Here is a 144,179-nt window from a genome sequence, read left to right as displayed (position 1 = left end):
TGTGGGCATGATCATTTGGATTAGGAGATTAGTTTGTCAGATAAGAGCATTGGCCAAATTTTAATCCAATATATTTTGTATTTGAATCCACCAACAATTCCTGGAGTGAGGATTAAATGTTGTTTCTTTGGTTGTTTGGCATAATGATAGGTCTTACAAATGTGATAGAAGCATGTAAATGTGTATATATCTTTACTGAACTGTACTGTAAATAAAAAAGTTACATAGTAAGGTTGCAAAAAGACCCAGGTCCATCACCTTCAATATTTCATAAATCCCAATTTTGTTGGTACAAAGGAATCCGAAACAAACTCCCAGTTTGACAGTTAATTAAATTATTATCTTCATTTGTGCCTTGTTCAATCTACTATATAAATGCCTAGTGGAGTGTGTGAAAAAAAAAAAACAAGCTGCAGCGCCACCTGCTGGGCAGAGTTATACACTGACCTATATATTTCTTGAAGGAGAAGTGACAGTTGGGAGTGGCTGGTGGTTGCCGGGGGTGACAGTGGGGAGTTTTTAACACCTTAAGTAGCTTGATGAAGGATGTGGCGATGAAGATGAAAGATGAGGTGATGGAGAAAAATTATGAGGTGGTGACATGTGGACAAAACCACGTAAAAAAGGGCGCTTGCGTCGGGAAGTAACGCTCTTCCCCTGAGGAGGCCTGGGCTAGGCCCAAATGCATGACAAGAACCTTTTTAACACCTTAAGTAGCTTGATTTGACTAGAATGCATGAGTATCATGCACGGGTTAACTTGTTATACCTATGTATGATAAAGGAAGCACATATAGTACATAAATAAAACACTTACTTTTGTAACTATCTGTGTTGCAGTTATCTTCTGAGCAGCAATGGATGTTATTTCCCACAAAAGCATCATTGAAATTAGAGAAATAAAATCCTTTACATGGGAATCCTGGATTGCAACCTTTTTTAATTATGTGATAAGTTTCATATCCTAGGGAATGATGACATGTGAAAATATAATATTTATTTTACAGAAGAGGCTATATTATTCCTTATAATGCACACTTTGCAATACAAAAATAGTTGCATGCATGAGGTTATACTACCATCTACAAGTGATTTTCCTTCATTGACAGTTATATATTCCATCATAAAATACTTCTATATTGTGACATAACTACTGTCCAGATATAAATTATAAAACTGCTACTCAATATGTATAAAGTTACATTTTACAGGATTCTCTACATGCATTCATGCAATTTGTGTAATTTAAACTTATGTACATTATAAATAACTTTACCCTAAACATTTATATTTTGCTTGATTACTAGAAATCAAACTATTGGCCAAATATGGTTCATCTCTAATCCAAGCAGTAAATAACAAGCATTGCTGAATGTAGATTTCCTGGGTTATATAAGCATGTTGTGTTTTATGATATCCCAACATTTCATATGCCCTATAGAAAAACATTCATTAAAGACTCTTTAAAAAACAAAATTATCTCCAATCTCTAATGATCTGCATTGATTGATATGTTGCATTCTGGGGTGTGACTAAATATGGCCGATGGACGCAGACTTAGATTTAGTGATTTTATCATCCCTTTCAAAGACTACCACAAATATGACTGGTATGTACTTTAAAAAGAAAAATATTGTACTGTAAGCATCAATAAATCTACAAGATAACTACCATTTATTTAGAATTTAGCATCAGGAAAACTGTCATTTTAACAAAAATCTACTTTAATTTTGTGGCACCTCAACACTTGACACATGAGAAGCCTCATGTTGTTTCGTTACATTCACACCCCTAGATACATGTCAGACCAATAGCTCACTGTATCAAATTTTTGTATAGTGCAAAATACCATGAAACTGCTTAATAATAACTAGAGGAGGGAAATACAGATTACCTTTGCTTTCTGTGAATGTCAGTTTTCTTTACACATTTAAATAATTCAGAAACTACTGAAAGGATATTTTCATAAGTCATCCAACATCAAACAGAAAAAAAAATATTTAAGAAATAATTTTACCAGAAATGTGCATAATAAATCAGTCTGTCTTTAATTATTTGTTTCTAGAAATAGAGAATCAGTGCTTTGTATTCACATTGCATCTTAATTGTATTTTCTTTCTCCATTACAGCAGATTTCATACTATTAATATATTTTCACAGTACCAAATATTTGTGTTGTGTACAATCTAATGTACATTCATTACAACACAGCACCAGTTTCTGGAGAATCCCTAATCACATTGTTGTTTTCTGTACAGATGGATTGTTTCTTGTGTCCATTCTCTTACTCACCCATGTGTTTGCTCTACTGAGTGATTGATACTTACCAACTTGATAGAGTTCAGAAATGACCATGCATTGGGTAGCGTTGTGACAATCAACTGACTCTCCTTCACATGTGTCACTGTTTATTTTGAAACACTGGTGACATTTAATAGCGTCACCTAAGAGAAATAATTTTAGTTATATTAAATAATGAAAACAATTTTAAAAATGCAATAACGATAAAAAAAATCAACAGACCTAATATTGAACAAACAAAATGATTTACCTACCAACATAAATTTGTTAAGGTAAATGAACAGGAAAAAGTATAAAATGGTAAACTCAATAATAAAAATTAATATGTAATGTTCATATCATGCACTAATATATATATATATATATATATATATATATATATATATATATATATATATATATATATATATATATGTGCAATTTTAATCATAACCTGAACAATCTAAAATCCAGTAAAAATGTACATACTGCAGGACTGGAGGGGATTTGCTGGTCATTAGAGGCTATAACACCTTGTCACAATGCTAATAACTGTTCTTGTTATAAATTAATACCATTATCATAGTGATTTGTTCATTTGTAGCTGTATCTGTGAAACCTAAAACCTTGGATATACCAGTATATAGGCTACAATATTCTCCAGAACCAAATCTGACTTGCAGATAATTGAAAATCAATCTTACAATATTGACAAATGTACATATAAATGTTCCAGTATTGTCAGCTATTATTACATGTAATTTTTGACTACAGACTCCAAGGGCTTCTCTGATGTGTGTGTTGTACTAAGACATTAATAAAGTAAAATGCTTTCTCATAATCTAAACTATTTAAAATATATTTTGTTATTTGCATACCTACTAAATATATTCAGTTCTGTTTTGTAGTTTCTTATAAAGCAATTTTTCTGTTCAGCTTAAAATCAAATTTGATCTTCTGGTGGAAGGTTATAATAATTATTTTCCCCCAATTTGTTTATCTAATTATATGCAAACCAAACTGATTTATTATTCTGTCCCTACTAGTAATATTGTTTAAACAAGTGTTAAATAGAGAAGAATCACATAACATAGATGTATCATTTGTGGGTATTTTTACATTATTGAGTACAATTCAAGAAAAATAAGTATTATGGCAACAGATTCTTACATTTTTAATGAAATGGTCTAAAGAGGAAGAAAAGGAAACATCTTTTATTAAAATATAAATGTAAACATTTTACCAGTCCATGTAACAGCACAGATTATGCTGAGAGAGACGAGGATGGATTTCATCTTGGTTAGAGTAAAGTTGAATTAGACACTCAGTTTATAAATGGATTCAGCTGTTTTCTGGATACATCTGACTGTTATATTTATACACTGAAATTTGGAATGTGTAGTTTATTTTATTTGCCTATTTACCCCATTCCAAAATATTCAATTGTATCCCGTGGCATGCATCACATCATCATGTTTGTTTGCAAACTAACACTGGCAAATTTTCTCATTACCATATGTATTCCAACCATTGCCTTGAGTTTATGTAACATGAATATATGCCATTGATAAGTACATAGCCAGATCAGATTATTAATAGTTTGTTTGTTTTCAAACAAACAATAGTCTCAGTCGTTCATAGAACCACATTTTTCCATTTCGAATCTTATGCCATATCTTAAAATAAAATAACATTTAAACAAGCAGAGAAAGTTATTGGACTCTGCGGTACACAATGGGGTGTTGACACTAGGCTGTCTGGGGTAGCAATTAATATAATATTTGTCTTCCTATGTTTTTGTGCTCTTAATGTTGCTTATGTTTATCTGCAAAGCACAATTTTAAGTAATAAAGGACATAACATTGTAAAAAAGCAAAAAAGTCAAGAGAACCAAAAGGAGTTTTCATTGCTTACTAATTGGAACACTGACTAAAGCAAAATGATACGAATAGATATAATGTTATTTACTAATAAGTCACAAGAATAAAACCTTCTAAATTGTGTGTGTAATATGAAGTGACCAAAGTGTCCACCACAGACACCATTCCCAAGCCTAAAACCTCTGTGGATTTAAACATTTTTAGATAAAAGTATATCTCGGTTTCTTTTTAAAGGACAAGGGATGTAATTGTGGACAGCATGGTGGCTTAGTGGTTAGCACTTCTGCCTCACAGCACTGGGGTCATACGTTTGATTCCCAACAATGACCTTAACTGTGTGGAGTTTGTATGTTCTCCCCGATTTTTCGTGGGATTTCTACGAGTGCTCCGGTTTCCTCCCATTGAATCAACACAATGGCACATTGTCACATGGAGTCCAATAACAATAGCATACTGCCAAATGGGGTCCCAGAGCATTGGCACACTGCCACACTGGATCCCATAAATATGACTCTGAAACAATTGGTCCCAGAACAATGGCACACTTACACATGAGGGTAACAGAGTAATAGCACACTGACTCATGGAATTCCAGAACAATAGCATCCAGCCACATGGGGTGCCAGAGCAATGGCAGACTGCCACATGGAGTCCCAGAACAATGTCACACTGACACAACTGGCTCCAGAATAATGGCATCCTGACACAGGGTTCCAGAACAATGGCACACTTACACAAGAGCAACGACTGACATATGAGATCCAAGAGGAATCACATATAATGGCACAATGGCACACTTGAGTCCCAGAACAATGGTACACTATTGTCCTAAAGCAATGGAATATTGACACATGGAGTCGCAAACAATGGCACTCTGAAACATTTGCTCACAGAACATTTGCATATGACACATCATCATCATCATTTATTTATATAGTGCCAACATATTCCGTAGCGCTTTACAATTGGGGACAAACATAGTAAACTAATAAACAAACTGGGTAAAACAGACAAAGAGGTGAGAAGGCCCTGCTCGCAAGCTTACAATCTATTGGACAATGGGAGTTTGACACAGGAGGTTAAGTCTACATTTCCAGTCGGCCCAGCCAGTCTGCAAATGTAAAAGTGACTCATAAGCTAAATGATCCGGTCACCCAACAATGTTGGTCAAGGGGTAGTTTTTATAACAGGTGGTAATAGGGTAATATAGTGAGGTTAAGAGGGTGGTTGAGGAATATTATAAGCTTGTCTGAAGAGGTTGGTTTTCAGAGAACGCGCGAGGGAGAGAATTCCATAGAGTGGGTGCAGCCCGTAAAAAGTCCTGTAATTGGTAATGGGAGGATGCAATGAGTGTGGATGAGAGGCGCAGATCCTGTGCATAACGGAGTTGCCGAGTTGGGAGATATTTTGTGACAAGAGAGGTGATGTATGTTGATGGCCTTGTAGGTTAGTAAAAGTATTTTATATTGGATTCGGTAGAAAACAGGCAGCCAGTGTAGAGACTGACAGAGTGATTCAACAGAGGAATAACGATTTTCAAGGAAAATCAATCTTGCTGCAGCATGCAAAATAGATTGTAGGGGTTTGAGTCTGTTTTTGGGAAGGCCAGTAAGGAGGGAATTGCAATAGTCAATGTGGGAGATAAGTGCATGAATTAAGGTTTTTGCAGTGTCTTGTGTGAGATATGTGCGAATTCTGGAAATGTTTTTTAGATGTATGTAACATGATTTAGACACATTGGTATCAAACAATGGCACACACACCCATTGTGTCCTAGAACATTGGCACACTGACACATGGAGTTCTATAGCAGTGGCATACTGACACATGGGATCCCAAAGTAATAGCATCCTGACACTTGGGGTCCAGATGATAAAGGATTTACCATCACTGCTCTAATAGATTAATGTTTTGAGACAATCTTTGCTTTCCTTGAGGTGATAGTGGTTTTTGATTGTTCCTACAAATAATAGCTTATCTGTTGTGGAAGCCATCAGCATCTCAACATCATTTGTATGGTGTTCACAGCCACATACTATAAAAGCATCCATATTACCAAAATTCTGAAATAAAAAATGGATTTGTTTCTATTATTCCTAGAAAAATATGTTGCACTACTTCTATCTACAGTTTGATTAAGTGAGACACACAAGAGACCCAGTAACCAGTGGTAATCTGTATCTAATGTTCTGTATGAGATTAAGAGACCAATGTTGACCTGAATGGATTCCTGGTGAAGCTTCAGAATCCGAGACTATTTATGAAATCAATAGTTAGGGTTTAATAATGATAATTTCTGATTCGAATGAATGGATGAGGTGTTTCTTTGTAAATAACATATTGTATTACTTTGTCTGTTACCACTTAATATGGATGCCATTGACTAGGATCTCGCAGCTATGCCATAATAGATCACGATATCTTCGTATTATGTTCCTGGATATGTTTGTTACATAACCACATGCTGAAATAGAATCTATACTAATAATGTAGTAATATATTGTCTACACACAGATTGTCATCTATGTTGAAAATATATTATATGTACCATGAGTAAGTTTATGATATTGAAATTGCATTTCCATAACAATTTCAAACTGATTGCTTTACCACCTGTTCACATACACACTCACACTCTGAAACACTATTACATTAACATGGAAAATAAATGGATGATTGTCAGTTTCTACTGTAATTTCAGCCACTGACAAACAGGGGGGACTGAAGATTATATATAATCTATTATTATGTATTTTATTTTAGCTTACACAGTTTAACTGGACATTTTCCTCCCCCACTTTATATTTGTCTTTACATTGTTATTTTTCTAAAGAGAGTTGTGATGCCAAACATGTTTACATTTGAAAAGACCTAGATTCCAATCTTTTACATTAGCCACTCCCACAGAGGCTTTGTAATTAACTTATCTTAAGACAAAGGCATTGGAGCAGGCTGCTCACAGAGACACACAGATTCCCCCCTCTCAAGACACAGGAAAGAGAAGTATTTCATGATCCCTTTAGGGCTGTGGTTATATGTGATCATGGAGGAATATAAAATGGTTAAATATCTTCAGTTTTTAGTCACATAATTTTAATACGTACAGTGTTTTCATGGTAAAGTGTATAGCAATAGGAGTTGTACAATCTTGGTTAAAGTTGCAGTGTCAGTGTTTTAATGTCAAAGATATAAGCAATAGGAGTTCTAGAATATCTTTGTTTAACACTGTAAATACACTGTAATAAATGTTAGTGTGCATAGAAAATGGTTAGCAGTTAAATACATAGTGCCTCATTTAGAGTCGGACGCAATGTTGTGCGTCTAGGACGTACATGCAAGAGTAGGAGTGGGAGTGTGCCGCAGCTTAGTAGGGTATTACAAGTGGCATGCAACCCCAGTTGCGTCCCACTCGTAATACCCTACTGAGCTTCAACCATTTCCCGCAACTAGCCAACTACTTGCGCCACCTAATTCCTGCCGCACCTTTTCAGTCTTTTTTAACATGTGTTCTGTCTGAGTCTTGATTCATCCAGGGTTGTTTTTGCGGGTAGACGTCCATAGTATCTAAATTTTTCACGGTCACGCCTACATAACTTTGTGTTCCCCCCTTTCCCTCGTACTGAGATGCAAACTGTTGCAAGTGTACACTGCGTCTGAAAAGCAGACGGAACTGATGCTTTCTGTGCTTCAGTGGAAATGTGCACAATGCCTGAAATGGACTTTGCGTCCGACTCTAAATGAATCCATTAGTGTGTAAGGAAGTGAAATAGATGTATTTTGTTTGCAGATGTTAGAATATGGATTTACATTGTTTGTGAAGAAGTGAAATTATAAGTGAAGATTGTTAAGCAATATAGCATGGAAGTTTGCAAAAAGGTATTTGTGTGAGATTATATCTGTTTTGTAAAAAGTTTGTATTTTAGCCACACATGCTTAAAGATGGCTGACAGAGTAATGGACCATGCTGTCTAGCTTGCAATAAGTGTTATTTTTTAGTGATTAGATAGTAAGTTAGTAAGTGATTGTATAATAAGAGATATTGTTAGATATAGTTATTTAGGAGGATATAAGTTAAATAAGATTGTCCCTATAACTGAACTTGTGTTGTTGACATTCCCATGCTAAGGGAGGTTGTGGGACATGTGTAAAGAGGACAATGTGTAATCACCATCAGCTAAAGACATGTTAATACTGGTTCTAGACTTTTATACGGACTGTAATATGTAATATGCTTGTTACAGGGTTAAGTATAATGTACTTGTTTTATAGCTATATATCTTGAGTGTTATAAAACAGACAATTAGAAAAATGACCGACAGAGCCACATGCCATGTTAACATGTGCTTTCCAATGACCGATCCCATACCTTGCTTTGTTAAGTAGCAACTTTGCACAGGGAAGTTTTATTAAGCAATGATGATGCATTGTCAAGATTTATCTGTAAGATAAGTTTATTATGAGTACTACTAAAGTGTCAGGATGCTATTACTCTGGGACCCCACGTGTCAGAATGCCATTGTTCTAGGACACCATGTATCTGTGTGACATTGTTTTGTTTTGGAACCCTTGTGTTATGTGCAATTGTTCTGAGAGCCAATGTTTCAGAGTTCCATTGCGAGACCCCAAGTGCAATTGTTTTGACCCTATGTGTCATTGAACTATTGTTATGGGACTCCATGTGTTAATGTTCCATTGTTTTAAGGCAATACGTGTCAGTGTGTCATTGTTCTGGTACTCAATGTATGTGGCAATGGTGTGCCATTGTGCCATTTGCAATTCCTCTGGGACCTCATATGTTAGTGTGCCATTGCTCTGAAACAAAATCAGGATGCCATTATTCTGGAACCAGTTGTGTCAGTGTGCCGTTGTTCTAGGACACCATGTGGCTGGATGCTTTTGTTGTGCCATTACTCTGTGATCCCTATGTGTCAGTGTGCTATTACTCTGGGACCAGTTGTTTCAGGGTAAAAGTGCTCTGGGACCCCATTTGGCAGTATACAATTGTTCTGGGACACCATGTGAAACCCTAGGTGTCAGCGTGCCATTATTTGAAACCCCATATATCAGTGTGCTAGTGTTTTGAAACGCCAATGTGTCAGCATGCCATTGTTCTATGGTACCAAAAGAGGTATATGTTCCTATTACAAAGTATTGTATATTTCACAATCAGGGAATCCACAAAATTTCTGATACTCTGCTGTATTAAAATTACATTCTTTGTCCTTTAAAGAGAAAACTGAGATATATTTTTATCTAAAAATGTTTAAATCTACAGAGGTTTTAGGTGTGGGGATGATGTGTGTGGTGAACAACTTGGTCACTTTATATTTTCACTAAAAAATTTAGAAGGCTTTATTCTTGTGACTTATAAATAAATAACATTTTATCTACTTGTATTATTTTTCTTTAGTTAATGTTCCATTTAAGAAAAAAATGGAAGCTCCTTTTAGTTCGCTTATATTATTTTCTTTTTTTTACAATATTGTACATTCTGTCCTTTTTTACATAAAATGTTGATTTGCAGAGAAACATAGCAACATTAAGAGCAAAGAAATTAAGGCAGACAAATGGTTTTTAATTGCTATTCCAGACAGCCTAGTGTCTATTTCCTATTGTGCACTCTAGAGTACAAAATATTTCGCTGATTGCTTGCCTGGTATTTTATTGTAAGAAAAGGCATAAGATACTAAATAGAAAAAGATGGTTCTATGAACGACTGAGGTATTTGTTTCTTTTATATAATAAGCTATTGAAAATCTGATCTGGCTATGTACTCATAAATGGCATATATTCATGTTACACAAACTCAAGGCAATGCCTGGAATACATATGGTGATGAGAACATTTGCCAGTGTTTATTTGCAAGCAAATATGATAATGTGATGCATGCCACAGCATACAATTGGCTATTTTGGAAGAGGGCAAATAAAATGAACAACACATTCCAGATTATAGTGTATAAATAGAATAGTCAGATATATCCAGAAAACGGGTGAATCCATTTATAAACAGAGTGTCCAATTCAACTTTCCTCTACCCAAGATGAAATCCATCCTCGTCTCTCTCAGCATAATATGTGCTGTTACATGGGCTGGTAAGAGGTTTACCTTTATATTTTAATAAAATATGTTTCATTCTTTCTCCATTTAATTAAAAATATAAGAATCTGTTACAATGATACTTTTTCTTGAAATGTCCTCAGTAATGTAAAAATCCCCCAAAAATGTTACATTTATGTTATGTGATTCTACTCTAATTAACACTTGGTTAAACAATATTACTAGTAGGGGCAGCCTAATAGATCAATTAAGGTTATACATTGGTTTACATATAATTAGCTAAATAAATTCTGGGAAGATAATTATTGCACACTTCTATCACGAGATCAAATATGATTTTAAACTGAACAGAAAACTTGCTTTAATCAGAAACTACAAAAAGATTTTAAAAGACATTTAGGTATGCAAATAGCAAAATATATTTTAAATAAGGATTAGATCACGAGGATGCATTTTACTTTATGAATGCCTTAGTAGAAGAAACACACATCATAGAAGCCCTTAGAGCCTGTAGTCGTAAAGTTCATGTAATAATGGCTCATTTCACTGGAACATTTAAATGTGTCAATATTGTAAGATTGATTTTCAACTGTATCCTACTTAGAATTGGTTCTGGAGAATATTGTAGCTTATATACTGGTATATCCATGGTTTTCAGTTTCCCCGATACAGCTACAAATAAACAAAAAAAACAAAATCAGTGTGAGAATGTTAATGTAAATTAAGAACAGTTATTAGAATTGCGTCAAGATATTAATGTCTCTAATGACCAGCAAATCCCCTCCATTACTGCTCTAAGTTTATTTTTACTGTATTTTAGAATATATATATATATAATCATTTTTATTTTTTTTTCATACTAACTTTACATATTCAAGTTTATTTCAAAGCTAATTCTCATTTATACCATTCACTGTTCAGTTTGTGTGTTCTACATTGATACTAGCAATATGGTATGGTTTTTAATCATTAGTGCATTTTTCAAATTATGTTTTCATTATCAAATGTAATTAATATTTTTCCTCTTAGTTGATGCTATTAAATGTCACCAATGTCTCCAAGTAAACAGTGACATGTGTAGGAGTGTCAGTTGACTGTCCTAACGCTACCCAATGCATGGTAGTTTCTGAATTCTTTCAAGTCCGTAAGTATCAGTCATTCAGCAAAACAAACACATTGGTGTGTAAGCGAACAGAAACAATAAATAATTGATCTCTACAGAAATAAAAGTATGATTAGGGATTATCTGAATAGTCTAATTATTTGAGACTTGTGTTGTGTATAATACAATGTACATTTGTTTTAACACAACACAAATATTTTGTACTGTGAACATACAAACAAATCATTAAATAAAGCTAGATGTATCATACACTTAAACACTTATGATTTATATATATATATATATATATATATATATATATATATATATATATATATATATTTTTTTTTCATTTCTGTTACATTGTGTCCATTCAGCTGTTTCTGACTTAGTTTGATGAGTAAAGAAAACTGACATTCACAGACAATTTGGGTTTCCCTCCTCTAGGTCTTATAAAAGTAGTTTTGGGGCATTTTGCTTCATACAAAATAATGTATACAGTGACCTATTGGTCTGAAATACATCTAGGGGTCTGACTATAAACAGACTACATGAGGCAGCTGTATCAGGTGTTAAGTTTTGAGGCACCACAAAATTAAAGTCGATTATCTTAAAACAACAATGTATTTGATATTCATTTCTAAATCATTGGTATTTACTTCTGAAATAGATTTATTAAAGCTTAAACAATACAATATTTGCCATTTTAAATTGCATACCAGTCATATTTGTGATAGTTAGCAAAAGTCATAATATCACTAAATCAAACTCTGCTTCCACCTGCAGAATATTTAGTCACACTCCTGAATGCAACATTTTAATCTATATAGATCATTAGAGAATGGAGACACTTGTATTTAAATGTGGCTTTACTGAATGTTATTGTAGAGGAAGTGAGTGGTCCAAGTATAAATATAGAAGTTCCGGTATGACAAATGTAATAGGAATGTATGTGACAGTGTTACAATGAAGGCAGTAGGAGAAGTGGCGGTATGGCATACCATATATACACCCCCACTTCCACCACTATGTACAGGGCAAATAAAATGTTGGGATCTCATACTATGTAACATGCTTAAAAACCAGGAAGTCTACATTCAGCAGTGAATGTTATATATTGCTTGGGACAGAGATGAATAATACTGGACCAATAGTATAATTTCTAGTAATCAAACAAAATATACATTTTAAAGTTGTTTAGAATTAAAAGTTGTTCAGTTTGCTGTTAAATTGCACAAATTACATGATGACCTTCATCATTTATATTTGGAGACTAGTGATGTTAGTGGTGTCACATTATAGAAGTTTATGACGGAGTGTATAACTGTCGGTGATGGAAAATCCCACATAGATGTCAGTCTCACCTCATAAATGCAACTTTTTATACAAATTTAAATTGTGCATTATAAGGGACAATGTTGACTCCTGTAAAATGAAAGTTATATTTTCACATGTCATCATTCCCTAGGATATAAGACTTATCACTCAATTAAAAAAGATTGCAATCCAGGCTTCCCATGTAAAGGTGTATATCTCTCTAATTTCAATGATGTCTTTCTGAGAACTAACTGTCATTGCTGCTCAGAAGATAACTGCAACACAGATAGCTACAAAAGTGTTTTATTTGTGTAGTTCCCTTATTATGAATACGCATTAATACAATGGGAAGAATAAAACAAAAATAATATTTTACTTAATTGTCACACTGGGAGTTTGTTTTGGATTACGTTGAATCCAAACTATTAGGATTTATGATATACTGAACTTGATAGACCTGGTTCTTTTTTCAACCTTACAACGTAACTATCGTCTTTACAGTATAGTTCAGTAAAGGTAGCAACACATTTACATGCTTCTATCACATTTGTAAGAACTATCATTATCCCAAAGAAATGAGATTTAATCTTCACTCTAGGAATTGTTGGTGGATACCAATGAAAAAATTATTTGGCAAACATTTAACCTTCTCTCTGACCTCAACCAGTTTCTTAATCCAAATGATTATGGCCACAATTTGTAGAAGCAACAGTTCAAACCTGCTAAAACCCCCTCATTTCGATTTCCAGCAATCAGATTGGGGTATAGAGACATTCAAATAATTCCTTTGTTGACCTTTTTTCCAGTTATAAAAATAAATCCACTGATCTAAAAGCTTAGACCTGTTGACCTATATTTCCAGCTTATAGGCAACTGTTTCAGTCTTATTAGATCTAATTTCTGTAATTTATGGAACAATGGCTCCCACAGTGTAAGTCATAATGAAGATCAAACGTTAGGACATGATGGGATTTGTGGGACCTAAAAGCTATTGAAAAACTTGAGAAAAATTGTCATTGCAAACCAATAAATGTAGCAGAATTATTTTCTTTGGAAATATGCAAAGATCCATTTCATTTTTATAGCATACTGAATATTAGTAGGCTTAGCTAATAACCATGAGAATTTAATCTATCAATTCACTATGAACTATTAGCTCATAAATATAATCCAATATTAGACAACTCCGTGATGTCATATTGGTTCAGTCCATTCAATCTTTGCTTCCACTATGTGCACACTTTGAATACATTCCAAGGTAGAACTTACTTAATATTCATGATATTATAGTAAATTCCAACTTGTTTGACAGCTATTTCATAACTGATTATCCTCGTGTCACATTTTGTGAAAATTAGTATCTTAATGTACAAGATTCCAGGAATTAGCAATTTCCAATTTAACACAACATCACATTTCTTATTTATCTGATATCATGTAATATGGGATTAACTGAGTCAGGACTTGTCTGCTCTGAATTTTTTTCAAAATATTGTTTAATGTTGTATTGGCTGCTGTCTATCAGATCTATTTAACAGTGTAGCTTACAGGCCAGCCCTTGTTAGATGTAAGCCCCTATACCTGGGAGATCTGATGTTTAACTGCATTATAATGGTGTTTGACGCGTATATGTTAATGAAAGAAGTGCTCATTTTTAGTAAGCAATAATGATTCAGTAAATCAAGAGTACATTTCAAATGAATTAATGCTACATTTCTAGTGCCTCCTGAGGACATAGAACGTAAAGGAAAATTTTGCCCTGCCTGCTTTGGATATGGGTTGACAGAATGTGTAAGCAATAATACAGAGCGATGTATTCATCCTGACGACCTATGTGCTGATTATATTGGAAGGTGTCAAAGTTCCAGGTAATGCATTTCTTTATAGAAATAGAGAAGCCTGTTGGTTTATGTCACTTTACTATGAAATAACCAGATGTATTATTGCATACCTACCAACACTTCCAATTAGAATGTTGGGACGTTTTAGGCTGTACCCATGATTTATTTAGGACATCGTCAATCCACCCAACCAATTTGCTTTAGCACATGCCAAAATTCATCTGACTTTTGTTTGGAATATATGAGATGTCCAGAAAAAAATTGGACAGTTTGAGGTACAGTATTAAATAATCCAAAAACCAAAAGAAATAGACAGTGCTCTAAATTCCCATATAGCTAAAACAAACTTTATACAAAGGGCAGAGCACACATGGACACAAGCTGCAAATACAATAAAAATATTTATTAAACATAAAAAAAATTAATCAACCGGTTAATGATCTTTAATCAAGAGACATAATGAAACGGTTTTAAAGACAAAACATATTGTAGGTAAAGGTAGTAGTCAGAAAAACATTTAATCTCCAGTGTTATTTTACGAGCTATCTGTGTCAAAAATACAACATATAGTTATCTTTCCATGATTTTCAGCATATAACCTCTCAATGCACATAATTCTTCATTAGGACTGAAAGTCCTGGCATATAACAGGAGTCTTGAGAGATAATGAAACAAATCTGCAAATGGTATAAGGCACATAAATTGTAAAAAGAATTAGCAATTTTAAACAGTCTGTAGATCCGTCCTCTCCGTTGTAATCGCAAACCCAAGTGGAAACCTAATTTATTCTCCTGGACTCTCGCTCCACATCTCTTCTAAGACATGTCTCCTCAAAACAACAGAGAAGAAATTAGGTTTTGTGATTGCAATGGAGAGGATGGATCTGTAAAGACTGTTTCAAATAACTATCCCAGGATATTGGTAAACTGAAATGTTTCTTACGTTATATGTGCCTTGTATTGTATGCAGATTTATTTCAGTGTCTCTTAAGACTCCTGTTACATGCTGGGACTGTCAGCCCTAATGGAAAATTATGCGTATTTTTTATTTATATGGAGCCACAATGTTTTCACGGTGCCGTAGAAAGGCAAGGTACAAAAGGAACAGTGGATCGCACACGGTACAACAAAACAAAACTCCAATAGCACCAAGCACAGCAAGTACAATGGCTTAGGAGAAGAGGAATGGAGATGAGACAGAAGGGAAGAGGGCCCTTTTCATAAGAGTTTACTTGCTAAAGGGAGGGTAAACAGACAGCAGGTATGTTAGGAGTCAGTAGATGGTATGAAGCTTAAGAGGAGCGTGAACAGGAAAGAGGGAGAAGGAGAAGGAAGGAGAAAGTTAGGTGGATGGCTGGAGGGCTTTGAGGAACAGATGAGTCTTGAGTGCCCATTTGAAGGAGCTCATATTAGGGGACAGACGGATAGAGCAAGGGAAGTTGTTACAGGGAGGCAGCGCAGGAGAAATCTTGAATTCTGACATGGGATGAGGTAATCAGTGCAGAGGAGAAGCGACAGTCACTGGCCGAGTGCAGAGAACTGGCGGGAGTGGGAATAGAGAGGAGGTTAGGGATGTAAGGGGCAGTGAAGTGGGAGATGGCCTTGTAGGTGAGGGTGAGGAGTTTAAAGAGGATTCTGTAGGGAAAAGGGAGCCAATGTACGGCAAGGCAGAGAGTGGAGGCAGAGGAAGAGCAGAGTGAAAGAAAGATAAGTCTCATAGCCGCATTGAGTATAGAGCGAAGGGGATGAGATGTTAGTCGGTGAGGAGAAGGTTACAATACTCAAGATGGGAAATAATGAGTTAAAGGATAATGGATTTGGTGGCATCCTGAGAAAGGAAAGGCCGGATGCGGGCAATATTCTGTAGTTGGAAGCGATAGGATTAGGCAAGTGATTGAATGTGGAGGGCAAAAGAGGAGTTGAGGGTGACACCCAGGCAGTTGAGATGGGAAACAGGAGAGATGATGGTGCTATTAATGGTGAAGGAGTGATCAAGGTAGGGTGAGGATTTAGAAGGAGGCAAAACAAAACATTCAGTTTTAGCAATGTTGAGTTTGAGAAAACGTGAAGACATCCAGGAGGAGATGGCGGAAAGGCAGTCTAAAATGCGAGAGAGGGGGGGGCGTTCGGAGAAGAGATGTAAAGTTGACTGTCTTTGGCGTAGAGGTGATACTTGAGACCAAAGGAGGAGATGAGATCACCCAGGGAGGTAGTGTACAGTGGAGAAGAGAAGAGGGCCAAGAACAGAGCCCTGAGGGACTTTAACAGGAAGGGCGGAAGGGGGTGAGGAAGAGTCAGGGGTAGAGACTGAGAAGAAGTAGTTGGCAAGGTAGGAGGTGAACCATGTGAAGACAGTATCAGAGAGGCTGAGGGAAAGGAGGATTTGTAGAAGGAGAGGGTGGTCCACGATGTTGAAGGCCGCAGGGAGGTCCAAGAGAATAAGCAGGGAGAAGTGATCCTTGGAGGTCATTAGTAACTTTGACCAGGGAGGTTTCAGAGGAGTTGAGAGGGTGGAATCCAGATTGGAAGGGTTCAAAGAAGGAGTTATCCAAGAGGTAAATGGTGACGCAGTTGCATACAATCTGCTTAAGTAGTTTGAAGGCATAGAAGAGAAGTGATATGGTGTGGTAGTTAGTGAGAGAAGTGGGGTCAAGGTTCGGTTTCTTAAGAATGGGAGCGATAAGGGCGTGTTTGAAGGAAGAGGGGACAATGCTGGTCGAGAGATACAGATTAAAGAGGTGTGCAAGTTGGGAGCAGGCAGTGGCAAAGAGGGAGTGAAGGGAGTGAGAAGGGATGGGATCCAGTTGGCAGGTAGATGGGGTAGAGTAAAGGAAGAGAGTGGACTTCAATGCCCGAATGTAGGGCGGAAGAATCACTAGGGTTGGATGTTGGGAGAAGGAGGACCAAAGATGGTGGCTGGAGGGTGAGGCGAGGAGGAGATGTCAAGTCTGATGGCCTCAATTTTCAAGGAGAAAAAGGAGGCGAAGTCAGTGGCAGAGGGAGAACAGGATGGGGGAGGGGTGGAGAGGAGATAGTTGAAGGTGGCAAAGAGGCGACGAGGATTGGAGTAATGAGAAGAAATGAGGGATTTAAAGAAGATTGTTTGACAAGGAAGAGGGCAGAACTATAGGAGAAGATACTTTTAATGTGAAGGAAATCAGCCAGGGAGCGAGATTTACTTCAGAGACTCAGCAACGCAAGTGCACTTGGAGTGTCATGGTTGGGGTAGCAAGCAGCAATGGTGGTACAGAAGTGGCGGCAGCAAGAGCATCCAGGGCATAGGTGAGGGAAAGGTTGTAGAGGGAGGTTGTCTGGTTAGTGCAGATCAGGGTAAGAAGAGGGGTTAGAAGAGTTTCAAGAGAGGAGGAGAAAGAGGTAAAGTCCAAAGCATTAAGGTTGTGCCTAGCGAGGGTGGATTTGGGTAGTGGGGGTTCAGGGGAGGATGACAGAGTGAAGGAGAGGAGATGGTGGTCTGAGAGAGGGAAGTAAGAATTAGAGAAGTCAGAGAGAGCACATGGATGAGAAAACAAGGTCAAGGGAGTGACCTAGAGAGTTGGTGGGGATTAGGTCCATTGAGTGAGGCTAAAGGAGGATGAAAGATCAAGGAGTTTGATGGAGGCAGTGTAGGTGGGGTTGTCAATAGGGATGTTAAAGTAACCAAGTATGATGGAGAAGTCAGAGGAAAGGAAGTGAGCAAGCCAGGCTGCAAAGTTTTCAAGGAAAAGTGAGGTGAGGCCAGGGGTGCAGTAAATGACAACGACATGGATGTGGGAGTAGAGACGGAGAAAGTGGGCTTCAAAGGAGAAGAAAGCGAGGGAGTGCACAGTTGGAATGACCCAAAAAAGTACAGTTTGGGCATAGGAGAAAGCCCCCACCACCTCCTGGACGGTCATCCGGTCTGGCGGAGTGGGTGAAGGAGAGGCCCACATGGGAGAGAGCGGCGGGGGAGAAAGTGTCAGTAGGCGAGAGCTAGGTTTCAGTGATAGCAAGAAGTGCACAGGAGAAGGGGAAGGGGGCAGAGGAGAGAAATGGATGATGTTAGCAGGATTGTTAAAGCATGGGAGGGTTGAAATTGGGACAGAAATTGGGGCGAGGGGAAAGGATGGGTATAAAACAGGAGCAAGGAGGCATGGTGAAAGGGTGGAAAAGTAGAAGGGAAAAATGGGTAAAGAAGGAAAAGGTGGAGAGGGAAAGAATCAGGGGCAGAAGAGAGAAAAAGAAGACAGAATGTGCAGTCAGCGGTGAAGAGCATCAATGAGAGCATTAATAGGCAACTAGAGTAGAAACAAGTTGTAGAAAAAAAAAGTAAATATAAGGCTAAAAAGCGTAAGGCTGTGACACAAACTATAACAAGGCAGTACCAATACAGTAGAGAATACAATTCAAGTCCAGGGTAATGGAGAAAGAAAGTTCAAGTGAGACCAGGGCAGCAGGGAACAAGATAAGCACAGGTCCAGTAGTAGGTGAGTAAGTGGTGGAGACACAAGACGCAGATATGGAGCAGGTCCAGATTCAGGAACAGAGGAGAAGTCCAGATCCAGGAGGCAGAAAGGAGACCGGGTCCGGAATCAGGAGGCAAATATGAAAGCAAGCAGGGGATGTAGACCAGACCAGATGTAACTGGTCCTGATCCATGAGGCAGAGAGTGGAACCAGGTCCATGTGACAAACGTGGAAACAGGACCAAAATCAGGAGGCAGATGTGGAGGCAGGCTGAAGTCCAGGGATGAATATCAGACCAGATATAGTCGGGGTGCAGGGTGTGGAGCTGCAGAGCAGGGAATAATGGAGAGATGAATCAGGAGGGAGAGAGAGTCAGATGGGGTCTGTAGGTAGTATGAGGTCTGGAGGAGTCAGGGGTCAAAAGCGGTGACTGGCCTAATCCGGAGAGCAGAGTCAGGAGGTGACCCCAGTGGGAGGCAAGGCGCTGAGGCCTAATAGGAGGCACATGGAGGGCGATGAGGAGAGACGTTCCCAGAGTCATTCAGAAGCAGCAGAAGGATCAGTGGAGTATGTGTTTAATCGTCATATGGAATCCGGAACCGGTGGCGATAGGAGCTGATCCGAGGCTGAGGACAGCTGAGGTACATGGAGGACAGGCCAAAACCGCAGGCTGTAGTATGAGTGGCGGATCGGCGGAGGAGTGTGAGGAAGTCAATAGGCAGGTGGTCCAGAGGGGAAGTCAAGAGTCAGCATAGATCAGGCAGCCAGAACGAAGCCAGAACAAAGCAGCAGGCCACACTACAGAGGTGGGAAGGCCCAGTGGTGAGTTGGCCAGAGACGCAACCTGTGGTTTGAGTGGAGGTCTGGTGGAGCAGATGGGAAGTGAAGAAGTCAGCAGGCAGGTAGTCCAGAGGCAGCATAGGTCAGGCAGCCAGAGCGAAGGCCGAGGCAGCTAGAACTGAGCAGCAGGCCACAGGCACAGCGGTGAGTAGGCCAGAGCCCTGGCCTATAGTAGGTGGAAGGAACCAGGATAGTCACTGAAGGTGCCCATGAGTAGGGCAGGTCATGGAGGTAGGGTCAGGCATTAAAGCGGGGGCTACTCCAGTATAGTACATGGCCCAGGTAGACAACAGTGCTGGGCTCCAGCAGAGAGCTCACCTGAAACGTCTGCTCCAACACGTCTGCCCTGACATATTGAGAGGTTTTATGTTTACTGTCATGTAAAATGTATTGTGTTGACAGATTTTTGACACAGATAGCTCCTAAACTATTAATATTGGAGATGAACTGTTTTCAGACTGCTCCCTTTGCTACTATTATATGTTTGGCTTTTTATACTGTTTTACCATTTCTCTTTATTAGAAATTATTATACCGATGAGAAGCTTTACTGTGTTTAATACATATTCTGACTTTGTATTGCACTGCAGCTTGTGTCCATTTGTACTCCGCCTTTTGTATAGGGTTTTTTGTAGTTACATGGGGCTTTCAAGAGCTGTCTGTTTTGTTTTTTAGGGATTTTAACTGTTCAGCTTAGTTGTTTAAGCACAATATTACAGTGAACTATTGGATAAAGATTTTATTATGCTGTCTGCAAAGAGCCACATTTATAATCAATGCTTTATATGGGCATGAATGGTAAAATTATCAATGCTCAAGCTAGATTTCTTTTATAATATGGTCTGCTGAAGTCAGCAAGACAACAGCACAATATTATTAAAGAATATAATGGTGTGTCTGCTCTGGTGAATATGATCAACCTCTGATAAATTTAAAATACTTACCAATTTTTTGTGTCTCCCCTATTGAGATTCCAGGGGGGAGTTGAAAAGAATGGTTTGTCTTTTAATTAACACAATATTCTAAATGAATAGGTATAATATGGCTTTGACGTGTTTAGTAATAATTTTGCAAACTACTTCCTCAATATAGGACTTATGAAATAGCTCTAGGCCAGGATGAGATGATGACACATCAGCTTAGAAACCAGGAAGCTATGCAGAAGCTTTGCAGAAATGGCTGGGCTTGAAAAATCTGTTTACCTAACCAAATGAAGCCTAAAATATTAGTTTACAAATGATACCTCTTGCCAAGAATATTATATAATTAATTACATCTTGGCAGAATAGGACATAAGAAATCTATAAAATGCAATTCCGCTGTGACAGATCCACCACACAAGGAGAAGATATAAGATCTGTCTATTGATCTACCTACTTTAATATCTGAACTCCGGTTGAGATAACCATGAAGGCTGTCCTTGGCTTCCTAACTGTTGTTGCTGGAGTGATAATTACAGGTGAGAAATTACTACATCCTATCATTTTGTTACTGACAAATTGCTAGCAACAGCTCTTTTGCGAGGTAGAAAAATGTATCACTGGGATAGATAGATAGACAGAAAAGATACAACAAATTAGTTAGACAGACAGAAAAGATACAACAAATTAGTTAGACAGACAGAAAAGATACAATAAATAATCAGACAGACAGACAAATAGAAAAGATACAATAAATAATCAGACAGACAGACAAATAGAAAAGATACAATAAATAATCAGACAGACAGACAAATAGAAAAGATACAATAAATAATCAGACAGACAGACAAATAGAAAAGATACAATAAATAATCAGACAGACAGACAAATAGAAAAGATACAATAAATAATCAGACAGACAGACAAATAGAAAAGATACAATAAATAATCAGACAGACAGACAAATAGAAAAGATACAATAAATAATCAGACAGACAAATAGAAATGATACAATAAATAATCAGACAGACAGACAAATAGAAATGATACAATATATAATCAGACAGACAGACAAATAGATAGAAATGATACAATATATAATCAGACAGACAGACAAATAGATAGAAATGATACAATATATAATCAGACAGACAGACAAATAGATAGAAATGATACAATATATAATCAGACAGACAGTGTTTCACTGTTCATCAAAGTACAGTTATCAGATAGACTGAAGTAGCACAATGTACTGCAGAGCAGTATACAGTGACATAAGGACAGTAGGAACCATCGGTTACCTGGACATTATTACACAAAGAAGCCTGGAACTTGTATTAACTGTTCACCTTAGTGGTTTAAGCAGAATGTTACAGTGAACTGTATATCAGTGATCAGTACATGGTGCAGCCTCCTTTCTTAGTGATATAAATTATAATAAAAATAATAATTTATGAAAGTCTTGAGTGATCTAATTTAAGGTATGTTGTTTTAGGGGAAGCTCTGATGTGTGACACATGTAAGGCCGTGAATGAAAAAGACTGTTCAGGAAAATCTGTTACATGTGAAAATGAAGGAGACGTTTGTGCAAGGATAATTGAACACAACATATTATGTAAGTATGAAAAATGCTAGATAAAAAAAATACTGTATGAAGGCACCCAGTCCTAAAAACGCTATAGAAAGGGTCTAATATAGGAAGGGCAAAATAGCAGAGGAACAGCACAAAATCAAAGCCAGGAGTAGAAGTGCTGCTTGATGAGCACTGCTGGGTGCACAATATAGTCGTACCAGTACATAACTGCACATCTAGTGTGCTTCATAAAATTGGTCCTATAAAATGAGGAGATGAAGATTTAATAAAAAATAAGGTGCTCTGACCTTACTCAAACACATCCTAAACTGGATTACTGTGATGACTGTGGCTGTAAAAGGATGACTTGTATTTAAATATGTATTTCTTTGTGAACGTCATTACTCTGAAATGTCAAGATTTTGTTATTACTAGTTCTTATCCTCTTTGCTCCCCAAACTGCTACTTTGTAACACTACTACACTACTGTCTTTGCAATACTATTGGTTTTGGTTTAGGTGGTACAAAAGGATCATGTGCTCAATACTTACAATGAACCCAATATTAAAACCATAAATTCAAAGCTACATTATTTGAATACAATTACCAGGAACACTTTGCTCCTATTCAGGTGCAGTTTTATATGATATGCATTCTAAATTGAGTACACAATACAATGCACAAAATCACAATAAAATGATATTACTTTTTAAAAACGAAATATTGAATGCCTTTTTAAACCTTGAATAAATCATAGTTTATAAAGAGCAGAATAAAATAGTATAGCACTGAGGAATTATATCCAGTAAGAGATTTGTGATGTTGCCCGTGCACAGAATGGGGAGTACCTGCAGTCTTAGAGAATTTTTTTTACGTTTTAGCTACACCTAATAGTAATGGCGTATTCCACAAACCAAAAAAAGGTAGAGAACATGGGCTTGCATATATGTGATGTATGCCTGGCGTAATCTGGCTGCATAGGCTACTGGTACAGACTATGCAATTGTGGTTTTTATAGGAAATGCATTTTACACCTGCGATGAGGGGGACAACTCTGCATCAGCCCCATGTTGTGCAACTGGAGGGATTTTGCAAATCTAGAGTGTGGTTAGTGCTTAATAAGTGGTAGTCCACCTTCAGCTCCCTCCATTCCCCCTTTTGATGCCACACACACCACTCATACTGAACACTGCTAGTCCTTTGTTGACTGGCACAATTGGGGACAGACCTTCCAACTGTCCCCTGGCATCAGGGCAAAGCCCTGGATGTGTGGGGCAGAAGTACTGAGTCACACCAAAAATCCCACCCTTCAAATCATTTCCCAACCTCCATCTCCCTGATAATTAATTTCCCACTCTGTCTCACCCCTCCACTACATCATTTCATATCTCCCTCTCCCAAATAATTTATTTCCCCTAAAACCAATCTTCTGTGGTCCATCCCCATACAATAAATTTGCCACCCTCTTTCTCCCTATAATGTCTTCCCAAATATCATGCCCCAAAGACTCCTACCAAATACTAACCCTTAGGTGGTCTTGGGATTGGAATGGTCTTAATTCTGGATTACCACTATTAATATTATTATTATGACTACTATTTTATTTTAACAGCACCACCATATAACATAGCACATTCAGCATGCATAACTAGAGTGATGGTTCTGTACAACTGTGCATAGATACAGGATGAGATCAGTTGCTGAAAGTTAGATCCAACATGCACAACTAATAGTAGGTTCGTGAAGTTGTGTATACATTCTGTGTCATTGATATATATTAAAAATAAGAATATTGTATGAAATTTAAACTCTGTAAATTTCTGTCCAAGCAAATATTGAGGCATTTTATTATCAAGGATGTTTAGCGATAGCATTAGGAATTTCAGACAATTCATTGGAGGGGGCACAGAACCAACTTGGCATTAACATGGAAGACATTGCAGAGAATCACAGTTCAGCATATGCTGTGTGGGTCCAGTTGAGCAAGCAACAGTGGTGATTACTCAACGAGGACCGTAATGGCCTCCCCCACCAACCTCGTTTGGTTGTTTTGAAAGACATGAAATAAATGTATAACCTTCACTTGATCTGTTTTACAGGTGTTGAAATAAAGACCCTGAGAACTTTCAGGAGCAGGAGATACAATTAAAGAATTACTTTTTGTACTCCTTTTGTTTCCCAGATGGTGATTCAATAACCACAATCTACAAAGGATGTTGGAATCAAACTCTAAGTTGCGGTAATCACTTGCTTGTGTCTGTATGTGGTTTCGAGATTTCAATTTACGGTGAATGCTGCAAAGACGACAATTGCAATTGTGGTAAAATCGAAAGTGAGTATTTCACTTCCTTTACTCGTCCACTCAAACTATTTGGAGAAAAAAAAGAGCAATCTATAATGGGTTGATATACTATGTACAAAACAAATTGCAGGGAAACTGCAATGGTATCTCACTGGTAGCGTCCTTAACGTTTCCTCAAGGAAGCAATAGAAGACAACATTTTGTTGTCACTTTTTATGATTCTTTGGAACAAATATTTCTGTGGCGGGGAGGGGGGGGGGGGGGGAGGGTTCATTGGTGTGCCTAGGCAAAAACTATAATGAACTCTTCCTTTATAAAGACTACTATAACCATTTTTATATGATGTGTGCAATTTAACATGCTAATCTTTTTATGTTTGTGTATGAAACCTGCCTATGTTATATGTCTTTTTAAATTGCTTAATTGATATTTCCGTTAGGACTGCGGCAGGAAAGAGGACTTGATTTTTAAAGGGGCAAACAAAACATTGTATTTAATTGAATTAAATTTGTATTTTGTGGTTATATTTAATGATAGGATAAATGCAACTTCCACACTTATTTATGACAGTCAAGACACTATTCTCTCTTGTGTCTATGACACTCATTGCATTATTATATTATGTGCAAATAGAATAGTTTGGTGATAATTTACTATTACCACTGTCACGCCACATCTCTACAGTATCTAAGCTTTCAATAAGCTATTGTGGGGCCTAGGTATACACACTTTTTACTCCTGGTGCAGGTGCTAGTGATGTATAGCCAAACACCTTGAGATGCATCTGACTGAACTGTATATATATGTTCAACTGTACACGAATCCCATTGTGTGCTATTCAAACATTACAGTGTATTATACTGTACAGCAGTCACATCAGTTGATTAAAGAATTCCAATGACCTAAAGCTGGCTTGCTGAATGGCTGGACCCCTATTTTTGATACGATCATGCATTTACAAAGGTCCAACTCTTTGCTGTTTGCTTGTGCTCAGTTGGATAGACCACCAAAAATTAAGACTGAAAGACGATTGCATATATCAGTGGTTATCATTTCATCACATATACCATCCATCCTAACATCTGATAGATCCTGACAAGATGTCCATCTGAAATCTTTTTTGTGCCAATACATGGTACCATTTTGGGTCAGTAAGGTCGTATATTAGTGATGCGCAACAGGTGCCCCTCGGAGCCTTCGCCTGGCCCTCTGCTGCTTCCTTCTTTATTGTCCAATTTGTTGTAGCCAGTAACACCTGTGCAAAATGCCTGCTGATATATTACATACAAATGTCTCAATCTGGATCTATATAAATGCATAGGTTTAATTTATTACTAAGATTAAGGTGCAGTTGTTTTGAAGGTTAAAGGGCCTCCTATGTGGCCTCTGAAGTGTTGTCTTAAATGGATAAACACGGTTATAAACAACACTATAGTAGCAACTTAGAGGTTTGTGTAAAATTTTATGTACGCCATATGCTAGTGTCCCATTCAGTACAAGGGCAGGGCTTTCATGGGCATAAATGTGCTCTAATGCAAGCATAATTTGTGTTTGGAACAGTTGAAGAAAAAAAGAATGGTTGGTCTCTGTATTGCCAGCTGTTTACCACACAGCTTTGTTTGCTGCTTAGAATGTCAAACTTCTCATTAAATACTTCTTACCCGGGATGAGAATCCTTAACAAATTACTGATGAGTGACAGACCCACATGTAGAGAAAGCCTGATAGGGGAAATGTAGACATTTATTATTTTTTTTTCCTATGCTTTAATCAAGTTCTTATTGAGAAGTCCTTGGCTTCTGCTGCATGTTCTCTGACCTTGGCAACTATCTGCAGGCATTAATTATATCTTATTGCAGGTTTCTAGGGAAGGAGGGCCATAGCAATGGAGGAAATCTTGCTATGTTAGAGAAAATATCACTAAAACATATTAAACAAAAATATGTAAAAATGAAAAAGTAAATGAAAATGCAGTTAATGACAATAATGTGAAATATGTTTTGGGCAAACAATGTTTAAAGGTTGGCATGTAGAGAAGAGAGAATTTCAGCAATGTGATATAATAATCTATACTACTCCTAAAGACATAGGGTCTGATTCATTAAGGAAAGTAAAGCAATAAAAAAATGAGTAACTTTGCACCTGGGCAAAACCATGTTACATTAGAGGGGAGATAAATTTAAAATGTCGGGACAGATTTTTAATTTGGGTAGGGTATGTCCTAGATCAACTTTGAATTTCAGCATAAAAATAAAGTTATCAAGTATTTGTGTGCTACATGAAAAAACAGCCAGTATTTAATTTATGTGCAAAATAATAAACTTATCTGCACCCCTTGCATTGTAACATGGTTTTGTCCAGGAGAAAAGTAGTTTTTTGCCTTACTTTACTTAATGAATCAGGCCCATAGAGTTTCTTTGTGCACACTTGTGCCTATCCAGCAATCATCTACAGTACAAAGATGGAAAGAGTGAAAAGGTCTGTCTAAAGTCTAGTAACTATCAATTTAGGACCATTCACTTCATGCATTTCAACTTCTCAGTATTTCTTCCAAAATATTGCCTGGCTCCGCTTTATTTGCTTCTTAAATTAATCATGACAGTGTGAAACATTAGGGCTTCATTACATGTACCACATGTGTGCATGCGTTTATTTTATGTAGTTAAAATTTGCTCAGAAAGGTGCTAAACCACATAAATTCCATCCATCACCGAGGCCATGGAAAACCCAAGTGCAGAAAGAAAACTGCATATATTTTTTTTTGGCAACTTGCTAAATAGTTAATGGCCCCTTACATGGGCCCACTCCACTCCTCAGATCTTATTTAAAACTTTATTAACATGCAAAAATGACTAATTTTTGTATTTGCTTACAAAATAAGGAACATTTATGCACCTAACTCGAACTCAACAGTGAATGAACCAATCCATCATGCTCCTCCGCTCAAATTTTGCATCAGAAGACGAAAAATGTTGCACCACTGCATAGCTGCCATATTTACATACACATTTTATTTGTGTCGCTTTCAATCGCAGCCATTTCTTCATAAGGAGACGGGACACCTTTATTTACAGTTCTTGAAATTATATGACTTATATTTGGAAAACTGATCAAATCTTTTAGCACAGGTATCGCAAATCATAAATCAAAACTATTTTTTAGGAGTATGAGAAGTATAAAGTAAAATTGTTCTGAATTTATAGCATTTGCTAGTGAAATACCACACTTTAGACTACATGTTTGTCCAGAAATGACTTCTTAAAATACATTGTGAACTTTTTGTTTAGCTTCTTGTTGTTGGTTTTCAAGCTGATTTGAGGACCCCAAATCAGTTCAAATTATACGAGTTCCAAAATATGCTAAATTGTTTTGTTAATTTATATTTGAAGTCTAAAGTTATATTATATCTTTTTCCATTTACAATATTTTTTTATAATTGCCTCTGCTTCAATCACTAGTGCCACCAAAAAACACCACAAAGACTGGACTTTCATGTAAAACCTGTTTCACTGAGAGAAGCCTTGAATGCACAGCTCAGGAAAGCATTGACTGCATCGGTAATCAGGGAGAGTGTCTCGAATACTCTGGACTAGGAGCTCGGCCTGGTAATAACTCATATGGAGTGCTCAAAAGAGTACAGAAATTATATTATTTAGCATATACTGTATATACATGTCCATATGTAGAGAGAGACTCCATAGGGAATCACCTTCCTTTTTATAAAATGAAAATGTTTTAAACAGCATCATCTACTTTAAGCATCTTGTATTAGAAGACTGGATTTTATTTATTGGTCTCTGTAAAGATCTTGTGCTTGAAGGATACAGTATGATTGGCATTTCCATGGTCCTTCATTTTTACTAAAATTAATTTGTAGGATTAACGTGGCAAGTGACCAAGTTACCCTGAAACGACATCATCATCATTTATTTATATAGCGCGACTAATTCCGCAGCGCTGCACAGAGAACTCACTCACATCAGTCCCTGCTCCATTGGAGCTTATAGTCTAGATTCCCTAACATACATACACACAGTCAGACAGACAGAGATTAGGGTCAATTTTGATACAAGCCAATTAACCTACCAGTAGGTTTTTGGATTGTGGGAGGAAACCGGAGCACCCGGAGAAAACCCACGCAAACACGGGGAGAACATACAAACTCAACACAGGTAAAGCCATGGTCGGGAATCGAACTCATGACCCCAGTGCAGTGAGGCAGAAGTGCTAACCACTTAGCCACTGTGCTGCCCACAACATGGTTATTGGGTTGTCTATGTTGGTAATGGACATTTTTCATAACAGGTAAGTTAATCACTAATAAATTCTCTGCCATCAGAGGAATCTACTTAGCTCTAGTAATCTGTTGTGAATGCACTAACGGCAACTGTGTACAATGTCGACCAGTTAGGACATTAGGAACAAACACTCCATATTGTAGATCAATATATCAATGAAAATGGATCACTAGCTATGATGAAACAGCAACTAAATAGAAACAGATTGTCTACACTACTCTCCTCTAACAAATCAGAGTAGCAAAGATAACAACAAATTAATTGTTAAAGACATGCACAACTTTTTTTTATAACAATTACAATATGAAACATATTGGACAGAGTAAAAATTTGGGTTCAAAGGGTCAATTTAAGCTGTAGACCTGACAAATGCCCTTTCCTCTTATCCCCAATTAAACTTAAAAATTTTTTACTGCTCTGACCACATACCCAGGCTGCATGCACAGTGTAAGGGGGGTATGCCTGCATGGGAAAGTGGGAAGCTGTTGGGCTGCACAATTACTCTCTCTTACCTGCAATCAGTCTCCGATTGGACTGAAAATGAATCAGGAGACCCATCCCCCCCCCCAAAATCACCACCTCCAGGCCCCCATGTGAGCACCAAGCCTGAGCACTTTGCACGCTCTCCCTGCGCTTCTCTGCAATATATGCAAAATAATATATAGAGAGCGTATACTGCCCTTGGATGAACTGAATCTCAGTTTTGTTAATTGGACACATGTGTAACAGCAGTTATGTAAAATCATGGAATTAACTAAACAAGCAGTGGCTCTCACTGATATATATAGATGTGGACATATTTAATTATCCTAAAACACCTCTCTGTATGGGACCTTTATCAATCTCTGCCTTGACCAGCAATCACCCATCAACAAGCTGCAATATATAACACATCTGCTAGGTGATCAATGTACCACTGTACACTTGTTTCATACTTTGGGCCTGATTCATTAAGGATCTTAACTTGAGAAACTTCTTATTTCAGTCTCCTGGACAAAACCATGTTACAATGCAAGGGGTGCCAATTAGTATTTTGTTTTGCACATAAGTTAAATACTGACTGTTTTCATGTAGCACACAAATATCAACTTTAAATTTCAGTGTACAAATAAGCTATCAAGTATTTGTGTAATAGATGAAAAAACAGTCAGTATTTAACTTATGTGCAAAACAGAATATTAATTTGCACCCCTTGCATTGTAACATGGTTTTGTCTAGGAGACTGAAATAAGAAGTTTCTCAAGTTAAGATCCTTAATGAATCAGGCCCTTATCAGCCACGGGTCCTTGATAATCCCTGCAGCTGCCCCCCTCCTATGTGTGCTGCACTTCGGAATGCAATTACAAAGACAATTAACACACAAGAGTGGTGACAGGACTATTTGTCATAACAAGTCTTTATTTACACATGTAAGGATGTGTGATTCAGAAAGCAAAACCCTTCCCACACAAAATGCATTGTGTAATAAAATAAACAAATATTCAAACAAGTCCTCTCTCAAATCCTTAAACAACCATAGTGATAGATTGCTTGGACTGGTTTCCACTTTAGCAGGTAGACAACTAATATAGTGAAAAGCAGCTCCAGGATAGTCAGCGCAGTGCCGTTGTCTCTATGGGGGCACAGAGCGCAAACAAACTACCTGCCAGAGGTTGCCAACCCCCCAATAAAATTCACTGTGACTTGTCAAGACATCCCTGGTCTGTGAGGTTATTAACAAAATTGAGCCCCCTGCATATTCATGTTACTCTGCGCCACTCTATGTTGTGTTGTACTGAGAGGTTAGTTAAGGGAGGACACATTATTTGAAAATAATCTTTAACTTAATTACAAGTGGGGTATGTTTTAAATCCAGTATTTTTTGCATTTGATAAATATTGCTTGGTAATTTGTTTTCTTCATTTTGTTCTCTGCAGGTAAAGAAATTATGGAATATGCCTTCTCTGGCTGTACCACTACAGGCTCATGCATGATTGGACTTGGTGCATTAGTAGGAACAAAGGCATTAAATCCAAATGGGCTGAAATGTTTCAAGTAAAAAAGGAAAAACTGGAGAAACTCCAGGAATAAGATATTTGAGATGTAATTAAAATAAAAATAATTACACGCCAAACAAACAGTTGTGCAGTTGTGTTTTCATTGTCAAATTGTTACTAAGCTAATTGACTGCAAATCACAGTACCTGAAACCTAAATGATCCACATACATTTTTTCCAGAAAGTTTGATCTATTTTACATTGGCTTTCATCAAATAGTATAAGAAAATCATGTCAGCCTGTGACTGCATAAGACATTTGCTTGCAGCTACCGGCCGACCTGGAAACTTGAGGAAGCTCATGATCTCTTTAGTAGGCCAAAATTAATGGTTTAGTTTGGATTATTCCATGTATGGTCAAATTGACCACATATTTGGTTATGCAATAATCTGGTTAAATGACAATAAATTATAGTTTTCTGATTCAATGAAATAAATTTTGAATACCACATTATTAAGAATTTAAAGTAAAACCATTTTAACTAATTCAGCCAAAAATATTGCAATGTTGCCTTCATTAGCAATTTTAGCCTTTTTATTATGTATTTATTTATTTAATTATTGTCGTTGGAATATATGCGGGAGAATGAGGATCAGAATGATTTCACACTAAAATAAATCAGGTAGGCAGTTAGGTGGTGATATTGACTATTATGGAAGTCGCTAATTAAATGCACATCAGCCTCACTATTCATGTTCATTACTGTGTTTAAGATATCAATATGTAGCACCGCCTTTCAAAGTAAGTGAAGCGTCACCCCATAGCAGGGGCAAACACAGGATTTGTAGAGGGGGGTTTCCACACCATGCAGCCAGTGGGCATAACCAGCATGCATGGGGGCGTTGCTATAATTTTAGAAAGTGCTTACTGCTCTCCAACTCTTCTTATCCCCATAATATACTTGGGCAATGCTGCGTGGACTACTCTTAGGTGCACACAGCTCTCCCTTTTCAAGCAGAGTCGTGTGAAGCGGGGGCAGGATCCAGCTATCTCAATTATACAGTGCCCCAGGCTGGGGGGGGGGGGTTCCAGGCACCCCCCCCCCCCTCGGTTTGCCTATGCATAGCTGAGCAACACCAGAAGTATGAGAAATTGAATGAGAGTGACTTTGGATGGATCCTGAGAAAGCAGTGATGCTGCAGGATGAACTGAACCTCTCATTCATGATAAGTGACCAAAGTCTATTAAAATTTGGACAGTTTAGTTTTGGGACCTGCGCAAAGCTGAGACTACAAGATGCCTGGGGCTGTGATTAACTCTCTGAGAAAGTGGTGGAACTACAGGGCCTAGAAGAGCCATGAACTGGAGGGTGCCTGGGGTGCCACAGAGACACTGAGTGTGTTTGAGTTGAACAAATTACAACTAGATTGCAACTATTGTATGAGAATCATGCAGCAGGAGAACTCCATTCATATTCCATTTTTTATTTATCAAACTGTTTATTAAAGGAATCAAAAGCAGATTACAAAATGATTGGCCAAGTCACAAATGCAAATATTTAAGAGACATCTAACAATGCAAAGCAATCAAATGTGAGTAAACCTAAAACTAGATCATGAAGCCTAGAAAAAAAAAAACGGCTGAGGAAAGAGAATGAGCAGAGTGTTAGCAGAAGAAACGAGGAAAGGTAAAAAATGAGATACACTAGAAGGATATTAGATTAGATCCACTCTGGGAAGCAGAAGGGATAAGTTACTAAGAAGCCCATACACTCAAGAAGCCACGGTGAAGACCCCCTCCTTTGTGAACAGTTTTTAATGTTCACCAGCACCCTAATGCTGCCAGTGAATGCAAAAGGTGCGATGCGCATGCGCTGCTAAAGTGTGCGCATGTGCAATGGATTACTCCTGATGGGGATCAAGAGAGGGACAGAAGACATAACAGCTATGTTTTACACCTTTTTGTAATATATAGTTCCTATTTTGTCATTTCTTTTACCAACCTAAACTGATTGTTTTCCATTGATTATAACACGTGCTCTACTCCAGTGTTGCAATTAAATATACCTTGCAGTTTTATTATGTAGTTTAAAGTTTCTTTAAATGAATAATGCATATGCCATGAACAGCATGACATATTAAACCCCTTATAATAGACAGCTTAATTACACTTAGGAGTATATTTACTCAACTGCGGGTTTGAAAAATTGGAGATGTTGCCTATAGCAACCAATCAGATTCTAGCTGTCATTTTGTTGTGTACTAAATAAATGATAACTCGAATCTGGTTGGTTGCTACAGGCAACATCTCCACTTTTTCAAACCTGCAGTTTAGCAAATATTCCCCTTAGAGTTTTATTTAAACACCTGCTTTGTGACAATGCCTCCCGGACGTGTTAAGGAGACAGTTCTGTGTGTAGAACTCTCCACCAATGTGTGAAGAAAAATATTGTCTTGCATCCAAATTATATAATTAAGCTTCCATATTCCAACAATGCCAAGGAGTAATTATGGATGACACAATATTGACACTGGTTTTATATCTTGCTGCTTATATAAAATGATGAAGGCCGTAAGAAGAGAAAATAAAAATTGAAACGAAAAAAATGTGATTTAGGACTTTAAAGTCCTAAATCACATTTTTTTCGTTTCAATTTTTAAGTCCCGTCTTTCACCTACATCAGTTGGGGATACAGTCTCACAAAAAGTATGTCCTTAGAGGTCCTTTAGAAGTTGATAAAACACTGCTGGAAACATTGTCTAAATACAATACAGATGCAGCCACTTATCACAAAATGAATTTGCATTATTTTAAGGAATGCAGCCCTAGATAGTCTTAGAAGTTCAATTTTCAAGACATATCTGCAAGGATATCTGTGGCTATGACAAAATAAAGAAAAGCCCAACGTGCAATGCAAATTTTATTTTTTACTTTGCTGTCCAGATTGATCTTAAGGGCTGACATACTTACATGTACATGAGGTTCCTCCCTAGTGAAAAAGTGCATATGTGAACTTCATGAAGAGTTTTCTTTTGTATATTATATTCATAGGAAATGTATTACAACTATTTTTTCAGGATTACTGACTGACTACCCACATCCTAATCCCAAAACCAAGACCACAGAATCTTAGATTTAGCTTTGCTTTGTCATTAAGGTCAATCTTCACTGAGGCACCGTTCTGGTGCATAACTGCCCTCATAATAAATGGAATTATTTTTCAAAGTATAGTTATTGCTGTGAGAGTCAGACTTCATATTTAGGGGGGAAATTTAATTCCCCCCGAAGTACCACCGTGTAAAAGCTATTACCTTTATTACGGTAATATTATTCCAGCTTTCTGCTCGCAGCTCGTGGAAACTACCGTAATAACGGTATTGGTGCACAAGCCGCGTTACTTTTTACAGTAATGCGGCCAATTGAATCCCCCCCCTTAATATACAAATATTCCAAATAGTCACCGAAAAAGCCAAGACATTTTATGTTTGCAGCCCTTCTGTGTGTACAGATTGTTCTCAATCAGAAAATCAGAAAGTGCATAGAGAGTGAAATGTATCCATACAATATGATGGATGATGTCTTGCTAATCTTTGTGGCTGTTCTTGAGTGTTGTCTGACCAGTATACATAGGGATCCCAATGAAAGTTCAGATATTATTAAATTTCATAATTTACAGTATTTACCTGCACATTAACAAGCATGTATATGGGCATATATAACAGACTGCAACGAATTGATCAACTCTAAACCAAATTGCTAGCATGTTGTCACATGCACACTTTCAGCACACATGAGGTGGTTGCTGCAAGGGGTTAATCACTTTAACCAATGGATCTCTCACTCACCTTTAACATAGGTTATAGTATAGAGTGGAATCACATCTCAAAATAGCCCAAATTCTGTGTTAGCTACTGTTGCCATCTGGAATACTTTTATGAAAAGTTGCAAGCTCACCCCAGTGGTAGCAGTGGGGGTGTATATGGTGGTATGTCATACCACCACTTCCATTGCCGTCATTGTAAAACTATCACATTCTATTCTAACCACTGAAGATTATACTATTTATTAATTCCAAATAGTGAATGTGAGAACTATGGTCTCTCAATTGACTATATTCCTTTCTCAAGTATAAAAATATCATTTACTTAGTAAATTAAATTATATTATGGTCATTGTCTGTTTTTCTGCAGATGCCATACTTTATTTAAAAAATATTTTATATCACTGGTTTTAATATATATATATATATAGTGTAACAAAGGGAGGCATTTAGCTGGCAATAAGCAGAGAAAGCATGGAAGTGAAGTAGACCATTTGTGCAGTAATGCACCTGGATTGATGACTTATGTCTGACAAACAATAGTTTAAAGTTTGGTTAACTTACATGATTTGAAATGTTCCTCCTCAGCACACAGACAGGGTGTGTCTGTCTTACTGCAAACAGAACCTGTGATGGGCGTTTTCTTTTAAAGTGAAGGTGGGTGTGTCCCCTGACCATCAAGCTAAGGCTGGGGGGAGGAGTATCATGTATAAAAGCTTGCTTGTGCCCTGTCTTCAGTAAGAGCAATGCTGGGGAAGCTGGCTGATCTTGAGAGCGCTGGTCTATGTCTAGCTAGTGTTTAGGGTCTCTAGAATTGCTGTGAAATCTGTACGGTGTCAAAACATTTACCATCCTGGCAATAAAGCTACATAAAAAGGAAGATGTTGTTCGCGTGTGCTTCAGCAGTAGCGGGCTCTTGCCACTATATATATATATATATATATATATATATATATATATATATAATTTATAAGGGCATAGTTGTACCCTTAAATTAAAGTTGCATCTAATAAATTACATTCTGCTATTGGAAATCTGTGAGAGGGGGGCATGGTGTTTGAGGATCTACATTTTAAATTTTTTTTAAAGCTATTAAACTGAAATTTGGCATGCGAATGGAGAACTGTCCATAAGTGCCGCATGCCAAATTTAGAAACAAATAATAAAAAATGACAATTTAGGAATAATCTAAAGTTCAAAATCTCTCAGTTTTTTTCCACTTTCTGTTTTGCAAAAGTCGCCATTTTTGTGGGTTTTTGGGAGAGCGTAACTCGGTGTTCAGGGATTTTAAAGACACGCGGTCAGTTTTGTTAGAAAGATATTAGGGCTGAGGCATGCCTTTGAGGGGTCACAAGTTTGACAAAGTTACAGTATTTTTACAATTTGGTAAAATATACCTCATTTTAAAGATAGGGGATTTCATAATGTTGCACATGTCAGATAGAGGTGTGTGCTCAAAGTGGCTTCACTTGAGAGTACAAATATGGCTGAATGACTCTCTCGCTAAGAAATTTTCTTCTGTGAGCAGGAGATTTTAGCCATATTTATTGGGTACAGGGGGGCTGGTTGGTGTTTTGGGGCTGGGGGGGAGCACACTATACTAGTATTAGCCCTGGCACTGCTCTCATTTCACAGTTTAATAATCTCACCGAGCAGTGCCAGAATTGTGTTACAGAGTTAGTTTAATCTTCCCGCCTCCTCAGTGACGTCAGTTAATTTATTCACTGCACTGAGCTAGAGGGCGGAAAATGTAAAAGTGCTCAGGTTTTCTCCAGAGATTTATAAAAAAAAAAAAGCGTGGGGGTCCCCCTTCTATTCACCCTAGTACTGCCAGTCTACTGCTGGTTCCGTGAAAATCTGGAAAAAAATTGCGTGGGGTCCGCCCAATTTTCATGGAACCAGCACTAGGCAAAACAGCCGGGGATGGTGGCACTATAGCAGGGGGTTCCCCTGCCATAATGAAAAACCAACTCCAGGCTCTTCAGCGCCGGGCTGGATTTCCTAGGGAGTGGGGTCCATCAAAAAAAAAACGAGCAGGCCCCCTCTGGGGACACCCAGCCCGGTGCTGATAGCACTAGGGCTCTTCCTACACCCCTGGGTGGTGAGTGTAGGGTAATAAATGGCAATTATGGTTAAGAAAATTAAACGGACTCCATTTTGTTTTGTGGAACTTCAAGTCCCAGCCAGCCAGAGTGCCATAAATAGTGCCACTTGTATAACTACAAGCACCAGCATACCCATGGCAGCCAGGGCATGTTGGCACCTGGAGAACCATAGGTGCCAACATGCCCTGACACCCACGGCTGGCTGGGACCTGTAGTTCCACAAAAGAAAATGTTTACAAAATCACAACACCCTCATTAAAACCACATCCATTTAAAAAAATAAAATAAACACACAATAAATACAGTAAACACCCTCATTGATATATACCCTATACTTACCACTGATGTTTTCATCTGTCGTCCGCAGCTTTTAATCCTAAAATGGCTGTAACCCAAGTCCCAAATAATTTTGTATCCAAAGTCTGACTTGTAAAAGTCCAAAATAAATTTGTGAGTGGGAAATTTATAGCTTATCAATAGAACATTGCTGTAAGGATAATAATATTTGTGGCGGCATACTGTATGTACCAAGATGAATATGGTCGCAAGTTGTGTATGTGACGCAATAAGTGACATAGCAGACATTTGCTTTCGATCACAGAAATCAGCCACTGCGGGCAGCATGGACTATAAACTTATAAAGGTCCATATACAAACAGATCAGTTCCGTGCAGTTGCTTATATACAAGCCCTGCGTCTGTAACGCTGACTATACAGTTAGTTCCCTAACTGGACACAGGACACTTGATAGCACCAGTGGCACCATGGCACCACCCATAGCACAAACCTGGCTATTTAAGCTTCTTACAAAGCACTCACTGGCTGTTCCCCTAATCAATTAGTGTGTGTGTGTGTGTGTGTGTGTGTGTGTGTGTGTGTGTTATTCTCAGGGAAACTGTTAGCCTATCCTTTATTAGTATGTGGTAAACTGCCCCTATTTCCACTATATATCTACCTATCTATATATATATATAATTTGTAACAAATATTCTACATTTGTCTATTTTCCTCACTTTGCCAATTCTCCAGCAACATCCTACTGTACATTTAGTCCACAGTGTATAACATTTATAAATATTTAGTTTAAAATCATATCAGGATTCAAAAGATGCATATTTAATAATTCACCACTCATATATGCTGGTTGATACAGTGTGACGTTTGCTTTTGCCCCCCAAACTAGGAGGTTACATTACAAAGTTGTTACACACTACATGGTTGCAAACAATTGGCAGTTCTCATAATGTACATATTGGTCTGATTGGGAATAGTTATACATTTGTCTTTTTCCTATTTTTACAGCTCAGGAGGCGGATGAGGAGGAAGTAGATACCCATAAGGCAATGGTGAAGGCTGCCCATTGTGTGGAGGAACCTCAGAGGGTGGAAGCAGAGGCCATTCAAGAGCAGACACTTGTTCACTTATACAAGCACCTGCACCTATCCAGCGGCCAAATTAAAAACAATATCCTGAAGATCGCAACTACCCTCATCAGTTTTGAGCACAATTTGGACACAAACCTTAAAACAATTTAGTGCCACGATCACAGACATTCGTGACCTCTTCTCACGCTTCATAGACCTGCAGTTCCAGCATCACACTTCACAAATTCCTATACAAATGTCCCAAATGTTCACTCCTTCATCATTATCCTAAATATTCACTCCAATCCATCAGCCTAATTCACCCACATCAGACCCTCTGTTCCATAATGCCACATTTTCCCCTTTATAGTACCCACTTTTCCTTTGGTGCCCCTCAAACCTTGCCAAACCAAAACCAACAATCTGTCCCCAAAACATCTCAGCCTTTAGGCCCTCCTGCCACATCTCAGCCTCCAGTCCCTCCTGCCACATCTCAGCCTCCAGTTCCTCCAGCCACATCTCAGCCTCCAGTCCCTCCTGCCACATCTCTGCCTTCAGCCCCTCCTGCCACATCTGTACCTACAGCCCCTCAAGCTACATCTCTGAATCCAGCCCCTCCTGCTTCCACTCCTGTCACGTATCAGCTTACAGCCTACCCTCTGGCTGACCCAATGACCTCTGCTTCTTCTCCCGAGCCTTCCACATCATGGGTGACCAGAAGCCAGGCTAAAAAAAAAACACACTACCGCATGAAAAGCGAAAAAGAAAGTGATGTAGCTTGTCTTTTTTTATTATTATTATATCTGATGTGAATTTGATGTGCTTTTTGTTTAAAAAAATACACTTATCATAATTCTTCACAAAGCCAAGTCTCTGTTATTTAATTGACTTAAAATAGTGACATTTACAACAGATTGTTACAAATAATTACCTTAAAAATAGGTACACAGAGCAAATATACCTAATGTATAAGTTATTTTCTTTCCATCTCTTTAAATAATAAATGAGATGAGCAGGTTTCCAAAATATAACATTTCTATAATTTATTAAAAAGGTATAATACATAGATACAGCCATACTGGACGAAGCAGACATACGCCCAGGGTCTTAAATGCCAATTGACACCCTATATTTGATTAACTTATTCTTTTATAGAATATGAAACTCCTTCTTACTTCAAAACACACTTTCCCAGCTTACATCACTGCTGGCACTCTATCATTAAAATAACATGTTCTATTGGATGGTCAGCTTGAACTTCAACGTTGCCAATATTTCTTTGGACATATCCGGTGAGATTGCTGAATACAATCATATGACCATTATCTTATCTGTTTTGCTCATGAATTTTGCAGTAATGGAAAACATGTCTCTTGTTATGCAATATGTGTTTTCTCCATTCTCTTAAAAGCACAGAAACAAATTAAAGTTTATTGTTTCATTCTATTGAACTAATTGATAATATATGGTTTTCGTTAATTATTACTTCGACACTAACAAAAAATAATGAATGGGGGGGCCAAAAAGAGAACACAAAAATCTTTCTCCCGGAAAAAAGGAAGATCAAATAATCTGTTCTGTTTAAAAGGAGAGGGGGGGGTAGGAAAAAAAAATATTTTTGAGTGAGTTGCAATAGACATATATATATACATATGATTTTGCCAAAAAGTTCAATAAAAAAATATTAAAGAAATAGACAGATAAGAGATACACAGGTAAGACATAAAAAAACACAAAAATGTTTTAAAAAAATGCAATGAAGCAAGTGAAACACTACTCAACAGGCACATGTAATTTTAAAATAGAGAAGTATCGTTAATGTGGCTCAAAAAAGATTCAATAAAGTTTAGACATTTTAAAAAAATATGCTGCATAAGACAAAGAAAACATACCTCTCAAGAGAAAAAAAAGAAGGTAAATAAATGAATTTGCTAAATATATATATAGTCTATCACAACAACCACTTTAACCTCCCAACAATTGTAAATGTGCATCAGTAAATCTTTTATAAAGGTTTGTAATGAGAGAAGTGTATGTAGGTGTATGGACAGCTGTGGTTATACATGCCGAGAGCGACAGATCTGTGTTTATCCAGCACTGCCAATATTCCCATGGATATAGACATGGCCAAGAGCTGGTGCAAGTCTTACATCTGGTATTACTTAAATCGTTGCGTAGTGCAGAGCATTAATCAGACAAATTCTGAGGTAACCGCCTACTTTGAGTACTTCCCAGCGGTGCCCGCCCTTCGCACACCCCTTTTTCCTCCCAAAGACGAAGGATGTTCTAAGTGGTCCTTGCACTCTTTTTCGCAAGTACATTGCTTGCTTCTTCGTCCGTATCTCACTGTTTTTCGTACGTATCTCCCGGTTCTGGGCATACGTATTGTGAAATTTCGCATGATACGCACAAAATCTCCAGATACGTGCAGTAATGAATCAGGCCAATGGTATGTGCGGAATGAAATAGATGTATTTGATTTGCAGATGATAGAAAATGGATTTACATTGTTTGTCAAGAAGCGAAATTGTAAATGAAGGTTGTTAAGCGATATTGTAAGGAAGGTAATTGTGTGAGATAACATCTCTGCTGTAAGAAGTGTGTCTTATAGCCACACATGTTTAAAGATGGCCGACAGAACCATGGGGTCTAGCTTTTAAGAAGTGTTATTTTTTTAGTGATTGAATAGTAAGTTTGTAAGTGATTGAATAGTAAGATATATTGTTAGATGTTGCTATTTAGGAAGATAGAAGCTAAATAAGATAAGTTAAATAAAATTTGTTCATGTGTCTACAAAACAAGTCCGTGAACTTGTTTTGTAGACACCACTCGTCTAAGGAAGGTTCTGGGACATGTGTAAAGGCTTTATTCTTGAGACTTATAAACAAGTAACATTATATCTAATAGTATTCTTCTTTTTTAGTCAGTGTTCCAATTAGGACAAAATGGAAACTTCTTTTAGTTCTCATAATTATTTTGTTTGTTTATACAATATTGTATGTTGTCTTTTTTTTACTTAAAATGTTGCTTTGCAGAGAAAACATAAGCAACATTAAGAGCAAAGAAATGATGGCAGACAAATATTTTTTTAGATGCCGCTCCAGAAAGCCTAGTGTCCATCCCCTATTGTGAACTGTAAAGTCCAATACATTTTCTCTGTTTATTTGAATGGTACTTTGTTTTAAGATAATGGAAAGAGATGGTTCTATGAATGACTCAGATATTTGTTTTAAAACTAATTATTAAAAATCTGATCTGGCTATTTACTCATAAATGGCATATATTCATGTTACATAAACCCAAGGCAATGGTTGGAATACATAAGGTAATAAGAACATTGGCAGTGTTTATTTGCAAACAAACATGATGATGGGATGCATGCCATGGCATACAATTGTATATTTTGGAAGAGATTAAATAGGCAAATAAAATGAACTACACATTCCAGATTTCAGTGTATAAATATAATAGTCAGATGTTTTCAGAATACAGGTGAATCCATTTATAAACTGAGTGTCTAATTCAACTTTCCTCTAACCAAGATGAAATCCATCCTCATCTCTCTCAGCATAATCTGTGCTGTTACATGGACTGGTAAGATGTTTACATTTATATTTTAATAAAAGATATTTTGTTTTCTTCCTCCATTTAACCCATTTAATTAAAAATTTAATAATCTGTTGCCATGATACTTATTTTTCTTAAAATGTCCTCAATAATGTAAAAATCCCCCAAAATGTAACATTTATATTATTTGATTCTACACTAATTAACACTTGGTTAAACAATGTTACTAGAAGGGACAGCCTAATGGATCAATTTGGGTAATCCATCGATTTTACTTATAATTAGCTAAATAAATTGAGGGAAAATAATCATTGTACCTTTCCATCACAATATTAAATATGATTTTAAACTGAACAGAAAACTTGCTTTATAAGAAACTACACAAAGAACTTAAAATACATTTTAGGTATGCAAAAAACTAAATATATGTTAAATAGGGTTTAGATAACGAGGAAGCATTTTAATTTATGAATGTCTTAGTAGAAGAAACACACATCAGAGAAGCCCTTGGAGCCTGTAGTTGAAAATAACATGTAATAATAGCTGACTTCACTGGAACGTTTTTATATGTACATTTGTCCACATTAATTTTTTAAAAGCATGCAAGGGAAATTTGGTTCTGGAGAAATTTGTAGCTTATGTACTGGTACATCCATTGGTTCAATTTTCCAGATCCAGCTACAAATGAACAAAAAAAAAAAAACCACCGAGTTAGAATTTTATTAATTTATAATAAAAACAGTTATTAGCATTGTGACTAGGTGTTAATGTCAGTAATGTTCAGCAAATCCCCTCCATTCCTGCTGTATATGCATTTATACTGTATTTTAGATCCTTCAGGTAAGGATTGCATGCTTCTCTCTCTCTCTCTTTCTCTCTCTCTTTCTCTCTCTCTCTCTCTTTCTCTCTCTCTTTCTCTCTCTCTCTCTCTCTATATATATATATATATATATATATATATATATATACATACATACATACATATGATACTAGCATTACATATTAAATTTTATTGTAATGTTAGCTATCATTTATACCCTTTACTGTTCAGTTTGTGTTTTCTATTTCTATACAATTGATTTGTTTTTATCATAGGCACATTTTTCAAATCATGTTTTCATTACTAAATATAATTAATATCCTTTCTCTTAGTTGATGCTATTAAATGTTACCGGTGTCTCAAAACAAACAGCGACACATGTGTAGGAGAATTAGTTCATTGTCCTAACGCTACCCAATGCATGGTAATGTCTGAACTCTCTCAATTCCGTAAGTATTAATCATTCAGTGGAACAAACACAATGGGTGTGTAAGAGAATGGACACAATAAATATTCTATCTCTACAGAAAATATCAGTGTGGTGAGGGATTCTCCAAAAGTCTAATTATTTGAGACTGGTGCTTTGATGAAATGAGTGTACATTGTATTGTACACAACACAAATATTTTGTACTGTGAAAATACACTAATAGTATAAGATACTTATGCTGTAATGTAGAAAGAAAAGGAAATGTGGAAGTAACAGAAATAGATAGCTCTGATTCTCTATTTTTACAAGCAAATTATTAAATAAATCCAAACGTATCATACACTTATACATTTCTGCCAAAATGAATTTCTTATATTTTCTTTTCTGTTTGCTTTTGGATGACATATTAAAATATCCATTTAGCAGATTCTGACTTATTTTAATGAGAAAAAAACCTGACATTAACAGAAAGTTAAGGAAATTTGGGTCTCCTTCCTCTAATCCTTATAAAAGGAGTTTTGGAGCATTCTTGGGGCTTTTTGCTAATACTTAAAAAATACTATAGTTGCCATTTTAAAGTGCATACCAGTCATATATCTGGTAGTTAGTAGAAGTCATAATAATATCACTAAATCAAAATTTGCTTCTATTTGCATAATATTTAGTCACACTCCAGAATACAACATTTCAATCTATACAGGTCATTAGAGAATGGAGACACTCTTTTTTAAATGAGGCTTTAATGAATGTTATTGTATAGGAAGTGGGTGGTGAAATTGAATTTTAGACGTTGCGGTATGAGAAATGTAATCGGAATGTAGGTAAATGGAATTTGATAGCTGTACAATGAAGGCAGTAGGAGAAGTGACGCTATGGCATACCACTATATATACCCCCAGCTCCACCACTGTGTATAGGGCAAATCAAATGTTGGGATCTCATAAAATGTAACATGCTTAAAACCCAGGAATTTTATATACAGCAGTAAATGTTATATATTGCTTGGGACAGAGATGAATAATACTGGGCCAATAGTATGATTTCTAGTAATCAATCAAAATATACATATTAGGTTTAAAGTTGTTTAAAGTTGTTTAGTTTGCTGTTAAATTGCACAATTATATGATTGTAAGTGGAAACATTTGTAAAATATAACCACATATTTGTTGACCATCATAATTTATATTTGGAGAGTAGTGATGTAACTGGTATCATTTGTAACATTATAGAAGTTTATGATGGAGTGTATAACTGTCGGGGATGGAAAATCCCACATAGATGTCAGTCTCACCTCATAAATGCAACTTTTTATAAAAAATTAAATTGTACATTATAAGGGATTATGTCGCCTCTTCTGTAAAACGAAAGTCATATTTTCAAATGTCACCATTCCCTAGGAAATGAAACCTATCACTCAATTAAAAAAGATTGCAATCCAGGCTTCCCATGTAAAGATATATATTACTCGAATTTCGATACTGTGTTTCTGAGAACTAACGTTCATTGCTGCTCAGAAGATAACTGCAACACAGATAGCTACAAGAGTAAGTGTTTTATTTATGTACTTATTTCCCTTATCATGAATACGTTTAATTAAATGGGGAAAATAAAGTGATAATATTTTGCTTAATTGTCACACTGGGAGTTTGTTTTGAATTCCTTTCGATCAACACAATTTGAATTTACGAAATACTGAATGTTTTGAACCTGGGTCTTTTTCAACCTTACTATGTAACTATTGTATTTACAAAAATGTTCAGTAAAGGAAAATACACATTTATATGCTTTCATCACATTTGTAAGAACTATCATTATCCAAAAGAAAGAAAAAAAATAGATTTAATCCTCACTGAAGAAATTGTTGGTGGATATATACAAAAAATATTGGGCCAAAATGTGGCCACACCTCCAATCTGCCCAACTAGTCTCTTAATCCAAATGATTATGGCCACAAATTATAGAAGCATCAGTTCCAACCTGCTAAAACCCTCTTAATTTGATTTCCAACAACCAGATTATTGGGGTATTAAGCATTCAAATAATTCCTTTGTTCACCTTTTTACCATTTCTAAAAATAGAACCACTGATTTCAAAGCATAGAGATGCAGAGCTATATTTCCAGCTTATAGGCAACTGTTTCAGTCTTTTTAGATCTAATTCATGAAATTTATGGAACAATGGCTCCCACAGTGTAAGGACTAATGAAGATCAATTGTTAGGACATGGTGTAATTCATGAGATCTAAATGCTATTAAAAAAACTTGAGATGACAATTGCAATTACAAAACAATAAATTTAGCAGAATTATTTTCTTTGAAAATATGCAGAAATACATTACATTTCATTTTGATAACTTACAGAATAATAATAATTGTATTCGATGATACACTATCCTCACATTTGCAGTCTGTGCTATTATTCATGAGAATCATCTACCAATTCACTATGAACTATTATCTTGTTATTATAATCTATAAATATTAGACAACTCAGTGATTTAATGTTTGTTCAGCACAGAATATGTCTGCATCCACTATGTGTACACTTTGGATACATTACATGGTAGAACTTACTTAATATTCATGATATTGTAGGAAATGCCAACCTGTTTGATAACTATTTGATAACTGTCCATCCTTGTTCAAAGTGTTATTAAAAACTATTTAATATCTTAATGTATGAGTTTCACGGAATTAACATTTTTCAATTTAACACTTCATCACATTACTTAGATCTGATATCATATATAATATGGGATTAACTGAGCCCAGGCTTATTTCTTCTCTGGCTTTTTTTTTCAAACAAATTGCCTAATGTGGTATTGGCTGCTCTCTTCAGGTCTATTTAATGGTATACAGTAGTGGAAGTTGCTCAATCAATTTATAGGTTCATAGCAGGTACTTGAAAGGACAGGGTTATCCTAAAAGGAACAATCACAGAGAAAAATCCCCCAGCACACTGCTATAACCAGCAAGGGAGCTCTAAATAATGCAAAATTCTCAGTTGCACACATTTGCAAATGTATGGAAAGCCACCCGCCACTCCACGGCACTTTTGCTAATCAGGTGGTCCTAACTCTAAACAGTGAGAGTCCCATATAATTGGGACTCTGGGGTACCTCTTGGTTAGTTAGTTCTCAATTTAAAAACACATATGTATGGCCCAAACATATAGGACTCTCACTATTTAGAGTTAGGACAACCCTATTAGCAAAAGCGCCGTGGAGTGGCAGGTGGCTTTCCATACATTTTCAAATGTGTGCAACTGAGACTTTTGCATTATTATGTACAAGTAGAAATTGCAGCTCCCTTATTGGCAATTTAATAATATGACTTACAAGCCAGTCCTTGTTAGATGTAAGCCCCTCTACCTGGTAGATCTGATTTTAACGGCATTATCATGGTGTTTGAACAATTGCTCAATTTTAGTAAGAATTAATGATTCACTTAATCAAGAGTACATTTCAAATGAATTCATGTTAAATTTCTAGTGCCCCCTGACAGCATAGAACGTAAAGGAAAAATATGCCCTTCCTGCTTTGAAGATGGGTTGACAGAATGTATAGGCAATAATACAGAGCGATGTACTCATCCTGACGACCCATGTGCTGATTTTATTGGAAAAATCAGAGACCCAGGTAATACATTTCAATATAGATATTATGTAGAATCCTGTTGGTTTATTATTGCTATTATTATTTATTTATTTATACCTCACCATAGATTCCATAGCAGCGGATACAGAAGTAAGTAACTTATAGATGAGGTAGTACATATATGTAGTATAGATTAGTGTGAGTAATGCTATGGGGACTAACACAGAGTGCAGCAAAAGACATGAAAGGATGAATGCGTGAGCCAGACAGTAGATAGACATAGGACAATAGGTAGAGAGGACCCTGCACGGTAGAATTTACCTTCTAGAGTGAGGGGTGGTGAGAGACAGTAGGACCAATTGGGAAAAGATGGAGGTGGCAGGCATGGAAGAGGAGGTGATGGATAGAATGATTGGGACACTTTACTATAAAATTACCAGCTGTAATATTACAACAACATTGCCATCTAGAAAACTGGGATAGTTTAGGCTAGACCCAAGATTTTTTTAGGACATCGCCAATCCAATCACATACCAAAAGTAGGCTGAGTTTTGTTTGGCATATCTGATATGTCCAGAAAAAATTTGGACTGTTTGAAGTTAAGTATTAAATACTCTAAAATTTTCTTGCAAAAAATCAATCAATTCACATACGTGCACAGAAAGTTCCAACAAGCAAACAAATGGAAATTCACCAATATGGCACTGAAAAGGTCTTCCTCTATATGTATGTCCCTACTTGGTCCTTTTACAAAAGTTAATAAGAGATACCCTATTGCCCCATCAAGGAGAGCAAAGCATAAAAAAGGAGTAATTTTGCACCTGAGCAAAGCCATGTTGCATTGAAGTGAGGAGGTATATTTAAAATATGGGGAGAGATTTATAGTTGGGGTATGGCACATCCTAGATTGTAAAGAAGACTTTGCAAGTTACTCACACTCTCACTCTATACCTCTACTGGAATACATTTAGTGGTGGATTGAAAAAAGAGACTGGCGTAACAGTTGGTTATAATTGACCTATAAGTGAAACAGGAAGTAATGGTAAGTCTAGTGCAACAAGACAGGAAGTTGTCCATGGTGCTGGAAATTTTTGATTCCACAGTGAAAAAGCTCAACAAACTCTACTGGCCAATAAAACACCCTCATGTTTAAATTAACATGTTTGTACTTCAGGAAGTTTTTGTTGTGCTGATCTTCCCCCTTAATGTATTCTAGAGTTTCTTCACGTGAGTGGCCGCGGTCTGATTACTCTCCATCTTTCTCTTGTAAGGGTAGAAGCTATTTAATGATCGCACTGATAACATTAGCTGTAGCATGATTACTACTGGAAATGATTTCTTGGGTGCACATTTTATTTCTGCACATTATGGTAGTTAATAAATCTGATACAATATGAACTTTTTATGGATTACATTTTTAATTTATACTGTATGTATCAAAAAAGCATCTCACAAAACCAACGGAAAACTTTACCTTGATACAAACTGCAATCATTATCTACTGTAATGAATAATGTAATGAATAGTGTAATCACCTGTGATTTGTTTTACATTATTCTAAATGTTCTTTATTTGCAGGTAATAACATTAGACACTACACTTACAGAGGCTGCATTTCCCCTCTGGCTTGCAAATATAAAATGAAGGCACTGGTTGGTGTGAAAGAAATTGAGACTATTCGTCTTACTTGTTATCCGGGCAAGTAGAGCAGATAAATGAACGCTAAAGATACAACAATTATAATCATGCAAAATAGCAAATAAATATAACTACTAATATCAGCTGTATGTTCTGTTTTAGAAAAAAAATATAAGTCATTTTGACAAAAAGTGTCCAGTTTGTAGCAAATTTCACATAATGCTGTATACTGTGTACTGTAACTGTGACGTGTACCGTGACCTATTGCTTATGACATTTCTGATACAATAAACCATCTCTATGTTGAAATCAAATAAACCACTTTGTGATGCAGCTTATACCTATCATTAATAAACTGAGGAACCCAAAACCCATCATTGCCTCGCAAGGTGAAGCTTGAACACCCTCCCACTGACAGTTACTGGAGTAGAGAAACTATTTTCTAAACAAGTGATGATGATCACACATTTACATAATGTAACAGTGCACAATTGAACAACAACGACTTCATAATTGTACAGAAATTAATGAAACCTAAAATATCAAATATATCATGTAAGCTCATTATCCATTCATATTTCACAGCCCAAGGAACCAGAATGAGTCATTCTACAGTTTTCCATTTTCTCTAAACACATTCACTACTTGTTCCCACTAGGGAATAAGCTCTGGGTATAGTAAAAGGAAAAACATAAAAAAATAATCATGTTGTAGTCATTTCACTTGATAAATACTCAATTTTAATGTGATTATTGTTCAGTAACAGTACAGTGGTATAATGTTGATGTTATCAGTAAACTAACTAAAATATAACAATACTGATCTTTCTGTTGGTAATGGGCTTTGGAGGGATTGTGGAAACTCTTTCACTATGGAGTTTAGTTCAACTGTCAATCTATGCCAGTGATCTTGCAGGAAATACCTTACACCACCCTCTCCATTGGTTTAGTCCAAAAATCCCCACCACAAATTTGCAAACACACATACATAGTCTCCTCTTATATTTGGAGTAATTAATTACTGACAATCCAAATTCAATAACACTGTATGTCATTTTCAATTTCAAAATTGTCATATTCCCTATCAAGAAATGTGTTAACATTTAAATAACGGCCTCAAACAATGCAAAACTTTCTGAAGCAATTTGGTGAACTCCTAAATGCTGTGAAAAAGGAAAGAAGAATAACTGTAATATGCTTTTGACGTGTTTAGTAATAATATTACAAACTACTACCTCAATAAATGACTTATGAAATAGCTCTCGGCCAGGTTGAGAATATGACACATCAGCTGGGAAAATCTCTGTTTACCTAACCAAATAAAGCCAAAAAAATATTAGTTTACAGATGATATCTATTGCCAAGAATGTAATATAATTAATTGCATCTTAGCAGATTAGGACAAAAAAACATAGGTTTCCAGGGCAGGAGAGACATAGCAATGGAGAAAAATATACAATGATATATAAAATAACACTAAAACATAATAAACAAAAATGTGTAAAAATGGAAAAAGTAGACTGAAAACTGAGTTATATATGTTTTGGGTAAACAATGCTTTAAGGTTGTCATGTAGAGTAGGGAAGAAGTTCATTGATGTAGCAATGTGATATAATAAAGGTAAACTATAAAAGTGCAACAAATATAGAACTTTTCTTTGTGCACACTTGTGCCTAGTCAACAAACACATAGGGCCTGAGTCATTAAGGAGAGCAAAGCATAAAAAAGGAGTAACATTTGCACTTGGGCAAAACCATGTTGCATTGGAGGGGGAGGTAAATTTAAAATGTTGGGACAGATTTATACTTGGGGTAGGACATGTCCTAGATCAACTTTAAATTTCAGTGTAATAATAAAGCTAACAAGTATTTCTGTGCTAGATGAAAAAACAGCCAGTATTTAACTTATGTGCAAAATAATAAACTAATTTGCACCCCTTAAGTTGTAACATGGTTTGTCCCAGAGAACATTTACTCCTTTTTTGCCTTAATGACTCAGGCCCATAGAGTACATAGATGATAAGAGTGAAAATATCTGTATAAAGTCTATCAACAATCAATTAAGGACCATTCCCTTCATGAATGTCAACTTTTCAGTATTTCTTTCAAATTACTGCTTGGCTCAGCTTCATTTTCTTCTTAAATTAATCATGACAGTGTGAGACAATAGGGCTTTATTACATGTACCACATTTGTGTGCATGTGTTTATTTTCTCTAGTTAAAATTTGTATACAAATGTGCTAAACCCCATAAGGTATAGGCCTGCTTTACACCCCAGACACTTAATTTCCACCATCACCGAGGACCTAGAAAACCCAACTGCAGAGAGAAAATTGCAAATATTTTTTTTTGTGGCTCCTTGCTAAATAGCTAATGCCCCCTTAAAAGTGCCCACTCCACCCTTCAAATCTTATTTTACACTTTCTTAACCTGGAAAAATGACTATTTTTTGTATGTGTCTACAAAACAAGGAATATTTATGCAACTAACTTGAACTCAACAGTGAAAGAACCAATCCACCATGCTCCTTCTTTCAACTTTTGCATTGGAAGATGAAAACTGTTGCAATACTGCATAGCTTCTATATTTACATATACATTGTATCTATCGTGCCCCCAATTACAGGCATTTGTTCATAAGGAGACAGTGGGCCTTTATATACTGTTCTATAATTTATATGGCCATTATATTTGGAGAATTTATTATCAAATATTTTAGTACAAGTATCGCAAATCACAGAGTATGAAAAGTGTAAAATAAAAATGTTATGGTTTTATAGGATTTGTTATTTAAGGACCACACAATAAACTACATTTTTGTCCACTAATGATTTCTTAAATACACTTTGAACTTTAGCTTCTTGTCGTTGGTTTTCAAGTTGATTCGAGGATCCAGAGTCAGTTCAAATCAGACAAGTTCCAAAATATGCTAAATTGCTTTGTTAATTAATCTATGGAGACAAGGGTTCTTTTCTATCTTTTTCCATTTACAATATTTTTTTATAATTCTCCAATGACTAGTGCCACCAAAAAACACTACAAAGACTAGACGTTCATGCCAAACCTGTTTCATTGAGGGAAGCCTTGAATGCACAGATCAGAAAAGCATTGAATGCATCGGTATTCAAGGAGAGTGTCTCGAATTCTCTGGACTGGGAGCTCGGCGTGGTAATAACTCATATATGGAGTGCTGAAAATAGTACAAAAAATATATTCTTTAGCATATATACTGTAATATATTTCCATATGTAGAGAGAGAGAGACTCCATAGGGAATTACAATCCTTTTTGTAGATAAAGTTTTAAACAGTGTGATCTACTTTAAGCATCTTGCATTAGATGACTAGATTTTCTTTATTGGTCCCTGCAAAGGCCTTGTGCTTTATGATCTTGAAGGACACAGTATGATTGGCATTTCCATTGTCCTTCACTTTTACTAAAATTAACTTGTAGGATTGCCATGCAAGGGACCAAGTTACCCTCAAATGACATGGTTATTGGATAGTCTATCATGGTAATGGACATTTTTTATAACTGAAATGTTTAGCAGTACAACATTCTCTACCGTCAGAGGCATCTATTTAGCTATAGTAAGGTTATTAACAACATTGGGCCTCCTGCAAATTCATGTTACTCCACATCACTCTATCTATGTTATGTTGCACTGAGAGGTTAGTTAAAGGAGGACACGGTACTTGAAAATAATCTTTACCTTATTTACAAATAGGTTATGTTTTAAATCCAGTATTTTTTGTATTTGATACATATTGCTTGGTCATTTGTTTTCTTCATTTTATTTTCTGCAGGTCAGGAAGTTAAGGAGTATGCTTTTTCTGGCTGTACAACGACAGGCTCATGCTCGATTAGATATTTTGCATTAATAGAGACAAAGGTATTCAATCCAAATAGGCTGAAATGTTTCTAATAAAAAAGGAAAAACTGGAGAAACTCCAGGAATAAGATATTTGAGATGTAATTAAAATAAAAATAAATACATGCCAAACATAAACAGTTGTGCAGTTGTGTTTTCATAGTTAAATTGTTACTAAGCTAACTGACTACAGATCAGAGCAACCCAAAGTTAAATGATCCACATACAACATTTTTTCACATTGGCTTTCATCACAGTTTAGAAAATCTTGTCTTCCTGTGACTGAATAAGACCTTTGATTGTGTCTACCGGTCTACCAGAAACTTGAGCTCATGATCGGTTTATTAGGCCCAAATTATCTTTTTAGTTAGGATTATTACATTGGATAATGCTTTTCACTGCTTGATAGATTTCTAGCATCACAGTCTCCATAGCGTTCTATGAGGACTACGCTAACAATACGTTAATGTAGAAGAAATCTCAGATTTCTCCTGTGATAACTCATCATAAATTGAGTGAATACCTGTTAAAACCAATCTCTGGAGAAAATAACTATTTTCGCATGATTTCTCAGTTTGTTATACCCCTAACTGCTCTACATATCCATTCAGAAGGGCATGGGATGACATGAGGAGAGGGACAGAAGAAATAACAGAGCTATGTTTTACACATATTTGTGTAATAATATATAGCTCCTATTTTGTCATTTACTTTACTAAGCTAATCTCTAGAGAAAAATAAGCCCGCGCTCGGTTTATCCCACATTATATAAGGTACCAGCTGCTTGGCAATAAGCCAGCGTTCGGTATATCCCATATTGTATGTGGTACCAGCTGCGTGGCAATATAAATGCCCATATATGTATACAAAACAAAAAAGACAGTTGTCAGCACTTATCCTTTAAACTGCATATCTGTGTGTGTCTAGCAAAATGAAAACATGAGGTATTAGTTCATATTTTGATCAAAAGATTTAAGCCTGCATCCCAACATCAAGGGAACCTCATTATATGCAGGTCCTACACTGACCTATATGCTTTAAACACAATTAAAATGCAGTTAAAACTAAGCTAAACACTGATTGTTCACTATTGATTACAGCATATGTGTGCTACAGAAGTGGTGCAATTAAAAATACTTACATTTTTTATGTAGTTTAAAGTTTCTTTAAATGAATAATGCCTGTGCAGGAAACAGCATGGAATATTAAATCCCTTATTATACACACATCTTATTTACACTAACAGTTTTATTTAAACACCTGGTTTGTGACAATGCCTCCCAGACAAGTTAACAGAGACAGTTTTGTGTGTAGAACTCTCCACCAAAGTATGAAGAAAAATATTGTCTTGCATCCAAATTATATAATTAAGTTGCCATTTTCCCAAAAAATGCCAAGGAGCAAATATGGATGACACAATATTGACACTGGTTTTGTATTTTGCTACTTAAATAAAATGATGAAGGTCACAAGAAGAGAAGATAGAAATTGAAACAAAAAATGGGATTTAAGACTTTAAACAAGTCATGTCTTTCACCTACAACAGTTGGGTGCACAATCTCACTCTCTCCTTAGAGGTCCTTTAGAAGTTTATAAAACACTGCTGGAAACATTGACTAAATACAAGAAATACAGATGCAGCCACTGTTATCACAAAATTAATGTGTGTTATTTTAAGGAATCCGGCTCTAGATACTCTTAGAAGTTCAATTTTCAAGACATATTTACAAGGATATCTTTGGGATATCACTTTACCGTGGGGTGTCCCTTTAGGATAACTGTGCCTATGCCAATATAAAGAAAACATGTAATGCAACATTTTTTGGTGGGATTATACACTGATATGGGAATGTGCAGGTAAAGTGAAAATAGCTACTTTGAAGTCCAGGATACTATAACTTTTTTAACACCAATTTAATTAATGAGAATATTTCTTTTTTTTTCTAATTTCTTAATTTATGTCTAGAATAAATTGTGAGAATTAGGCAACATCAGCACGGTCACGTTTATCATTTTGAATAATTTTGTTACATTCAACTAAATTCCCCTTTCACTCCAAGGAAATGTAAAAATCAGTGCATTTTGTAGCCACCCACCAATCATGAAATCCCCCCCACCACCAAATATGTCTCCATGCCTTGAATGCAATTTACCCAACTCAATATGCCAGTTTTGCAATTGTCAGAATACAAAACACATTACGATTGTCAGTCACATTTAACAGCGAAATACCTGACCTAATGAACTACCCATCAGTGGGTGCAAAATTTTTCACCCCTACAGTTATTGTTAATTTGACTCATAAAATTAAGTGTTTACCATGTAAACAGGCACAATTCTGCAACAAAAGAGGTGCATGACATTATAAAACAGAATTTATATGACATGCATGCATTATTTGTACTTTAGGGGTCATTTATCATTAAAGCCCCGTTTCTCTGGCAATAAGGCTAATTTTTTTATCGCTGTATAATATGGTGATAATTCCCTTATCACCGGGGTAGTTGAGCAGTATTAGGATCTGTGCAATATGTCTGGGGTTTGTTCATTGTACATAGGGTTCTGTAAAATCGGATGGATAATCATTAGAGATGGCTGTATGCTTGTAAAATTTGGCCAGAGCCGGATCACTCACAAACAGGTGAAGTGAGACATTAGGTTCCTTACCACTGCAAGGGGTACGAGGCGTTTCAATCAACAATCATTTATTGGTATACGGAATCTATATTCCGCTATAGTTACCCTCTCGGGAAGGGAGGTGGTCCACTAATTATATCATTACTTACTGTACTAACATGCATTGCTATAGAAGGCAAAGTACAAGAAGTGAGGTGAGCTGGCCATTTGTCCCCCCTTGAACTACCTTTACCTATGTAACATTTTCAGATAATTTATAATGCAGCTGTGGATATTATATTTTTTCTTTGTTGTTTTTATATATTCATTTTTATTTCTAGTGTTGTGTATATATGATTAGGTTATGAGCTATTGAAGGTAATAGATGATTATAAATAAACTTTAACTTATTTTATGTAGTTGGGAGCCCTTTGCGTATTATTCTCCCACATTCTATTACTTTTTTCTTTTTTTTTTAGTTATATGTATATTGAAGTTATCTTTATTAATTGGCGCTTCTATTTTGTTTAAAACTTGTGTTTATATATTGAGAAAGGTGGCACTTCCCCTCTGTGAGGAGCTGACTTGTAATATTGAGGATTTAAATTTGATAAGGGCCTAGGTTGTTTGCTTTGGATCACTAACAAAACCTTATTTAAGACAAATGGGCCCGGCAGGGGTCCGTCTTGATTTTGCATTGACACCACCTCTGAGTGACTTACCAGACAGGCAAGCAAGCTGCCAACACAGCATTTATCTATTCAATATTAATATATATTTGAGAAACTCCCCCCTCCAACATTCCAGGACTGTTGTGAGTAAAATTATATATAATAGTCATATTTATGTAATATTTCATATTTTCTTACAAAGAATGATGAAAGAGCATTATATGTAATTAAAGCTTAAAGCAGATCACTATTTTGCAACCTCTTGCTCTATAATTGTTGTGGAGCTACAAGCCCCAAGATCCCTAGTGTTCATAGTGTATCTTTGTGTTTTCTTCACTGCGTATGCTCAGAAAGTGAATGTACGCAGCTACAGTCATTCAGACCTGCAAATTTTGGCACCTACGAATCCTTATGTCTGAAGAAGCTAGTAATCTAGGCTGTGTACAATAGGGGTGTGTTTGAGCAATTTCATATGGATTCATAGTTGCAGATACAACTGAAAAAGTGTTCACATTTGTTGGTGGTCAGGGGCAGATGCAAGTAGCAGATGATGATGGTGATGACCATGAACACCCGAACTAGCAAACTGCTTGTAATTAAAAACTCACTAGTGGCACCATTTTGTGGTCTGTCCAATTCTCTTTCTCCTCCCTGCATGGTGTGAGTAGACAGGGGAAGTCACATTAGTGTTCAGTTGCTATAGGAGAGAGACTTGTTTGTAATCTGTCCATTTCTCTCTCTTGCTTACTTTCACTGTGATTGTGGCCACTTCTGGTCTAAGTCGGTGGTACCATATAAGCAAGTGAAGCAGCTGCTTATGGACTGTGGGCCATACCTGTCCCTTACTCCTTCTATCTTCTTTCTCCCTGCTCTCTATGACAGTTAGTGACAAGCGATAGACTGATGAGTACTGCGGTCATGCTCTCTGTTAGTAACCCAAATGGTGAATGTGAGAACTATGCTCGATTAATTGAGTATATTCCTTTTTCAAGAATGAAAATATCATTTACTTTGTAAATTAAATTATATTATGGTAATTGTCTGCCATTCCCATACTTTATTTAAAAGTCATTTTATATCACTGTTTTTATTAAAGATATATGTGTATGTTGTGTTATTTCAATTTGTGCAATGTAAGGGAAATTCCCAAGGTTCTTTTGAGGGTGAGGGTGAGGCATTGTTCTTCTTGGGGGGGGGGGGCAAAAATCCTTGAGCTACTTTTTTGTTTAGGTCATAAATCAACAGGGATCTAATTATACTTTGTAGGCACACTAATGTTTAGTTGAAAAGTAAACTGAGTTGTGTTCTCTACCATTTTCTCTTGCCTCCCTATAATATGTCAAAAGATGATTGACTGTTACGTACTGTTTCAGTAGGACTCTCAGTCAGCTAAGGGTGAAACGAAAAGCCACATTACAGAAATAGAGAACATTTTGGTTTGTGTCATCACTGTAAGCCTGTTAAAATGAACACACATCCACCCTCGCATCCCTACTTAAAATCAGAGTATGCTCATCCCACCCCACCACCCCATTAGTGTATTAAAACACACTAGACTATAAAGATCCACCAAACAGCAAACCAACCATATCTCTTCTGAAATCCACTGAAACAGGATGAAAAGCATCTAATATAGAACACTACACTCCAACATCAGAACCACTATCTGTTCATACAGAAGAACCATCAAGTCAGCAGGTGAAGCGCATTGGCTCCTCTGTGTTGCGCCTTACAGGAAGTGACGATGGTGAAACGCTCCCTGTGTTCCACTGACGGTCACACAGCAGCAAAGATCTCTAGAAATGAAAATTGCCAGCTATAAAGCATCATAAAATAATTGCTATTCTAAGGGTACAACCTTACTCCACCTTTAACTAATGGTTGACACCCCCTACACCCAAGACCACCAACAAAATAAATTTTTACCGCCAACACGTTAGCATAGCAATTTATTTCCACCTCTTACCATACCAGTCAACTGTCCTGATTTCAGCTGATTTTAGGGCTCTGTCCCACTGTCCCACCTGGGGACTTAATTGTCCCATAGGTGGGAATGATGGAGGAAGGGAGGTATGTATTGCGTGGCCTCTGTGGACATGGCCACATCCCGTTGTGTTGTGGACATGCCCCCATTTTGCCATGACCACACCCCATGTCCTGCTGTTGGAGACAGACATGTTGTGACCACTTCCCTAGAAGAATACCACACTTAGACCTACATTTAAAAAAACACAGAACCACATTAATTACATTAAAAGTAATCACGTACTTTTCTCGATTTGTTGTATTTTTAATTATGCTCATATTTATTTATTTATTTAATTATATATTTATTTATTTTCTTGTTGACCTATTTTATTTTATTCTCATCTTTATTATTTTTTCATCTTCATTGTAATTGATTTCATATCTCTTTTTCAAAATTTTGTTTTTTAACTTCATATTTTTCTAATTTAATTGCACATAATTTTATTTATTTATTATTTTAATTATTTATTTATATATTATTCTAATGTTTTATTATATGTTTGGAATTTTAAACATTTGAAAATCTTTCCAGCTGTAATATAAATATTAGTTTAATTGCATTATGGGCTATAAACATTCCTTCTTCTTTGCACAAGCTATAAATGCTGATCTATACTGTTCCAGTTATTAACATTACAGGTTATAGAGAATACGCTGAAGAGCTATAACTCCAAGAGCTATCTACATTACATGCTAAGAACTACAGACACTGCTCAGTATAAACAGTGTAAGTTGTACTATCCAAGCAATTTATATTACTGGCTTTAAACAGCATGCAAAAAAACTATATAATAACAAAAGAAGAGCTTTAAACCACCAAGAAAATAGAAGATTTAGAGCTACATGGATAGCAGATACAATTTAGAGAAATATCTACAGGGACTTCTCTACAAGGACATATGATACATTTTTCCTTACCACTTCATAAAGTAAGCACTTCTCTCCTCCCTCCCAATTTATCTTCAAAGAGCCACACCTATGATGCCTCTACTCTCATTGTCCTAACCAGCAACCACATTGCACAACTCCCTCACCATCACTGACCACGGAAATCTTCAACAAACCTCAGGTACAGGTCAGGAACTCCTGAAAACCTCCACCAGACAGTAACCACCTCACAGGACCTTTCACAGCCAAGTGCAAATGGTCCAGAACCTCATTTTTATAACATGTCTTGAAAAATTTATTGAATAATGTTTAAGTTAAGCGAGGGGTAAGCAAAATGCATATTGTATGGGAGGGTTGAGCAGGGCCAATAGAAATTTTGGGCCCCCGTACAGCAACTCAATTCATTCTATGGCCACTGAAGGGGGTGGAGCCACACCAGGTTAGTGATTTCTCACACTTAATAGGTAGGCCAGATCCCTCAAGCAGGCCTAGGCTTGGTACTTTGTACCTGCTGCACCCCCCTCTAGGCGCTCCTGGTGTACAATTAGGTAAGCCACAGAAGTTAAAACTGAAAGATCATGCACTGGACTATTCTGTGTATTCTGACTGCTATTACCCCTCCACTCTGCCTTAATTCCTACACTATTTGTTTCTGGGCTGAATCAGAAATTGCCTTGTGTTTCCAATGCCCATTTGGTCAGTTAATCCCAGTTTTTCAAGAAAATATTAAAGGCAACAGAATCTGCTCGTGGCATCACATTATCCCACATTTTAAATATAATTAACAACAATAAGAATATTTAAAACAATGATCTACATATCAATGTCACCAGTGGTCATCTTTATTATAAATTGATACATATGTGTCTATATAATCTGACTTTAGCTGCTGCTTGTCTCTTGTTTATCTCTGTTCCAGATTTGCTTTGCTGCTGTCTGATCTCCTGTTGTGACCCTCTGTCTGATTACCGAACCCTGCTTATCAGGGGATATCAACAATTTCTGGTACTCCACTTAGGATTCCAAACCACTTGTTGTGCACTGTTGAATTAAAAGTAAATCCATTGTCTGTTATAAAGAAGGCTGAGATATATTTTTATCTAAAAATGTTTAAATCTACAAAAGTTTTAGGCTTGGGGATGGTGTATGTGGTAGAAAACATGTTCACGTCATTTTCCGCATATTTCTTCTTGTGACTTATAAGTAAATAACATAATATCTATTTGAATTATTTTCCTTTAGTCAGTGTTATAATTTGTAAAAAATGGAAACTTCTTTTATTTCTCTTGACATTTTTTGCCGGTTTTAAACATTTTGCTTTGTAGAGAAAAATATGAGCTCAAAAACAGAGGCAGACAAATTTTATATTAATTACATTTGTCCGCTTGTTAGCCTAGTATTTTAGTTTAAGATAAGGCATAAGAAGCTAAATTGAAAAAGATGGTTCTATGAACGACTGAGACATCTATTTATTTTAAAAAATAGATAATTAAAAATCTGATCTTGCTACGTACTCATAAGTGGCATATATTCATGTTAGTCAAACTGAAGGCAATGCCTGGAATACATATGGTGAGGAGAACATTTGCCAGTGTTTATTTGCAAACAAACATGATGATGTGATGCATGCCACGGCATACAATTGGATATTTTGAAAGATGGTAAATAGGCAAATAAAATGAACTACACATTCCAAATTTCTGGGTATAAATATAACAGTCAGATATATCCAGACTACAGGTGAATCCATTTATAAACTGAGTGTCTAATTGAAATTTACTCTAACCATGATGAAATCCATCCTCATCTCACTCACCATAATCTGTGATGTTACATGGACTGGTAAGATGTTTACATTTATTTTTTTAATTAAAGATGTTTAATTTGCTTCCTCCATTAACCCATTTAATTAAAAATTTAAGAATCTGTTGCAACAATTATTATTTTTCTTGAATCTTCAATAATGTAAAAATTCCCCCCAAAATGTTACATGTATGTTATGTCATACTACTGTAATTAACACTTGGTTAAGCAATATTACTAGTAGTGATAGCCTAATAGATCAGTTTGATTACATATAATTTGATAAATAAATTGAGGGGAAAAATTTTTTTGTACCCTTCCTTATTTATTATTTATTATGTTATTTGATCTTCCTCCAGAAGATCAAAATTGATTATAAACTGAACAGAAAACTTGCTTTATAAGAAATTGCAAAAATAACTTAAAAGACATTTAGTAGGTATGCAAATAACAAAATATATATTTTAAATAGGGTTTAGATAACGAGGAAGCATTTTACTTTATGAATGTCTTTGTGCAAGAAACACACATCAGAGAAGCCCTTGGATCCTGCAGTCGAAAATTCCATGTAATAATAACTAACATTACTGGAACATTTCTATGTATAATTGTCAATATTGTAAGGTTGATTGTCAATTAAATGCAAGTTAGAGTTGGCTCTGGAGAATATTGTAGCCTATATACTGGTATGTTCATGGTTTTCAATTATTCAGATCTAGTTACAAATGAAGAAAAAAAAACAGTCAGTGTGATAATGGTATTAATTTATAACAAGAACAGTTATTAGCATTGTGACAAGGTGTTAATGTCTCTAATGGCCAGCAAATCCCCTCCATTCCTGCTGTATGTGTATTTTTACTGAATATTCGATCTTTCAGCAAGCTAGGATTACCTTAAAAATATATATATATTTATATATATTAGTGTATGATACTAACATTACATATTCAATTTTACTATAAACTCAATTATCATTTATACCCTCTTCTGTCCATTTTATGTGTTCAACATTAATACTGTTGATATATTTTTTTTTAAATTATGTTTTCATTATAAATACTAGATAATATTCTTTCTCTTAGTTTACGCAATTAACTGTTACCGGTGTCTCAAAGCAAACAGTGACACATGTGAAGGAGAGTCAGTATATTGTCCTAACGCTACTCAATGCATGGTAGTTTCTGAAGTCTATCAAGTCGGTAAGTATCAATCATTCAGTAGAGCAAACACATGGGTGTGTAAGAGAAAGGACACAATTAATAATCCATCTTTACAGAAAATAACAGTGCTCTTAGGGATTCTCCATAAAAGTTTAATTATTTGAGACTGTTGCTGTGTTGAAATAAATATACATTGAATTGTATACAACACAAAAATTTTGTGCTGTGAAAATACACTAATAGTATGAGATATTCTATAATGCTGATATCATAATTTTTTTATATTTTCTTTTCTGATTGATTTTGGATGACAAATGAAAATATCCAAAAGATCATACAGAATCTGAGTGTCTGTCGCTTCACTTAGCATGCAGCCTCTCGTATGTATAGGGAATTCCACCAAATAATTCCAAATCAAATATCAACAACAAAACATGAATAATACATACATGAAGCGCTTCCTTCCCTTGCACTTGATTATATATCAAAAACAGTTGAATGATGTTCTATTGCAGATGTCTATTAATAAAAACATAGTCTTACATAGCGTAATACAGTATTATGCATTATGTATGTATTATTTATGTTTTGTTGTTGATAAATGAAAATATCCATTCAGCAGTTTCTGAATTATTTTAATCAGTAAAGAAAATTGACATTCACAGAAAATTAAGACAATTTGGATTTCTCTCCTCTAGTTCTTAGAAAATTGTTTTGGGGCATTTTACTCCATGCAAAATCTTTATACAGTGACCTATTAGTCTGAAATAAAAGTAGGGGACTGACTATAATGAGAAAACATGAGGCAGCTATATCAGGTATTAAGTTTAGAGGCACCACAAAACGAAAGAAGATTTTTTTTTTAAATGACAATTTATTTGATATTAATTTCTAAATCAATGGAATTTACCTCTGAAGTAGATTTATCAATGCTTAAATAATACACCATTTGTCAATTTCAAGTATATACCATACATATTTATGGTAGTTTGTAAAAGTCATGATAATATCACTTGATCAACTTTTGCTTCCATCAGCATATAATTTAGTTACACTCCAGATTGCAAAATTTCAATCTATACATGTCATTAGAAAATGGAGACACTTTTGATTTTAAATGAGGCTTCAATGAATGTTATTGTATAAGAAGTGGGTGGTCGAAGTGGAAATGTACAAGTTGCGGTATGAGAAATGTAATGAGAATGTATGTGAATAGATTTTGATAGCTTTAGAGTGATGGCAGTAGGAGAAGTGGCGGTATGGCATACCACTATATATACCCCCCTGCTCCACCACTGTGTATAGGGCAAATCAAATGTTGGGATCTCATAAAATGTAACATGTAACATGCTTAAAATCCAGAAAGTCCACATTCAGCAGTGAATGTTATATATTGGTTGGCACTGAGATGAATAATACTGGGATATTAGTATGATTTCTGGTAATCAAGCAAAATATACCTTTTGGGCCTGTGTCATTAAGGAGAGCAAAGCATAAAAAATGAGTAACTTTGCACCTGGGCAAAACCATGTTGCATTGGAGGGGGAAGGAAATTTAAGTGTAAAGTTGTTTATAATTTAAAGTTGTTCAGTTTGCTGTTAAATTACACAAATTACATGATTGCATGTGGAACAGCTTGTAAAATGTAACCTCATATTTGTTGACCTTCATCATTTAGATTTAGAGAGTAGTGATGTTACTGGTGTCACTTGTCACATTATAGAAGTTTATGATGGAGTGTATAACTGTCGGGGATGGAAAATCCCACATAGATATCAGTCTCTCCTCATAAATGCAACTTTTTATAATAATGTAATTTGTGCATTATAAGGGATTATGTCACCTACTCTGTAAAATGAAAGCTTTATTTTCATATGTCATCATTCCCTAGCATATGAAACTTATCACTCAATTAAAAAAGATTGCAATCCAGGCTTCCGATGTGAAAGTCTATATTACACTAATTACAATGATGTCTTGCTGAGAATTAACGTTCATTGCTGCTCAGAAGATAACTGCAACACAGATAGCTACAAAAGTAAGTGTTTTATTTATGTACTTATTTCCCTGATCATGAATACGCGTAATGAAATGGGGAAAATAAAATGAAGATAACATTTTGCTTAACTGTCACACTGGGAGTTTGTTTTGGATTCCTTTGGATCAACACAATTAGAATTTATGAAATATTGAACGTGTTGGACCTGGGTCTTTTTCAACCTTACTATGTGACTATTGTATTTAGAGTAAATTTCAGTAAAGGTAAATACACATGTACATGTTGCTATCACATTTGTAAGGACTATCATTATTCCAAAGAACCAAAAAAGAAGATGTAATTCTCACTCTAGGAATTGTTGATGGATTCAAATACAAAAAATCTTGGGACAATATTTGGCCATACCTCCGATCTGCCCAACTAGTCTCCTAATCCAAATGATTATGCTCACAATTTATAGAAGCAACAGTTCCAACCTGCTAAGACCCTCTCAATTTGATTTCCAACAACCAGATTATAGGTGTATGGAGACATTCAAATAATTACTTTCTTGACCTTTTTCCCAGTTATAAAAATAGAAACCACTGATCTAAAAGCTTAGAGCTGCAGAGCCAGATTTCCAACTTATAGGCAACTGTTTCAGTCTTATTAGATCTAATTCATGTAATTTATGGAACAATGGCTTTCACAATGTAAGGCTTAATGAAGATCAAATGTTAGGACTAGAAATTCATGGGATCGAAAAAAGTTATTAAAAAACGTAAGATGACAATTGTCATTATAAAACAATAAATGTAGCAAAATTCTTTTCTTTGGAAATATGCAAAGATCTATTACATGTAATTTTTAGAACATACTGAATAACAAATTGTATTTGATGAAACACTATCCTCACAGAGCTAATATCTGTGAGAACGTAATCTACCAATTCTCTATAGACTATTAGCTCATAAATATAATCCATTAATATTAGGTAACTCAGAGATGTTATATTGGTTCAGTCTATACAATGTCTGCATCTACTATGTGTACACTTTGAATACATTTCATGGTAAAACTTACTTAATTTTCATGATGCTGTAGAAAATGTCAGCCTGTTTGACAACTATTTGATACCTGACCATCCTTGAGTAAAATTTTATAATAAGTATTTAATATCTTACGTATGTATGTACTATGTAAGAGATTCCAGGAATTAGCATTTTCTGATTTAGCACGACATCAATTTACTTAATCAACTGATACTTATATAATAAGGGATTAACAGAGCCTGGGCTTATTTCTTCTCTGGCTTTTTTTAAAAAATATTGCCTAATGTTGTATTGGCTGATGCCTATCAGGTCTATTTAAGAGTGTGGTTTACAAGCCAGCCCTTGTTAGATGTAAGCCCCTATACCTGGGAGATCTTATTTTAACTGCATTATAATGGTGTTTGAAGCATATATGTTAATGAAAGCACTGCTCATATAAAGTAAGAATTTATGATTCACTTAATTAAGAGTACATTTCAAATGAATTAATGCTAAATTTCTAGTGCCCCCTGAGAACATAGAACGTAAAGGAAAAATCTGTACTGTCTGCATTGGAGAAGGGTTGACAGAATGTATAAGCAATAATACAGAGCGATGTATTTATCCTGGCGACCTATGTGTTAATTATATTGGAAGATACAAAGATCCAGGTAATGTATTTCTGTATAGAAATTATAGAGAAGCCTATTGGTTTATGACACTTTATTATAATGCTACCAGGTGTAATATTACATACCTACCAACATTGCCAATTAGAACATTGGGACATTTTAGGCTACACCCATGACTTATTTAGGACACCCCCAATCCACCCAGCCAAACCTGATTTAGCTTTACCACATGTCAAAATTAGCCTGACTTTTGTTTGGAATATCTGAGATGTCAAGAAAAAATTGGACTGTGTGAGTTACAGTATTAAATAACTCTAAAATCTACCTGGAAAAAACAATCCAGGTACATATGTGTATAGAAAATAACAACAAACAACCAAATGGAAATTCACCAATTGGCCCTGAAAAAGTCCTCCTCTTTGTTACTATTTGGTCCTTTTAAAAGAGTTAATAAGGAATGTCCTATAATACTGTATATATCTGTGGTAAACAGGTTGAGTGACATGATCCCCTCAGAGGAAGAACAAGTTACTCACACTCTCACTCTATACCGCTACTGGGATTTATTTTGGGGTGGATTGAGAACAGAGACTGGTGTAGCAGTTGGGTATAGATGACCCAAAAGTAAAACAGGAAGCAATGACAAGTCTAATACAACAAAACAGGGAGCTGTGCATTGTGCTACTAATTTTGAGTGCACACTGAAAAAACTCTACAAACTCTATTGAAAAACACAATGGAAAACTTTACCTTGATACACACTGTAATGATGATCAGAAAATGCATCAGTGTACATTCATTAATACTGTAATCACTTATTTTTTTTACAATATCCTAAATGTTCTTTTTTTGCAGGTGGTAAGATTGTAGAATTCTCTCACAAAGGCTGCATATCTCCTCTGAGTTGCAAATATAAAGTGAATGCACTGTTTGGTTTGAAACATGTGGAGAATGTTCGTTTTACTTGTGATCCGGGAAAATAGAGCTGATCAATGAACACTAAAGTTACAATAATAATAATTATACAAAATAGTAAATAAAGATAGAAAGTAATATCAGCTGTGTGTACTGTTTTTTAAAAGAAAATATCAGTCATTTTCACAAAAAGTGTCCAGTTTATAGCAAATTTCACTTAATGCAGTGTAATGTGACTGTGATGTTTACCGTGACCTATGGCTCATGATATTTCTGAATCAATAGACCATCCCTACATTGATATCAGTTATACCACTTTGTAAAGCAGCTTATATTTATCTTTAATAAACTGAGGAAACCTAAACCCATCATTGTTTCCCAAGGTGAAGCTTGAACCTCCCCCTTTCCCCCCAATAATTGCTTCTGGAATCAAGTAGCTATTTTCTGAACAGGTGCTAATGGCTTTGGCTATGCAAACAGTGATGAATAAAACAAAAGCCTGATTGCTCGGTATGTTATTAAGCCTAACACATTTACATAATGTAACAGTATAACATTGAACAACAACAGCTACATAGTTGAACAGAATATAACGAAACCCAAAATATCAAAAATGCAAGCTTCATATTTCACAGCACAAGGAGCCAGAATGACTCACTCTACAGTGTCACTTTCCCTTAATAAATTTCACTACTTGTTCCCACCAGGAAGTAAGCTCTGTATACAGTAAGAGGTACAACATACTTCCACTTTTTCAAAAAATTAATCATGTTGTAGTCACTTCACTTGTATTTCACTTCACTGAAAGACAAGCAATTTAATGTGACTATTATCCAGCAAGAGTACAGTGCCATAGTGCTGATGGTATCCTTAAGATAACTAAAATATAATAATATTCTTTCTGTTGGCAATTACCAGTGCTATGGTGGGATTGTGGAAACTCTTTCATTATGGTGTTTAGCTCAGCTGTCATTATATGCCAGTTACCTCGATGAAGATTCCTTACTCCACCCTTTCCATTGGTTTAGTCCAAAAATCCCCACTACTAGTTTACACACAGGTACAAATTCTTCCTTTACCATCATCATTAGCAGCAGCTATTTATATAGCGCCATTAATTTAGCAGCACTGTACTCACTTACATCAGCCCTGTCCCATTGGAGCTTACATTCTAAATTCCCTAGCATGCACAGAGAGAGAGAGAGAGACTAGGGTCAATTTGATAGCAGCCAATAAACCTACTAGTATGTTTTTGGAGTGTGGGGGCAAACAGGAGCACCCGCAGGAAACCCATACAAACACAGGAAGAACATACAAACTCCACACAGATAAGGTCATGTGTCGAGAATCCCACTCATGACCCCAGTTATATGAGGCAGAGGTGCTAACCACTAAGCCCCTGTATTGCCAATCTATGTCATTGACCTAGAAGAAGATTTATTACTCCAAGCTCTCCACTGGTTTGGTCCAAAAATCCCCACCCCTAATTTACACATACACATGTAGCCTCCCTTTTTATTTGTCATCAATTACTGACAATCCAAATTCAATAATACTGTATGTCATTTTCAATTTCAAAATTGTCATAGTCCTTATCAAGAAATGCATTAACATTTCAATAAAGGCATCAAACAATGCAAACCTTTCTGGATAAATTTGTAGAAGTCTTAAACACTGTGAAAAATTAAAGGAAGGCTTCTTTTAATGGGATTAAGATAAAAGCTGTTTGCCAACAACGATGTGTTTTTATTGGTATGTTTTCTACAAATGGCCATTGAGAAACTGACATCAGACTTCATGTGGGTAACTCTCCAAAAATGAATTACATATAAACTGTAAGGCAAGTAAGCTGTACAATGGCATTTAAATAATTAAGTTCAACCACATATGTGCTGTTTATCTCAATCCCACACCATAAATATGTCATCAATATATCGTACACAGAAAAAACTAAAAGGCATAAAAAAGTGTCTGGCAAAATGTAGTTACATACATATTGAGCTAAAAAAAAGATTGGTATATGATGGGACCATATTCGACCCCATTGCAGTACTCTGTAACTGTAAATAAAAAGAGTATTTACCATCATCATCATCATCCTAATCATCATGGTTTATGTATATGCAGCCACAAGAGTGCAGTAAATAAAATATAAATACAAAAATCATAAAATCATTACAAACTTTTTCATAAACACATGAAAATTTGTAGGCACAATTAAGCATAATAACAAGTAGACTAAAGTGAGAAGCTATGTCAATAGTAAAATCAGGATACAATGCATAGAATAACAGCATGTTGTGCAGGCAGAAAGCACAACACCACTATACAGTTTAACACATAGGGACAAATAGGAAGACATAATGTAGACCTACAGACAATATAAATAGGGTAGAGAGAATTGTGTTTGTGATAGTTTATAATCTAGAGGGAGTGGGAGACAGTAGGAGCAGGTAAGGCAGATGTGAACATGGAGGGAGAAGGGAAAAGATGAAGCAAATGGCAAAGAGGGAGTCTAGGAGGTCTTCAAACAAGAAATAGTTCTTCTGAAGCACAACTTCTATTAACAAATTTAAAAAATCAGTAGGTAGTCTAAAATAGTGTGGATTAAAGATAACAGAATGCTAAACCACACCAACACCTTCCATACGAGAAATGCTAGTATATAGACTAGAGACTTCAAATGTGACCAATAAACACATTTCAGTAACAAATGAAAGCTGGGATAAACCTTATCTATATTATGTATTATTGCATACAATTATTGCTTGATGTTGAACAGCAGGCTTCACAAAATAATGAACATATTGGGTGAAAGGTTGCCATAAAGACCCATGGGCAGAATAATATCTGTGAAGACAAAAGAAGGCTGGCACAAAAACAATAGAGCAATGGTATACAATATTGCTTGGACAATGAAACAAGTGAACACATGCAACAAATATTAGACCTTATCTGGGAAATAAAGTTGACATAATTGATAATTTGCTTTCAAAGGGTTAAAAGAAATGAAAAAAGAAGATGCTAACAATATAGTCTGAAAAACATCTATATGATATTTCCTGCTCTGATTGCAGTCCTATGGTGAGTTAAAATAGAATTGTACAGTTATATGACTTTGGTTTATATTGTGCTGCATTTATTTTGAATATGGTTTAATAAATCCTAAATAGTATATTATTTTTTACATTGCTTTCTGCTGAATTTTATTATTATAGTGCACCAACATTACTGTCTTTTGCAGTTGTTTTATTCTGTCAAGTTTTTAAAGGGTAACAAATCGTCTTTTGTCTAGCAGTTGGTGTTGTAGTTTGTTTTAAGCACTCCTTCTACAAAGCTCTTAAGAAATTGATGTTTCTTTGCATACAGGAGCTTAAATGTGTGAGCATTGTGGTATGATTATTGAGATGACAATCTATTACTCCAATATGAGGATTTTTGGATGTTCACATTGGACACATTAACTCTTAACGACATTAACAATAAATGTTCAAAGTTCTTTCTGATATATCATTTCATTGGTCAAGTATCTTAACTATAGCAAAATATATTGAAATTTGGCACAGAACTAATGTATCATGTATCACATTTTGAATCAACTATTGTTTTCTTACACGTGTTGTTTAATTGGAATTCACCAGCTATATAATACACATATGGATTGTGACACAGACACCCTTCTTGCTTTGTACTTTGCTTTATTTGTCAGGATGGCAAAGGAACTCATAGCAAAAAGTTCAACACACTTTCTTGTGATGCAAATTGGTGGGGAAATAACTGTTCTTCCCTGCGTGTAATCTGAATTATGCAGCCTCTGTGGGAAAACTATGAGCTAGAGGTGGGTCACTTCCCTCTAGAGTAGACATACCAAAATATTTTGTTCTCCCTGGTGCAATGTTAAATGCTGTAGCCAATATGGGAATGGTCAAGATCCAAAATTACAGGTAACAGTATTTCTTAAAGCAATTGCACAAAATCAAAACTACAATTCTGGTCCGGATCAAGGAAAACAGTATTGAGCACAAACCAATATGTACATATTATAGCAAAAGTTCAATGTATTGATATTAATAAACTAAGAAAAGTGTCCAAATGGTCTAAATTCCAAAGTCAAAAATAGTTTCAAATATAAACTAAAATAAACAGAATGTTGTTCAAAGAGGTTCAAATCCAGATTCAAAGTGTAACCCTGAGTTCAGATTTCAGAGTTTCTGAGAAATGTTCCAGTGTAGAAGCCAATGGTTAGTAGGGTAAAAGAAACAATAATCTGTTTATACTCAAGGAGCCTCAGCGAAGATCCCCCTCCTATGCGAACAATTTTACTGCTCACTGAAAGGCTAGCTCTATGGGGACTGCTGTAACAAATGAAAACTAGGTTAATCTCTGATTTCTCCTGTGTTAACACCTTCATAAATTGAGTGAATATCTGTGATGACCAACCTCTGGAAAACACTGCTATTTTCTTTGGATTTAGGGGCTAACACAGATTGTTAACTGGACCCTTATCTGCTCCACATATCCATTCAGAGGGGCATGTGATGACATGAGGAGAGGGAGAAAAGACATAACAGAGCTATGTTTTATATCTCTTTTTGAAATAATATACAGTTACTATTTTGTAATTTCCTTTACCAAGCCAAACTCGAATTGTTTTCTATTGTTTATATCACATGTGTGCTATTCCAGTGTTGCAATTAAATATACCTTGCAGTTTTATATTATGTAGTTTAAGCTTTCTTTAAATGAATAATGCATATGCAAGGAACAGCATGACATATTAAATCACTTATTATATACACAGCTTAATAACACTTAGGGCTAGATTTACTAAGCTGCGGGTTTGAAAAAGTGGGGATGTTGCCTATAGCAACCAATCAGATTCTAGCTGTCATTTTGTAGAAGGTACTAAATAAATAAAAGCTAGAATTCGATTGGTTGCTATAGGCAACATCCCCACTTTTTCAAACCCGCAGCTTAGTAAATCTAGGCCTTAGAGTTTTAATGAAACACCTGGTCTGTGACAATGCCTTCCAGTCATGTTAAGGAAACAGTTTTGTGTGTAGAACTCTCCACCAACATGTGAAAATAAATATTGTCTTGTATCCAAATTATATAATTAAGTTGCCACTTTCTAACCATGCCAGGGAGTAATTATGGATGACACAATATTAACACTGTTTTTTTATTTTGCTACTTAAATAAAACGGTGAAGGTCATAAGAAGAGAAAATAAAAATTGAAGTGAAAAATGTGATTTATTACTTTAAACAAGTCACGTTTCATAAAAATGATGTCCTTAGAAGTCTGTTAGAAGTTTATAAAGCATTGCTGAAAACATTGACAACAAATAATAAATACAGATGCAGCCATTGTTATCATAAAATTAATTTGCTCTACTTTAAGGAAACTGGCTTTAGATACCCTTAGAATTTCAATTTTCAAGACATATTTGCAAGGATATCTTTGGGATATCTCTTTACCATGGGATATCCCTTTAGGATATCTATGCCAATATAAAAAGAAGCACAACATGCCACGCAAAATCTTCTTTTTATATTACTATCCAGTTGGATCTTAATGGCTGACATATTAACATGTGCATGAGGTTTCTTCCTAGTGAAAAATTGCATATGTAAATTACATGAGGAATTTTCATTCATATATTATATTCATTGGAAATGTATAACAACTATTTTTTCAGGATTACTGACTTACTACCCACATCATATCCCCAACACCAAGACCATAGAATCCTAACTTTAGCCTTACTTTTGTCATAAAGGTCAAACTTCAATGAGGAACTCTCTGGTGCATAACTACCCTCATAGGCAGCACGGTGGCTTAGTGGTTAGCACATCTGCCTCACAGCACTGGGGTCATGAGTACAATTCCCAACCATGGCCTTATCTGAGTGGAGTTTTTTTGATGTTCTCCCCCTGTTTGCGTGGGTTTCCTCCGGGTGCTCCGGTTTCCTCCCACACTCCAAAAACATACTGATAGGTTAATTGACTGCTTACAAATTGACTCTAGTCTGCTTGTCTCTGTCTCCCTGTCTGTGAGTGTGTGTGTGTGTGTGTGTGTGTGTGTGTGTTAGGGAATTTAGACTGTAAGCCCCAATGGGGCAGGGACTGATGTGAGTGAGTTCTCTGTACAGCACTGCAGAATTAGTGGCGCTATATAAATAAATGGTGATGATGATGACAATAAATGGAATTATTGTGTAAAGTATAGTTATTATTGTGAGAGTCAAACTTCATATTTAATATAGAAATATTCCTAATTGTCACCGAAAAAGCCAAGACACAAGCAGTAGCCGTTCTTTGTGTACAAATTGAGAACAATCAGAAAGTGGATAAATATCCGTATGAAGAAGTCATAGGCGATGGATGATGTTTTTTTAACCTCTTTGGGGCTGTTCTTAATGTGTTATCTGATCAGTATACATAGGAATCTAATTGGAAGATCAGATATTATTCATTATCATAATCTACAGCTTTTAAAACCCGTACATCAACAAGTATGTATATGTTCATATATAACAGACTGCAACTAATTGATCTACTCAAAACCAAATGCAATCATGTTGTCACATACACACTTTTAGCACACATGAGGTGGTTGCTGCAAGGGGTTAATCAATTAAACCAATGGATCTCTCAATTAAATTTCACATAGGTTCCAGTATAAAATGGAATCACATCTCAAAATAGCCCAAATTTTGTGATAGTCACTGTTACCACCTGAAATACTGTTATGGAAAGTTTCACGCTCACCCAAGTGGTAGCAGTGAGGGTGTATACATTTGATATGCCATACCGCCACTTCTTCTGCCGTCATTGTAAAACTATCACATTCCATTCTAACCAATGAGGATTATACTATATATTAAGCCATGGAAGTTCCAGACACATTCTGAAGCCCCATTTTTATCTATAAGCAGATAAACTGTGTGATTTATTTTGTGTCAGAGTATATACCATGGGATGCTTTTTCAAATTTAAAATATTACACTAGGTGGACCATTAGTTGTGATTGGACCCTGAACAAAGCTACAAAAAAATGAATGAATTGATACATATCAGTATTAAGTATTCTACTCTTAAACCTTTATATTTATTTATATGCTTATTGGTATTTTAAGTACTTAAAATAGGTTGAGCATGAAGAACTTTAATCTTTTTGCAATCTTTCCACTATGTAACCATGTACTAATTTGCATATGAAGGAACATGGAGTTAATCTGTGTTAGTATGTATCAAATCCTAATAAAGTACTTAGATTTCTTCTATGCACTTCAGAATCCTACACTAAAATGACAGTTTTGTGATAAAAGTCTCAAGATATACACATCTATAATTATGGAATATAGCCTTATTATTAAAAAACGCTTTATATTTAACATACAAATAGGACAAATCCTACAGTTCAACTTCTCACATTACATGACCCACATATTTAGAAATGTGACAATCATTAATCTAAAGAAAAGGAGCCTATAGTGATTTTATAACTCACAAATTCAATCTTTGTGTCGATTTTGGACTGTACAATCAAACAATGGTTTATGGAGCCAGTGTAAGTCACCAGAGGGAGCTGTAATGCTACAATTTCCTTTTAACACAGAAAGTACTTGAGCACTATGAAGAGAAAACAAAGTATGTGTTTTTGTTTCGTTCTCTTGCTAAATTTATGCTTCTGTCAATCCTTCCTTTTTAAGATTTCACCTTAGACATAAAGGGTCAATTATGAAGCTGCAATAACTTGGGTCTAAAATGCATTAATTTTTGTACGAATACGCAGCCATTTGTGGGATTATATGCTGATATGGGCATGTGCCGGAAAAGTAAAATAGTTACTTTGGACTCCGAGATACTATAACTTTTTGAACACCAACTTAGCTAATTACAACATTTCTTTTTTTTTATTTCTTTGTTTATGTCTAGAATAAATTGTGATAGTTATCTTTACTACTTGGTGCTTCTTTTTTGCTTTGGATCACTAACAAAACCTTATTTAAGACAAATGGGCCCGGCAGGGGTCCGTCTTGATTTTGCATTGACACCACCTCTGAGTGACTGACCAGACAGGCAAGCAAGTTGCCCCCACAGCATTGCCAAGCTTTATCTATTCAATATTAATATTTATTTGAGAAACTCTTCCCTCCAACATTCCAGGACTGTTGTGAGTGAAATTATATACAATAGTCATATTTATGTAATATTTCATATTTTTTACAAAGAATGATGAGAGAGCATTATATGTAATTAAAGCTTGAAGCGGATGACTATTTTGCAACCTTTTGCTCTACAATTGTTGTGGAGCCACAAGCCCCAAGATGCCTAGTGTTCATAGCATATCTTTGTGTTTTCTTCACTGCATATGCTCAGAAAGTGAATGCACGCAACTACAGTCATTCAGACCTGCAAATTTTGGCACCTACGAATCTTTATGTCTGAAGAAGCTAGTATTCTAGGCAGTGTACAATAGGGGTGTGTTTGAGAAATTTCATATGGATTCAGACTGGGTCGTAGTTGCAGATACAGCTGAAAAAGTGTTCACATTTGTTGGTGGTCAGGAGCAGATGCAAGTAGCAGATGATGATGGTGATGATCATGAACACCCGAACTAGCAAACTGCTTGTAATTAAAAATTCACTAGTGGCACCATTTTGTGGTCTGTCCAATTCTTTTTCTCCTCCCTGCATGGTGTGAGTAGACAGGGGAGGTCACATTAGTGTTCAGTTGCTATAGGAGAGAGACTTGTTTGTAATCTGTCCATTTCTCTCTCTTGCCTGCTTTCACTGTGATTGTGGCCACTTCAGGTCTAAGGCTGTGTAACCATATAAGCAAGTGAAGCATGTGCTTATGGTGTGTGGGGCATACCTGTCCCTTACTCCTTCTATCTTCATTCTCCCTGCTCTCTCTGACCGTTAGTGACAAGAGATAGACTGATGAGTACTGCGGTCATGCTCTCTGTTAGTAACCCAAATGGTGAATGTGAGAACTATGCTCGTTTAATTGAGTATATTCCTTTTTCAAGAATGAAAATATCATTTACTTTGTAAATCAAATTGTATTATGGTAATTGTCTGCCATGCCCATACTTCATTTAAAAGTCATTTTATATCTCTGTTTTTATTAAAGATATATGTGTATGTTGTGTTATTTCAATTTGTGCAATGTAAGGGAAATTCCCATGGTTCTTTTGAGGGTGAGGCATTGTTCTTCTTGGGGGAACACAAAAACCCTAGAGTTACCTTTTTGTTTAGGTCATACAGCAACAGGGATCTAATTATACTTTGTAGGCACACTAATCTTTAGTTGAAAAGTAAACTGGGTTGTGTTCTCTACCATTTTCTCTTGCCTCCCTATAATATGTCAGATGATGATTGACTGTTACATATTGTTTCAGTAGGACTCTCAGTCAGCTATGGGTGAAATGAAAAGCCACATTACAGAAATAGAGAACATTTTGGTTTGTGTCATCACTGTAAGCCTGTTAAAATGTACACACATCCACCCTCACATCCCTACTTCAAATCAGAGTATGTTCATCACTCCCCACCACCCCATTGGTGTATTAAAACACACTAGACTATAAAGATCCACCAAACCGCAAACCAACCATATCTCTTCTGAAATCCACTGAAACAGGATGAAAAGCAACGGATATAGAACACTACACTCCAACATCAGAACCACTATCTGTTCATACAGAAGAACCATCAAGTCAGCAGGCGAAGCGCATTGGCTCTTCTGTGTTGCGCCTTACAGGAAGTGACGATGGTGAAACGCTCCCTGTATTCCACTGACAGTCACACAGCAGCAAAAATCTCTAGAAATGAAAATTCCCAGCAATAAAGCATCATAAAACAATTGCTTTTCTAAGGGTACAACCTTACTCCACCTTTCACCGATGGTTGACACCCTCTACACCCAAGACCACCTGCAAAATAAATTTTTACCACCAACACCTTAGCATAGCAATTTATTTCCACCTCTTACCATACCAGTCAACTGTCCTGATTTCAGCTGATTTTAGGGCTCTGTCCCACTGTCCCACCTGGGGACTTAATTGTCCCATAGGTGGGAATGATGGAGGAAGGGAGGTATGTATTGCGTGGCCTCTGTGGACATGGCCACATACCATTGTGTTGTGGACATGCCCCCATTTTGCCATGACCACACCCCATGTCCTGCTGTTGGAGACAGACATGTTGTGACCACTTCCCTAGAAGAATACCACACTTAGACCTACATTTAAAAAAACACAGAACCACACTACTTACATTATAAGTAATCATGTACTTTTCTTGATTTGTTGTATTTTTAATTATGCTCATATTTATTTATTTATTTAATTATATATTTATTTATTTTCTTGTTGACCTATTTTATTTTATTCTCATCTTTATTATTTTTTCATCTTCATTGTAATTGATTTCATATCTCTTTTTCAAAATGTATTCACTTTTTTAATTTTGTTTTTTAAACTTCATATTTTTCTAATTTAATTACACATAATTTTTTTCATATTTTTGTTTATTTATTATTTTAATTATTTATTTATATATTATTCTAATGTTTGATTATATGTTTAGAGCTTTAAACATTTAAAAATCTTTCCAGCTGTAATATTAATATTAGTTTAATTGCATTATGGGCTATAAACATTCCTTCTTCTTTGCACAAGCTATAAACGCTGATCTATACTGTTCCAGTTATTAACATTACAGGTTATAGAGAATACGCTGAAGAGCTATAACTCCAAGAGCTATCTACATTACATGCTAAGAACTACAGACACTGCTCAGTATAAACAGTGTAAGTTGTACTATCCAAGCAATTTACATTACTGGCTTTAAACAGCATGCAAAAAAGCTATATAATAACAAAAGAAGAGCTTTAAACCACCAAGAAAATAGAAGATATAGAGCTACATGGATAGCAGATACAATTTAGAGAAATATCTACAGGGACTTCTCTACAAGGACATATGATACATTTTTCCTTACCACATCATAAAGTAAGCACTTCTCTCCTCCCTCCCAATTTATCTTCAAAGAGCCACACCTATGATACCTCTACTCTCATTGTCCAAACCAACAATCACATTGCACAACTCCCTCACCATCACTGACCACGGAAATCTTCAACAAACCTCAGGTACAGGTCAGAAACTCCTGAAAACCTCCACCAGACAGTAACCACCTCACAGGACTTTTCACAGCCAAGTGCAAATGGTCCAGAACCTCATTTTTATAACATGTCTTGAAAAATTTATTGAATAATGTTTAAGTTAAGTGAGAGGTAAGCAAAATGCATATTGTATGGGTGGGTTGAGCAGGGCCAATAGAAATTTTGGGCCCCTGTACAGCAACTCAATTCATTCTATGGCCACTGAAGGGGGTGGAGCCACACCAGGTTAGTGATTTCTCACACTTAATAGGCAGGCCAGATCCCTCAAGCAGGCCTAGGCTTGGTACTTTGTACCTGCTGCACCCCCCTCTAGGCGCTCCTGGTATACAATTAAGTATACCACAGAAGTTAAAACTGAAAGATCGTGCACTGGACTATTCTGTGTATTCTGACTGCTATTACCCCTCCACTCTGCCTTAATTCCCACACTATTTGTTTCTGGGCTGAATCAGAAATTGCCTTGTGTTTCCAATGCCCATTTGGTCAGTTAATCCCAGTTTTTCAAGAAAATATTAAAGGCAACAGAATCTGCTCGTGTCATCACATTATCCCACATTTCAAATATAATTAAAAACAATAAGAATATTTAAAACAATGATCTACATATCAATGTCCCCAGTGGTCATCTTTATTGTAAATTGATATATTGATACATATGTGTCTATATAATCTGACTTTAGCTGCAGCTTGTCTCTTGTTTATCCCTGTTCCAGTTTTGCTTTGCTGCTGTCTGATCTCCTATAGTGACCCTCTGCCTGATTACCGAACCCTGCTTATCAGGGGATATCAACAATTTCTGGTACTCCACTTGGGATTCCAAACCACTTCTTGTGCACTGTTGAATTAAAATTAAACCCATTGTCTGTTATAAAGAAGGCTGAGATATATTTTTATCTAAAAATGTTTAAATCTACAAAAGTTTTAGGCTTAGGGATGGTGTGTGTGGTAAAAAAAATGTTCACGTCATTTTTCGCATATTTCTTCTTGTGACTAATAAGAAAATAACATAATATCTATTTGAATTATTTTCCTTTAGTCAGTGTTATAATTTGTAAAAAATGGAAACTTCTTTTATTTCTCTTGACTTTTTTGCCGGTTTTAAACATTTTGCTTTGTAGAGAAAAATATGAGCTCAAAAACAGAGGCAGACAAATTTTATATTAATTACATTTGTCCGCTTGTTAGCCTAGTATTTTAGTTTAAGATAAGGCATAAGAAGCTAAATTGAAAAAGATGGTTCTATGAACGACTGAGACATCTGTTTATTTTAAAAAATAGATAATTAAAAATCTGATCTTGCTACGTACTCATGAGTGGCATATATTCATGTTAGTCAAACTGAAGGCAATGCCTGGAATACATATGGCGAGGAGAACATTTGCCAGTGTTTATTTGCAAACAAACATGATGATGTGATGCATGCCACGGCATACAATTGGATATTTTGAAAGATGGTAAATAGGCAAATAAAATGAATTACACATTCCAAATTTCTGGGTATAAATATAATAGTCAGATATATCCAGACTACAGGTGAATCCATTTATAAACTGAGTGTCTAATTGAAATTTACTCTAACCATGATGAAATCCATCCTCATCTCACTCACCATAATCTGTGATGTTACATGGACTGGTAAGATGTTTACATTTATTTTTTTAATTAAAGATGTTTAATTTGCTTCCTCCATTAACCCATTTAATTAAAAATGTAAGAATCTGTTGCAACAATTATTATTTTTCTTGAATCTTCAATAATGTAAAAATTCCCCCAAAATTGTTACATGTATGTTATGTCATACTACTGTAATTAACACTTGGTTAAGCAATATTACTAGTAGTGGTAGCCTAATAGATCAGTTTGATTACATATAATTTGATAAATAAATTGAGGGGAAAAAAATTATTGTACCCTTCCTTATTTATTATTTATTATATTATTTGATCTTCCTCCAGAAGATCAAAATTGATTGTAAACTGAACAGAAAACTTGCTTTATAAGAAATTGCAAAAATAACTTAAAAGACATTTAGTAGGTATGCAAATAACAAAATATATATTTTAAATAGGGTTTAGATAACGAGGAAGCATTTTACTTTATGAATGTCTTTGTGCAAGAAACACACATCAGAGAAGCCCTTGGATCCTGCAGTCGAAAATTCCATGTAATAATAACTAACATTACTGGAACATTTCTATGTATAATTGTCAATATTGTAAGGTTGATTGTCAATTAAATGCAAGTTAGAGTTGGCTCTGGAGAATATTGTAGCCTATATACTGGTATGTTCATGGTTTTCAATTATTCAGATCTAGCTACAAATTAAGAAAAAAAAACAGTCAGTGTGATAATGGTATTAATTTATAACAAGAACAGTTATTAGCATTGTGACAAGGTGTTAATGTCTCTAATGGCCAGCAAATCCCCTCCATTCCTGCTGTATGTGTATTTTTACTGAATATTCGATCTTTCAGCAAGCTAGGATTACCTTTAAAAAAAATAAAATATATATATATATATATATATATATATTTATATATAATATATATATATATATATTTATATATATATTAGTGTATGATACTAACATTACATATTCAACTTTACTATAAACTCAATTATCTTTTATACCCTCTTCTGTCCATTTTATGTGTTCAACATTAATACTGTTGATATATTTTTTTTAAAATTATGTTTTCATTATAAATACTAATTTATATTCTTTCTCTTAGTTTACGCAATTAACTGTTACCGGTGTCTCAAAGCAAACAGTGACACATGTGAAGGAGAGTCAGTATATTGTCCTAACGCTACCCAATGCGTGGTAGTTTCTGAAGTCTATCAAGTTGGTAAGAATCAATCATTCAGTAGAGCAAACACATGGGTGTGTAAGAGAAAGGACACAATTAATAATCCATCTTTACAGAAAATAACAGTGCTCTTAGGGATTCTCCATAAAAGTTTAATTATTTGAGACTGTTGCTGTGTTGAAATAAATGTACATTGAATTGTTTACAACACAAAAATTTTGTGCTGTGAAAATACACTAATAGTATTAGATATGCTACAATGCAGAAATCATAATTTTTTTATATTTTCTTTTCTGATTGATTTTGGATGACAAATTAAAATATCCAAAAGATCATACAGAATTTGAGTGTCTGGCGCTTCACTTAGCATGCAGCCTCTCGTATGTATAGGGAATTCCACCAAATAATTCCAAATCAAATATCAACAGCAAAACATGAATAATACATACATGAAGCGCTTCCTTCCCTTGCACTTGAACAGTTGAATGATGTTCTATTGAAGATGTCTATTAATAAAAACATAGTCTCACATAGCGTAATACAGTATTATGTATTATGTATGTATTATTTATGTTTTGTTGTTGATAAATGAAAATATCCATTCAGCAGTTTCTGAATTAAATTTAATCAGTAAAGAAAATTGACATTCACAGAAAATTAAGACAATTTGGATTTCTCTCCTCTAGTTCTTAGAAAATAGTTTTGGGGCATTTTACTCCATGCAAAACCTTGATAAAGTGACCTATTAGTCTGAAATAAAAGTAGGGGACTGACTATAATGAGAAAACATGAGGAAGCTATATCAGGTATTAAGTTTAGAGGCACCACAAAATGAAAGAAGATTTTTTTTTAAATGACAATTTATTTGATATTAATTTCGAAATCAATGGAATTTACCTCTGAAGTAGATTTATTAATGCTTAAAAAATACGCTATTTGTCAATTTAAAGTGTATACCAGACATATTTATGGTAGTTTGTAAAAGTCATGATAATATCACTTGATCAACTTTTGCTTCCATCAGCATATAATTTAGTCACACTCCAGATTGCAAAATTTCAAATTCAAAGCATAAAAAAGGAGTAACTTTGCACCTGGGCAAAACCATGTTGCATTGGAGGGGGAAGGAAATTCAAAATGTGGGGACAGATTTATAATTGGGGTAGCTCATGTCCTAGATCTACTTTAAATTTCCGTGAAAAAATAAAGCTGTCAAGTATTTGTGTTCTAGATGATAAAACAGCCAGTATTTATCTAATGTGCAAAATAATAAACTAATTTGACCCCTTGCATTGTAACTTGGTTTGTCACGGAAAACATTTACTCCTTTTTTTGCCTTACTTTCCTTAATGACTCAGGTCATTTAAGTGTAAAGTTATTTATAATTTAAAGTTGTTAAACTTGCTGTTAAGTTACACAAATTACATGATTGCATGTGGAACAGCTTGTAAAATGTAACCTCATATTTGTTGACCTTCATCATTTAGATTTAGAGAGTAGTGATGTTACTGGTGTCACTTGTCACATTATAGAAGTTTATGATGAAGTGTATAAGTGTCGGGGATGGAAAATCCCACATAGATGTCAGTCTCTCCTCATAAATGCAACTTTTTATAAAAATATAAATTGTGCATTATAAGGAGTTATGTCACCTACTCTGTAAAATGAAAGCTTTATTTTCATATGTCATCTTTCCCTAGCATATAAAACTTATCACTCAATTAAAAAAGATTGCAATCCAGGCTTCCGATGTGAAAGTTTATATTACACTAATTACGATAATGTCTTGCTGAGAATTAACGTTCATTGCTGCTCAGAAGATAACTGCAACACAGATAGCTACAAAAGTAAGTGTTTTATCTGTGTACTTATTTCCCTGATCATGAATATGTATAATGAAATGGGGAAAATAAAATGAAGATAACATTTTGCTTAACTGTCACACTGGGAGTTTGTTTTGGATTCCTTTGGATCAACACAATTAGAATTTATGAAATATTGAACGTGTTGGACCGTGGTCTTTTTCAACCTTACTATGTAACTATTGTATTTAGAGTAAATTTCAGTAGAGGTAAATACACATGTACATGTTGCTATCACATTTGTAAGGACTATCATTATTCCAAAGAACCAAAAAAAGAGATGTAATTCTCACTCTAGGAATTGTTGATGGATTCAAATGCAAAAATATTGGGACAAAATTTGGCCATACTTCCGATCTGCCCAACTAGTCTCCTAATCCAAATGATTATGCCCATAATTTAGAGAAGCAACAGTTCTAACCTGCTAAAACCCTCTCAATTTGATTTCCAACAACCAGATTATAGGGGTATGGAGACATTCAAATAATTACTTTCTTGTCCCTTTTCCCAGTTATAAAAATAGAAACCACTGATCTAAAAACTTAGAGCTGAAGATCCAGATTTCCAACTTATAGGCAACTGTTTCAGTCTTATTAGATCTAATTCATGTAATTTATGGAACAATGGCTTTCACAATGTAAGGCTTAATGAAGATCAGATGTTAGGACTAGAAATTCATGGGATCGAAAAAAGTTATTAAAAAACGTAAGATGACAATTGTCATTATAAAACTATAAATGTAGCAAAATTCTTTTCTTTGGAAATATGCAAAGATCTATTACATGTAATTTTTAGAACATACTGAATAGCAAATTGTATTTGATGATACACTATCCTCACAGAGCTAATATCTGTGAGAACGTAATCTACCAATTCTCTACAGACTATTAGCTCATAAATATAATCCATTAATATTAGGCAATTCAGAAATGTTATATTGGTTCAGTCTATACAATGTCTGCATCTACTATGAGTACACTTTGAATACATTTCATGGTGAAACTTACTTAATATTCATGATGTTGTATAAAATGTCAGCCTGTTTGACAACTATTTGATACCTGACCATCCTTGTGTAAAATTTTATATAAAGTATTTAATATCTTACGTATGTATGTACTATGTACGAGATTCCAGGAATTAGCATTTTCTGATTTAGCACAACATCAATTTACTTAATCAACTGATACCATATATAATAAGGGATTAACAGAGCCTGGGATTATGTCTTCTCTGGCTTTTTTTTAAAATATTGCCTAATGTTGTATTGGCTGATGTCTATCAGGTCTATTTAAGAGTGTGGCTTACAAGCCAGCCCTTGTTAGATGTAAGCCCCTATACCTGGGAGATCTGATTTTAACTGCATTACAATGGTGTTTGAAGCATATATGTTAATGAAAGCACTGCTCATTTTTAGTAAGAATTAATGATTCACTTAATTAAGAGTACATTTCAAATGAATTAATGCTAAATTTCTAGTGCCTCCTGAGAACATAGAACGTAAAGGAAAAATCTGTACTGTCTGCATTGGAGAAGGGTTGACAGAATGTATAAGCAATAATACAGAGCGATGTATTCATCCTGGCGACCTATGTCTTAATTATATTGGAAGATACAAAGATCCAGGTAATGCATTTCTGTATAGAAATTATAGAGAAGCCTATTGGTTTATGACACTTTATTATAATGTTACCAGGTGTAATATTACATACCTACCAACATTGCCAATTAGATCATTGGGACATTTTAGGCTGCACCCATGACTTATACTTATACCCAGCCAACCTGATTTAGATTTACCACATGTCAAAATTAGGCTGACTTTTATTTGGAATATCTGAGATGTCAAGAAAAAATTGGACTGTGTGAGTTACAGTATTAAAAAACTCTAAAATCTACCAGGAAAAAATAATCCAGGTACATATGTGTATAGAAAATTACAACAAACAACCAAATGGAAATTCACCAATTGGCACTGAAAAAGTCCTCTTCTTTATGTTACTATTTGGTTCTTTTAAAAGAGTTAATAAGGAATGTCCTATAATACTGTATATCTCGGTGGTAAGCAGGTTGAGTGACATGATCCCCTCAGAGAAAGAACAAGTTACTCACACTCTCACTCTATACCGCTACTGGGATTTATTTTGGGGTGGATTGAGAACAGAGACTGGTGTAGCAGTTGGGTATAGATGACCTAAAAGTGAAACAGGAAGCAATGACAAGTCTAATACAACAAAACAGGGAGCTGTGCATTGTGCTACTAATATTGAGTGCACACTGAAAAAACTCTACAAACTCTATTGAAAAACACAATGGAAAACTTTACCTTGATACACACTGTAATGACGATCAGAAAATGCATCAGTGTACATTCATTAATACTGTAATCACTTATTTTTTTTACAATATCCTAAATGTTCTTTTTTTGCAGGTGGTAAGATTGTAGAATTCTCTCACAAAGGCTGCATATCTCCTCTGAGTTGCAAATATAAAGTGAATGCACTGGTTGGTTTGAAACATGTGGAGAATGTTCGTTTTACTTGTGATCCGGGCAAATAGAGCTGATCAATGAACACTAAAGTTACAATAATAATAATTATACAAAATAGTAAATAAATATAGAAAATAATATCAGCTGTATGTTGTTTTTTTAAATGAAAATATCAGTAATTTTCACAAAAAGTGTCCAGTTTATAGCAAATTTCACTTAATGCAGTGTAATGTGTAATGTGACTGTGATGTTTACCATGATCTATTGGTCATGACATTTCTGAATCAATAGACCATCCCTACATTGATATCAGTTATACCACTTTGTAAAGCAGCTTATATTTATCAGTATTAAACTGAGGAAACCTAAACCCATCATTGTTTCCCAAGGTGAAGCTTGAACCTCCCCCTTTCCCCCCAATAATTGCTGCTGGAATCAAGTAGCTATTTTCTGAAGAGGTGCTGATGGCTTTGGCTATGCAAACAGTGATGAATGAAACAAAAGCCTGATTGCTCGGTATGTTATTAAGCCTAACACATTTACATAATGTAACAGTATAACATTAAACAACAACAGCTATATAGTTGAATAGAATATAACGAAACCCAAAATATCAAAAATGCAAGCTTCATTTCTCATTCATATTTCACAGCACAAGGAGCCAGAATGACTCACTCTACAGTGTCACTTTCCCTCAATAAATTTCACTACTTGTTCCCACCAGGAAGTAAGCTCTGTATACAGTAAGAGGTACAACATACTTCCACTTTTTCAAAAAATTAATCATGTTGTAGTCACTTCACTTGTCTTTCACTTCACTGAAAGACAAGCAATTTAATGTGACTATTATCCAGCAAGAGTACAGTGCCATAGTGCTGATGGTATCCTTAAGATAACTAAAATATAATAATATTCTTTCTGTTGGCAATTACCAGTGCTATGGTGGGATTGTGGAAACTCTTTCACTATGGTGTTTAGCTCAGCTGTCATTATATGCCAGTTACCTCGATGAAGATTCCTTACTCCACCCTTTCCATTGGTTTAGTCCAAAAATCCCCACTACTAGTTTACACACAGGTACAAAGTCTTCCTTTACCATCATCATTAGCAGCAGCTATTTATATAGCGCCATTAATTTAGCAGCACTGTACTCACTCACATCAGCCCTGTCCCATTGGAGCTTACATTCTAAATTCCCTAGCATACAGAGAGAGAGAGAGAGACTAGGGTCCATTTGATAGCAGCCAATAAACCTACTAGTATGTTTTTGGAGTGTGGGGGCAAACAGGAGCACCCGCAGGAAACCCATACAAACACAAGAAGAACATACAAACTCCACACAGATAAGGTCATGTGTCGAGAATCCCACTCATGACCCCAGTTATATGAGGCAGAGGTGCTAACCACTAAGCCCCTGTATTGCCAATCTATGTCATTGACCTAGAAGAAGATTTATTACTCCAAGCTCTCCACTGGTTTGGTCCAAAAATCCCCACCCCTAATTTACACATACACATGTAGCCTCCCTTTTTATTTGTCATCAATTACTGACAATCTAAATTCAATAATACTGTATGTCATTTTCAATTTCAAAATTGTCATAGTCCTTATCAAGAAATTTATTAACATTTCAATAAAGGCATCAAACAATGCAAACCTTTCTGGAGAAATTTGTAGAAGTCTTAAACACTGTGAGAAATATTAAATCAAGGATTCTTTTAATGGGATTAAGATAAAAGCTGTTTGCCAACAACGATGTGTTTTTATTGGTATGTTTTCTAAAAATGGCCATAGAGAAACTGACATCAGACTTCATGACGGTAACTCTCCAAAAATGAATTACATATAAACTGTAAGGCAAGTAAGCTGTACAATGGTATTTAAATAATTAAGTTCAACCACATATGTGCTGTTTATCTCAATCCCACACCATAAATATGTCATCAATATATCGCACACAGAAAAAACTAAAAGGCATAAAAAAGTGTCTGGCAAAATGTAGTTACATACATATTGAGTTAAAAAAAGATTGGTATATGATGGGACCATATTCGACCCCATTGCAGTACTCTGTAACTGTAAATAAAAATAGTATTTACCATCATCATCATCATCATCATCCTAATCATCATGGTTTATGTATATGCAGCCACAAGAGTGCAGTAAATAAAATATAAATACAAAAATCATTACAAACTTTTTCATAAACACAAGAAAATTTGTAGGCACAATTAAGCATAATAACAAGTAGACTAAAGTGAGAAGCTATGTCAATAGTAAAATCAGGATACAATGCATAGAATAACAGCATGTTGTGCAGGCAGAAAGCACAACACCACTATACAGTTTAACACATAGGGACAAATAGGAAGACATAATGTAGACCTACAGACAATATAAATAGGGTAGAGAGAATTGTGTTTGTGATAGTTTATAATCTAGAGGGAGTGGGAGACAGTAGGAGCAGGTAAGGCAGATGTGAACATGGAGGGAGAAGGGAAAAGATGAAGTAAATGGCAAATAGGGAGTCTAGGAGGTCTTCAAACAAGAAATAGTTCTTCTGAAGCACAACTTCTATTAACAAATTTAAAACATCAGTAGGTAGTCTAAAATAGTGTGGATTAAAGATAACAGATTGCTAAACCACACCAACACCTTCCATATGAGAAATGCTAGTATGTAGACTAGAGACTTCAAATGTGACCAATAAACACATTTCAGGAACAAATGAAAGTTGGGATAAACCTTATCTATATTATATATTATTGCATACAATTATTGGTTTATGTTGAACAGCAAGCTGCACAAAATAATGAACATATTGGGTGAAAGGTTGCCATAAAGACCCATGGGCAGAATAATATCTGTGAAGACAAAAGAAGGCTGGCACAAAAACAATAGAGCAATGGTATACAATAGTGCTTGGACAATGAAACCAGTGAACACATGCAAGAAATATTAGACCTTATCTGGGAAATAAGTTGACATAATTGATAATTTGCTTTCAAAGGGTTAAAATAAATGAAAAAAGAAGATGCTAACAATGTAGTCTGAAAAACATCTATATGATATTTCCTGCTCTGATTGCAGTCCTATGGTGAGGTAAAATAGAATTGTACAGTTATATGACTTCGGTTTATATTGTACTGTATTTATTTTGAATATGGTTTAATAAATCCTAAATAGTATATTATTTTTTACATTGCTTTCTGCTGAGTTTTATTATTATAGTGCACCAACATTACTGTCTTTTGCAGTTGTTTTATTCTGTCAAGTTTTTAAAGGGTTACAAATCGCCTTTTGTCTAGCAGTTGGTGTTGTAGTTTGTTTTAAGCACTCCTTCTACAAAGCTCTTAAGAAATTGCTGTTTCTTTGCATACAGGAGCTCAAATGTGTGAGCATTGTGGTATGATTATTGAGATGACAAACTATTACTCCAATATGAGGATTTTTGGATGTTCACGTTGGACACATTAACTCTTAACGACATTAACAATAAATGTTCAAAGTTCTTTCTGATGTATTATTTTATTGGTCAAGTATCTTAACTATAGCAAAATATATTGAAATTTGGCATAGAACTAATGTATCATTTTTCACATTTTGAATCAACTATTGTTTTCTTACACGTGTTGTTTAATTGGAATTCACCAGCTATACAATACACATATGGATTGTGACACAGACACCCTTCTTGCTTTGTACTTTGCTTTATTTGTCAGGATGGCAAAGGAACTCATAGCAAAAAGTTCAACACACTTTCTTGTGATGCAAATTGGTGGGGAAATAACTGTACTTCCCTGCGTGTAATCTGAATTATGCAGCCTCTGTGGGAAAACTATGAGCTAGAGGTGGGTCACTTCCCTCTAGAGTAGACATACCAAAATATTTTGTTCTCCCTGGTGCAATGTAAAATGCTGTAGCCAATATGGGAATGGTCAAGATCCAAAATTACAGGTAACAGTATTTCTTAAAGCAATTGCACAAAATCAAAACTACAATTCTGGTCCGGATCAAGGAAAACAGTATTGAGCACAAACCAATATGTACATAATATAGCAAAAGTTCAATGTATTGATATTAATAAACTAAGAAAAGTGTCCAAATGGTCTAAATTCCAAAGTCCAAAATAGTTTCAAATATAAACTAAAATAAACAGAATGTTGTCCAAAGAGGTTCAAATCCACATTCAAAGTGCAACCCTGAATTCAAATTTCAGAGTTTCTGAGAAATGTTCCAGTGTAGAAGCCAATGGTTAGTAGGGTAAAAGAAACAATAATCTGTTTATACTCAAAGAGCCTCAGCGAAGATCCCCCTCCTACGCGAACAATTTTACTGCTCACTGAAAGGCTAGCTCTATGGGGACTGCTGTAACAAATGAAAACTAGGTTAATCTCTGATTTCTCCTGTGTTAACACCTTCATAAATTGAGTGAATATCTGTGATAACCAACCTCTGGAAAACACTGCTATTTTCTTTGGATTTAGGGGCTAACACAGATTGTTAACTGGACCCTTAACTGCTCCACATATCCATTCAGAGGGGCATGTGATGACATGAGGAGAGGGACAAAAGATATAACAGAGCTATGTTTTATATCTCTTTTTGAAATAATATACAGTTACTATTTTGTAATTTCCTTTACCAAGCCAAACTCAAATTGTTTTCTATTGTTTATATCACATGTGTGCTATTCCAGTGTTGCAATTAAATATACCTTGCAGTTTTATATTATGTAGTTTAAGCTTTCTTTAAATGAATAATGCATATGCAAGGAACAGCATGACATATTAAATCACTTATTATATACACAGCTTAATAACACTTAGGGCTAGATTTACTAAGCTGCGGGTTTGAAAAAGTGGGGATGTTGCCTATAGCAACCAATCAGATTCTAGCTGTCATTTTGTAGAAGGTACTAAATAAATGAAAGCTAGAATCTGATTGGTTGCTATAGGCAACATCCCCACTTTTTCAAACCCGCAGCTTAGTAAATCTAGGCCTTAGAGTTTTAATGAAACACCTGGTCTGTGACAATGCCTTCCAGTCATGTTAAGGAGACAGTTTTGTGTGTAGAACTCTCCACCAACATGTGAAAATAAATATTGTCTTGTATCCAAATTATATAATTAAGTTGCCACTTTCTAACCATGCCAGGGAGTAATTATGGATGACACAATATTAACACTGTTTTTTTTATTTTGCTACTTAAATAAAACGGTGAAGGTCATAAGAAGAGAAAATAAAAATTGAAGTGAAAAATGTGATTTATTACTTTAAACAAGTCACGTTTCATAAAAATGATGTCCTTAGAGGTCTGTTAGAAGTTTATAAAGCATTGCTGAAAACATTGACAACAAATAATAAATACAGATGCAGCCGTTGTTATCACAAAATTAATTTGCTCTACTTTAAGGAATCTGGCTTTAGATACCCTTAGAATTTCAATTTTCAAGACATATTTGCAAGGATATCTTTGGGATATCTCTTTACCATGGGATATCCCTTTAGGATATCTATGCCAATATAAAAAGAAGCACAACATGCCACGCAAAATCTTTTTTTTATATTACTATCCAGTTGGATCTTAATGGCTGACATATTTACATGTGCATGAGGTTTCTTCCTAGTGAAAAATTGCATATGTAAATTACATGAGGAATTTTCATTCATATATTATATTCATCGGAAATGTATAACAACTATTTTTTCAGGATTACTGACTTACTACCCACATCATATCCCCAACACCAAGACCATAGAATCCTAACTTTAGCCTTACTTTTGTCGTAAAGGTCAAACTTCAATGAGGAACTCTGTGTGTGTGTGTGTGTGTGTGTGTGTGTGTGTGTTAGGGAATTTAGACTGTAAGCCCCAATGGGGCAGGGACTGATGTGAGTGAGTTCTCTGTACAGCACTGCAGAATTAGTGGCGCTATATAAATAAATGGTGATGATGATGATAATAAATGGAATAATTGTGTAAAGTATAGTTATTGTTGTGAGAGTCAAACTTCATATTTAATATACAAATATTCTTAATTGTCACCGAAAAAGCCAAGACACAAGCAGTAGCCGTTCTTTGTGTACAAATTGAGAACAATCAGAAAGTGGATAAATATCCGTATGAAGAAGTCATAGGCGATGGATGATGTTTTTTTTAACCTCTTTAGGGCTGTTCTTAATGTGTTATCTGATCAGTATACATAGGAATCTAATTGGAAGATCAGATATTATTCATTATCATAATCTACAGCTTTTAAAACCCGTACATCAACAAGTATGTATATGTTCATATATAACAGACTGCAACTAATTGATTAACTCAAAACCAAATGCAATCATGTTGTCACATACACACTTTCAGCACACATTAGGTGGTTGCTGCAAGGGGTTAATCAATTTAACCAATGGATCTCTCAATTAAATTTCACATAGGTTCCAGTATAAAATGGAATCACATCTCAAAATAGCCCAAATTTTGTGATAGTCACTGTTACCACCTGAAATACTGTTATGGAAAGTTTCACGCTCACTCAAGTAGTAGCAGTGAGGGTGTATACATTTGATATGCCATACCGCCACTTCTTCTGCCGTCATTGTAAAACTATCACATTCCATTCTAACCAATGAGGATTATACTATATATTAAGCCATGGAAGTTCCAGACACATTCTGAATCCCCATTATCATCTATAAGCAGATAAACTGTGTGATTTATTTTGTGTCAGAGTATATACCATGGGATGCTTTTTCAAATTTAAAATATTACACTAGGTGGACCATTAGTTGTGATTGGACCCTGAACAAAGCTACAAAAAAATGAATGAATTGATACATATCAGTATTAAGTATTCTATTCTTAAACCTTTATATTTATTTATATGCTTATTGGTATTTTAAGTACTTAAAATAGGTTGAGCATGAAGAACTTTAATCTTTTTGCAATCTTTCCACTATGTAACCATGTACTAATTTGCATATGAAGGAACATGGAGTTTATCTGTGTTAGTATGTATGAAATCCTAATAAAGTACTTAGATTTCTCCTATGCACCTCAGAATCCTACACTAAAATGACAGTTTTGTGATAAAAGTCTCAAGATATACACATCTATAATTATGGAATATAGCCTTATTATTAAAAATGCTTTATATTTAACATACAAATAGGACAAATCCTACAGTTCAACTTCTCACATTACATGACCCACATATTTAGAAATGTGACAATCATTAATCTAAAGAAATGGAGCCTATAGTGATTTTATATAAGTCACAAATTCAATCTTTGTATCGGTTTTGGACTGTACAATCAAACAATGGTTTATGGAGCCAGTGTAAGTCAACAGAGGGAGCTGTAATGCTGCAACTTCCTTTTAACACAGAAAGTACTTGAGCACCATGAAGAGAAAACAAAGTATGTGTTTTTGTTTCGTTCTCTTGCTGAATTTATGCTTCTGTCAATCCTTCCTTTTTAAGATTTCACCTTAGACATAAAGGGTCAATTATAAAGCTGCAATAACTTGGGTCTAAAATGCGTTCATTTTTGTACAAATACGCAGCCATTTGTGGGATTATACGCTGATATGGGAATGTGCCGGAAAAGTAAAATAGTTACTTTGGACTCCAAGATACTATAACTTTTTGAACACCAACTTAGTTAATTACAACATTTCTTGTTTCTCATTTCTTCACTTATGTCTAGAATAAATTGTGAGAATTAGGCAACATCAGCACGGTCACATTTATCATTTTGAATAATTTTGTTACATTCTACTAAATTTCCCTTTCACTCCAAGGAATTGTAAAAATCAGTGCATTTTGTAGCCACCCACCAATCATGAAATCCCCCCACCACCAAATATGCAATCTCCATGCCTTGAATGCAATTTACCCAACTCAATATGCCAGTTTTGCAATTGGCAGAATACAAAACACATTACGATTGTCAGTCACATCTAACAGCGAAATACCTGATCTAACGAACTACCCATCGGTGGATGCAAAATTTTTCACCCCTACAGTTATTGTTAATTTGACTCATAAAATTAAGTGTTTACCATGTAAACAGGCACAATTCTGCAACAAAAGAGGTGCATGACATTATAAAACAGAATTTATACGACATGCATGCATTTTTTGTACTTTAGGGGTTATCTATCATTAAAGCCCAGTTTCACTGGCAATAAGGCTAATTTTTTTATCGCTGTATAATATGGTGATAATTCCCTTATCACCGGGGTAGTTGAGTAGTATTGGGATTCTGTGTAATATGTCTGGGGTTTGTTCATTGTACATAGGGTTCTGTAAAAATCAGATGGATAATCATTAGAGATGGCTGTATGCTTGTACAATTTGGCCAGAGCTGGATCCCTCACAAACAGATGAAGTGAGACATTAGGTTCCATAACACTGCAAGGGGTACGAGGCGTTACCAGCAATCATTTTTTGGCATACGGATTCTATATTCCGCTATAGTTACCCTCTCGGGAAGGGAGGTGGTTCACTAATTATATCATTACTTACTGTACTAACATGCATTGCTATAGAAGGCAAAGTACAAGAAGTGAGGTGAGCTGGCCATTTGTACCCCCTTGAACTACCTTTACCTATGTAACATTTTCAGATAAGTTATAATGCAGCTGTGGATATTATATTTTTTCTTTGTTGTTTTTATATATTCATTTTCATTTCTAGTGTTGCATATATATATAGTTAGGTTATGAGCTATTAAAGGTTATAGATGATTATAAATAAACTTTAACTTATTTTATGTAGTTGGGAGCCCTTTGCGTATTATTCTCCCACATTCTATTACTTTTTTCTTTTTTTTAGTTATATGTATATTGAAGTTATCTTTATTACTTGGTGCTTCTTTTTTGTTTAAAACTTGTGTTTATATTTTGAGAAAGGTGGCACTTCCCCTCTGTGAGGAGCTGACTTGTAATATTGAGCATTTAAATTTGATAAGGGCCTAGATTGTTTGCTTTGGATCACAGGGGTCTGTTACAGGGGTCTGTCTTGATTTTGCATTGACACCACCTCTGAGTGACTGACCAGACAGGAAAGCAAGTTGCCCCCACAGCATTGCCAAGCTTTATCTATTCAATATTAATATTTATTTGAGAAACTCCTCCCTCCAACATTCCAGGACTGTTGTGAGTCAAATTATATATAATAGTCATATTTATGTAATATTTCATATTTTTTACAAAGAATGATGAGAGAGCATTATATGTAATTAAAACTTGAAACTGATCACTATTTTTCAACCTCTTGCTCTACAATTGTTGTGGAGCCACAAGCCCCAAAATGCCTAGTGTTCATAGCGTATCTTTGTGTGTTCTTCACTGCGTATGCTCAGAAAGTGAATATACGCAACTACAGCCATTCAGACCTGCAAATTTTGGCACCTACGAATCCTTACTTTGTAAATTAAATTGTATTATGGTAATTGTCTGCCATGCCCATTCTTCATTTAAAAGTCATTTTATATCTCTGTTTTTATTAAAGATATATGTGTATGTTGTGTTATTTCAATTTGTGCAATGTAAGGGAAGTTCCCATGGTTCTTTTGAGGGTGAGGCATTGTTCTTCTTGGGGGGGACCAAAAAATCCTAGAGCTACCTTCTTGTTTAGGTCATACAGCAACAGGGATTTAATAATATTATGTAGGCACACTAATGTTTAGTTGAAAAGTAAACTGGGTTGTGTTCTCTACAATTCTCTCTTGCCTCCCTATAATATGTCAGATGATGATTGACTGTTACATACTGTTTCAGTAGGACTGTCAGTCAGCTAAGGGTGAAAAGAAAAGCCACATTACAGAAATGGAGAACATTTTGGTTTGAGTCATCCCTGTAAGTCTGTTAAAATGTATACACATCCACCCTTGCATTCCTACTTCAAATCAGAGTATGTTCATCCCTCCCCTCCACCCCATTAGTGGATTAAAACACACTACAATATAAAGATCCACCAAACAGCAAACCAACCATATCCCTGCTGAAATCCACTGAAACAGGATGAAAAGCATCGGATATAGAAAACTACACTCCAACTTTAGAACCACTATCTGTTCATACAGAAGAACCATCAAGTCAGCAGGCAAAGCGCATTGGCTCCTCTGTGTTGCGCTTTACAGGAAGTGACGATGGTGAAACGCTCCCTGTCTTCCACTGACGGTCACACAGCAGCAAAGATCTCTAGAAATGACAATTGCCAGCAATAAAGCATCATAAAACAATTGCTATTCTAAGGGTACAACCTTACTCCACCTTTAACTAATGGTTGACACCCCCTACACCCAAGACCACCAACAAAATAAATTTTTACCACCAACACGTTAGCATAGCAATTTATTTCCACCTCTTACCATACCTGTCAACTGTCCTGATTTCAGCTGATTTTAGGGCTCAGTCCCACTGTCCCACCTGGGGACATAATTGTCCCATAGGTGCGAATGATGGAGGAAGGGAAGTATGTATTGCGTGGCCTCTGTGGACATGGCCACATACCGTTGTGTTGTGGACATGCCCCCATTTTGCCATGACCACACCCCATGTCCTGCTGTTGGAGACAGACATGTTGTGGCCACTTCCCTAGAAGAATACCACACTTAGACCTACACTAAAAAAAACAGAACCACACTACTTACATTAAAAGTAATCATGTACTTTTCTTGATTTGTTGTATTTTTAATTATGCTCATATTTATTTATTTATTTAATTATATATTTATTTATTTTCTTGTTGACCTATTTTATTTTATTCTCATCTTAATTATTTTTTCATCTTCATTGTAATTAATTTCATATCTCTTTTTCAAAATGTATTCACTTTTTTAATTTTGTTTTTTAAACTTCATATTTTTCTAATTTAATTGCACATAATTTTTTTTCGTATTTTTGTTTATTATTTTAATTATTTATTTATATATTATTCTAATGTTTGATTATATGTTTGGAGCTTTAAACATTTGAAAATCTTTCCAGCTGTAATATAAATATTAGTTTAATTGCATTATGGGCTATAAACATTCCTTCTTCTTTGCACAAGCTATTAATGCTGATCTATACTGTTCCAGTTATTAACTTTACAGGTTATAGAGAATACGCTGAAGAGCTATAACTCCAAGAGCCATCTACATTACATGCTAAGAACTACAGACACTGCTCAGTATAAACAGTGTAAGTTGTTCTATCCAAGCAATTTACATTACTGTATTTAAACAGCATGCAAAAGAGCTATATAATAACAAAAAAAGAGCTTTAAACCACCAAGAAAATAGAAGATATAGAGTTACACGGATAGCAGATACAATTTAGAAAAAACATCTACAGGGACTTCTCTACAAGGACAATTGATACATTTTTCCTTACCACTTCATAAAGTAAGCACTTCTCTCCTCCGTCCCAATTTATCTTCAAAGAGCCACACCTACGACACCTCTACTCTCATTGTCCAAACCAACAATCACATTGCACAACTCCCTCACCATCACTGACCACAGAAATCTTCAACAAATCTCAGGAACAGGTCAGGAACTCCTGAATACTCCACCAGACAGTAACCACCTCACAGGACCTTTTACCGCCAGTGCAAATGGTCCGAGAACCTCATTTTCATAACATGTCTTGAAAAATTTATTGAATAATGTTTAAGTTAAGTGAGGGGTAAGCAAAGTGCATATTGTATGGGTGGGTTGAGCAGGGCCAATAGAAATTTTGGGCCCCTGTACAGCAACTTCATTCAATTTATGGCCACTGAAGGGGGTGGAGCCACACCAGGTTGGTGATTTCTCCCACTAAATAGGCAGGCCAGATCCCTCAAGCAGGCTTAGGCCTGGTACTTTGTACCTGCTGCACCCCCCTCTAGGCGCTCCTGGTGTACAATTAAGTAAACCACAGAAGTTAAAACTGAAAGATCATGCCCTGGACTATACTGTGTATGCTGACTGCTATTACCCCTCCACTCTGCCTTAATTCCCACACTATTTGTTTCTGGGCTGAATCAGAAATTGCCTTGTGTTTACAATGCCCATTTGGTCAGTTAATCCCAGTTTTTCAAGAAAATATTAAAGGCAACAGGATCTGCTCGTGTCATCACATTATCCCACATTTTAAATATAATTAACAACAATAAGAATATTTAAAACAATGATCTACATATCAATGTCCCCAGTGGTCATCTTTATTATAAATTGATATATTGATACATATGTGTCTATATAATCTGACTTAAGATGCTGCTTGTCTCTTGTTTATCCCTGTTCCAGTTTTGGTTTGCTGTTATCTGATCTCCTGTTGTGACCCTCTGCCTGATTACCGAACCCTGCTTATCAGGGGATATCAAAAATTTCTGGTACTCCACTTGGGATTCCAAACCACTTGTTGTGCACTGTGGAATTAAAATTAAATCCATTGTCCGTTATAAAGAAAACTGAGATATATTTTTATCTAAAAAAAATTTAAATCTACAAAAGTTTTAGGCTTGGGGATGGTGTGTGTGGTAAAAAAACATGTTCACGTGATATTTGGCATATATATTCTTGTGACTTATAAGTAAATAACATTATATCTATTTGAATTATTTTCCTTTAGTCAGTGTTATAATTTGAAAAAAAATGGAAACTTCTTTTATTTCTCTTGAATTTTTTGTTTGTTTTTACATTGTTGTATGTTATGTCCCTTTTTGCTTAAAATTTGCTTTGTAAAGAAAACAATGGCTCAAAAACCAAGGCAGACAAACATTTAAATAAATGCATTTTTCTGCTTGCTTGACTAGTATTTTATTTTAAGATAAGGCATAAGAAGCTAAGCTGAAAAAGATGGTTCTATGAACGACTGAGACATCTGTTTATTTTAAAACAAACAGACAATTAAAATTCTGATCTTGCTACGTACTCATAAGTGGCATATATTCATGTTAGTCAAACTGAAGACAATGGTTGGAATACATATGGTGAGGAGAACATTTGGCAGTGTTAATTTGCAAACAAACATGATAATGGGATGCATGCCACGGCATACAATTGGATATTTTGAAAGATGGTAAATATGCAAATAAAATGAACTACACATTGCAAATTTCAGTGTATAAATATAACAGTCAGATATATCCAGAATACAGGTGAATCCATTTATAAACTGATTGTCTAATTCAACTTTACTCTAACCAAAATGAAATCCATCCTCGTCTCCCTCAGCATAATCTGGGCTGTTACATGGACTGGTAAGATGTTTATATTAATTGTTTAATTAAAGATGTCTAATTTACTTCCTCTATTAACCAATTTAATTAAAAATGTAAGAATCTGTTGCAACAATTATTATTTTTCTTGAATCTTCAATAATGTAAAAATTCCCCCCAAAATGTTACATGTATGTTATGTCATACTACTGTAATTAACACTTGGTTAAGCAATATTACTAGTAGTGACAGCCTAATAGATCAGTTTGATTACATATAATTTGATAAATAAATTTAGGGGAAAAAAATTATTGTACCCTTTCTTATTTCTTATTTATTATATTATTTGATCTTCCTCCAGAAGATCAAAATTGATTGTAAACTGAACAGAAAACTTGCTTTATAAGAAATTGCAAAAATAACTTAAAAGACATTTAGTAGGTATGCAAATAACAAAATATATATTTTAAATAGGGTTTAGATAACGAGGAAGCATTTTACTTTATGAATGTCTTTGTGCAAGAAACACACATCAGAGAAGCCCTTGGATCCTGCAGTCGAAAATTCCATGTAATGATAACTAACATTACTGGAACATTTCTATGTATAATTGTCAATATTGTAAGGTTGATTGTTAATTAAATGCAAGTTAGAGTTGGCTCTGGAGAATATTGTAGCCTATATACTGGTATGTTCATGGTTTTCAATTATTCAGATCTAGCTACAAATGAAGAATAAAAAAACAGTCAGTGTGATAATGGTATTAATTTATAACAAGAACAGTTATTAGCATTGTGACAAGGTGTTAATGTCTCTAATGGCCAGCAAATCCCCTCCATTCCTGCTGTATGTGTATTTTTACTGAATATTCGATCTTTCAGCAAGCTAGGATTGCCTAAAAAAAATATATATATTTATATATATTAGTGTATGATACTAACATTACATATTCAATTTTACTATAAACTCAATTATCATTTATACCCTCTTCTGTCCATTTTATGTGTTCAACATTAATACTGTTGATATTTTTTTTTTTAAATTATGTTTTCACTATAAATACTAATTTATATTCTTTCTCTTAGTTTACGCAATTAACTGTTACCAGTGTCTCAAAGCAAACAGTGACACATGTGAAGGAGAGTCAGTTTTTTGTCCTAACGCTACTCAATGCATGGTAGTTTCTGAAATCTATCAAGTCGGTAAGTATCAATCATTCAGTAGAGCAAACACATGGGTGTGTAAGAGAAAGGACACAATTAATAATCCATCTTTACAGAAAATAACAGCGCTCTTAGGGATTCTCCATAAAAGTTTAATTATTTGAGACTGTTGCTGTGTTGAAATAAATGTACATTGAATTGTATGCAACACAAAAAATTTGTGCTGTGAAAATACACTAATAGTATGAGATATTCTATACTGCAGAAATCATAATTTTTTTATATTTTCTTTTCTAATTGATTTTAGAAGACAAATGAAAATATCCAAAAGATCATACAGAATCTGAGTGTCTGGCGCTTCACTTAGCATGCAGCCTCTCGTATGTATAGGGAATTCCACCAAATAATTCCAAATCAAATATCAACAACAAAACATGAATAATACATACATGAAGCTCTTCCTTCCCTTGCACTTAATTATATATCAAAAACAGTTGAATGATGTTCTATTGCAGATGTCTATTAATAAAAACATAGTCTCCCATAGCGTAATACAGTATTATGTATGTATTATTTATGTTTTGTTGTTGCTAAATGAAAATATCCATTCAGCAGTTTCTGAATTATTTTAATCAGTAAAGAAAATTGACATTTACAGAAAATGAAGACAATTTGGATTTCTCTCCTCTAGTTCTTAGAAAAATTGTTTTGGGGCATTTTACTCCATGCAAAATCTTTATACAGTGACCTATTAGTCTGAAATAAAAGTAGGGGACTGACTATAATGAGAAAACCTGAGGCAGCTATATCAGGAATTAAGTTTAGAGGCACCACAAAATGAAAGAAGATTTTTTTTTTTAAATGACAATTTATTTGATATTAATTTCTAAATCAATGGAATTTACCTCTGAAGTAGATTTATCAATGCTTAAAAAATACACCATTTGTCAATTTCAAGTGTATACCAGACATATTTATGGTAGTTTGTAAAAGTCATGATAATATCACTTGATCAACTTTTGCTTCCATCGGCATATTATTTAGTCACACTCCAGATTGCAAAATTTCAATCTATACATGTCATTAGAAAATGTAGACACTTTTGATTTTAATTGAGGCTTCAGTGAATGTTATTGTATAAGAAGTGGGTGGTCGAAGTGGAAATGTACAAGTTGCGGTATGAGAAATGTAATGAGAATGTACGTGAATAGATTTTGATAGCTTTAGAGTGAAGGCAGTAGGAGAAGTGACGGTATGGCATACCACCATATACACTCCCAAGTCCACCACTGTGTATAGGGCAAATCAAATGTTGGGATCTCATAAAATGTAACATGTAACATGCATAAAATCCAGAAAGTCCACATTCAGCAGTGAATGTTATATATTGGTTGGCACTGAGATGAATAATACTGGGATTTTAGTATGATTTCTGGTAATCAAGCAAAATATACCTTTTGGGCCTGTGTCATTAAGGAGAGCAAAGCAGAACAAATTAGTAACTTTGCACCTGGGCAAAACCATGTTGCATTGGAGGGGGAAGGAAATTTAAAATGTGGGGACAGATTTATAGTGGGGGTAGGGCATGTCCTAGATCAACTTTAAATTTCCATGTAAAAATAAAGCTGTCAAGTATTTGTGTTCTAGATGATAAAACGGCCAGTATTTATCTAATGTGCAAAATAATAAACTAATTTGACCCCTTGCATTGTAACATGGTTTGTCACAGAAAACATTTACTCCTTTTTTTACCTTACTTTCCTTAATGACTCAGATAATTTAAGTGTAAAGTTGTTTATAATTTAAAGTTGTTCAGTTTTCTGTTAAGTTACACAAATTACATGATTGCATGTGGAACAGCTTGTAAAATGTAACCTCATATTTGTTGACCTTCATCATTTAGATTTAGAGAGTAGTGATGTTACTGGTGTCACTTGTCACATTATAGAAGTTTATGATGGAGTGTATAACTGTCGGGGATGGAAAATCCCACATAGATGTCAGTCTCTCCTCATAAATGCAACTTTTTATAAAAATGTAATTTGTGCATTATAAGGGATTATTGCACCTACTCTGTAAAATGAAAGCTTTATTTTCACATGTCATCATTCCCTAGAATATGAAATTTATCACTCAATTAAAAAAGATTGCAATCCAGGCTTCCGATGTGAAAGTCTATATTACGCTAATTACGATGATGTCTTTCTGAGAATTAACATTCATTGCTGCTCAGAAGATAACTGCAACACAGATAGCTACAAAAGTAAGTGTTTTATCTGTGTACTTATTTCCCTGATCATGAATATGTATAATGAAATGGGGAAAAAAAAATGAAGATAACATTTTTTCTTAACTGTCACACTGGGAGTTTGTTTTGATTATTTGGATCAACACAATTAGAATTTATGCAATATTGAATGTGTTGGACCTGGGTCTTTTTTCAAACTATGGAACTATTGTATTTAGAGTAAATTTCAGTAAAGGTAAATATACATTTACATGCTTCTATCACATTTTTAATAACTATCAGTAACCCAAAGAACCAAAGAAAAGAGATGTAATTCTCACTGTAGGAATTGTTGATGGATTCAAATACGAAAATAATGGGACAAAATGTGGCCATACCTCCGATCTGCCCAACTAGTCTCCTAATCCAAATGATTATGCCCACAATTTAGAGAAGCAACAGTTCCAACCTGTTAAGACCCTCTCAATTTGATTTCCAACAACCAGATTATAGGGGTATGGAGACATTCAAATAATTACTTTCTTGTCCCTTTTCCCAGTTATAAAAATAGAAACCACTGATCTTAAAACTTAGAGCTGAAGATCCAGATTTCCAACTTATAGGCAACTGTCTCAGTCTTATTAGATCTAATTCATGTAGTTTATGGAACAATGGCTTTCACAATGTAAGGCTTAATGAAGATCAAATGTTAGGACTAGAAATTCATGGGATCGAAAAAAGTTATTAAAAAATGTAAGATGACAATTGTCATTATAAAACAATAAATGTAGCAAAATTCTTTTCTTTGGAAATATGCAAAGATCTATTACATGTAATTTTTAGAACATACTGAATAACAAATTGTATTTGATGAAACACTATCCTCACAGAGCTAATATCTGTGAGAACGTAATCTACCAATTCTCTATAGACTATTAGCTCATAAATATAATCCATTAATATTAGGTAACTCAGAGATGTTATATTGGTTCAGTCTATACAATGTCTGCATCTACTATGTGTACACTTTGAATACATTTCATGGTAAAACGTACTTAATATTCATGATGTTGTACAAAATGTCAGCCTGTTTGACAACTATTTGATACCTGACCATCCTTGTGTAAAATTTTATATAAAGTATTTAATATCTTACGTATGTATGTACTATGTACGAGATTCCAGGAATTAGCATTTTCTGATTTAGCACGACATCAATTTACTTAATCAACTGATACCATATATAATAAGGGATTAACAGAGCCTGGGCTTATGTCTTCTCTGGCTTTATTTTAAAATATTGCCTAATTTTGTATTGGCTGATGTCTATCAGGTCTATTTAAGAGTGTGGCTTATAAGCCAGCCCTTCTTAGATGTAAGCCCCTATACCTGGGAGATCTGATTTTAACTGCATTACAATGGTGTTTGAAGCTTATATGTTAATGAAAGCACTGCTCATTTTTAGTAAGAATTAATGATTCACTTAATTAAGAGTACATTTCAAATGAATTAATGCTAAATTTTTAGTGCCTCCTGAGAACATAGAACGTAAAGGAAAAATCTGTACTGTCTGCATTGGAGAAGGGTTGACAGAATGTATAAGCAATAATACAGAGCGATGTATTCATCCTGGCGACCTATGTCTTAATTATATTGGAAGATACAAAGATCCAGGTAATGCATTTCTGTATAGAAATTATAGAGAAGCCTATTGGTTTATGACACTTTATTATAATGTTACCAGGTGTAATATTACATACCTACCAACATTGCCAATTAGAACATTGGGACATTTTAGGCTGCACCCATGACTTATTTAGGACATTCCCAATCCACCCAGCCAACCTGATTTAGATTTACCACATGTCAAAATTAGGCTGACTTTTACTTGATATATCTGAGATGTCAAGAAAAAATTGGACTGTGTGAGTTACAGTATTAAATAACTCTAAAATCTACCAGGAAAAAACAATCCATATGTGTATAGAAAATTACAACAAACAACCAAATGGAAATTCACCAATTGGCACTGAAAAAGTCCTCCTCTTTATGTTACTATTTGGTTCTTTTAAAAGAGTTAATAAGGAATGTCCTATAATACTGTACATCTCTGTGGTAAGCAGGTTGAGTGACATGATCCCTTCAGAGGAAGTACAAGTTAATCACACTCTCACTCTATACCGCTACTGGGATTTATTTTGGGGTGGATTGAGAACAGAGACTGGTGTAGCAGTTGGGTATAGATGACCTAAAAGTGAAACAGGAAGCAATGACAAGTCTAATACAACAAAACAGGGAGCTGTGCATTGTGCTACTAATTTTGAGTGCACACTGAAAAAACTCTACAAACTCTATTGAAAAACACAATGGAAAACTTTACCTTGACACACACTGTAATGATGATCAGAATATGCATCAGTGTACATTCATTAATACTGTTATCCTTTTTTTTTTTCAATATCCTAAATGTTCTTTGTTTGCAGGTGGTAAGATTGTAGAATTCTCTTACAAAGGCTGCATATCTCCTCTGAGTTGCAAATATAAAGTGAATGCACTGGTTGGTGTGAAACATGTGGAGAATGTTCGTTTTACTTGTGATCCGGGCAAATAGAGCTGATAAATGAACACTAAAGTTACAATAATAATAATTATATAAAATAGAAAATAAATTTAGCAAATAATATCAGCTGTGTGTACTGTTTTTAAAAGCAAATATCAGTCATTTTCACAAAAAGAGTCCAGTTTATAGCAAATTTCACTTAATGCAGTGTAATGTGTAATGTGACTGTGATGTTTACCGTGACCTATGGCTCATGACATTTCTGAATCAATAGACCATCCCTACATTGATATCAGTTATACCCCTTTGGAAAGCAACTTATATTCATCATTAATAAACTGAGGAACCCTAAACCCATCATTGCCTCCCAAGCTGAAGCTTGAACCTTCCCCTTTCCCCATTAGCTGCTGGAGTCAAGTAGCTATTTTCTGAACAGATGCTGATGGCTTTGGCTTTACAAAGAGTGAGGAATCAAACAAAAGCCTGATTGCTCATTATGTTATTAAGCCTAACACATTTACATAATGTAACAGTATAACATTGAACAACAACAGTTACATAGTTGAACAGACTATTGCGAAATCCAAAATATCAAACATATCATGCAAACTTCACTTCTCATTTATATTTCACAGCACAAGCAGCCCAAATGACTCACTCTACAGTGTCACTTTACATCAATACATTTTATTGCATGTTCCCACCAGAGAGTTAGCTCTGGGTACAGTAAAAGGCACAACATACTTCCACTTTTATTCAAAAAAATAATCATGTTGTATTTACTTCACTTGGTGCTCACTGAAAGACAAGCAATATAATGTGACTATTACCCAGCAAGAGTACAGTGCCATAGTGCTGATGGTATCCTTAAGATAACTAAAATATAATATTGTTCTTTCTGTTGGCAATTACCAGTGCTGTGGTGGGATTGTGGAAACTCTTTCACTATGGTGTTTAGTTCATCTGTCATTCTATGCCAGTGACCTCAATGAAGATTCCTTACTCCAACCTCTCCATTGGTTTAGTCCAAAAATCCCCACTACTAGTTTACACACAGGTACAAAGTCTTCCTTTACCATCATCATTAGCAGCAGCTATTTATATAGCGCCTCTAATTCAGCAGCACTGTACTCATCAATTACTGACAATCTAAATTCAATAATAATGTATGTCATTTTTTATTTCAAAATTGTCATAGTACCTATCAAGAAATGTATTAACATTTCAATAAAGGCATCAAACAATGCAAACCTTTCTGGATAAATTTGTAGAACTCTTAAACACTGTGAAAAATGAAAGGAAGGCTTCTTTTAACGGGATTGAGATAAAAGCTGTTTGCCAACAACAATGTGTTTTTATTGGTATGTTTTCTATAAATGGCCATAGAGAAACTGACATCAGACTTAATGACAGTAACTCTCCAAAAATGAATTACATATAAACTGTAAGGCAAGTAAACTGTACAATGGTATTTAAATAATTAAGTTCAACCACAGAAGTGCTGTTTATCTCAATTACACACCATAAATATGTAATCAATATATTGCACACAGAAAAAACTAAAAGGCATAAAAAATGTCTGGCAAAATGTAGTTACATACATATTGAGCTATAAAAAGATTGGTATATGATAGGACCATATTAGAGCCCATTGCAGTACTTTGTAACTGTAAATAAAGAGTATTTACAATCATCCTTATCATCATGGTTTATGTATATGCAGCCACAAGAGTGCAGTAAATAAAATATAAATACAAAAATGGTATTTACTACTCTGGATTAATTTCAAATATAAGTGCAGGATCGCAGGAGATCCAAAATAGGTTGAACTTGATGGACTGGTGTCTTTTTTCAACCTCATCAACTATGTTACTATGTTACTATGTATTACAAACTTTTACATAAACACAAGATAATTTGTAGGCACAATTAAGCAAAATAACAGGGAATCTAAAGTGAGTAGCTATGTGAATAGTATAAACAGGATAAAATGCACAGAATAACAGCATGTTGTGCAGACAGAAACCACAACACCACTATACAGTTTAACATATAACAGGGACAAATAGGAAGGCATACTGTAGACCTACAGACAATATACATAGGGTAGAGAGAGTTGTGTTTGTGATAGTTTATAATCTAGATGGAGTGGGAGACAGTAGGAGCAGGTAAGGCAGATGTGAACATAGAGGGAGAAGGGAGAAGATGAAGCAAATTGCAAAGAGGGAGTCTAGGAGGTCTTCAAACAAGAAATAGTTATTATAAAGCACAACTTCTATTAACAAATTTAAAAAATCAGTAGGTAGTCTAAAATAGTGCGGATTAAAGAGAAGGACTGCTAAACCACACCAACACCTTCCATATAAGAAATTCTCTAGACTAGAGACTTCAAATGTGACCAATAAACACATTTCAGGAACAAATGAAAGCTGGGATAAACCTTGTCTATATTCTGTTTTATTGCATACAAATAATGGTTTATGTTGAACAGCAGGCTGCACAAAATAATGAACATATTGGGTGAAAGGTTGCCATAAAGACCCATGGGCAGAATAATATCTGTGAAGACAAAAAAAGGCTGACACAAAAAACGCAATGCTATACAATAGTGCTTGGACAATGAAACAAGTGAACACATGCAACAAATATTAGAACTTATCTGGGAAATAAAGTTGACATGATTGATAATCTGCTTTCAAAGGGTTAAAAGACATGAAAAAAGAAGACGCTAACAATGTAGTCTGAAAAACATCTATATGATATTTCCTGCTCTGATTGCAGTCCTATGACGAGTTAAAGTAGAATTGTACAGTTATATGACATTGTTTTATATTGTGCTGTAATTATTTTGAATATGGTTTACTAAATCCTAAATAGTATATTATTTTTTACATTGGTTTCTGCTGAGTTTTAATATTATATTGCCCCAACATTACTGTCTTTTGTTGTTGTTTTTTTCTGTCAAGTTTTTAAAAGGTTACAAATCCTCTTTTCTCTAGCAGTTGGTGTTGTAATTTGTATTAAGCACTCCTTCTAAAAAGCTCTTAAGAAATTGCTGTTTCTTTGCATACAGGAGCTCAAATGTGTGAGCATTGTGGTATGATTATTTAGATGACAAACTATTACTCCAATATGAGTATTTTTGGATGTTCACATTGGACACATTAACTCTTAGCAACATTAACATTAAATGTTAAAAGTTCTTTCTGATGAAAATTTCATTGGTCAAGTATCTTAACTGTAGCAAAATGTATTGAAATTTGGCACAGAACTAATGTATCATTTATCACATTTTTAATCAATTGTTGTTTTCTTACACGTGTTGTTCAATTGAAATTCACCAGCTATATAATAACACATAAGGATTGTGACTCGGGCATCCTTCTTGCATTGTACTTTGCTTTATTTGTCAGGATGGTAAAGTAACTCATAGTAAAAAGTTTAACACACTTTCTTGTGATGCAAATTGGTGGGGAAATAACCTTGCTTTCCTGCATGTAATGTGAATGATGCGACCTCTGTGGGAAAACTATGAGATAGAGGTGGGTCACTTCCCTCTAGAATAGACATACAACAATATATTGTTTTCCCTGGTGCAATGTAAAATGCTGTAGACAATATGGGAATGGCCAAGATCCAAAATTACAGGAAACATTAATTCTTAAAGTAATTGCACAAAATCAAAAATACAATTCTGGTCCGGATCAATTAAAACAGAATTGAGCACAAACCAATATGTACATATTATAGCAAAAGTTCAATGTATCAATATTAATAAACTAAGAAAAGTGTCCAAATGGTCTAAATTCCAAAGTCAAAAATAGTTTCAAATAAAATAAACAGGATGTTGTCCAAATTAGGTTCAAATCCGGAGTCCAAGAGCAATAAAGTTCAGCCCTGAGTTCAGAATTCTGAGTTTCTGAAAAATGTTTTAATATAGAAGCCAATGGTTAAAGATGAAATACTCTGTTAATACTCAAGGAGCCTCAGCGAAGATCCCTCTCCTATGCGTACAGTTTTTACTGTTCACCGGCAGCCAAGCTCTATGCTATAATAAATGTAAAGTAGGTTAATCTCTGATTTCTCCTGTGTTCACACCTTCATAAATTGAGTGAATGCTTGTGATAATCTCTGGAGACAAATGCTGTTTTCTCTGGGTTTTGGAGCTATCACAGGTTGCTAAATAGACATATAACTGCTTAACATATCCATTAAGATGGGCATGTGATGAAATAAGGAGAGGGGCAGAAGTCATGACAGTGCAGTGGTGTTTTTCAACTCTTTTTTTAATAATATACAGTTACTATTTTGTCATTTCCTTTACAAAGCTAAACTCTGAATAGTGTATGTGGATTATAGCATACTCCAATGGTATAATAAAATATATCTTGCAGTTTTACTATGTATATTAAAGTGAATAATGCATATGCAAGTAACAGCATGTCATATTAACTATACACACATCTTAATTACACATAGAGTTTTATTTAAACACTTGGTTTGTGTCAATGCCTTCCAGTCGTGTTAAGGAGACAGTTTTGTGTGTAGAACTCTCCACCAACGTGTGAAAATAAATATTGTCTTGATTCCAAATTATATAATTAAGTTGCCACTTCCTAACCATGCTAAGAAGTAATTATGGAGGACAATTGTGTTTTAGGACTTTAAACAAGTCACGTCTTCTCACCTACAACAGGGACACAAGCTCTCAAAAAGTATGTCCTTAGAGCTGCCTTAGAAGTCTATAAAACTACTTAATACTAATTACTTTAAAAGTTTATAAAAAATGTAATACTATTGATTAAATACAATAAAAACAGATGCAGTCGCTGTTATCACAAAATTGTTTTGGGTTATTTTGAGAAATTCTTCTCTAATTACTCTTAGAAGATATCTCTACATGGATATCCTTGGGATATCACTTTACCTTGGGATATCACTTTAGGATAACTATGCCAATATAAAGAAAACAACATACATTGCAAATTCTTCTGTTTACATTGCTGTCCAGATGGGCTTTAACGGTCCGAGATGGGATATTAAAGGGTTAAGGAACTGATGTGTCCGATACTTTCAAGAAGTTTCTCTCTAGTGAAAAAGCGCATGTGTGGATTTCATGAGGAGTTTTCATTCATATATTATATTCAAAGGAAATATATTACGACTATTTTTTCAGGATTACTGACTGACTACCCACATTCTAATCCCAACACCAAGACCACAGAATCCTAGATATAGCTTTGCTTTGTCATTAAGGTCAATCTTTACTGAGGTAACTCTCTGGTGCATAACTGCCCTCATAAAATGTAGAATTATTGTGTAAAGTATAGTTATTGTTGTGGCTTCATAGTTAATATACACATATTCCTAATTGTCACCAAAAAAGCCAACACATGAGTGTCAGCAGCCGTTCTGTGTGTACAAATTGAGAACAATCAGAAAGTGGTAAAGGGTGAGATTTATAGTAACATAGTAACATAGTTGATGAGGTTGAAAAAAGACACCAGTCCATCAAGTTCAACCTATTTTGGATCTCCTGCGATCTCCTGCGATCCTTATCCTTATGAATAAGTCATAGATAATGAATGATGTATTGCTAATCTCTGTGGACTTTATGATATAGGAATCCAATTGACAGATATTATTCATTATCACTTACAACATTTAAAACCTGTACATTGACAAGCATGTGCGTATATGGTCATATATATCAGACTGCAACTGAAATTTTGCAACTCAAATACAAATATACACATGTTGTCACATACAAACTTTCAGCACACAGGAGGTCGTTGAGACAAGGGTTAATCACTTCAACCAATGGATCTCTCACTCACCTTTAGTGTAGGTTACAGTATTGACTGAAATTACATCTCAAAATAGCCCACAACGTGTATTAGTTACTGTTACCACCTTAAATACTTTTATGGTAAGTTTCAATCTCACCCCAGTGGTAGAAGTGGGGAGATATACGATGGTACGCCATACCGCCACTTCTCCTACTGCCATCATTGTAAAACTATCACATTTCAGTCACTTACATTCCTTTTTCAATCTCCATGCTATCACTTTGAATTGTCCACTTCAACCACTAGGTCACCACAAAGTATTTAGCACACACTTATGATGTAGCTACCTGCTATCAAGTAGCCAAAAGGCTAAAAAACCATTAAACATCACAGTAGCAATATCCAGATATGAAGCATGAGAATAGTTTGAATAGATCAGTGGTAAATCTAATATAGTAGAACCTCACCAATGTAAAGTTGTAAAGTTCCATTGTAAAGTTCCGAAGCCATCTCCTACATATAGATGATAATGTTCTAATGGGATCTGATACAGGTCAAAAAGCTGATATTGCAGTCAGTTAAGTTCCTCTTAGCTAATTTTTTTACAAGGTTCCCAACTATATAAATTTGCATATGGAGGATCACTGGACCATGATATTCAACACTGTTATAATATGATGGCTAAATTAGTTTATCTGTTGTGGAAGTAAAAGAATTAGATGAAATAGGCTAAATTAATTAATATTGGTTTACCTTCTGATTGCGATTATATGTCACATGTAATGATTCAATCGCACTGATTAATAACACACACACATTTACATTTACACTTACACTTGTAAATAGTACACATTTATTAAAGTTTCAACTCACATCAGTTTATTAGTAAAACTTAAAGGTTATTTATACAAAGATAAATTTACATTGAAGGTAACTATGGTTCAGGTACACAGAAATGTGTGGAGTTTGGTCTCATATTAATCTATATTTTATTAGCTGAAATCCAGTGTCAATAGGGAAATGATTGCATATTGGGATGCAAGTTATGAATGGTATGAGATTAATACTCAAAATCACTTTGTATATAGCTTGGTTTAAATTGGATTAGGTCGGTTCCCTCAGACACAACATGTGCTCAGCTGTTGGAGTGAACTTCCTATGGTGATGTAGATGTTGGCTCAGATATTTTCTTGTGTGATTTTATTGTTACACAGACTTTGCTTTTGCCCATGTCATTATTCTAGCCTTTGCAATCTCCAATATGTTATAACTGGCTGTGCACATTACACCACCCTGTTCTAATAAAATGATAGCAACCTGTACCATTCACATTGAACAATATACACACACAGAAGGAGAGGGAGAAGAAGAAGGAAATTATTCTTCATGGTCCAATGGATGCATGTAAGCTTTCACATCTATGGATCCACGTCAATAAGTAATAATGAAGTAAAATTGGCAAACAAATAATGCCCATCAACCTATACAAGCATTTAACCTGTGCACTGACTAAAAGTCCTGGAAGTTATTAATCACCTATTAATAAAGTGCTTCTTCTAAAGGTGGTCTACATTCTTTGAATGTCTATTTTTTGGCTAATGATGCTCAGTCTGCAATTGAATTATTCTGTTTTTGCAAATAATATTTTTAACAAAAGAATCCACACAGGCCATGCTTGTTAAATTTATTACACTTTGATAGACCTACCCATAATCCAAATGATAAGGTCATGGGAAGAAAACTAGATCACTGGGTTTAATAGTAAAATCTGGGGGTCTATCAATTTTACATCCTCCAATGAGGAGGTTGCATATGCACAGTGAGTCCTCATTTAGAATCTAATGCACATGCTCTGAGATAATAGTAGGTGCAGACAGTGGTATAACTCCCTCTATTACAGTGCAGTGGATAAGGACCTCCCTTATCTCTGGATCCAGTAGCCGGTACACTCCCTACAATGGCTGTATTTCCACCACTGAATAAATCATTTAGTACCAAGTAGAAAGGTGAGGAATATCTGAATATCTTTGCACAACTGTTTTTGAGAATCTGAAAGGCAGACATTGCTTCACATGATTATAATGTAGTGATGGAGACATGATTTCTTATATAATGTCAGTAATAGTTTGCAAATACCAAAAAGCTTTGTGTAAATTCAGGTCAGTGGGTTGAGTCCAATTTAGCATAACATATATCTTTTCAGGATCCACTTGGAATCCGAATACAATTATACCTGTGACTGTTCAAACATAGACAAACCATTTTCATCAAGGTATTGGAAACCCAATTTAATTTGAAATTGATATGTGGCTAAGACACAAGATCAGAACTTTGTGTACATAAAAAAACAAAGCAAAAATGCAATTTAAAGGCACTGGGTGAAAAGCAGAAAAAAAAATCAAATAGATTATCATGTGTTTTGATTAAATTTGCATGTAATTACATACACATTATGGGTCTGATTCATCTTCGGACGTAAGTCATTTCTCACGGCGTATTTTGTGTGAAATTTCTCTGCGCATGCTCAGAAATGGATCTTACGCCAGTGAATGTAATTGCATGCAATTCATGTCTGAATGAAAATGATATTTCTGACTGCCTATAACTTGAAGGGCGAAATGGGGTCAGAATGGGTGGCAGCACGTAGGCAACGTAGAGAAAGGAGTGCCGTGGTATAGTTAGCAATTGCTATCAATCCATATTTAAGTGACACTGAGGGACATTTTCAATTTCAAATTTATCATATTCCATTTTAAGATATTGGCCACTAATTTCAGTCAACACAGCAAACAATATACTCCTTTTATAAGTAATTTGTACAAAAGTTTAAAACTGGGAAAAAAAACCTCTTTTAGGAGGTTTGAGATGAAACATGTCTGTTAACAACAGAATTTTTTTCCATATGTTTTCTAGAATACTATCATTACATGAGTCCCTGCCCTATTGAGAATGACAGTATGGTACAGAGGCACAACCTGCGGTGGTGTGATAGTATCTAGGTTTTGTGGGAAATATCTACTCACGTGAAGTCGGTATTAAGGGTAGATGTTGTAGGTAGGGGTAATGTTCTTTATGTTTCTTCTTCTGTGTCCTTGTTCCTTGTTTTGTTGTTATCTCCTTGGGTTTTCCTGTGCTGTGGACAAAGCAGATAGGAGGTATGTAGCAGATGTCTAGGATATTGGTGGTGTTTTGATTTGCGTGTGATGTATTGGTAGTAGTTGTGGTGATATTGTGGTGATATTGTGGTGATATTGTTATAGAGGTCTTTGCTCATTATATATTTTGCCGGTTATAGCACTTTTGCTTGTTATAACTAGTATTGCTTGTAGCACCTCTTTCTTGCCCTTAGAAACTCTTATGCCATAGCAATATTACTATAATACTCTTTTGCCTGTAGACTCAACAATGGTGTTTCAGAGGTGTGTGGTGTGTGTTTGGGAATGTCAAATGAAAGTAGTGCTGTTCAGGTAAAATATCATCATGGTGGAGGAAGAGGGCTGATGTGTGGGGATGTGCTATGTGTCTAGGAATGAAGAATAGTGTATAGACTGGAGACATCTATGGTGACCAATATTTCATGAACAGATGAAAGCTGAAATATTCATGGACAAAGGTTGACATAAAGACAGATAGGCAGAAATAATATGCAAAAAAAAGAAGAAGGAATGTGCCCAATTAATGAAGAAATGCTTTAAAATAGTGTTTGGACATGCAACAAGTGACATGTGCCAATTGTAACAAATAATAAAGCTTATCTGGGATATACAATTGATTGTTATCATTGATAAATTTTATTTCTAAGGGTTCCCAGTGAGGATAAGTGGAAAAAAAAGCTGATAGTGTACTATTACTGAAAAATAATTATTATTACAAACTTAGAAAAACATACATGAAAATAAGTTTAAACCATAAGTTTGTTAACGAGTTAACAAGCCTCCTGGAAGGATCTTGCTAGGCCACCTGAGAGCCTATGAGAGTAACTAATTGGACTGAAAACTGCACCTGCCTCTCTTCACTCAAATTATTTCCCAACTCAATTTGCCCAAGATCTGCCCCTCTCGTCCTCACTCATTACTGACTTTTCCACTTGACGGACTTTTATTTGACCTGCACCTACTCTGTGCCTCAATCATTTTCGCCAGCCCCCAAACCTTTAAGCATTTCCAGATAATACGACTCTTTAGACAAGCTTATAAAATTCCCAAATTCCCCTCTTCAACTACCAAGTCTATTTTATCAAATTTCTAGCTCTCTATACAATTCAGGGAAAACCTACATGTATTATTTTTCTATACCCAAACAATAAAAAGACGCCACAAAATAACATTTCTGTGCGACTGGGTTATATAGGCCACAAAGCAATATTCAATTGTAAAAGTGTAAACAGAGCCCTCTTAACTCTATCTGTTTGTTAACACATAGTCTGGTTTCATTACTGTTTCTTCCAATCAGTCTGGATTTATAACTATGTTTGATCCCAATTGTAAAGTGTGGTGTAGTGTACTGGTGGTATATAAATAAATGCTTACAAATAACTAAATACATTAATATACAGGTTTAGGAGACAGAAGCTAATTCACGTAAGTTTTTTTCAAAGAGCAAATGGTGTGCTTTTGGTATTGTGTATGGTATGGTGGTATGGTATTGTGTATATGTGTGTATAATTAAGTTTAAACCCAGAACAATTCCATTATTTAAATATGAACTATTTTCTAGTTTGTGAATATGAACTTTATACAATTGATGCTGATGGCTTCAACAACACATGTGTTACAGATTTTAGGAATAATCAGAATTTAATATCACCTCCAGGAAAGCATTCATCAGAACCCTAATTTATGACAGCAGTGATGTTTTTGTATTGATGGAACCCAATGTAGTAGAATGCCATTGTTCTGGGACCCATGTATCATGCCATTGTTTTGTGAGTTCATGTGCATGACTGTCATTATCATGGGACCCCATGTGACAGTGTACTATTGTTCTGGGACTCCATCTTTAAGTATGCCATTGACCTGGTATCCCAGAGGTCAGTATGTCATTATTCATATTGCATTGTGCCATTTATCTGGGAGACCATATGTTGACATACCATTGATCTGGGACCTAATTAATTAATATGCGCATATATGTTGGAACCCCATGTGTCTGTATGTCATTGTTAAGGGAATCCAAAAGATGTGGTTCCCACTACAATGTATTGCACATCTCATAATCAAGAGATGCCAAATATTGCTGGGGCCTCATTTTGGATTCAAGACCAGAATTTGTGCACCTCTTTATTAGAGCATGGAATTCATTGTCCTATTAAAAAAAATGGAAATATATCTGTATCTTAAATTTCTTTTAAGATTTTAGGCTTAGGGTGGTGTGTCTGGTGGTCAACTTGGTCACTTCCTATTTCATACATCATTTAGAATGCATTATTCATTTAATTTTTAAGTAAAGAAAATATAAATTTATATTATTATACTTTAGTCAATCTTCCAATTTTAAAAAATGTTAAACTCCTGTTTTGTCCTCTTGCTATTTGTTTGCTGTTACATAGCATATGTTATATAATTTTTACTTTAAGCAAAAACACTAAAGCACCCACATTATAAATTGATAGTTGCCAACTCCAGCCCTCACCTAGTCATCTAATGCAAACATCCCTCGTCACATACCATATAGTCCAATTCATTTCTCTACTTGTTTTGCCCAATACTTTATTTTAAGAAAAGGGCTAAGATACTAAATGGAAAAATATGGCTCTATGAGTGTCTAGAGACATCTGCTCCATTTAAAACAAACACAGGATTTAAAAAATCTGATCTGGCTATGCACTCAATGGCTTATGTGTATGATAGGCAAACTCAAGGCAATGGAATAATATGACAAAATTGGCCAGTGTTTATTTGCAAACAAACATGATACGGCATAAAATGTAATATTTTGGAACAGGGTCAATAGAGAAATAGACAAATAAAATGAACTACACATTCCAGCTTTCAGTGTATAAATACAATAGTCACAGGTATCCAGAAAACAGGTGAATCCATTTAGAAATTGAATGTCTAATACACTTTATTCTAAGATGAAATCCATCCTCATCTCTCTCAACATTATCTGTGCTGTTACATGGACTGGTAAGATGTTTCCATTTATTTTTTTAACTTAAGATGTTCTCCTTTTCTTCTTCTTTTGTCCATTTAATATAATTGTAAGAATATGTTGACATTATACCTATTTTTCTTAAATTGTCCTTAATAGTGTAGTAGAAATACAGTAAAAATCCCCAAAAAGCATTTTGTTAACTTTTGGTTTACATAAAATTAGTTAAATAATTTTGTGGAAAAAATAACGGATTGCCCATTATAGTACATTTCCTTCATAGCATCAAATAGGATTTTATACCTAACAGAAAATTGTACAAGTAGGTATGCAAATATCAAAATTTATATTAAATAAGGTTTCGATCACGAGGAAGCATTTTCCTCAGGCTTCTATTTGTATATCTATTAAAACACACACCAGAGATCTCCTTTTAGATTCTAATCAATAACTATAGGTGATAGTAGCTGATATTACAGGAACATTCATATGTACATTTGTCAGTTGTCAATGTTGTAAGATTAATTTTCAGTTTGAGTTATATTTAAGGTAATTTCCTGGAAAATATTGTAGCCTACATACTGTTTTATCATTGTCCAGAGTGGGACCGTTATTAATTGATAAAAAGAACATTTATCATTGTGGAGGTACGAATGCCACTAATGACCAGCAAATCCCCTCCATTCCTTCTGTGCGTGCATGTTTATTGGATATTAATAAGTCATTTGTGGGCATTTTTGTTACCACAAGTTACTTGTGCTTTTGTTCATCCATGTCACTTCTGATTATCAGCGACCAGCACTGGTTCTACCTACCACATTGATTTCAGCAGAAGAAAAGGTAGAAAAGGTGTAAAGAGAGGAGATTTTGAAGAGGAAGGGGGAAAGCTGTGGCACAAGTTGGTTGTGGGAACAGATGGGACAAATAGAAGGGGGACAGATAGGATGTGAGGACAAAAGGAGACATACAGAATGGGAGAAATAAAGGGACAGGCACCTATAGTTTGAACACTGAGACAACAAGTTGGTGGCCCTGGCAGAGAGAAACACACATGGAGAGAAGGCACTGTTACCAAAACTCACCTCCCCACACTCCAGTGCAGTTCTGTCTGCTATCAAAGCCACATTTCAGGGTATCGGCATGATCGCAACCCGAGGCGGGGAATTTAAAATTGCAAAGGGTTTTTAAGCTTCGCTCTTACACTCGGTTAGTGTCAGAGCAACTTCTAAGCTTCCAGACAGCAACATTGTGTGGATTCCTTGTACTGCATAGTATCCTGCCTTACTCCTTTGTACCAGTGCTGCTTGGAGGACTATTACTTTTTCTCCTGCATTTCGTGTACTGACCTGGCTTGTTGACCTTCTGCTGATGCCTTCTTGTGTACCAGACCCGGTTTATCCTGACACTGACACCACTTCCTGATTTTGCACTTCGCTGTCCAATTGTGTACCAGGCCCGGATTACCCTGACTCTGAGACCACCTGCTGATTCTGTACTTTGGTATTCGATTGTGTACTAGACCCAGCTTGTTCTGACTTTGAGACCGCCTGCTGATTCTTCTGCCTACAAGAATCTGACTCAATCCTCTTCGTCTTCCTGGATACTTGTGTCCTCCTTCTGCAGTGCTTCATCTTGGGGCAGGCAGTGGACCATGACCTGTGAGCTCTCGATAGCTAAGTCCATCCCGCCCTGCGTTGATTTTTGGTGAACACTGGGGAGCTCGCTAGACTCCGCACCTCTGGTAGGCCAGAGCAAACCTAGATTAGCACTAGATCATATTTTCTATGTTATAGGCACAAACAAACAGATGGGACAGAGGCACACAAAATGGAGGGGCAGAGACACACACACCTGGGGAGAACAGAGGTCCACACAGATTGGGAGGACAAAGGTACACACAAAAAGAGGAAGACACAAAGGAAAGACAGAGGCATGCATGATGAGACAGAGAAAAATGTTTGCATGCAAAATTGGAGACAAAGAGACCAGCACAAAGGGGACATAGAGACATACACACAGAGGCGGGGACGAGAGCCACAGACACAGAAAGTTAGTGAGACAAACATAGGTGGAAAATGGAGTCAGTTTTAGTCAGGGGAGGAGAGGAGAAACTACTCACATTTGAATTCTGCATTCTGCTCTCTTGCTTTTGCTGGGACCGTGCAGTGAAAAGTCCTAGCCAATGAAGGATGTCGCTGTGATTAAGGGGAGCAGCAAAATAGAGTTCTAGCAGAGGATGGGGCAGGGATGCACAAGCACACACTAATATGTGGCGGAATCAGAACTCTGAATCCTTATTACCTCAAAATTGTGTTCAAAGTTCCCTTTATTTCCAATATCTTCTAATTATATATACCTTATCTTTCAGTACTTGTGAAATTTAAGGGCCCTTGCAAATTCAGTCTTATTACGATGAACATGTTCAATATGCCAGTCTCGTTTTTAAACGGGTTTCTCACAATATAGGCATACTGCTTTCTTATATACTCTAGATCCATCACTTTTTTTGGAAAGTGTTTGAACAGACACTGCATCAGATCTCCAGCCTTTTATATTTAAAATAATGTTGCTATCAGGTAGAGAATTATTGTGTGTAGAACAAGTCTCTGTTTTTAATGGTATCTCATCGCTGCTGTAACTGGTGTCTGATCCATTCACCTTTGGAGGGTCTGTGACATACTCATCTTCACTGTTATTCAGACTATAATCAGAACTTCCACCAGTGCATTAAGAATATTCATATTTACCATTAAAAACATAAAAAATAGATAAATATCTATATATTAAAGAGACAAGAGGGCTGTCATTCCCCACAGTTCATGCACCACTATTACAATCTTACTTTAGGCAGTAGAAAGCTGCGATGGACTCTGTCTCCCTCTCTCTGTTTCCTGTTATGTGTAATCAGGAGGCCAACTGTGATCTCCTTTCCTCCGGTGCACTGAGGTCTCAAAAGTGCTGATTAAACTGCAGTTCCACTAATGGCCACTGGTGCAGTGTGTACACTTTCGCTCCACAGAATATTCACAAGCTTGTTGTCTGACAAATTGACTCAATGGGACATGCCAAATTTTGATGCCGGGTATATTAGAAAGGTATTCTGCATTGTCAAGCATACTCACATTCATAGGAGCTTTTTGCATCCAATTATGTCTGTCTTGCCCACAGTGTTGGTGTGTAAGAGGTTCATTGTTGTCCCCAGAGGTATAGGAAGAACACACACACACATATACAAACACACACACACAGTGACAGCAGTGTGGATATACTCTTTAAAACTAATATAATTTGAAGGTTGCATACAGCCATGTAATGCTGCACTTATGCATTGCTATATATGACAAATTCTGTAGGCATCTACACACAGAAGATTTATCAGTTAATTAAACAGAAATTAATATAATTATGGTAAAAGCATTCAAGTTTGTAAGGACTAAGCATATTGCTATTGTTAAAACACAAAGTCAAACAACAGACCGGATTGACCTGTGGGCTTTTTATTGCAGTTAATGTCTAAATTTTTATGGAAAAAAACAGAATATTATCATCATCATCTGTTCATATAGCGCCACTAATTCTGCAGCACTATACAGAGAACTCACTTACATCAGTTCCTGCCCCATTGGAGCTTACAGTCTAAATTCCCTAACACACACACAGACAGACCAAGAGAAACTAGGGTCAATTTCATAGCAGCCAGTTAACCTACTAGTATGTTTTTGGAGTGTGGGAAGAAGCCTATTACTAATATTTTCCTTATTCTCACCTTTCCTGTTCAGTCAACTTAATATATTAATGTTGTGGGGTAAATAGTTTGTGGCCAATAGAAAATGATGTTCATAAGTTATCAACTTATAGCCCATTTTTCAAATGATAATGTTCTTATTATTAAATATAATTGATATTCTTTCTCCTAGCTTATGCCATTAAATGTAAGCAGTGCGTCCAAGTAAACAGTGACACATGTGTAGGAGAGTCAGTTGATTGTCCTAACGCTACCCAATGCATGGTAGTTTCTGAACTCTATCAATACAGAACAATCGGTAAGTTTTCAGGCATTCCGTAGAAGAACCACATGGGTGTTTATGAGAGTGGACACAAGAAATTCTGATTATAATCTGAATAACAGTGAAGAAATAATCCATCTCTACAGAAAATAACACTGTGATGAGGGATGCTCTGGAAACTATAATTATTGGAGACTGCTGCTGTGTTGACATTCCTTTTCATTGCATTGTACATAAAGTTAAGATAATTTGGTTATCCCAACTAGTTCTATTAAAAGTTTGGGGGCATGTTGCGCCACATAAAAGTTTAGAACATTTAGATCTAGGGGTGTGACTATAATGAGGCAACATGAGGCAGCTGTCTCAAGCTTCAAGGATTGAGGCACCAAAAAAGGAGAGTTACATTTAAATGACAATTTTCATGATGCTTAATTTTAATCCATGGTATTTACCTAAATAGTAGATTCATTATTGCATAAAAAAGACCATATTTGTCTTTTTTAAGTGCATACCAGTCATATGTGTGGTAGTTTGTAAAAGAAATGATATAAACACTAAACTAAATGCTGCTCACATCAGTATAATGTTTAGCTACGGCCCAGAATGCAACATTGGAAAGTAATGATGTACTTGTATCTCTTGTCATATCTAAGTGTTTTAGAATGGAAGATATATCTGCCAAAGAAGGAAAATCACACATAGATATCGGTATCACCTCATACATGCAGCTTGCTTTGCTTCAAATGGAAAATTGTGTATAATAACAAATAATGTAGACTCTACTGTGAAATAAAAGTGATATTATCTATCATCCCCAAGGAAACACTTATCACTCAATTAAAAGGGATTGTAATCCAGGCTTCCCCTGTGGCGGACTATATTCAATTACTTTCCATGATGCAACTTTAAGAGTTAACATCCATTGCTGCACAAAAGATAACTGCAACACAGAAGACTACACAAGTATGTAATTATTTCCCTAATCATCATATGTATAATGAAAAGGGCGAATTAAATTTAAGATTAAACCTTTCTCAACTGTCCCACCGGAGGTGTGGGGTGTTTTGGGTTCCAATGGATCAAAGCAGTTAGGATGTATGAAATATTTACCTTGACGAACCTGGGTCTTTTTCAAGCTTACTAACTATTTAACTATGCAACTACCAATATCTACAGTAAAGTACACTTAACATATATACTAAAGTATTCACATGGTTCTATCTTGATTGGCACAATCATCATTATCCAACAGAACCAAGGAAAAGAGGTTCTAGGAATTGTTTGTGGATACAAAAAAAAAATATTGGGACACGCCTCTGAAGAGCTCAACTATTTTCCAAATTCAAATAATAATGCCCACAATTTACATAAGTAAAAGCTCAAAACTGCTAAAACCCTCCCCTTTTGATTTCCACAAAATTAAATTATTGGGGCTTGTAAACTTTCAAATAACTCCTATGTTGACCTTTTTTCCCATTTTTAAAACCATAGTGATGCAGAGCTATATTTCCAACTTATAGGCAACTGTTTCAGTCTTATTAGATCTAATCCGTGCAAGTTATGGAACAATGGCTTCCACTGTGTAGGAAGATGAAGTTCGTTCCTTTTGCACATGATTGCATGCATAGGGTCTAAAAGCTATTTAAAAAAATGTATTATGTAGAACATAGTCATGTAAGTAATGGGGTCGAATACACAAGAGAGAATAACAATTCTAAAATAGTATATAATAAAAAAATATCTAACACCTCCATATTCTTGGTTTATCCCTGTAAAATTTAAATGGGAATCATGTTTATTGCAGCAGTCCATATAGAAATTGCAAGTAAGTAATGCAAATAAGTAGTAGCTAGTTCATTTAATTAATGAATCTAACATAGCTGCAATACTAATGAATATAGTACTATATATTGGAGGAAAATCTGCAAGTAGCCTATCAGAAGCCACTGGTTAATGCTGCTGACACTAATCATCATTGTGTATATTTGCACCAGCACCTACCAGAGATAAGCCATCTGAAATATGTATCTCAGTATGCAGGTGATCCTCACTTAAACTAAGATAACTTAACATTCCCACGGAGTATTCAACCTGTTTTCCAGGGCCTGATGAAGGGTTCAGACTCCCCTACGCTAATATGCTGGTAGTACCCACTCGCATTCCATACCAGGCTAATATATGGAACGTAAAATAAACCTCATTCTTAATTTAAAATCCTTCACCGCCCACCAATGATTATGTGTTTTTGAAACTCAGAACCACTTGGCTTTTTAAAAGGCTCATGGACATCTTTGTCACTTATATCCTTTTCATTAAAATCAGAATTGTAAAACTGAACCGAGGCATGAAAGACAGTGTGAAGATGTGAAGGGGAGGGGGTTGACACACCTTCAACTGTTGCGATCCTTGTCACTCCTTCTTGCTTATTCTCAAGTGGTGTCCGAGGACAACTCTTGTCATCAGTCTTTATCATGGGAATATGTCAAAATTAAAACCTTACTCTATTTTCCTTTCATGTTTTCTTTTTACTTTGGAGAACAACTATTCTCTATTATTTTAAAATTAATTTCAATTTATACCTTTCCTTATCAAAATGTTGCACCCCCAAAAATTACCACCCCAAAAGCCTTGCACCCTAGGCTGCAGCCTAGTCAGCCTAATGGTTAATTAGGCACTGCTGTATCCAGAGAAGTAAATCCACTAGTGTATGGACTACTGGAGATACATAAGATTTAGATTCGAGGATGAAAATCCCTTAACTAAGCAAGTTCTTATAAATTATAAAAAATATAATATAGATTTTGTTTTTGAAGTACACGATTATATTTCAAGTAATGTGTTAATGTATTTCTTACTACTTTCCCTATTTTTGAGAGTTGAAATGTCATTCAGATGTGCTCTCCTCCATCTGTAGTTAAAAAGTACTTCCTATGCAGTTATGTTACCTGTCAGTCACCATTCAGTCTATAAGTATGAGTAAAGTCAAGTTAAAGAAATACAATGACAGTAGCTGTAATTGTTAATTTATATTAATAATGAATAATTAACTTAATCAACAGTGCTTTTTATAATAACTTTTCATTTTAATTAATGCAACATTTCTAGTGCCCCCTGAGAACATAGAACGTAAAGGAAAAATATGCCCTTCCTGCTTAGGAGATGGGTTCACAGAATGTACAAGCAACGATACAGAGCAATGTATTCATCCAGGTGACCTGTGTGGTGATTATATTGGAAAAGTCAAATATCCAGGTACTGTATTTCTATATATACATTTTAAAAAGCCTGTTGCTTTATAACACTTTACTGTAGAGTTACCAGTCGTAATGTTACATACCTAAAAACATTGATAATTAAAAAATTGGGACACTTTGTAGGATTCACTACAATCTACCTAGCCAACCTGATTTAGCTGAACCACATATCGAGAGTGCTTGGTTACATTTTTTGTTGAGTAACTGTCCAGCTAAAATTGGACTGTTGGAGTATTGTATTGTTGGAGTATTGTAAAGCTTTAAAATCTACATGAAAAACAATCAATATATATTGCCACTGGATTGATGCTGAATGGCAGAGGGATATGTGCCAGGCTATCTGCCTTGTGTACATTAAACATCCCAGAAAAGTGACTGTACTTTGTAAACAGCTTGTCGTTGGACTTTAGACTTGTGGAATATCTGGAAAAGAATCCTGGGGTGTATGGATGGAGAGAGTAGGGCTCGCTCCATCCATTCGGCCTATAGACTGGGTCTTCCAAGTTACCTGTGAACCTCCTGGCAATTAGGGATTGCACTGTGTGGTGGCTGTTAAAGGCTGCAGCTATATTTAGTCAGTCTCTCAGACCTGGGGAGTAGGTTTATTTTATTTCTACATTTAATGGTAGTTAATCCATACATTTAATAAAAAAGTAATCTCACCAAAAACAATAGAAACATTTACCTTGATGAATACTCAGTATGATCAAAGCATTTTGTACATCACTGTACAATGTTATATACTGCAATCATCTCCATATTGTTTTTATGTGATACTAAATATTCTTTATTTGCAGGTAATTACTTTAAAGACATCAATTTCAAATGCTGCCTTTCCCCTCTGGTCTGCAAATATAAATTTATTCCATTTATTAATGTAAAAGAAATTGAAAATAAGCATTTTAATTGCATTCCACCAAAATAAAACAGAAAGTTTCAATGATTGTAATCATACTAAGTAATATAATAAATATTGCAAATAATAACAGCTGTAGCTTCTGTTTTCAAGGTTAAATAACAGTATTTTGAAAAAAATGCATCTTATTTGATATACAAACAGAGAATAACACATAGACATAGGAGCCAGCTCTGCTGGTGCTATAGATGCTTGAGCACCACCATTATTTGTGTATATGTATAAGAATGACATTTTTCAGTCAGACAGTGGGGTAACATGAACACCCTCAATCATTTTAAAAAGTTGTCTCCTATGTACACTTACACAAATACTCATTTTGTTGCATCGTGAGGACCAGGTCTAGAACATGACACATAGGAACATCCCTTAACTATTGCACTGTTAATAGGGCAATCAGATGAGTATGTGTAGGAGTTGTTTGCCACAGAGTTACCACTTGAGAATTACAGTTTGACTTTTATAAAAGTACTGTCACGAATACGCTCCCAGATGCTGTGACTTTGGGGTGTTTGCTGTATGAGGTCACACACGATTTCAGTCCGCAGTCTCTCTCTACCTATCACACAGGTTATAGACCTAAGGAATCACCCCCAAGCACAGCGCTCTCACACCCCCAGACACTTCAGGTTTGCCACCACCTATTGAATACGGGCAATAGGACCCCAATATACTGTCCCACAATGACACACAGGCTTCTAGCTGCCCACAGACTAGCCATATCCACACCAGCAAACAAAAGGATAGCACCTCACACGTCCAGACTGTTACACAAATGTAAATGCCAGCACACACAGCTTGTTAATCAAATGTATCCACAAATCACGTACTGGCCTTCACAGGGTTAACTTGGTCGAGCTATCTCTTCTTAACAGGCTAATGGATTCGCTAGAGTATCAAGGAGGCAACATATTAAATTATAGATTTAATATACAAAAGTACAGGGCATTCAGATACAAAAAATAATTAATAAACAACTGATATAAAACATACACAAGCAAAACAGTTTAAAATAAAAGGGGTTACATTCAGATAAGCACTTACATGAATTGCATTCTGGCCAAGTGAAATTTGGCTTGGAAGATGGACAGCTTATCAATGTGAATTGATTTCCCAAAAAGTCTGACAACTTGCCCCTCCCCAACACAGTTTTTTTAAGCAAAATGAAATGGGATGGTCTTTACAAGGGGAGTGTTTAATGGTAATAGGGGGCAGGGATGTCCCCTGAGTGTCACTGTAGTTTGCTCCCAAAGTTTTGACCTGTGGGTAATTCTTCACAGATATATTCCAGAGACATAACTCCCCTTCAATAAACCAGTCATAATCTGCCGCACATTTAAATACCAAACATGATGGAATTATGACAATGTGACATATCTTTTCCAAAGATATGAGATTTTAGCTGCCTCTGGATACCACCTGTACCTGTCATTCACAACCCTGGTGTGATTTCTGCTCCTCAGTATGGAGTGACACCCGGATTTCCCAAAATATGAACTATGAAGACATTTTCCATTGAAGCTCATATTTCTATATACCTGTATAGGCCTGCAAAATGCTGCTTTGGGTTGCAAGGATGTCCAGCTGTGACTGGCCCCACAAAGTCTATTCAGGAGTCCAAGACTAACAGCAAGAGCTCTTTGAAGCTGCTACAGGTGACATGGTTATCTTCTCACACTAAGATGTGCAAAGCCATCAAATACATTTACATCAGACTCTCTATCTTCACATTTTACATTTTAACAGGTCAATTTATCCATGGATTACTTTCATATAACCTATTTACACTGCAGTTATGATCTATCCCTTATAAAGAACTGCAAGCTCTCTATTTTCACGACAAGTACTGATATGATCTGCATAGTGGGGAAAGTTACATGTATTCCAACCTCTGATGACACACATACTTGCATTTATTGAATTATGAGGACCCATGTCTGGAACATGACATATAGGAACGCTCCTCTACTAATGCACTGTCAACATGACAAGCATATGGGTATGTGTAGGAGCAGTGTACTGTTTCAACAAGTTTTATCTCTCTTTACAACTGTTACATAGCTCTTTATGAAGAATTTCACAGTCGACCAGTTCCAGTCTTTCTGTGCAAATGGTTTGCTATGAGTCATGCAACACAGTCATGCTTGCCGGGCACCCGGCATGTTTGGATAAAATGGATCCAATACATCTCCAAAATTTGGATCACATCTCTGTTCCAGGTCTTTCTCCGCACTTCTTTACAACCTGAAAGGAAGCAGATGGTCCATTAAGAATCTGTAAAAAACAGAGAAGTCAAGGTGCTTCTGCATAACGAAAATGTGTGCTACACCGACCTGTGGAAGCCTTGGCTGGGCATTGGTCCCATTTTTCCTGCTCCCTGCACCGTCTTCCTCCTGGCATAGAAATGTTGACCGAAAAGCTTGACCACTTGTCTAGCAGTCACAGGGGAATGCTCATCATCCAACCTGTCACTCTGTAGCTGGACCGGTTCTAAGAAGAAACAGATAGGTAAATGACCAATGTGAAAGACAATACCACCCACCAGATCCTAGATTTCCACATTACCTTTCGGATGAATGCCACTTTATTCAACTTCTTGTCTTTGATTTCAGCCAGTCTGCCACTCTCCATAGCTATTAAAAGTTTGCTGATCTTGGCTAGTTGGAGGGTACCTTCTAGGAGGTGGTAGTACTGCCGATGCACCCTAATGTCTTGCCCAAGGAAGTACGCCAACTGATCCAATTCTGTGTCATTCAGCTTGAGGACCTTTGAAAGAGTGGCAACATGCTTTTGAAGCTTTGTAGAAGACAGGGTGTGGGAGTGTTTGGCCCCACACTCTTTTGCCAAACAGGCATATGCAATTAGAGACTCTGAGGTGTGACAAAGCAGCTGGTCTGGCAAACTTATAGACATTTTTGGTAGCCACTCCACTTTTGTCATGCTTCTCAGTGAGAAGATCCATTGCGCCTTGCATGGCAGGATTCAGCAGGATGGGTATTTTTCTCCCCGTTTCACCAGGATTTCGATCCACGTGTTGTGCCGGCAGAACTTCCGATTAAGCTCAGAAAGCAAAGTTGCCTCTATTCCGAAGATGTGCCAATTGCATGCACCATTCTTTTGAGTGCTTGGGGAATTTCATGCTACTTCAGTCTCATTCTGGTGAAAGTACTCCATATGCTGGGCTATTTTTGAGAGGGAATTCTCACAGTACAGGTAGTAATACTTTTTGCTACACACCCTGGAGCCTTCAAGGTTTCTTGATGGCATTTAGATAAACACCGTGCTGTCCTCCCGGCCTTCTACGTTGAAAACCCTGCTGTCATCGGGTTGAGAATGGTCATGCATAGAATATGGGTACCTTCACCTTGTTCCACTGCCTAGCACCACCACATCACTGCTAGTGCCTGAACCACTCTCCTCCAAAGTGTCAGGGGCATACTCATCTGCACTGCTCTCTTGACTGTAGTCGGAGACAACACCAGACTGTGTCATGCTGCACTGTCCCCACTTTACTTTCAGCGGGAAATGGATGCGGCTGTGTCCTATCCACATTTGGTGTAAAAGGGCAGGAAGGCTGCAACCTCTTCCTCTTCCTGCTCATAGTCGCACCAGCATCTGTTCTACTGACATCTGGTGGTGGAGTGCACACATTCTTCCCTCTTCATCAGACACTTGCACACTTTTGGTCCAACTATGTAATGCCAAATTGTGCAATCAAAACACTAATATTCACCATTAGCAATCACTTAATATTATTAATAATATTATAATTGTTGCAAAATTTGGCATTACATAATGCCAGAATAATATAATAATTCAATACTTTTGAGCCCTTAATTTTTTTTTCCTCATAAGTAAATTAGAAATGAATTTTGCACCTTAATAAATAAATTATGATTGCCTTAATAATTTATATATGATTGATGCTTCCTCTTAAGTTCTGACTGACAAAATAGCTGAAACAGCAGCAGTTTAAGCAATCTCGTCACTCACAACCACCTCTTTCATTTTGGCCGTTTGGATGGCTGTTTTGTGGTGGTTTTGAAAACCCCAGCATAGTAAATCTGGTGGTTTGTATGTTCATCATTGTTAAAATCGGGATGGCGATTTATAAAGTGGAGGTTTTGAAAAATGACAATTCTTGCCTTCTTAACGGTGGTTTGGGCTTTAGTAAATCTGGTGGTTTCAAAACCGCCAGAAAAAATTGCCAAAAAATGGCGGATTGACCCAACCGCCATTTAGTAAATCTATCCCTTATGGTTGTTCTATCCTCACTATTGCCTGAGTATAATCAGACAGGCAGCATAGCCACTCCTACTCCAGTAATCCAGTCTAGATTTGGAGATATGAAGAATGGTCTTTACCCAAGATGCATTGAGAACTAACTATGGAGGCCTGAGTGTGCAGTTAAGCTGATAATAGGCTGGCCACTAGGTGGGGTTTACACAAAAATATATGCTTATGTAAAACAACAATGCTGAAGGCATAACAATAGTACGAAATATAGTTGTGGTAAAAATAATAATAATAATAATAACTAAGGAATATTCAGATCCTTGTCAATAATTATGAATAATGGCCATCGACCTTGACAAGTATTTAACCTTTGCCTGGACTGAAAGTAAAGGAAGATTTTAATGACCTATTAAGATGTTGATGGTATAAAGAGCCCCTTGTCTACATTCCTTTTATGACAGTTTCTTCGCTAATTATTCTTCGTCTGCAATTAATTAATCTGTTCAGCAGATTATTATTTGTTTATAAATAAATATTCACATAAGCCATGCTTGCTACACTTATTTCATTGGGACAGAACTGCCAAATGAAAAGGCCAAATATGGAGGGGGGAATGATGTGGTCCATTCTGCCATGGGGAGAATGCGCATGAGAAGTGAAGTCCCACTTGGAACTCACTGTGCATGCTCTGAGGTGATAGTGGATGCAGATAATGATATAACAACCTCCAAGCCCAACAGCCGTACCAACCCGTGCACTGGTTGTAGGTCTGCCACTCCATAGTCCATTGAGTTCCATGAACAAAGGTGAGGACTACATGAATATCTTTGCACAAACGCTTTTAAGAATCTTAAAAGCAGACACTGCTTCACAAGACTATACTCATGGGTTTGCCCCTTTTTTCTTGAGTGATGGAATAAAAGTGTCAAAGGTATTTTTGGATGAAGCCAATAGAGTAGCATTAAATATATTTATATTGTTTTATTTTATTTTATTTTTATCGTTTTATTTGATGTGGTATTTTTTGTTGCCATTTGTATTGCCTGTGAGCTGAGGAGAGAGATGTGAGCAGCAGTGGAAGAGTTAATTCTTAGAACAGATGTTGCCAATTAACTGGTGAACAAAGACGTTCTTCACTCCCATCATAGACTTCGGACCCCAGTGGACTATGGAACACCTATATAATACGTTCAGTGTTTATAAAATGGTCTACTTTGAAGGCAGAGTTTCAGACTTGAAATTTGATGATAATATTATCACAGTGCAAGATTTAATTTTGTTAATAAACCTCTGTACTTTTCTTAAAATTTCTTTGCTATAGAAATTACATTTTTGATTTATCAAGAGTAATGTTGGAGGAATAATGTCAGTAATAGTTTACATATACTAAAAAGCCCTGTGTAACTTTCAGGTCAAAGGGTTGAGTCCAGTTTATTATAACATATTCCCTTTAATGATCCATTTGTTGTCCGAATACAGATGTGATGTACCCAAGAAATGATACTTGTTCAAACACAGTCTAACTTGGTATATAAATTATTTTCATCAAGGACTTGATTAACTGATTTAATCTGAAAAGCATGTGTGGCTAAGTCACAAGAGTGATTTAGAACTCTGACTAAATTTAAAGCAAAAATGCATTTGGAGACCACCGGGGAAAAAAAAAGAACAGATCCTCCAATATATCAATTACAAGTTTTGATTAAAATTGTTCAGAAAGACATGTAAAGAATGCAGTTCATTTCATAATAATAACTGTGTAACTTTCAGTTCAGTGGATTGAGTCCAATATAGCATTACATATCTTTTCAGGATGCATTTTGAGTCCAAATACAGATAGAACAGGCCTGATTCATTAAGTAAAGTAAGGCAAATAAAGGAGTACAATTTTTTCATAGACAAAAAATGTTACAATCCAAGGATTGCAAATTAATTTATTGTTTTGCACATAAGTTGAATACTTGCTGTTTTTTCATGTAGCACACAAATACTTGATAGCTTTATTTTTACACTGAAATTTAAAGTTGATCTAGGACATGCCCTACCCCAACTATCATTCTGTCTTCAAATTTTAAATTTACCTCACCCTCCAATACATCATAGGTTTGCAAAGGTGCAAAGTTACTCCTTGATTTTGCTTTACTTTGCTTAATGAATCAGGCCCAATGTAGCCAAGAAATGATACCTGTGACTGTTAAACACAGTCAAACTTCTATATAAACTATTTTCATCAAGGCATTGGAAAACCGATTTAATTTGAAACTGATGTCGGCTACGATCTTTCTCTAAAAAATAAATATTATTAGAGGGCTCTAGGTGAAGGAGAACAAAATCCTCCAACAGATCAATGATATATTTTGATTAAAATTGTATGCAACGACAATTTCATCTTGCACCAATTTTCTTTTCTGCCACTGCTGTGTGGCAATGTTCCCTAGATGTGCTCTGAACTGCCGTGTGTTTGTGCTGTTGCTCTGTCGCTTAGCATCCAGCCAAGTCGCTGCAGTCTTTGTCCGAAAGTGTATGAAACTAATATTGTGACCTTTGAGGTGCTCAAAATTGACTGCAAATGACTGGAAATTAGTGTTATTGAGTTTAGTAATAATGTAGAAACAGAAAAGAGCAAAATTTTAGTTTTAGTATATTTTAGCTATTTTTCAAAAAATACAGATCCAAAACCAAAACACGAAGTTAATCCAGATCCAAAACTAAAACCAAAACCAGAACACGGGGGTCAGTGAACAGACGAGGATTCGTGGACAGCCAGAATAAACCCCTGGCACACGTTTCAGTGGTGAAAGAGTTATGGGAACGGGGAATGATGTGTCCTGGCGGGGTTGAGATCATTAAAGTTCCTGCTCACCAGAAAGGGAATGATTTCCTCGTCATGGGTAAAAACTCTGCAGATGAAGCGGCCAAACTGGCTGCTTTATTTGGGATTTCCGAGACCCAGATTACAAAGAGGTATCATCTTTTAAAGTGACGATATGTAACAAGACTCTGGAAGAAGGCCCAGTGTCTTTTGAAGAGGAACAAGCAAAGGATTCTCTTCCTATACCCCACATTACCATACCACAAGGTCCCTGGTCAATTAAACAGGGCATTCTGTGTCACACGAACAATGAGGGTTCAGAACCTCTTCCAGTTGTTCCTGCACATCTTCAGGTAGAGCTGACAAGACTCAACCATCAGCTCCTCAGACAACCTGGCCGAGATAAACTCATGTCCCTCTTAAAGGACAAATTATACTGGTCAGAGATGTCAAAGACAGTGGAAATTGTCACACAACAGTTTCTTGTGTGTGCGCAAGTGAATCCCAGAGCTTCATCTCTCAAGCCGGTTCTACAGTTCTTACAACAGATGCAAAATAACCTGAAAGAACTGCTGCCATATGGAGCCATTCAGCTGAACAAACCCTATTTACAGGGGGAGACTCCTATGCCTCCAGTAGATAGTCTAGTAATGGTCAAGACCTTCTGAAAGGCAAGTCCCTGGGATGCAAACTGGGAGGGACCATATCAGGTCCTTGAAATCCTGGGTGATACCATCCTAAAAGTACAGAGTCCAATGACTACAAAGAAAGACTCTCGAAGAAGATGTAAAGTTGTCTCAGTCCACATTTAAATTTCTCAGGGGTCCAAGTGAAAACCACACAAGCCTCCTTAACTCAATAGAGTGCTTCTGTGCTCATTGAGAAGGGTAGATTAAGAAATCATACCACTTCCAAATAATATTATAAAAAAATCTTTTTATCTGATCATTGAGAACATAATGTAAAAAAAGGAAAATCTTAGAGCCCTACCCTGATTACATCTTGTGCCGTATATGCAACTCACTGCGCTCAAAGAGGGACACTCCTCCGAGAAGCATATTCTACTTTCACCCACTCTAGGTGTTGATGTAGCAGAGGAGAAGTAAGAACACCAGCTACTCCTATGAGGCTTCAGAAAATGATTCTTGGTTTTGGGTCAGAACTCAACAATTGGCTGCTCGACAACGGGAAGGAAGAAGATATACTGCAGAAACTCTTTGAGAATCAAGCTACAAACAAGCTGGAACATGATGCCAAAGTATCCTCTTTTCATTCATCCCGTAATAGTTGTCATTATATTGGTATTAGTCATGCACTTTGTTTTAATAAAAGACTGGTTAAACAACACTGTTAACTGGCATACTGAAGAACAACATATGAAGAATAAAAGACAACAAATGATGAACTATTAAGGGAAGGGGGGTATGAACTTTATGGACTTTGCGGGCTTCACGGACTTTGTGGGCATGGGAATTTCTTTCCATGAATGTCTTTGTTTGTTTTTATTCCTTTGTGTCTTTTCTCTATTTCTTCTCCATTGTTGTCTCTCTTCTCTCTCTTCTCTCCTGCTTTTCACACCCTCGGGGAAAGGGTGCTTTTCCACTATGGTTCCCTCTCTAGTAGGTTTTTTCCTGTTGTGCACCAGTAACACAAGAGGTTTATTTAATCTTGTCCATAGTTGGTAGGGAGAGGAAGAGAGAGTTGAAAATTATCATGGTCTCTCTCTCTCTTTATTGCTTTTTTAGTTCACCACCAAATCCAGGGACAGGTAATTTTTACTTGTAGTGTTGGGCGTCCGACAACTGGGGACTGTGAAGCGGAGGCACACTGTTCAACTGCGCATGCGCGACTCATACATGCGCAGTACATACAGTACACGCACCAATCTCGGGGCGTGCATGGGCACTCCCATCGGCGTATGCGCAGTCACACCAAGGAACCCCACATCATCACCCCTAGCCCACACACAGCGTCCACGTGTGTGTGGTGAATCACCACACACACGTTGCCGCTGGGGAGGCTGGGAGCTTCCGGGTTGGGAGTATAAAAGCTAGTCCCGGGACTCTCCCTCATTCTCTTTGCTGCCTGCCTGCCCCTGGACAACAAGCAGACACTACACTACAAAAAACATATGCTACACAACAGAAAAGGGTATACTATTGGGATACACTATACTACAGAAAAGGCACTATAGCAATAAACTATTCTATAGGGATGCTCTACACTTCAGAAAATATATATTGCACTTCAGAAAAGGCAATATACTATAGGAATACACTATTCTATAGGGATACACTAAACTACAGAAAATATACACTACACTACAGAAAAGGTTAGAAATACACTATACTACAGAAATTATACACTACGGTACAGTAAAGGATTCTAAACTACAGGAACGTTCCCTACATTGCAGACAAAGAAATGGATCCAGGATACAAGAATTTGATAAGTATCATTGATAATAATACATATATCTATAAAGCTATATGTGTTTGTAATGTTAATTTAACTATTTATATACATATAACTGTGTAGCTATTGTTTAACATCTGTGATAGTTAAATCAATATTATAAATACTACTTTTTATTAAAAATACATATGTAAAGAAAATAGTGTAAGGAAATTGTAGGGAATAAAGGTGGTGAATTTAGGAATAATTTTATATTGATATATTATATTATGTAGAACAACGTTATGATATATGTGTTAACTGTGAATGCAGGGTTTTCTGTGTTAACAGTAATATACTTTGATTTGAATACATACATATGTTGTGAGTATTGTTTATTTATAAAGAACACATATTGTGAAGTACTGCTGAGATACAGTATAAAATGTACAGGATAAATAATTCTGTAAAGCTTAAGTGTTATTTAGTGTGGTCAAGAGACTGAGTAAGGCAACATTGTTTAAGGAAAAATGTGAGTTTTATAACGAGTGTATCTGAGAACAGAATAAGATTATAGCGTGCACATTCAGGGCATAACCACAGGTCCTTTTACATAAATACATATGTAAAGTGCCATAAGAGAAATTAACAATCTAATCCTACAACCAGATAAAGTGTAGATAATGCAATATAAATCATGACATAACTATGTTGGGAATAAAATAATACACTGTAGCACGACATAAATATGCAGTGTAGTCAGGAATAGAAATAGCATCAAAATAATGACAGAAAAAAAAATCAATAACAACTAAACATACAAAATACAAATATGTAGAGAATAAATTAACATAGTATACACCCTTGAGTTTTAAATATATAAATATATTTTCTCCACGTGATCAAGCAAATAAGCTATATTCTAAAGGTTTTTAGGCCCTCTGGGGATAAGAAATGTATTTTAAAAATCCAGCAAGCCTTTCTGAGGCATTGTGTTAAAAATCTATTGCCTCCTAAAGAATCATGTTTGATATGCTCAATAGTTGAAACTTTGAGCTTTAGTGGGTCAGTATTATTATGTTCACTCAAGTAAAGAGAGGCTATGTGTGGTTACACTTTATAAATATATCTAGTATTGTCAGGACCCTGAGCTGCTCCCTCAACTGCAGGTATCAGTAAAAAACAGCAAAATGTGATAGCCAGATGAGCAACAATGTCCTGCAGATGGCAATTTAGTGTCTCTGGGTATGTGATGTCTAGGTCCTTGGTAGCATCTTTTAACACATGGTGCGGCTCTTCTGTCATTTAATGCCAATAACAGCCCTCTGTCTCCCGACCTGGGATGTCGACTCACACAAAGCACTGTCACCAACGGTACTCAGCAATAACGGAACTTAGATTTTTAACACATGAGTCCTGCGTACTGTGCACACGTGTCTCCCCCCACTCACATCAGGGGGTAAATGTATCAAGCTGAGAGTTTTCAGGCGGGTTTGAAAAGTGGAGATGTTGCCTATAGCAACCAATCAGATTCTAATTGTGATTTTGTAGAATGTACTAAATAAATGAAAGATAGAATCTGATTTAGTTTTTTAAACCTGCCGGAAATCTCTCAGCTTGATACATTTACCCCCAGATGTTCTTCACTCAAGCTATAATCCTCTAAAGCTTCCTTACTCATAACATTAACTTCTTCCTTTTATGCCTACCTCACCTCCCCCAGCAAATACATGACATCACTTCAATACACACACAATATAACATATGTCGCACAAGTAAATAATAACATAGTATTTTTAAATAACATTCACATATCACAGGGAGAAGCAAGGTTATTTGATTTAGACTTTGTCCTAGACAACAGAATTAGAGACTGCTCACATTTGTCTAATTAACATATAACTAGATGTGCAAAGACTTGACTGCCCTACGAGTCTGCTGACCTGACCTTCAAAGCTTAATCTTATTACATGTGATATTCATCTGTCCACACAGTGATACATTTATAATAGATATCAACATAAATTGCAGGTTACAGTCAATGCGTCTAGACTATATCTACTTGCAGATTGCAAAGGGCACATTTTACCATTTAAACTACAGGTGACATATACTAGCTAATACTAAAATAATTAATTCAATTATTTAATTAAAAACCTGTTAATAACATAGGTTTATCTCACAAAATTGCATACCATATATTCACAATGTACCGTATTAAACCACATTGAACATGGGCGCTATTAGCACCCAAAAAGTCCTGTGCTTAGAGGCACTACTTTAATCAAAGTTCAATGGTAGTGGTGCAGTGGGACCAGGGCTATAAAAGTTCATTAGACTAACCCTTGGTTTCCTCACAAACTTCAACACAATGTACGGAATTAAAATGTGTCCTATAGATTTTTCTTACTTCATTCAAGATGATTTCTTTGTGAATCAATCTATATAATATAACACAGAAATAGTGATAGCCCTCTATAGAGAGGAAAACAAATGGAAAAATGAGAAATTTCATAGAGTGAAGTACTGTTATGTTGATATATATTGTAATGGGTTGCAATTAAAATCACATTAGAAAGTTCTATCATAGGTTTCTCTTCCTGACAACTTTCTGGCATTTCCTCCAGATGGCGCTCTCATGCAGAACGCTGACAAAAAATATAAACTCCAATAGTGGAGTCCAATTTTTACTATTTGTATTAGTAGCCAAACTTGGGGTTAGACACCATTGAGGGTAAATATAAAAAGTTTTCTAAAGAATGTATATAAAATCCAACAGCGTTCCACTTCTAACTGCTGCCTGACAAGTTTCAATTCGGGATATACATCAAACCCAAAATAAACATATATAAATAATAACAATTCAAAACATTACAAGCACTGTTATATATCCTAACAGATGATATAGGGAACAAAAAGGCATACTTATATTGCCTGTGATGATGCTTTGTAGCTAGATGATTGTTTATAGTATTTTTCTCATATTCCACATAAAGTAAAAGAAAAATCACAATGGTGTAATACAGTTAAACATATAAATATTAAATTTAATCCCACATAGCTTTCATATGTCTAAAAAAGTCCAGAATTGTCTTCTTAATTCATTGCCCCCTCATGTAGGGCTACTCACTAGAATTCAGTGTAAAAATGGCACATCAATCAAGACATCCCCTTCTCATTGTAGTCTTTCACCAAATATTTTCCAATACATCAAGGAAAACTATCATTTCATAAAATAAAGGGAAAAATAAAGTGCATCTACTGTGATATTGTTTGATAAAAGTAAATATTTTATTCACACAATAATGATACACTCACATTTTCTTAAATAAAAGCAAGATAAAATCCAATAGGAAAAAAATCATATACTCCTACCGAATAGTAATGTATAACTTGGCAGTTGGTATTTTCTTCAAAAACCCAGGATGTAGAGGCCAAAGAGATCCAGACTCAGCATAAGAGATATAGACTTTAAGTTACATGCTCCAACATGTTTCGATATTAATTGTCTTTTTCAAGGTGCATGCTTTTTATACCTGGTTCATCCAATCAGAACGAATCTCCATTTACAAATCCCAATATAAAATGATTATCCATACTCTAAGATACAATATACATACACAATAATGTTACCATCTATGATCCAATGTATACAAACATCCGAAAGATTATCGTGTGGCACATTACAAAGTGGACACATTGTACGTGAAGAGGAACGCAAAAATGACTTTCGGATTTCCAGATGTAACGCATAATGTTTAGCAAAGGAACTTTCGGCTTTCGCGGAGAATGATGGCACTTCCTGTTTCTCGGACCAAGCCTCGAGATGGAGTCTGTAAAAAGGGACATAGAACATTGCTATCATAACTATTGCAGTATAACATCCATATAGAGTTTATATAGCATAAATATATTCTCCCGGATCCTAAAAAATGCCGAAATATCGGAGGCAGGGCTTAATTGCATCATTAAGCCCCATCCCCCACTATTCAATGCCGTGAATTTCGCCATTTTATAGTGGGGGCAAAGCTATAGTAACGCAAAGACGTCAATACACCCCCTCCTACCCCAGTCACATGACCTGTCAGAAAGTCGGCATGTACGACACTGCACCTCGCCACTGCCAGCATGCACACACATGCATATATACAGCACCTCGCCACTGCCAGCGCGCACATACAGATATACATACTGCACCTCACCACTGCCAGCACATATATATCTACATACTGCACCTCACCACTATCAAGATATACATACATATATACTGCATCATTCAGTGTGACACATTAGAAAAGGTTGTGGGCCTACAGGGTTGCATGTGAGAGAAAAGCTTGTGGGCCTATGGGAGACTAGTGACAAAAGCTGGTGCGCAGCGGATTACATGTAAAGAAATGTTGGTGCAAAGGGGTTGACAAGTGAAAATAACGCTGGTGCACAGGGAGGTTAAGTTGTAAAGAAAAGCTTTTAAGAATGTGGTGTCATGTGAGAGAAACTGGTACACAGAAGGTGTCATGAGAAAAAAGCTGGTGCAGTTGGCGGTGGCATGTGTGATCACACAGCTGGTGGGCAGTGGGGTATGTGTGAGAAAAAGACATACACAGGAGGGTGCTAGGTTTAGAGGAAATCTGAGGAAAAATTACTAAAAAAGTAGTCGATAGGTGGGATAGGCATCCAGCAGAGGTGGTAGAGGTTAATATAATAGAGCAATTTAAACACCTTTTTTATTAGGATTAAAAAAATAGTGGAAACTAAATGGGCCAAGTGATTCTTATCCGATTCAAATTTTTGCGTTTATGTTTCTGAATTTGATATCATACGTATTTTAACTTTACAAAAAACTATGAAATTCAATAGACAAAAATCTTATGTAAAGTCAGCTTGCATTTTGACAAAGATTTGCGGGAAGTTAGCTTGGAAAAGTGATTTATAACTGGATGTGAGAAAACCCCCAAATATATTATCTTTTTTTGTTACTTAAAATTAAAGCTTGTTTTAAGAAATTCAGCATCCTCAGCAGAGACATGAAGCAGCTTAGCCTCTGACTTTGAGTAATTGATCTTGTAGCCAGACAGATCACTGTAATCAGTTTTATAGCTGTTGGTCAGGGCAATTTTCATCTGGGATATGTAAAATGTCCTCTGCAAAAAGTGAAATCTTGGAGTTGATGTTGCCCATTTGCAGTCCTCAAATGCTGGAATTAGATCTAATTAGTGAAGCAGGTGGCTCAATCAACAGGGTAAATTTCAGGGGGGGGGGGGGGTGATGGGCATCCCTGCCTGGTTCCATTTCAAATAGACACCTTGCCAGAGGAACGCCATTAATTAACACCTTGGCTGATGGCTCAGCATATGATGTCAAAATACCATTTAAAAATATCCCAAAGGACTCAGGGGCTAATTTCAGAAAGCCCCAGGAGATTCTGTCTAATGCTTTCTCAGCATTGAGTGAGAATGATGGTAAACAATCTCTTGGAGTTTACTAGGGCCTGATGCCAGGAGTGAAGTCAACTTAATCATAATGTTTGAAAGAAGGGAGAAATTGACTGTGTTTATTGGCCAGGATTTTAAAATAATGGAAGTAATGGAAGGATGTGTTGAATTTCCAATTTAATAATGAGTGTCCTGACTGTGCAAAATATCTCACAATAGACAGTACATTTATATCTTGTGTAGCATTAGTGTTAGCTATAGTCTTCTTAATGCACGAGCGATAGAGAACAAAGTGCTTTTTCTATATCATTGGTATCTTGCCCACATACTGAATGGCATTTTCAATTTCAAACTTATCTTATTTGTCCTAGTGATAATGAAGTTACCTGTCCTATCAGCTTGTGATATGGAAGAACTTGGCTCTGCTCCCAAACTCAGACATAGTGGCACCAACTAGCGCCTCTTATTGATAATCATTGCGAGATGGAGGATAAAGTGAGGGATGTAGTAACAATGGGGCATGTTAGACTGAGCAGGAGCTATGGTTCTGTCAGATTGGATCATGATCTTCAAATAATAGGCTATATGAGCCTATTAAGGGACCGTCGCTTGAAAGGTTGTATGCTGTCATCGGTGACTGCTACCAACATCATCTAAATCGGGAAAGTGTATTGCGGATAATTTTGCAGGATTTCCTGGGGCTCATCTGGCTGTACAGTTGCTGTGATCTATTGCAATCCTGTAAACTCCCATTATAAATTGCATTTGTTTGCACCATTTCCATTTGCCAGAGCGTATGAAATACCCACTAGAGGATACCAATCCTGGTGTCTTCATAATGCCATTTTTCTAGCATCCCATGTATCAGTGCACCTTTGCTATTTGACCACATTTGGCATTGCAGCATTCCTCTGTAACTTCATCTCGCAGTATGTTATTGTTCTTGGATTCCAAAAGAGGTGGTTCCCATGAGAAAGTATTGCAAATCTGATAATTAGTGGATCCAATAAAATTATGCGACCTCACTTGGTATTCCATACTACAAGTTGTGCGCTTCTGTATTAGACCATGAAATCTATTGTCCTATTCAAAAATAGAGATACATTTGAATATAAAAAATGTTTAAACTCAAAGAGATTTTAGGGGTGGGGATGGTGTGTGGTGGTCAACTTGATCTCTTCATGCTTCACAGATAATTTAGTATTCCCCCTCATAACACAATGCAGTTAACTGCTTATTTTGCATTGTATTTTATCCCATCTTATACCACAATACACTTATCTGTTTATTTTCGGCTGGTTTTATATTTTGAGAGAATGCCAAATATACTAAATGGAAAAAGATGGTTCTAGAAACAGCCAAAACAGCTGCTTGCTTTAAAACAAACAAATAATTAAAAATCTGATTATGTACTCATCAATGACATATGTTCATAACTAGCAAACTCAAGAAAATGGTTGGAATACATATTTTTATTAGAACATTTGCCTGTTTTTATTTGCAAATGAACATGATGATATAATAAATGACATGGCATACAATAGGATATTTTGGAACAGGGTAAATAGTCAAATAAAATGAACTATACATTACAGATTTCAGTGTGTAAATGCAATAGTCACAGGTATTCACAAAACAGGTGAGTCCATATAAGAAGTTGGTGTCTTATTCAACTTTACTCTAACAAAGATAAAATTAATCCTCATCTGTCTCAACATTATCTGTGCAGTTGTATGGACTGGTAACACTGGTTACATTTATTTATTTTTATGAAAATGCTTTTTTTTCTTCCTTCTTTAGCCTATTTAATTAGAAGTGTAAGATTGATCTTTATTTTTCAGAAATTATCATTAACATTTAGAAATCCCCCAAAAAGTTACATTTATGCATAACTTCATAATTGTAGACTAGAACTTTTATGATTTCTGTTTTAGTGATGTTACTTGTATCACTTGCCATATTATAGAAGTGTGTATGATATAAGGAGTAGTATAGCCTTTACTGTAAAATAAAAGTGATATTCTCACATATTTTTATCACTCCCCAGGAAATGACACCTATGATTCAATTAAAAAAAAGATTCCTGAAGTGTTCGTAGTGTCAAACTTTCCTAATAGTTCCTCCCACCTGGTGAACTGTATGCAAAAAAACAAACAAACACCAAAACTTCATAATGCACTATGTTGCACAATGAAGTTTTGTTGTTTGCTTTATTTGCATATATTCCCTCACCCAGTGGTAATAATTTTTATGATTACCACCATAGCAACACGAGGACTCCTCCAATTAAAATCCGAATCTGTAACAAAACGATTTAAAGATAAGCAGACTTACCTGCATATCGACGTTGGAGATGTCCGATCACCGGATGCTGACCGCAAGTGACTCCGACTACTGAGTTGTCTGTCAGGACACTTTAACATCAGTGCGACTTCTATCCCTTTTAATTTAAAGCGGCAATGTCAAACCCTGCAGGTTAAGTGTATAAGCACTTAACCAAACATTGCCGCTTTTGCCTCACTGTGTGTGCAGATGCACTCACACCTGTCTGCTGCCATTCCTGCGCAAGCTCTGCACTGATGGTGCCCCAATCCCGCAGCTGAATAAACTAGGAGGCGGCGCTTGCTGGATGTTTTTGGGCACCCTGAAGCCTTCTTCACAACTATTGAACCTCTCTCGTTGTAGTTCTTGATGATCTGATAAATGGTTGATTTAGGTGCAAACTTACTAGCAGCAATATCCTTGCCTGTGAATCTCTTTTTGTGCAAAGCAGTGATGACTGCATGTGTTTCCTTGCAGGTAACCATGGTTAACAGAGGAAGAACAATCATTTCAAGCACCACCCTCCTTATAAAGCTTCCAGTCTGTTATTCTAACTTAATCAGCATGACAGAGTGATCTCCAGCCTTGTCCTTGTCAACACTCTCACCTGTGTTAATGAGAGAATCACTGACCTGATGTCAGATGGTTCTTTTGTGGCAGGGCTGAAATGCAGTGGAAATGTTGTTTCTGGGATAAAGTTAATTGTCATGACAAAAAGTGACTTTGAAATTAGCTACAATTCATCTGATCACTCTTCATGACATTCTGGGGTATATGCAAATTGCCATCATAAAATCTGAGGCAGCAGACATTGTGAAAAATAATATTTGTGTCATTCTCAAAACTTTTGGCCATGACTGTAGTCAGGAATAATAAAAAGATCAACTGAAGTATAAAGAATGAACAATTAATAAAAACTAGGCATGCAAAATACAAATATGTAGTTAATAAATTAACATAGTATATGTTCTCCTCTTGATCAAGCAAATAAGCTACTATCTAATGCATTATAGGCCCTCTGGGGATAAGGAAAATGAGGAGTCCACAGTAGCAGGTCAAATGTCTCAAATGGGAATGAACTTAATGTACTGTATTTGTCTCAAAGGATTCTTTGCATTCATGGAATCTTTAAGGAGTGGTGTCCAAAGCAATACTTGAGATATCAAGCTCAATGTGAGGAATATATTTGCCCTAAATTTCACAGTACCGGTTTCCTCTGTGCTAAGACCTTGTCCATCAATTACAGGAAGCCCATTAGTTTTTCTGGGAAAACAGTTGAATCAACAACATCAAAGGTTCTGGTATTCTGGTAGACACGTAGCAAAATTTTATGTTAACCTAGGTTGGTGGGGGACGTGTAAAGGCCTGTTTTATATTTTGCAAACATCCCAGGTATGTTAGCATGACAGATTGTCACATGTGTCCAGCGACAAAATAGAATGGTCCAGGTAACAAAGCCAAAAGCTCAGGTAACAGGTGATCAACAGCAGAATAGAGGTTCAAAGCAGGCATAGCATTTGCAAGGCAAAATACGCTGTAACCAGCAGGGAGGTTAAGCCCTCCCTGCCTTTTAAAAATTGGAGGGCCATTTAGAAGGGGGAACAAAGGGTACACCCCCATGAAAACATAGGAGACTGCAATCATGTGATTGCAGTCTCAATCGTGCATCCCGGTTGCCTGAAAAACAGCCAGGGAGGGAGTAGCTGGAGCTCCCAGGTTGCCCCATGAAACAGCTGGGATGTGAAAGGGATGAAGCAGTGTCCTTGCTATCTAGGTAACAGCTGGGACCAAAGTCAGTCCCAATATTCAGGAAGTCAGAACACATAAAAATAAATTAAATCCAAAAAATATTTTTATTCCATCATAACATGATGCAATCCACGGTGCCCAATTGCCATTTTTTGAAAATATGCCATCTTTATTAAGGGCTGACACAAACAATTACCTAACAAGCATGTTATAAATACTAGAAATTGTCTCAAAGTGACTCCCTGGTCAGACCCACATGCCCACCATTACCAAACAATAGAAGTCAGGGAGGTGCTTGAATAATACCAGAGCACATGGAGGCTGGACCACTAACCTTCCATATCATTATCATGTGACCAAACCAATTATTATGACTAATTTATTTATAAGGTGTCACAAACTTTCTGCAGTGCTGTACAAAATAAACAATGATTGCACAATACATAATTATACAATCAACAAACAGCTATGAAGTAACAGAGTACATGACAAATCATGCAAAAGAAAAAAAGCATACAGAAGAACAGCAAACTTACATGGGCTTAGATAAGCAGAACAATGAATGTATGAATGTAAATAAGATGGCAAATTGCATAGCATACAGAAACAATTCAGAACAAGGCATGGCAGGAACATATAATGATGATGGAGAGAGGACAAACAGGAGACAAAGGGTAGAAGACTCTGCCCATTTGAGCTTACATTCTAAAGGAAGGTTAATGAGAGACAATAGGAGCAAATGGACAACAGGCACAGTGGGGTCCTAGATGGAGCATAGAGATTTCTGAATAATAATGATATTCTTTGGAGAAGACAAAAATTATCACAGCCATCTGCCTGTTATAAACAGTAGATATAAACAAATTCAATCAGCAGAAGTGATGGAGATGGGATCACATAAATATAAGGTAAATATATAGTATATAGCCACATGCAAAGTGATCAACAATCTATAAAGGACTATAAGTATTAGTGAGCAGATGATTTTATATCAGGAAGAACCCTTCCACCCTTAGCAATAGATTTCTTCAATATATTAAAGGATAGTATCAGGGGGCTGTTGTTCCAAATAAAGTGGGTAAAGGCTTTCTGAATGTCATTTAATAAGGATAAGGGGACTGCCACCAGGAGACTCTGAAAGCGATATTGCAATTTCTAAAGGATGTTCAGTTTATATATATATATATATATATATATATTTAAAATTAAAAACTTTCAGCATTCTGAGAAGAGATATGAATCAGCATGGCCTCTGAGTAATTGATCTTGTAGCCAGTCAGATCACTTTAGATTTGCATAACTTTGTAACAGTTGAGCAGGAACATTTTCAGCTGGGACACTGGGTAAAATGTCTGCAAAAAGTGAAATCTTGGAGTTGATGTTGCCCACCTGCACTCCCTGAATGCTGGAATTAGACCTGATTAGTGATTCAGGTGGCTCAATCACCAGGGCAAATTTCAGGGGGGCGATGGGCATCCCTGCATGGTGCCATTCCGAATAGACACCTTTATCAGAGGGAACGCCATTAATTAACACCTTGGCTGATGGCTCAGCATATAAGGCCAAAACACAAATTAAAAATACCCCAAAAGACTCAAGAGTTAATTTCATGAAACCCCAGGAGATGCTGTCAAATGCTGTTTAGCATAGAGTGAGAGAATGATAGTGGAGAAAGTCTTGGAGTTTACTGTGGCCTGATTCCCAGAATGAAATCAGCTTAATCATTACGTATGAAAGAAGGGAGAAATTGATTGAGTCCATTGGCCAGGATTTTAAAATAATGTAAGTAATGGAAGGACTTGTTGAATGTCCAATCTAATGACATTCCGTGACTGTGCAAAACATCTTCTTAATGAATGAGTGGTAGAGAACAAAGTGCTCTATCTATATCATTGATATTTTGCCCATACATTGAATGG

General features: G+C 35.7%; 2 protein-coding genes across 4 annotated transcripts; both read left to right on the top strand.

The window, feature by feature from the left end:
• Positions 1-41,583: 41,583 nt before the first annotated feature.
• Positions 41,584-103,377, top strand: LOC142106878 (phospholipase A2 inhibitor and Ly6/PLAUR domain-containing protein-like). Of its 3 annotated transcripts, none has more exons than XM_075189918.1 (5): positions 41,584-41,709; positions 98,392-98,508; positions 100,586-100,732; positions 102,224-102,370; positions 103,180-103,377. In XM_075189918.1, the coding sequence occupies exons 1-5, from the start codon at positions 41,658-41,660 to the stop codon at positions 103,305-103,307; spliced, it is 591 nt and encodes a 196-aa protein (XP_075046019.1). In that variant the 5' UTR covers positions 41,584-41,657; the 3' UTR covers positions 103,308-103,377. The 3 variants fall into 3 exon arrangements, with proteins under 3 accessions (XP_075046019.1, XP_075046017.1, XP_075046018.1); XM_075189916.1 differs by lacking the exons at positions 98,392-98,508; positions 100,586-100,732; positions 102,224-102,370; positions 103,180-103,377 and adding exons at positions 42,835-42,951; positions 44,329-44,475; positions 46,422-46,568; positions 48,105-48,482 and having other exon boundaries at positions 41,595-41,709; XM_075189917.1 differs by lacking the exon at positions 41,584-41,709 and adding an exon at positions 97,134-97,348.
• On the top strand, positions 59,986-65,822 carry LOC142107408 (phospholipase A2 inhibitor gamma subunit A2-like). The gene is made up of 5 exons (XM_075190840.1): positions 59,986-60,077; positions 61,121-61,237; positions 63,090-63,236; positions 64,732-64,878; positions 65,695-65,822. Exons 1-5 carry the CDS (start codon positions 60,023-60,025, stop codon positions 65,820-65,822), a joined length of 594 nt encoding a protein of 197 aa, XP_075046941.1. The 5' UTR covers positions 59,986-60,022.
• Positions 103,378-144,179: the final 40,802 nt, after the last annotated feature.

Source organism: Mixophyes fleayi, chromosome 11, assembly GCF_038048845.1.
Source record: "Mixophyes fleayi isolate aMixFle1 chromosome 11, aMixFle1.hap1, whole genome shotgun sequence".
Taxonomy (NCBI): Eukaryota; Metazoa; Chordata; class Amphibia; order Anura; family Limnodynastidae; genus Mixophyes; species Mixophyes fleayi.
This window is presented reverse-complemented; position numbering and strand designations above follow the sequence as displayed.

What these genes read in the sequence shown, in the direction of transcription:
- LOC142106878 (XM_075189918.1), top strand. Translation starts at nt 41,658, where the DNA reads ATGAAATCCATCCTCATCTCTCTCAGCATAATCTGTGCTGTTACATGG. An exon ending in CTGTGCTGTTACATGGACTG is followed by an intron (nt 41,710 to 98,391) that starts GTAAGATGTTTA and finishes TCTTTCTCTTAG; the next exon opens with TTTACGCAATTAACTGTTAC. An exon ending in TTCTGAAATCTATCAAGTCG is followed by an intron (nt 98,509 to 100,585) that starts GTAAGTATCAAT and finishes ATCATTCCCTAG; the next exon opens with AATATGAAATTTATCACTCA.
- LOC142107408 (XM_075190840.1), top strand. Translation starts at nt 60,023, where the DNA reads ATGATGAAATCCATCCTCATCTCACTCACCATAATCTGTGATGTTACA. An exon ending in CTGTGATGTTACATGGACTG is followed by an intron (nt 60,078 to 61,120) that starts GTAAGATGTTTA and finishes TCTTTCTCTTAG; the next exon opens with TTTACGCAATTAACTGTTAC. An exon ending in TGGAAGATACAAAGATCCAG is followed by an intron (nt 64,879 to 65,694) that starts GTAATGTATTTC and finishes CTTTTTTTGCAG; the next exon opens with GTGGTAAGATTGTAGAATTC.